The 144,179-nt window shown below is 33.9% G+C and overlaps 5 protein-coding genes, 1 long non-coding RNA gene and 5 pseudogenes across 6 annotated transcripts in view; 6 read left to right on the forward strand and 5 right to left on the reverse strand.

Moving 5' to 3' along the window:
* Window positions 1-3,278, forward strand: part of LOC120130743 — a 7,734-nt gene extending 4,456 nt beyond the window's left edge. Inside the window, exon 3 of the long non-coding RNA XR_005516855.1 lies at window positions 2,689-3,278. This is a non-coding gene — a long non-coding RNA (uncharacterized LOC120130743). The remainder of the gene's footprint in view (window positions 1-2,688) is intronic.
* Window positions 3,279-16,232: 12,954 nt separating this feature from the next.
* LOC120130819 (gibberellin-regulated protein 14-like) lies at window positions 16,233-17,570 on the forward strand. Its single transcript, XM_039147976.1, has 4 exons — window positions 16,233-16,322; window positions 16,402-16,434; window positions 16,558-17,143; window positions 17,271-17,570. The coding sequence occupies exons 1-4, from the start codon at window positions 16,263-16,265 to the stop codon at window positions 17,453-17,455; spliced, it is 864 nt and encodes a 287-aa protein (XP_039003907.1). The 5' UTR covers window positions 16,233-16,262; the 3' UTR covers window positions 17,456-17,570.
* Window positions 17,571-25,497: 7,927 nt separating this feature from the next.
* LOC120130957 lies at window positions 25,498-27,716 on the forward strand (annotated as a pseudogene).
* A 1,781-nt stretch (window positions 27,717-29,497) lies between these two features.
* Window positions 29,498-30,681, forward strand: LOC120130844 (peroxidase 31-like). The gene is made up of 2 exons (XM_039147998.1): window positions 29,498-30,562; window positions 30,594-30,681. Exon 1 carries the CDS (start codon window positions 29,562-29,564, stop codon window positions 30,540-30,542), a length of 981 nt encoding a protein of 326 aa, XP_039003929.1. The 5' UTR covers window positions 29,498-29,561; the 3' UTR covers window positions 30,543-30,562; window positions 30,594-30,681.
* A 16,296-nt stretch (window positions 30,682-46,977) lies between these two features.
* Window positions 46,978-47,927, forward strand: LOC120130521 (zinc finger AN1 domain-containing stress-associated protein 12-like). Its single transcript, XM_039147748.1, has 2 exons — window positions 46,978-47,184; window positions 47,336-47,927. Exons 1-2 carry the CDS (start codon window positions 47,080-47,082, stop codon window positions 47,786-47,788), a joined length of 558 nt encoding a protein of 185 aa, XP_039003679.1. The 5' UTR covers window positions 46,978-47,079; the 3' UTR covers window positions 47,789-47,927.
* An 11,045-nt stretch (window positions 47,928-58,972) lies between these two features.
* LOC120130958 lies at window positions 58,973-66,336 on the reverse strand (annotated as a pseudogene).
* A 5,306-nt stretch (window positions 66,337-71,642) lies between these two features.
* On the reverse strand, window positions 71,643-73,694 carry LOC120130470 (annotated as a pseudogene).
* A 283-nt stretch (window positions 73,695-73,977) lies between these two features.
* On the reverse strand, window positions 73,978-75,977 carry LOC120130959 (annotated as a pseudogene).
* Window positions 75,978-118,206: 42,229 nt separating this feature from the next.
* On the forward strand, window positions 118,207-120,628 carry LOC120130822 (mitochondrial outer membrane protein porin of 34 kDa). The gene is made up of 6 exons (XM_039147978.1): window positions 118,207-118,386; window positions 118,487-118,554; window positions 119,097-119,207; window positions 119,619-119,705; window positions 119,858-120,066; window positions 120,155-120,628. The coding sequence occupies exons 1-6, from the start codon at window positions 118,338-118,340 to the stop codon at window positions 120,459-120,461; spliced, it is 831 nt and encodes a 276-aa protein (XP_039003909.1). The 5' UTR covers window positions 118,207-118,337; the 3' UTR covers window positions 120,462-120,628.
* Window positions 120,629-121,374: 746 nt separating this feature from the next.
* Window positions 121,375-127,307, reverse strand: LOC120130960 (annotated as a pseudogene).
* A 2,628-nt stretch (window positions 127,308-129,935) lies between these two features.
* On the reverse strand, window positions 129,936-131,752 carry LOC120130961 (probable N-acetyltransferase san). The gene is made up of 3 exons (XM_039148102.1): window positions 131,599-131,752; window positions 130,240-130,296; window positions 129,936-129,997 (listed from the first exon to the last, which is right to left on the reverse strand). Exons 1-3 carry the CDS (start codon window positions 131,750-131,752, stop codon window positions 129,936-129,938), a joined length of 273 nt encoding a protein of 90 aa, XP_039004033.1.
* Window positions 131,753-144,179: the final 12,427 nt, after the last annotated feature.

A 144,179-nucleotide genomic window follows, 5' to 3' on the forward strand; every position in this document is an offset into this window, starting at 1 on the left:
GGTTATTCATAGCTAAACCAGGTACAAAATTTGAACCTTTGGATTTCATTGAATTTATTCATCCTAAACCCTAAGGTGGCGTTTGGTTCGCTAGAATATTTCTGAGGGAATTGGAAACTGTGAATGAATTAGAATCTGTCAGGAATTGGAATCTGAAACCTGTTTGGTTGGCAGGAAATTGAATTGGAATCAAATTTCATATTCTGTTTGGTTTGCAAACATGTCAGATGAATTTGATTTCAGTAATGTAAAATGACATAATTGCATTTCTTGTTTTTTTGTTTTATTTTAGTTTGTTTTATAACTTACATATAACAATATATTATAAAAATTAAAAAAATATTAAATTTTCATTTTATTGATTGATTATTCATTTCAATAAATTATAAAAATCATACTAATGGATATGGGTTGGGTTGGGTTGGGTCGGATTTTTGGTCCATCGACCCGACCCGAGAACAAGGGGACTTCTACCCGAGACCTGACCAAAATAAAGTTTCACCCGACCCGACCCGAATATATGAATTAGAAACCCGACCCAACTCGACACGAAATAATAAAAAAATTATTTTTATTCAATAAAAACAGTGACTTAATTGAAAAAATTATATATTGAGGGATATTATTGTAATTATTCATAAACCCTAAACCCTAAACCTGACCCAACCCGAACCCGAAATTTTTTAAAAAATACGACCCGAATACCAAAATATTGATGAAGGTTGTATGGTCAAATTTCACATTCCCTCTAAAAGATTTCAATTCCATCATGTTATGGATGAAATTTACTTTCCCTTATTTGATGGAATTGGATTCCAATTCTCCCTTTGAAAACTTGAACCAAACATGGGAAAGTGGTGGAATTGATTCCAATTCCCCCTAATTCCAAGAGATTCCAGCGAACAAAACGCCACCTAAGTAACTCCATCTGTCTAGGCTAGAAATTCTAAAAGAATTAAGGAATGAGATGAAGATTAAGGAAAAAATTCTCTAATGAGAAATTATTATTTGTCGCGGTATTTTTGTTGTGTGTTGACACTATAAATTTTCTCTTTAGTTGTATATTGTTTCCTTATTTCAATAGGCAGGGAAAGAACAATGTCATACATGTTAGTGGCTACTGTCATTGGGATGACCCCTACCTTTTCAAAGATTTTACTGCCCAGACGAAGTTGCCACACCAAAGAGGAGCGAAAAGAGATCCTATTCCACTATTATTCAGCTTCATGTGGAAAACACTTTGAAGGAGAGAGAACTACTGAAAAAGTCCTATAATTCATATATGAAAGACACAAAATGCCAGAGCAAAATATTTTGAAGGTAGGAATGTTATATGTGGGGCATTTTGGTTTATACTGGTGATCCAATCGAACGCGACAAAATTGCCATATTAATTTAAGATATTTGGAGTTTGCATCCCTTCAACCCTCTTTAATTTTTTACTATAGCAATTTTTTTGTTGTGTGTTTGTTTTTCTTTGCTTTATTTATTTATATCTTTATTTACTTTTAATATTAGTTTTTTTAATAAAAATAGACTTCCAAACATGTGAACAAGGGTAGTATGTTTTTCTTTATTTCTTTCTTTACTTTTAATATTAGTTTTTTTTGCTATGGCATTAGTTAGGATTAGGCTAGTTATTTGGAATTAGTTAATGATGTCTGATGATGATACTTTTTTTTTGTCATGGTTGGAAATTAATGTACATGACTATTAAGGTGGATAGAACCAACCATAGGACTCGATTCTTTGTGACTCTTTGAACATGATTGTATGTTTTCTATGCTTAAAGAACTTATAAAATTTTTATGAAAGAACTTTTGCATGCCATGGTATAGAATTTTGGTAATGAACTAAACTACTATATCAATGTTTGAAAGGCTAAGTTAAACTCAATATTTTGAATTGTGTTGAATTGCAAATAAATGCCTTAGTATAATTGTAAAGGGACACTCCTCTATGTGACGGCATTGTTTGGAAATGCCTTGAATAAATGTGAGCCTTAGCATATGAGTGAATGAAAGTAGTAACATGATGACTCTATTTGACTAGCTCGAGGATAGAAGGTATGTTCTCATTCATCTAGAGTGAGGGATGATAGTTGTGATAGGCTGACTCCCCTTGTGCAGTGCTAAAAAATGAAAAATTGAAAAATTGAAAAATTAAAAAGTTTAAGTGTTGAATAAATAGGAGTAATTTTGTGCTTAATGAATAATTTATGCCTTGGCAAAACAAAACAACTTACTTGGGGACTTTCTAATTTTGTTAAGCATAGACTAGATACAATCACACACTCACTTGCAAAAGATATTGGCCTAGGGAAAGGTGTTTGACTTCTCAATTAGTCTAGCATCTCGAAGGCAATCTTTTTGCTGAGGGATGAAATTTTAGACCACTTGAATGTCCTGATTTAGACTTTGCCATAGCATTTTATTTTTTTGTTAATCATTATCCATTGCTTGAGAACAAGGAATAGCTTAAGTTTGGGTGTGTGATAACTTCGTAAAAAGATTATATTTTGGGTCTTTTTACTTAAGTTATTGATTATCTAAAAGCCATTGTCGTAACATTTTAGTTGCATTTAGGACATTTATTGCTTGTGGTGGAAAATTTTTGCCTCGGCTAATTTTTCTTTATAAAACTGATGATGTTGATGAGAGGGATTGTGTGTTGGTTGTGATGATGCAGGTGATAGAAAATGACCGAGGAAGATATTATTTACTATGACAAATTTTGTGTGAGGGCCAAAGGAACTGAAGACGATGACCGTGAGGAACAATTTTTTCCGTGGCAAGTTTTATCTTGCAAGTCTAACGCAGTACGAGACAAAATTACTGATGTCGCATGGCCAACTGTCTGTTGCACCTCACATGAACCTCTGCCCCTACCAAGGATTTGGGACCACTTCCAACTGCCATATTATTCACGAAATTGGCATGAATTCGAGGGTAGTTGGGTAAATTTCAAGGTCACTAAACCCTATAAATTCGTCACTATAAATAGCATATTATGCCCACGATTTTAGAGATCCCCACTCTCACTTACCCTAAAAGCTTTGAAAAAGGCAGCTGTAACAACTTCTCCACCGTTCCTCTCTCGTCCTTTCTTGTTGTCCTCCATAGTCGGGCTTCGTCGAAGTAGCGGCTAAGCCCTCAAGAGAGGCTAGCCCACTAGAGTGATCCATGGTGGTGATCTAATGTCACGACAAAGCTCTGTTTTTGGGAGTTTTCTGCTTGTTCTTCATTTCTTATCTTTTAAGGGCTTGTACTTAATGAATATTTTTGGATGATTTTAGCCACACCATGAACTATTTTATTTGGTGTTGGAAATGTTTGGATGATACTTTATTTTATGTTTAATGGATGATAAGTATATTTATGTTTATTGTTGTTTTGTTCACTGTTTTAATCTTATGCCTTAGCACTCTAAGAGCTTTTGAGAGATTGTCTGGTGCCTTGGCATAATATTCATAGTCTTTGTAAGAGTTGTTGAGAGAATTGTTTTTCTAGGAGTTGATACCTAATATCGAGAGAGCTAGGTTAGATCTACGTGAACAATGAAACTAATCCGAGATGATGAGGTTGTAATCCGCCTTAGATATAAGGAGAGGGTTTTAAGCGACTAGAAGGGATAGTACTTAATCGATAGGCCAGGGTCACTATTTACGTTGAGAGGTATTGTCGTGGCAATAGTTGTATCAGGTTCCTTACTAGAGATAACTTAGGCACGCTTTAGTAAATCTTGTCGGGCAACATAGACACAATATATTTAGTTCATCCTAGGTATAGAATAATTTATCTCCATAACAAGTCCATCTCATGTGCTCCATTAGAAGTCTGATTGTGTGAGGTTGTTGGTTTATATTCAGAACTCAAACATTTTTTGCCTTAGCAACTTTAATTTACTTATTCTTGCAATTAATTTTTGCCTTAACAGTTTTTATTTGTTTACTCTTGCATATTTTTCTTGCCACGACAAAAATTATTTGCTTACTTCACTTCACACATTTTTTGCCTCAACAAACTTTTTTCATCTGTTCATACCAGCTACCATAGCACATTTCTCATTTGTTTATATCGTTAGATTTAGATGCTTAGGATTAGTTAGTGATGCCTATTCCTAGTTGTAGCAATCTTTAAAGAATTCTTACAATCCTGTGGAGACGATACTCACTCACTACTATATTACTTGCATCGATTGTGTATACTTGCATAGATTTGTGTGTTACAACACACATTTACACGTGATCAGCCTGATATAACATTTGCATTACATCATCTCAACCAATTTATGCAAAAACCCAAAGAAAGTCACATGGATGTTGCACTTAGAATTGTAAGATACATCAAGAAGGATCCAGGAAAGGGTCTGCTGTTCAAGGTTGCAAGTAATGATAAGATTGTAGCCTACTATGATGCTGATTGGGCTGCTGGTCCCATGTCAAGGAAGTATGTCATAGGGTTTTGCATCAAGATTGGAGATTCTCTTGTTTATTGGAAATCAAAAAAGCAGAATACAGTCGCCAGGTCCTCAGCTGAGGTAGAATACAGAAGCATGGCCATGACAACTTTTGAACTAGTTTGGTTGAAAGGTTTGCTTGAAGAATTTGGCAATAAAGTATCAAATACTTCGTTCTTTTAGTTTCTTACTTGATTTTATGCTCTCTCTTTTTTTTTTGCATTTATCGAAGCAATTATTTCATGCTGATTGTTCACACGTGATCGATGTTATTTTACTATATTTATTTTCTTTTTTCCTTCCACTTTCTTTGATTTTGCAGGTTTGGGATTCTTGAAGAGGCCGGTTTCCACATTTAGCTGCAATTTTAACAGCATTAAGCATCGCTTTTCTGAATGATAGGTAATCTATGTTACTTTGAATGTCACCTTAGAAATGGATGGATGAGCTCTATTTGCTCTAGTATTGAAGGTTGTTATGGTTATATTTAGTTTTCTCATTAATAGTTTCTAATAATTGTTTGTCATATAGTTTGGCTGGTACTTTTAGTGAGAAGGTGACTAGAACTGTGAGGCAATTCTCTCCACATTTAGCAGCTAGTATTGAAGCTTAAGAAATTATTTGCCTCATTAATAGTTGCTAATGATTGTTTGTCATATGTTTTTTAAGGATAATATCTGTGATGGATCCGTCTAGAAGTTGGGCTGCTCGTTGGCTACGAATTGGTAAGTTTTTAAAAGTTTAAGAGCCTTATTTGCATGGAGAATGGAGGTTTGTATGATTTGCTTTATTGTATGAGGTTAGTTTGATGTTTTTACTAATGGGTGAACCCTGGATTTTAAGATTTATTCTCTTGGCTGATTGCTGAAATAATGCATGCCTCTATGAATGCTTCTATGTTATTCGAATTCGGGTATTAGTTTCAAATATGAGCATATGTCCAACACGGGCATGGTTAATTTTCAAACCTTTTCCATGCATTTGGAGAATCCTCTTCATACTTTCGAAAAGTTGTCGGACATGCTGTTGGACTAGATATTTCTAACAAAAATGAAGAGTCGGAGACATGGCTTCTGAACTTTATGAAGCACCATACTTTTGACATATTGATGATAGTTTTTCACTGTAAAACAGTATATTATCCAATTAGTATTATATCATTTCTTTTATATCCATTTCGGCTTCTGATGCCTTCTCAAACTATATGTTTACATTACTGGATCATATGTGATCTTTAGATATTCGGTTTCTTTACATTTCTGTAAATCCTTCTCAGGGAGATTTATCCCTGGTTGTTAAGCTCTTGCAGTTTCAGAGGCACTTCCACGAGAATTGCAGGTACGGTGTCTCATCCATTACCAAGTAAAATTCGCTTATCCCTTTTATATGCCGATTAGTTCACAAAAGTAAAATGGATGATCATGTATGAAACACAATGTGCATCTTTTTTAATATGTAGGCCTTCCATGATAATATTTGGTTTCCCTTTTCAACTTTTCTCATGTCGTCTTTGATTCTTTGTAGCATCCTACACCCCGGGGGGGGGGGGGGGGGTCGTATTTCAACTCTCATCATGTAAACAAAACATTATATACATTGTACTGAAAAAAAATTATAATGTCAAATCCAGAAGTTTCAAATCTTCAAGAATCGAGTATACTATCTCGTTTCTCCGTTAAAAAGATGATACAATTGCAGCATGATATTACTTTTGCGTTTCCAGTATTAATCCTCCTGTTCCTTCATACAGAGTATGTGTGAAGAAGTGCATGTTCAGTATGTACCACCGAAGCGGGCATGAGAAATAAGTGTATCTTTTCTTGTTCTAGACAACGTTATATATTACATCCTCTGTTTATTTTAGTTATTACATTTTACTTGAATATTGAACAACATTACATTTCACTTAATGTTGAACTGTGTGCTTGAATGTTTGTAAACTTCAATTTATTTATGTTGTTAAGTATTTTTTTATTTAATTTGAGTCGTATCAAAGTTGTTATTGGAAATTGTTACTGCAGGATACGATAAATTTGGGCAATAAAGAGTTTGTGTTAACATTTGTAAATCAATCTCGATTAGAGGCGTTTTTACTTTAAATGCTGCTAAATGTCGTAACCTTTTGCGGCGTTATTAAAAAACGTCGCTAAATGTCAGAAATTATTACGGCGTTTGTTAAAAAAATGCCGCTAATGTTTGTGGCGTTAGTTATAATGATGTTTCTTGTGATGTTTTTTTATATGCCAAGAAGGTTTTTTGCGACGTTTAAAAACATCGTTATATGACTAGAGAAATGTCGCTATAGCCTAATTCTATTATAGTGATAGTAATCACTGTTAACGATGAGTGATTAATTTATTGTAAATCGATAATGTTAGTGATCAATTTATTATTTTTGAAACTTCAATGGTGAAAACAAAATTTTACTTAAACATTAGTAATCATTTTTATAATTTACCCTAAATAAAATATGAAGTACTGATATAGAAAGCAAGCATAAAATAATTATACAAAATTTAAAGTTTCAAGACACAATAATGTCAAAAACCAAAAAATATTAAGAGTTACATATCCAATTATAAGGTAAAAATATATTTATTTTTAGCGTTATTATTAATTAAAAATGTAAAAAATATAAGATAAATAATAATAAAATATTAATAGAAATGTTAAACTAAGGATTCAACTTTTTGTACTTGCACAAACAGAGTGATCTCGGTAGTAAAGAAATTGTTGTTATTCATTGAGATATCGGGTTTAAGCATCAAGAATATTAGGAGTGTGAGCATTCAATAATAGATGATTGAGAATTATTTTTGAACATATATTGTATTGTACTTACCTCAAATGAATAAAAAAAACTTTTTGTACTTCAATACATAAATCTTATCTCTTTTAAAAGGTAAGAATAAAAGTATCCTTATAAAATATTAACATTTTTATAAATTTCAAATCTAATTTTAATCTTTCTTAAAATAGAATGGAAAGACTATTCTAAAAGAAGAAAATATTGTACTTTTAATAAGTCTAGAATTTATAACCTAAAAAAATATGAAAAACGAAAACAAACAATTTGATTACTCAATTAAGTATGTTTGCTTGAGATTATTACTCGAGATTAGCATTTTATTTAGTACCTTCATGTGAAAAATTTAATAAGCTGATAAATAACCTAAGGAAAATTTTACAATGTTCGACAAGCACTTATGAGTGTCACTAACAATGACAACACTATATTAATTTATAAAATGTTAAAATTATAAAGTACTCAACATATAAATTATAACTTAGTTAAAAATCTAAATGTAATTTATTTAAAATACAATACCAATTACATTATCTTTTATAATCTCATTTTTAATTATAATTAGATTAAATACGAACCCTTAAATTTAAAAACCATAATTTTCTATAGCTTTAAAGCTCCCGCCGCCATCAGTATCATTTTTCACTGGCGATTGAGTCTTTATCGTTCATCCCTTCCGACGTGGTTGTCGTTCACGCAACCAATCTATTGAGGTAAACTTTATTAAGTTTATTTTATTTCAAACTCGGGCGTCCGTCCAAGCCGCCATTGATGGGTGAGGCCTCACCAGCTATTGACGCTTTCACCGACAGTGGCCATGGATGATAGTGTAGGGTTGTCACCATCTCATCACCTTTCCCTAATTCCTTAATTCCTAAAAACACTAAGCCTAATTTTCTAATTAGTCTAATTATAAAACCCTAATTCCTAAATTAAGTAGCATAATTCCCAAATTAAAACCCCAATTAGAACAATTGAACCTTAATTTCTATGTTAGAACCGTATTTTTGAAATCTGATTATGAATTCCCAATTTGAATCTCACAGGTCGTACCGGTACCTTGGCTCGTGTGTACTGGTACGTGGGCATTCGAGTGTCGGTATTGTTTGTGTACTGATGCTATAATTGTACACTATTATTAATTTCATATATGTTTACTAGTATTGTAGTAGAGTTTATAGGTACGATATGCTTGATTTGTACAATTTTGTGTTAAGTATGCAGGCTTAGATTTTATCTTTTTAACTTAGATGATGAATCTAAACTTAACAACTTCAAAACAAGTTAAGATGATGGAGATTAAGCGTCACATCGACATGAATTCGGAGAAGACATACAACGAGGTACATTGTAACTCCCCAAAATTTCATTATAGCCTAAATTGGTAAATAAAAATTATTTCGATGACAAGTTAGAAAATTTCTATGTGATGTGAGATTAAATTTGAAGTATGAGATGAAGGACTTATTTGTTAGAATTTATTTTGGAGGAGAATAGTGACTAAATTGAAATAAATGAATTACACATCTCTAAGGTGAAAACAAGTGATGAGTTTGACTCTTTAATGAATTAATATCCCCAAAAGTTATAAGATATTTTCCTTGGGTGGATATGGGCCATTAGATTAAATAGGGGTTTCCATATTCAATTTAGACCCTTGGATCTAAATGAAATGTTCGGTTTTTATTTATTAAGGTCGTGTTTGTTTTTGCAGATGTAAAAGGTCGGCAGTCTGTGGACCACATCTGCAGGCATCTGCAGCAGAAGAGGTGAACCAAAAGTCTCCAGTCTGCAAGAAGAAGACTGTTTGTTTTTTAATGTCTGCATATTGCTAAAATAAACTGAAATATAAATAAACTGATTTTTTAAACTTAAAAGAGTTTTGTAATACTGAGATTTAAAAAATTTTAGTTTTATAATACTGAAATTTAAATAATTCATACAACTACAATAATAAATTTTTTAGAAAAACAAACACCACCTTATTAATTCTATTATAAGTCTCACATAATCACATGTATTATTAGTTTTATAAATTTTATAGAATAAAATTTATAAATGATCATCAAATTATATGATTTTTTTTTAAATATGCAATTATGTAATACTTTTAATTTTTTTAAATATATATTCATAATTTATTTTTATAATTATATGATATTTTTAGAAAATATTTTTTAATTTATCAAATTATTTTATGATTATTTTTTATTTAATTGTGATTATATTTTAAAATTTTAAAAACATAATTTATAATTTTTTATATTTTAAAATCTTAATTATCAAACAATGAAATCATTTTTTTATTAAGTAATGTGGTTTAAATACTTACATTTTGTATAAAAAGTTTAAATATAATTTAAAAATAACAAATCTAAAAAAATATTATATTTAAGCTTAAATCAAAATAATTAAAATAAATATAAAATTTTAATAATATATAAAATAATTTATATGATATAAAATTAAATATCTATAATATAATATTAAAATACTAATATTTAATTTATTTCAAAATTAATATTAAAATTAATATCTATAATATAATATTAAAAAATTAATATTTAATTTATTTAAAAATTAATATTAAAAATTAAAATCAAATATAATATAAAATTAAATATAAAACTTCTTTGAAGAGGTTAGAAGACGTCTGCAGACATAAGATCACGTCTGCGTCGTGCAGACGTTAGAAGAGCTTATGTCTTCTAAAAAAATGGTCTGCGAAGTCCAATGTATGCGTGTAGTCTGCGCGGCGCATACATAAGAACTTTGCAGACCTTATACAGTAAAAACAAACACCACCTAAGAAATAAGTTATGTAAATAAAGAATTGGAGAAAAAACGAAAAAAAATTATTCATCTTCTTTTCCTTCAAGCCAACGGGTGATAGAAAGACAAGGTAAGGTCTCCCTCTTTTCTTCATTTCCTCTTTTTGTAGTTAGAATTGAGGATAGGTTGTGAGAGACTAAAAAGTTTATCTTTTCATTTTCTCTAAGATAAGTATAAGAATGAAGGTGAAGGTGAGTGTTTGAGGCATGAAGGAGCTCCATCTCGGGATTTTAGCAACAAGGTAGGGAATCTTAATCCTTAGTGGTGTTATGACTATATTAAGCATGACATTTTGTTGGGGTTTGAGTAATTAAGTATGTTCGGGGTTTTTTCTTGATTCATGGCTTAGAAGGGGTTATTGTTGCCAAGATAGTGTTTTTATGGTGCCATGTGTCCTTAAGAGACTTTGAATAGAAATTGATCCCTTATAGTTTTGTATGAACGATTTAGTCCTAATAAGTTATTAATTGGATGTTAATAAATTATCTTATTGTCAAGAATAATTAATTGATTCCATGTTAAATTTCTAGAGCTAACGTGTTAATGGAAAATGGCCAAAGGCTCAAACTAAGTTAGTAAGCTCGAATTCAGGAAATTAAGGTGAGTACCCCTTGAACTCTGAACTATTTCATTATTTATGTAATTTCGATGACTTGAATGTTGTGTGTGAACACTCAATTCAAGATTCGGGTAGTAATTCTTAAGAGCCTCATTTCTAGAATGTCACTCCCCAAGTTTTAATCTATTTGTTTTAAATTTAATTTATTAATTTATTTGGAATTTTAATGGACCAATTTGTAAGATTCTGAAGACCTCGTAATTGTGTTCGAAGTTCCTAAAAGTTTGAAGAATCAACCCTGTATTTTGCCATCTCATGTCAGATAAGATATTCACTAAAATATTGAATTAGGTAAAGTTATGGTGAAATGAACCAATGTCCTAGCAATTAGTGCACCATGCCTTAGCCATTAGGCTAGGATACTATTTGAGATTATTTTATTCAAATTATCTCATATACTATGCTAAATCGGATTTCTAAAAACTTTCAAGAAAGATCTCAAAGGCTTCGGTACCTATTCAAGGATCACCTTAGGTCCGTAAGAATTTACCAACTGGATCAGAGTTGAACCTTCAAACTCTAAAATCATACCCATATAAAAATTAAGTATAAATCAGTTTTAACCATAAATCATAATATCTTGATCATGATTCAATAAAAATCTCATAAACTTGACAATGAAATAAACCATGTAATTGCAAGTTAGATGTCAACTCTAATTAAATAATTCAATCAACAAAATCAAAGGAGAAAAGCAATGTAAACCACAATTCTTTAGGAATTAAAAGATATAGTTAAATTCAAACACGTTAGATTTTATTATTTTTATTAGAAATTCTAGTTTACTGTTAGTTAAGTGTTTTAATGTAATTGAGAGCCACTATTCTATTTTCATTAGCTTATCTCAAAGTTATAAATACCCTCTAGGGAAAAGCTTGAGCGAGGTACAAGTTCAAAATTCAGTATAAAATTGATTTTGGCTTTTAGGTTTTTAGTTTAATAAAATTATTTTCTTTTTCATCTTTTCTCTCTTGTATGAATTCTATTATACTTGGCTATACCTTTTTCTTAGCCGATAGGTGAGCTATGATTCAATATGATCTCGTGAGAATTGCAAAATCATTACATATCTTCTAATTCTTTCTTGATTTTCGGTAGACAAGGAAAAACAATTGGCATTTATTTTAAACAATTCAATACCTTCAATCCAAAGTGCACATTGGCTTCATAGGCGTTGTGATTTACAGTTGGGGAGTAGAATCGGCTTGTAGCAAATTCAATTCCCTAATAACAAGCTTAGCGGCTGTCCGCTAAGGGAGATCAAGATCGGGTTCAATTTTCATCGAGAAACCATAATCCGAGCACGGGCTTTTCTGTCACTAAAGAAAGAATTGGCGTTAACATCGATAACCGTTGTTAATCCAAACAAGGATTAAATTTCAAAGATTTTCTTTAGGAATTAATTCACCTGAGAGAAGAGTAAGTTACAAGTATTGGGTCTTGTAGACTGTAACTGGCAAGCATCTGAAATAAAACATATTTATGTGATCGATACGGATTGAGACAAAGTGAAGCCGAAGGCTATCTCTCATCATAACTATTTTTTTTACAATTTATTTTTCTTGCTTTCGTTACTTTAATTTTTTTTATTTAGTTTATTTGATTATTCTAAACCCCTCTTTTTAACTTTTTTTTTTACAGATTTCTTGGTTCAAGATCAAATCAAATCAAAATTAGAAAATTCTAAATCCCTATGATCGATACCTTCTTTTCTATTCTGTGTTTTTAGCATAATTCTTTGAGAAAAATTATTAATTATTTGACAATTACGATGCTTGTCAATTGATTGCACGAACGGGGGCCGCGTCGGGAGGGATGAACGAAAAAGACTCAATCGTCGGCGAAAGATGATACATATGATGGCGACGGGAGCTTCAAAGCTATGAAAAAATAAGATTTTTTAAATTTAAGGGTTGGTATTCATTCTAATTATAAATAAAAATAAGATTAAAAAAATAATATAATTAATATTGTATTTTAAATAAATTATATTTAACTTTTTAATTAATTCATAATTATGCGTTGAATATTTTATAAATTAATTCAATAATACTTATCATTAATGATATTTATTGGTGCTCGTAGAACATAACATACTCATTCATAACATGATATTGAGTAGTCAACTTCGAAATCTTAATAATACTAAAAATATGAGATTACCCTACTCAATATAATATTTACAAACCAAACAAAATACTGAAATCTAGTAAATTCCTCATCTTACATAATCAAAACCCTATCTTAAATATAGAGGTGATAGATAAATAAAGTAAGATTTGATGGCCTTTTTGTGGACAGCACATGGCAATAAATAAAAATATCCAGTTTTAACATAGAAGTCACTGGTAATCTAAAATGCATCTTCTTGTGTCTGTGTTTATCGACTTACCATATCCAACCCAGCAAACAATGGATTTGCAGTCTAATTTAATTACAAATCCATCCATAATGATGGTTTGACTATCCGCATGATTTTTAAAATAAGATTATGAAGGAAAAAAACAAGCGAAATCTACCAAATGCCTTGTAGTATAGTACAACCTACTTTGTTTAATTATATGTTTAGAGATATTAAAGAATAACAGCAAAGTGGTAGCTGGCAGCTACTAACCTAGGAATGAGTGATGGATGAAGTCTAGTAGCTGGACGCCTTCTGAAAATAAGAGCCTGCCTGCCTGCCTGCACTGCACACTCTGTCCACTTTGTCTCTAAATATCACAATCAAACCACCCCTTCTGATTCCTTTGTTTTTCTCCTTTCACATCAGTAAATGTGCAAACATTTTATTACAGAATTGTATTTGTATCTTTTATATATGCGTTCATAAAAATAGGGGTGAAGTATCTCATTAGTCATATTGACAACTTGAAGGGTGAGTTAATGGCTTATGGGAAAATGGCAATACTCGAAAGAGATTGCAGGAAAATGGGAGCCAACCTCACTTTTCAATTCTCTCTTCAAAATAGTTTTTAAATAGCTATAAGCCAAATCTATATTTGTTCCACTGCATTTGATTATTTGATATCAATTGGTCTATATTGTAAATATAGAGTAAAACTTGAAGAACCAGTTGGACATTAGTTGAAGAATAAGGAAAACCAACTGAAACTGCAGAAAAAGAGCAATTGTAGGTACTACATGAAGTGAAAGGCTTCTGGAACCATGAGAACAAAAATTGGGTTCGTTCATCGGTGGTTATCTTCGATGATCCACTGAGACAGTCAAACCGGTTAAATATTAAAGTATTAATAGTTAGTTTTTATTCATAAAATAAAATAGACATATTTAAGCATTAAATTTATTTTAAGTTATACGCTATTTTCAATATATCTGATCAATTTTTTTACTGTATTTAGTTGACAGTAGTACCAATTTTGATATTAGTTGTTTATCATTAGATTTGTTTTCTTTTCTTTTTAATTTTTTTAATAAAAATAATTATATTTTTATAATATGTTTGTTTTTATTACAGGTTTTTTTTACTCTTTTCTCGATCATTTGGTCGTACATTTTATTTATAATTATTTTGATCTTAATTGTTATGGATCATCATATTGATTTTGGATATATGATTTTGTGTTTGTAGATAGTTTCTCACGACACTCGACTTAGTTTGCAGTTATCGGTGATCTTTTAATAGTTTAATCTCTTTTTATGATTCGTTTGTCGATACAATCATATTTATTTGTATATATTTTTTATTTGAGTCTTTTGGTTGTGGTTTTAACATTTTTCAAGTATGATCCTCGTATGATCTAAAGTGATTAGTCTCAATATTATAGGAAAATATTCAAATTATGTTTACGATGTTGATTGTAAACTCTTATTTTAATATAAGTTATTTTCACTTTTAATAAAATTTACCATTTCTATTGAAAAATTAAATTTATGTATGATCATATCATCTGTTGCTATTTTTAATAGAAATAAATTAATTTAAAAATTTTAAATTTAAATAATTATTTTATAATTTTTATAATTAAGAAATTTAATAGTACTATATATTTTATGATCATAAAATATTAGATGAATATTTTTTTAATGAACTGATAAATGTAAACCGGTAGATGCGATCAAACCTCAATCTTGAGCATGGCATGTAGAAATGATGGTAGCTGTACAGATTTGTCTTTATGTTTGTCGTTAAGTGGGCAAAACATTGTCCCAATAAGTACCACTCTCTACTGTTTTAGATAATGTATTTTCGTTGGTCAAGAGAAAACATGAATATAATATGTGAAATTGAAGGTAAAATTGTCAAAGTATTATTTTAAAAAAGAAACAATCTCATAGAAATGTTAAAATACGTTTGGATGGCACGATGATTTTTGAAGACGCTTAGACGATATGATTTTCTTCGAGCTAAATGTATATCGGTAAGCTAATAACATTATATTTTTCTAGAAGTTGATAAGTGGTTCGTCTGTTTTCTAGAAATCATCGTATTGTAATTCTATTCAATCTTCTATAAATATTATAACATCCACATTAGATAAGAAAATAATTTATATGATATATTTTTCACCATATTATATACTTAATTTTATTGAAATCTAAAGACTAAAAGAATTCTAATATTATTAATATTAATAAAATATATGCATTTCATATTTCACAGTAGCTGATGTGTTGAGAAAAATTACTTATATGCATAGATACATACATAGACTCTCCGTATATATGCTTATGCTTATAAAATAAGGCATAAACTTAGGATCCACAAGGCAAGTTCTGAGAGAAGGGGCCTAAACCATAAAGAAGATTTGATAGATTTTTTGTCGCATTACCAAACAATTTTCATTCATTATCTCCTTCCTTCACACCCACCCTTTCCCAAAATAAGCATCCCGTGTCACCTTTTTCTACGATTTAAAAATCCATATTGATTATAGATTAATACTTATATAATCAAGTTATATGTTGCTCAAAATCTAATTATGTTTCGATATTGATTTGGCACACTCTTTTACTTTCATTTAAGACTAGAGAGGTATTTTAACGAGATATATTGTTTTGTAGTTGTGTGTCTCACATAGAGGAATCTGCTAGGAAAATTTGCTTTGTTTTTTTAGGGATTGAATGAATCTCTTTAATCTGCATATTTATTTCACATGTAATGGTAACATATTCATATGTGCATTATTCAATTTACGTGGGTGTTTTATATATTAGTGTTGTCGTATCATACTAGCAATTTTAGATCTGACCTAAAGTCTAAAATTGTCAGACCTCGTGTGTGAATATGGGCATGGCACACACTTTAGCAGACAGTCTCTTGGGAAAAGTGGGGTTGAACCTTCCTCTATCAAACTCTTAATATAATATTAACACATAATTATTTGATTAAAAATAGCATAAACATAATACCAATATCATATAATAATGCAGCAAGGCCTTTAACTAAGGCATCGGTGATCTGGTGAAAAGCTGGAAAGCAGCATTTATGAAACCAAGCAATTAAAATCAAATTTTTTACAGCTGCAAACTCTATTTAAACCACTGCACTCAGTGTCCAACCACTGCATTGGAGCATTTTTCTCACCAATGGCTTTCAAAGCTCCGCTGCTGTTTGTATTGGCAACTTCTCTGCTAGTTTCAACGACTGTATGTCCACCTCTTCACCACCACTAAATACAATTTTTTTTACTTTTTAGTTGTTGCTTATGTTTTTCATTTTCTTTAGGTTGCTTCCAATGAGGTGGGGGAGAAGAATGAGGTGATTTTACAAAACATTGTTCTACTACTTTTTCTCTGTTTTGTCTTGTCTGGTTTGTATGAATCTTTAAATGAAGTTGGTAGCTGTTTCCGTTTTCTGAAATTGTTGCATATCACACTTCAGATTAAGGCTGCTGTCCCGGTGAAGCCTCCCACTGTAGCACCACCAACAAAGTCCCCTACTCCCCCGTATAAACTTCCAACCCCAGCACCACCAGGCAAGGCCCCAACTCCACCGTATAAGCCACCGTCTCCAGTACCACCAGTCAACCCCCCTACACCACCATATAAGCCACCATCTCCAGTACCCCCAACCAAGGCCCCAACTCCACCATATAAGCCCCCGTCTCCAGCACCACCAGTCAAGGCCCCAACACCACCGTATAAGCCACCGTCTCCTGCACCACCAGTCAAGGCCCCAAAACCACCGTATAAGCCACCGTCTCCTGCACCACCAGTCAAGGCCCCAACTCCGCCGTATAAGCCACCGTCTCCTGCACCACCAGTCAAGCCTCCTACCATACCATATAAGCCTCCGACTCCTGCACCAGCACCAGCACCCCCAACCAAAGCACCAACTCCACCATATAAGCCGCCTACCCCAGTGCCTCCAGTTAAGCCCCCTACACCACCATACAAGCCACCGACAACTCCTACACCTCCTTACAAGCCACCAAGTCCACCATTGCCGCCTGTTAGGACAAGAAAGGGTAAAAACTCGTTATTTTCCCCACTTACCAGAGTTAAAATAAATCCAACGTCAGCTTTTCCATAACAGTAGGCAACTTTATCCTTTAATTCTCTGACCACATCCTGTTGGACAATTTTGATCGGCAGATTGCATCCCATTATGTGGACAACGGTGTAAATTACATTCGAGGACCAACCTCTGCTTGAGAGCTTGTGTCACATGCTGCGACAGATGCAAATGTGTTCCACCAGGGACTTATGGCAACAGAGAAATGTGTGGCAAATGTTACACCGACATGAGAACCCACCGCAACAAGCACAAGTGTCCTTGAAAACCCAAGACGACGACACTTCTCGATGATGCTTTCATATATGTAATAGCAAATTGCTTGCTTGTAATAAGTTTTGTGAGAATGGGTAAAATGAATGGTTTTCTTGTTTAATGTATCCGTTTCTTATCCTACAGCCTATGAACTTATCTAAATAGTTTTTGTCCGGTGTAATTTGTGTCATTGATAATTTTAGTTGGTGTTGGATGAATCATCAAAAACACAAGCATTAAATTTCAAATAAATTTAAGGCAAATTATACTACTTAATTATTTATTTTTACTTTAATTATTATTAATATTTTAATTATTATTATTATTATTTAATTATTTAAATGATGTTGATCAAATCAATATAATTATATATTTTTATTAATATAATTATACATTTATCCTTAATATTTATATATTAATATAATTATATACTTATCTTTAATATTTATATATTAATATTATATTAATATGATCTTAATTTTAATTAATTTAATAACTATAAGAGAAAATAACCTCAGTGATCAAAAATCCCATATAATATACGATTTTAACCAACTTTTTTCGGATTTGCCAAAATGACCAACAAAATCGCAATGCGATCGCTAATTCGCAACGCGATCTCCATTAACGCAAATCAGTTTCCAGATTCGCAACGCGATTATGACTATCGCAATGCGATTTTTCAATTTCGCGTTGCGATTTTCCCAATTCCCAATGCGAATAAGTAAATCGCAATGCGAATTTGGAAAATCACAACGCGATAATACAAAATCGCAACGCGATAATACAAAATCGCAACGCGATACTGCCTTTCGCAACGCGATACTTACTTTCGCAACGCGATAATACATAATCGCAATGCGATTTTCAAAGCGCCATTAGTATCGCAAAGCGTATTTTATTTTCAAATTCCAAACACGAATATTAATATATTGGAACACTGAACCGTCCACAGTATATCCCGTAATCGCAACTCATAACCTAAAACCTAAAATCACAACTCAGTCTCATCTCCATCTCTCACTCTCTCACCCATCTCCGACGAAATCTGTCCCCATCCCCGGCGAAATCCATCTATCTCCATCTCTCAGAGCCACCCTCACAATCAGAAATGGAAAATCAACCACCGAATGTTAGTTTTTTAAATTATTTTCTTTTTGAAATTTTTGCATTATTATTAGGTTTTTCATATTGAAATTGATGATAAGTTTACTGGTAATTTCAATAATAGATTAACCATTTCACTTAGATTGCTTATTAAATCAACCGAGAATCGCAACGCGAAATGAAAATCGCAACAACAAAATCGCAACGCGATTTTATTCTCTCGTTGCGATAGTTAAATTCGCGTTGCGATTGTCATTTTCGTGTTGCGATTTTTATTTTCAGAAACTATTCTTCTTCTGCAAATTGAAACTTGAATGAATTGCATTACTTCAACCAAAAAACAAAGACAAATAAGAAATTCACAGTGTTGCAAATTTAAGTTTGAAGAATAAACTACTACTCTTTATGTTTATTATTGTTTTTGGTATATCTTCACAGTGTAGTTTTTGGTATATCTAATTTAGTATGTTTATTGTTTTTGTAGAACTTTTATTCGGCTCAATTGACCTTAAGAAATAAAGTCAGCCTGGCCAAAACAATTGCGTCAAAGCTTTCACCTGCACAAAGAAAAATGTTTGAGGATACTTGCTTCGGGCCATGGCTGAAAGTACAACATCCCGGTGGAGATGCGATGTTGACACACCTGTTTCTTCAAACCATGACTAGCGATCTACCAAATACTATACAACATCGTGATGAAGAGATATGGTTTGATTTTCCACCGGCGTATACGTGTTTTGGGCGGGAGGAGTTTTGCTTAATCACCGGTCTACACTTCGGACACGATGATGTAGGTCGGTACACTAGACACATTACCCGCCCATCATGGTTATCCCGGGTTTTTCCTGAGCTGGAAAGGCCGAATCTACACGTGGAATACCTGACGAGATTATTGAATAAGAAAGATGGTTTTACTCGAATGGATGACGTCGATGTTATCCGAGTATGCCTTCTAACAAGTTATTACTAGTACACGTTTAACTTTGTTTGAGCTTTTATATTGTTAGGAGGCCAACACTCCATTACAAAGGCTGACACTCACGGAAGCTGAGCTTGCCACTGATTGGTGGCAAGCTAGTAAGCGTTTTTTTGATGGCACGGATGATGAGCAGCCTCCACTTCGGGAGCCATCACCTCACCCAGAGCTATCACCTTACCCAGAGCCATCACCTGATCGACCCGACTATACACCACCACAACGACAGCCATCACCTATTCTGTCACATCATCGAGCCTCTTCTCCACCATCACGTGTTGAGGTCAATGCCTTGCGTGAGGAGGTCGGTACTTTACGCAAAGACGATGGTGCATGGCGTGTTGAGGTGTCTACTTTACGCGGTGAGGTAGCCGCTCTACGTGAGATGGTAGCATCGTTGCAGAGTGAGGTTCATACTCTACGCAACGAGGTAAGTTTAAGATTTTTCATATTTAACTTGATGATAAATTTACTCGTAATTTCACTTAGATTAACCATTTCACTTAGATTGCTTAATAAATTCATTCGGTTGCTGCCAATACTGCTAAACTATTTTTGTTAGTATTTGTTTTTGGTTTTGTTTTTGTCTTTTGGTTGAAGTAATGCAATCCATTCAAGTTTCAATTTGCAGAAGAAGAATAGTTTACTTTCGCAACACGAAAATGGCTATCGCAATGCGGAAATGGCTATCGCAATGCGAAATGAAAATCGCAACGACAAAATCGCAACGCGAAATGAAAATCGCAATGTAATTTGTGTTTCGCGTTGCGATTTTGTCGTTGCGATTTTCATTTCGCATTGCTATTTTGTCGTTGCGATAGCCATTTCCGCGTTGCGATAGTCATTTTCGCGTTGCGAAAGTAAGTTTCGTGTTGCGAAAGTAAACTATTATTCTTCTGGAATGTTTATATATGTTGTCCTTTTAAATGTTTATATAAGTGCTTACTTCTGAAATGTTATCTGATGCATTTTGTGAACTATGATAGAATAATGACTTGGGTGAATACAATGCAAGTTTGAAACATATTTGTCTTTGTTTAATATCATGTATGTTTATTTACTGATTTATGTATTAATTTTTTTTAGCGGCCCGATAAGGTGGATGCTTTACGTCGGGTTTTCCTTGCACGACGGAGTTCACGCATCAGACGGCGTGCACGTGCTATTACGTCTCCGTTCACCCCAATGGTGCGAAGACTCCGCAAGAAGAAGCCCGACTCACCTGTCATCCCTCAAGAGTCCCCTTCAATCGTTCAAGAGGCCCCTATCATCCCTCAAGAGTCCCCCCCCACCGTTCAAGAGGCCACTGTCATCGTTGAAGAGGTCCCTCCCACGATTCCAGAGCCCGATTCACATGGGGTAATATATCGAATTATTGAGAAACCCCCACCGTTGCCGGACATGATGGATGAGAGTTGGCTCTCGTATGAGTTACCAGCTAGTACCTTTCCGGTATCTGAAGTGGAGAGGAGACAACTACCGGAAACAATTCTGGATAATACCCTTTGGGCTAAGACCGCAGTTGATTTTTATCTACATGAGCGGAGCCAAGGGTGTTACACTGACATAAGCAAACTCAATGATGAGATGTATTTGTTGCTTAATCGGTCTTGGTGGGGTGTGTTATTAGGGGTTGAAGACAGTGGTTATTTCGATGGGGAGGTAAGTCTTATATTTGTCTTATATATGATTTTGATTAATTTTTTTAAAAATTAATGTAATTCACTAATATATGTCTTTTTTTGTAAAACAGCATATCGATGCGTGGGTGTCACGTCTTCTAATAATAAGGAAGCTTAGGAAAAAAAAGTTTCGCGATATACAATAATGTCGGCGGCTTTTCACGTAGTTCACTTGAAGAATCAACGAGATGAATCATTTTCGTTGGGCAATGGACAAGCTAAACTTTATCCTGCATAGTGGGAGGTCGATAAGGTTAGTGTTTATTTTTTAAATTTTTTAAAGGTGTTCATAAATAAGTGCGCAAATAAATGAATTATTACTTATGATTGCATGTGTTTATCCCTGTTTTGGAACGTCGTCATTGGCTTCTCGTCCAACTTCAGCTCCCATCCCTGAAGATAATAGTATATGACAACATGATAAATTACATATCACTGTCTGATTTGAGAGATATTATCAAGGGATGGAGCTCTCATTTGGCTAAATTCTTGGATGGGATTAATTATTGGACTAGTTCTAGACACAAGAAGCCAAAGAAGTTCAATGTCACAGTTGTCAGAGACGAGACCGTGCCACAACAATCACCGGGAGCCAGAGGGGATTGTGGTCCTCTCGTATGCATGTGCTTGGCGCGTTTGACGACGGGAAGCACAGAGTTTCTACCTCCCACCGATAGAGATAGAGCTGCAGTAGGCTTGTGGTTTCGGCATTATATGGCTAGAGCGATATATTCGAGACGCTGCCTACCTGCATCCGCGTTATGAAAGTATCTATTGTTAATTGGTAAGTCAAATGCAAGTTTTGTTAACATATATACTCCTTTTGGTTTGAAAATGTTTGGTTAAGTACCTAGAATTCAATAATTTGTTGTTTGTAGGTTTTAGATGTGTAGGAAGTCTTGTTTGAGCAAATGTTTGATTTCTGCAGGTTAATCCTTAAGTGAGCTGCGTGAAATGGATGTACGGGTGCAAAAGTTGATTCATTGATTCAATAATTGATGAGGAAATAAGAATTATTATTATTTTTTGATTGTTTAATTGATTTGTAAAAAATGATTTGTAAATGTTAATTTGTTTAATTGATGTGTACATAATTCTTATTTGTGCTTGTTTAATTGATTGAAATGTAATAGTTGATTTGTTGATTTTCAATCTGCATTATGTTGAAGGCAAAACAGACTATCGCAACACGAAACTGACTATCGCAACGAGAGAATCGCAATGCGAAATAAAAATCGCAACGAGAAAATTGCGATAGCTATTTTCGCGTTGCGATAGCCATTTTCACGTTGCGATTTCCCCGTTGCGATAGTCAAATGAATGTCTAATAAGTGATAACAACTGAACAGATCATAGCAATGTTTAAACTCAAGTTACTAATACATGCCTAACTGAAAATGTTAAAAGTGTACACATAAAATACACATAATACAACTTTTGCATTTAAAAATCACCTAAGTTAACAGTCCCAAAAGGTGAAGCCGGTTGTGATTGGGATTTTGAAGATGATTGCGATTTTCAGAATCTCGTTGCGAAAGTCAGAATCGAGTTGCGAAAGTCAAAATCGCGTTGCGAAAGTCAGTATCGCGTTGTGATTTTGTATTATCGCATTGCGATAGTCAGTATCGCATTGCGAATTGGGAAAATCGCAACGCGAAATTGTAAAATCGCATTGCGATAGTCATAATCGCGTTGCGAATCTGAAAACTGATTTGCGATAATGGAGATCGCGTTGCAAATTAGCGATCGCATTGCGATTTTGTTGGTCATTTTGGTAAATCCGGAAAAAATTGGTTAAAATCGTATATTATATGGGATTTTTTATCACTGAGGTTATTTTCTCTAACTATAATGCTCTAATTAGATAAATCAAAAGAGAAACATGGCTGGTTCTACTTGGTGTCATCCTCCATGCCACTTACATGTTAAGCACCTTCGACACCTACTTCAAGACACCCTCATTGTTCACGGCATGGATCTTGTTTCCTCTGGCTTCTCTCCTCCTGCTAAATGCTTTGTTCTTCTTGTCGGTAAACCCTGTCACGGCCATGGAAATGAATTAGGGTTAGGGTGAGAAAGAATTGAGGATTTCTTGGGTAATTGGAGATTTAGGGTTTCCTGTAATTAATTTGGGGATTGAGATGAGTGAGGACTTGTAATAGGGTAACTAGAAAGGGTTGGTGAAACGACATCAGGTAATGTATAATAGTGGGTCAGTTCATTAAAGATGTTGGGCTGTTGTGTGTGTAAAACTCAACCAGTAGTAGGCCAACGTTTCTGTAACCTGTAAATGATATAACATTAAGTCAGCAATGGTATTGTATAAATAGAAGATACATTGTAATTGTGAGTATTTTAACAAGAGAAATAAATCAACCTACCTGATTATCAGCAAATTGGTAATCAGAGTTATTCTTAATCTAACACCAAATTGGGAAAAACAAAGAAAATACAACACAAGGGTAATGGAAGTCATTACTCAACAATTGTGCAAATTCCTCCACCAAACAATAAAGAAAAAGAACCAAAAGAAAAATTATCAGCTTGGTGGGCAGCACAGAAAGATAAGAAAAGAATGTCTGCGCTGGAATCAAGAACTGGAGAAACCTATGGATATGTGTAGGGAATCTTGGAACTCATGTCCAAAGCAGTAGCACTGTGGGACTGTCACATGCAAGTTCCCAACCAAAATATCAGAGTAACTAGATGGAAAATACCCACACAGGTATAGTAATCAACGAGAAAGATAGGTACTCTTTTGACTCTAAAGAACCGGGCATTCTAGCTTCAAAACCTCACATGGTATGTCATTCTACTTTTCAAGAAAAATCATTGCACCCACCCACTACACCCTATAGTACTGCTAAACACAATATCATGCATAATTGGAACAATAAGGAGGAATCTTCCTCCACTTAACATCTACATCAACATATATATATTTCAAAACCTAGGATTGAGCTTCAACAGTTTGATAGAACCAACCTAGAAGCTGGATTCGAAAATATGAATATATATATATATATATATATTATTCTTGTAATTCCTGAACATAAAAAACTTGAGATTGCTACTAATATACTTAATAGGTTAAGCAGAAATTTGATATGTTGGATATATGATGCAAAAAATAGAATCACATCGCAATAATTTGTTGCAGACTTATATCATAGATTTTGTGACAAATTTTACAGATGTAATAGATGAATTTAATAAATTGTTTCAAAAGTTCACGGTGGCAGAGTACTAAGCCCAATTTGAAGAATTAAGACCAATTATGTTGTAACAGAACCCTCACTTGGGGGAAAACTATTTTGTTTTCAGGGTTATCAGTGGTCTTAGAGAACTGAAACATAAAGTAAAGGTTCATGAACCGCAACAGTTAAATGAGGTATATAGAAAGACAACTATATGAATTAACCCTAGAAGTGAACAATAGAAAAACCATGACAACATTTAGGATGAACCCCAAAATTCATTCTACTTTGGACAGAGAAACATAGTACAAACAAGCTTTATTATTAAGAGAAACCAAACCCCTACAAACAGTAACAAACAAAGCTTATTGAATTATACAAGAGCAAATAAATTATGTTTTAAATGTGGGGAAGAGTTTGGTCCTGCTCATCAATGTAAAAAAAAAATAGTTGAATATGATGGAAGAAATTGAAGAAGATAAAATAAACCAAGGAGACCAACACATTATAGAGATGAACCAATAACCAAGTCCCTTACAAAAGACAGAACAGGAAAAATAAAACTTTAAATATAAACTCAACTCAAAAAACTTAAAATTTTTAAACTCGATTCAAACTCAAAAGATAATATTAAAAATCGAACTCAAAAAAAAGATAATATTAAAAGCCAAACTCAAAAAAACTCGAATTCAAAAAAAAATCAAAACTCAATTAAAACTCGAGACTCGAGCTCAATTAAAATTTGATTCAAACTCAATTCATCACCACGCGGCTCTGTAAGTTAAACTAATGAGTTTGGGCTTTAATTTATAAGATCACTTGTGAGCAATTGTTTCTCTTTTAAAGATGTGGGATATCAAGACTTCCCTTCAAATTACTATCGCTTTCTTCTAATCCAAACGCCACTTTTCTCTCATCAAATTATCATACCGATGGCTCGTACCAAGCAAACTGTCAGGAAATCAACCGGAGTCGGAGAGGGTTTTCTCCATCTCTCATTCTATTACTCATGTTCCCTTTCTTACTTTCTTTATGCTTTCATTTCTACTTTTTTTTACTGATTTAACTCATATGTTTGTATGCATAAATGCTTCTTATATGAATTCTCTTTTCCTTGTGTTCCTTCTTCGTCTTGTCTTTCTCTGATTAGAATTATCGGATTATATCTATCGAATTTGGATTTTCTTGTTCTAGGCTTGGCCTTTGTCCCTTGGATCTCTCATATTTCGCTGGGATAGTTTGAGACGAACAAGGATTTTTTTTAGTGTTTTTTACGGATGGAACACTTATACCCATTTTATGTGTTTCGATGCTCCTCTGCACTAGATTTTACAGAAGCATTTGATGCAGCTTGCTTTCCTCTTACTCTATTCTCTAGCTCATTTGATTCTGGTTGGGCTTCTGGGATCTCAGCCACAGTTATCCAAGGATTGTTGGATATGTTGGTGGAGAGGGTGCAGACAATGTTAACCAGTGTTTCCTTGAAGCCTCTCGACTTGGCAGTACAGAACTTGTCCGCATTTTATTGCAGGTGGGTATTTTTTCTTTGGATTGGAATTTGAACTTTTGCTTATTTATTGCCAACATTTGCTGACAACATTTTCAAGATGCTTATTTGCAATTTATTCATTATTTGTTGAAAATGCATCGACATTGACCAAGGTTCAGTTCTGTGAGAGGTTGGGTGAAAAAATAGTGCTACTATGTGCATCCTGTACACACAGCATTGATATGCTAGGAAATTACCACTCCAGCCTTTGAAGTGAATAAAATCTCATTCTATTTGGTGATTGATTCTCACAATTTATCTTATCCTTGGACAATACAAGTTTCTTGCTTCTTTTTTAATAAAATCTCACTCTACACACTTTAGATATGGTTACATGTAGTCATGAAATTATTCAGGGTTCTTGCATGTAAACTAATTTCAGCTTGGAGATATCAGAGGTATTGAAATGGCAGTCTAAATCCCTTAAATATAGTCTGATCCAGTTATGTCATAGTCATAGCATTCTATTTTATTCTTATACTCTGTAAGATTTGCTATTCCCTCCCCCTCTCTCTCTTAAATGTGATGAAGGAATCCCAAGCATTTAGATTGAAAAACATGCAAGTGAATGGGAATGCTCCTGTGTTAAATTGTACCGGTTTTTTTCTTGTTTAGACACGAATGAGCCGACAGATTCCATGGAAAACTTAAATTGAGAACCAAAGAATCACACCATAATATGGTTTTTATTTTTTCTCGTAACCATGGAAATTCACGTGTGCTTTCTCTTATTTTGCTATAAGAAAAGTTTTTCCCTTTTTTTAATAGTAGAAAATATTATTATTGTCATTATTATTACTATTATTTTTGTACTGCAATATGGCATTTCCTTAGTTATCTTTGTTGGTTTATGTGGTATTTGTCTGGCCTAGATCGCCCAACGGAATAGCTTGGATATGTTGATCTTGCCTTGGGTTTTGCCTCACATTATTGGAAGATTGGAACAATGGAGTGTCTAGTAGAAGAGGGCAATGCCATGGCGTTTTTGGGACCTTTAATGAGGGCAGCTGAAAGAGGCTGCATGCAGGTTGTCCAGTGGTTTGTTAAAAGAGGTTGTTGAGACATGGAGCTCTGTATGGCCCTCACTGCTGCTACTTCCAGCAGCCAAATTGGTGTAGCTGCATATCTTCTACCCCATGTTCCTAAGCATGTCCTAACGGCACTAAGCATTGAAATTCTCAAGGCTGCGGGTGAAAGAAGTGGCGGATCTTACGATTTAATTTTTCTATGTAATGTGTTTATTATGTATAGAATTCGTAGTAATGTCGATCAAATTTTAAGAAATAAAATATTATATGAAATGCATTTCAAGTATATTTTTTAAAATATTAATAATTTTGTAACAAAAGGAAATGTTCTTCTCCATAAAGGTTTTGAGTTTAAATAAATGTATATGTAGGACGTGTGAGCATTGTTAATTGATTAAAAAAAATTAAACATATATTAGTTTATAACTATCCCAAATTCTACTTCCATTCTAAAACGCTTTAATTGTTTATAATTATATATATCATAATCTTATCATGTATTTACCTTAACTATTCATATGATTCAAACTCGTTATTTTTCATTAAAAAATTGGTGATTGTATGATATTGATGTTAACTTGTTGACTATGATATGATAAAATATGATCCCATCGTTTAGATGTATTTGTACATCAAATCTCCGTTTACATTATGTCGTCGAGTCAGTTCTTGAAATATTATGTTGGTGAGTCAGTGCTTGAAAGCAACTACGGTGTCGATAGTCACCATTAAGATATGATAAAAATCATGTCTCAATCAGCAAGTTGTGTATATTTATTTTGTATGTTGATATGTTTATGTATAAGTATGCAAATGATTTATTTAGGAGACACATAACATCATTTTACATAATTTGTATGTTACTTTCATGTGCATAACTTAACCCCTATCACATAATTAGATTTAGGGTTTATGATTTAGGCCTTAGGGTTCATTACAAATACATTAATTAATCGACTTGGTACCGATTTAAGGGGTAAGTACAATATAGTATCTTGATATTAAATGCATTACAATATGGTTTAGCTGTATTATAGAATTTTTAATATATTTTTAAAATTTTATAATTATCAATAATATATTTTTAATATATTTTTAATAATGTAATTTTAAAAAATCTAAAATTATAATATAACATTTTTTTCGAGTTGCTCACGAGCTTTTCGAGTCGAATATCGAGTAGCTCGTTTCGGCTCGTTAAGAACTCGAGTCGAGTCCATTCGATCCGAGTATTTATCGAGCCTTGATCGAGTCGATCTCGAGTAACTCGCGATCTGTCTCGTCTCATTTACAGTCCTAATAGTGAGATTACCCACAACTTTATAAATTTGAGCAAAAGAAGGGTAGAATTAATACAAACACAACCATTAGTAATCACTGTAGTTAGTGGAGAGAAATTACAAAGTACTGCCAAAAATATAAATTTAGAATGGAAAATACAAAGGATATGTTTTTCAACATGACTTTAGGGTAGTGATGATTTTAGGAGTGAATTGGTTAAATAAATACAATCTACTGTGAATAGTACTGGAAAACTTGAACCGAACCTGATTTTCTTGATCGATTTACTCGACTTAATACTTGATATTAATCCGAACATGATAATCAAATTTGATTTGATACTTGACCCATATCCGACCCGAACCATACCCGATCTAAAATTTAGCGAAACCAAAATCAACCAGAACCAAAATTAACCTGAAGTGAAATCAAAATTAACCCGAACTAAAATTAACCTGAACAAAATTTTATCCGAAAGCAACCCAAACCAAATTTAACCCGACCCGAAAGCAACCCGAACATATTAAAATTGATAAAAGTTATTTTCAATAATAAACTAATTTAAATAAAATTGATAATTTATTAAAAATATTAGATTTATAATAAAATAATAGAAAATTTAAGAGGAATATAAAAGTAAGAATCTAATTGTAGGATTGAAAACAATAAAAAATAAAATTTACTTATCTTACTTGTTATAAAATATTAGATTTATAATAAAAATAATAGAAAAAAACTAAAATAAAGGAAATAATATTAGATTTATAGTAAAAATACTATAAAGTTTAATATTGTTATGAATATAACTTAACAAATAAAGTTATGTATTATTTTTTTAAAATTTAATAAAAATATTAAATTTATAATTGAAAATAAAATTTTTATTTCTTTATCGAATAGTTCTCATTATAAATTTTTCATACGAGATCAATATAAAATTTTGATAATAAATTCTAACATGTATTATGGGATCGTATTTGTGTCAAATTATCGATTTATCATCTCTAAATGATGGTTTAATTCAAAATATTAAACGATTAAGAATTGAAATTAAACCTAAATGATAAAATTAACAAATAAAAAAATATATTTTTATAAGTGTATATCAATTATTCTATATATACTTAATTTTGATTTATTCTATATATTTTTACAGGTGTATATCAATTATTCTACCACCTCCCCGGTGAAACAGTAAAAATAAGTATGAAAAATTAAAAATTCCACAGCTCAAAAGCTTAAAAGTGACATTTCCCATCTCTCTCCTTCTCAGAACTTCAGCAAAATTCAGCTAAAATGCCACCGTCATCTCTGCCACCAAAGCCGCAATCTGCGATGGTCATTGTTCTCCTCTTTCTCTCATCCGCCGCATTGCTTTGTGAATCGATGTTAAGCTTAGATTACTACTCCAAAACCTGCCCCAGTTTCAACAAAATCATGCAGGAAACCATAACCAACGAGCAAATCACCAGCCCCACAACCGCCGCCGGAACGCTCCGCCTTTTTTTCCACGACTGTCTCCCCAACGGATGCGACGGTTCCATTCTCATTTCCTCCACCGCATTCAACAAAGCCGAACGCGATGCCGACATCAACCTCTCTCTCCCCGGAGATCCCTTCGTCCTCATTGTCCAAGTCAAAACAGCCCTCGAGCTCGCCTGTCCAAACACCGTCTCCTGCTCCGACATCCTCGCCGTCGCCACCCGTGACCTCGTGACAATGCTCGGCGGACCCTACTATAACATCTATCTGGGCCGTAAAGATTCACGGTCATCATCGGCTTCTTCGATAGAAGGGAAGTTGCCGAAACCCACCATGGGTATGCCACAACTCATCAACCTCTTTGCTTCGAGTGGGTTCACTGTTCAAGAAATGGTTGCCTTAAGGGGCGCACACACGATCGGCTTCTCTCATTGCAAAGAGTTCAGCTCAAATATTGGCAATGATACCCACTACAATCCCAGATTCACTCAAGCATTGAAACAAGCTTGTGCAGATTATCCAAAGAACCCAACACTCTCTGTTTTCAATGATATTATGACCCCCAACAAGTTTGATAACTCGTATTATCAGAATTTGCCAAAGGGTTTGGGGCTTTTGGAATCAGACCATGTATTTTACAGTGATCCAAGAACAAGGCCGTTTTTGGAATTGTATGCAAAGGATCAAAACAAGTTCTTTCAAGATTTTGCTAAAGCCATGCAGAAGCTAAGTGTTTATGGGATCAAGACTGGGAGGAGAGGAGAGATTAGGCGCAGGTGTGATGCTGTTAACTGACCATTCTTTAGCATGTTAAGTATAATCTGAGGTTGTTAAGTTAAATTTTGGGTTGGTTTGAAATCATTTGAGAAATATTTATACTTGTATTGGTTTGTATCAATTGTCATATCGCCAGGCTTAAATTTGTATACATAACTACTTAATTCTGTTTTCTGAGTTTCAAAGTTCAAATCTTGGAGTTTTTGCGTATTTTAATCAGTAACTTTCAGCCTAGTGGATTGTGGTAATGGAAACAACAATGAAATCAGCTGGAAATATGCCTTTGTTTGTGGGTTTTGGAATTGGTGATATTTGATTGTTCAAGTTACTCTGGGTTCAAAGCAACATGGTTTCCATTTTCCATCTGCCACCATGTGGGGTGGTTCATTTTTTGAAATGCAGAGTTTGAATACTTTTATATAATATTTTTTCTGTATGTTCTCAGAATTCAACCACTTTTTCCTGCTATTAAAAAAACTTTTCCTGTAAATCAACCTTACTTTACGACTCATATATCTCTTGTTTACTTTATGAATCTAATTTTTTAAAGTAAAACCCTAATGTTTTCAAAGTTGCAATTTTAATGTCAATTTTAAAAAAGAATTTTTATTTATAAATTTTAAAAAAAATACCTGAAAAATAACTTAAAATTATTGATATTAAAAAAAACCACAATTTTCGTAATATCTTACGAAAACAAACTTTAATTAGAAAATTCATTATCGCTGTTAGCTAACACCATCATCGTTGAACGTCCACCAACATATCATCGGATCTCCTGGTTGTCCATCTCCTTTGTCATTACCCCAATCCCGTAAATCTTTAAACATAAATCCTTAAATCTCTCTAAACTCTAAATTCATAGGCCTTTAAGAACCAAATCTATAATATCTTTTCTCTCAAGTTGCTCTTTCCTTCCTTTTTGTCAATGAGTTTTTGAAGGGAAGAGGGAGAATTGATTAAAGATTTAGATTAGGGATTTAGTTATTGGATATTTAACGATTCAAGTTTATGGATTTGGGCTACTAAAAAATAATAACTGACGGTTGAGGTTTGATGATAGGTAAGTTGGTGTTTAGTGATGATGACGATGATAGTGACTGAATGTAAAAATTAACTTTGGGATTAAAGATTTTAGGTTATTCGGAGTTATTAATTTTGAGGTGTTTTGTAAAACATTGATAAATTTTATCAAATTTTTTATGACTGTAATAAAAATAACCTTAAAAATAATAATTTTAGAAATATTAAGCATCTATTTTAAAAAAAATTCAGTTAAAATAACAAAATAATAACAATGCCAAAATAAAACTAATGTGGAATAGACAGATAAGCTAGATGTTTGGATATATCATTGAAAAGATTGTTCCATGATAAAATTGTAAAACGCAAAATAGGGCTGACACTGCACCAACAACCAATTAAAACACTATATCTGTGCAGACAACTTTGTATTGTATACATGAAGATAAAAAAAAGAGAAAATAACCTCAGTGACCAAAAATCCCATATAATATACGATTTTAACCAATTTTTTCCGGATTTGCCAAAATGACCAACAAAATCGCAATGCGATCGCTAATTCGCAACGCGATCTCCATTATCGTAAATTCGCGTTGCATTTTCGCAATGCGATAGTTGAAAATCGCGTTGCGATGGTCTACAGTATCGTTGCGATTTTCCCAATTCGCAATGCGAATAAGTAAATCGCAACGCGAATTGGGAAAATCGCAATGCGAATAAGTAAATCGCAACGCGAATTGGGAAAATCGCAATGCGATACTTACTATCGCAATGTGATAATACAAAATCGCAACGAGATACTGACTTTCGCAACGCGATTCTGACTTTCGCAACGCGATTTACATAGCGCCATTCGTATTAACGCATATTTTTTTTTCAAATTCCAAACACGAATTTTTTCTTAATAAATCGGAAAATGAACCGTCCACAGTAATCGCAACTCATAACCTCAAACCCAAAAACACAACACTCAGTCCCATCTCCATCTCTCACTCTCTACGGCGAAATCCGTCCCCATCTCCGAAGATTTCCGTCCCCATCGCCGGCGAAATCCCTCACAACCATTCACAGTCAAAAATCCCTCACAATCATTTAGAAATGGAAAATCAACATCCGAGGGTTAGTTTTTTTTATTTTTATTTTTAAATTTTTGCATTATTTTAGGTTTTTCATATTGAGATTGATGATAAGTTTACTGGTAATTTCAATAATAGATTAACCATTTCACTTAGATTTCTTATTAAATTCATTCGATTGCTGCCAATACTGTTAAATTGTTTAGCCTGTGAAGTTAGTATTTGTCTTTGCTTTGTCTTTTGGTTGAAGTAATGCAGAAGAAGAATAGTTTCGAGAATGAAAATCGCAACGCGGAAATAACTATCGCAACGCGAAACCAAAATCGCATTGCGATTTTCATTTCGCGTTGCGATTTTCATTTCGCGTTGCGATTTTTATTTCGCGGTTGCGATTTTCATTTCGCGTTGCGATTGTCTGGTCGCGATAGCCATTTCACGTTGCGATTCTCTCGTTGCGATAGTCATTTCCGCGTTGCGATTCTCATTATCTCGTTGCGATTTTCATTTCAACCAAAAGACAAAAACAGTGTTGCAAATTTTAGTTTCAAGAATAAACTACTATTTATGTTTATTGTTTTGTTTTTGGTATATCTTGACAGTGTAATTTTTGGTATATCTAACTTGGTATGTTTATTGTTTTTTGTAGAAATTTTTTTCGGCTTCATTGACATTAAGGAATAAAGTTAGCCTAGCCACTACAATTGCTTCGAAGCTTTCAACTGCACAAAGAAAATTGTTTGAAGAAACCTGCTTCGGGCCATGGCTGAGAGTACAGCATCCGGGTGGAGATGCTAGTTTGACCCATTTGTGGCTTCAGACCATGACTAGCGATCTACCCGACAGTATACAACGTGGTGAGGAAGAGATATGGTTTCATTTTCCACCGGCGTATACTTGTTTTGGGCGGAAGGAGTTCTGCTTAATCACTGGTCTACGATTCGGACACGATGATGTAGGCCGGTACACTCGTCATATCACCCGCCCATCATGGTTATCCAGGGTTTTTCCTGATGAGTCAATAGAGAAGCCGAACTTACACGTCGACGACATGAAGAAATTGTTTAATAAGAATATGGTTTTACTCGATGAATGACGTCGATGTTGTCCGAGTATGCCTTCTACTACTTTTGTATGCCGGCTTTTTAGGCAGAGAGGCCAGACAACCTATTCCTCAGGAGCTAATATTATTGGTAGAGGACCTAAATGCATAGAATCTGTTTCCGTGGGGTTCGTATATATGGAAAGCTACCTGGACTAAGTTGTCGTCTGCCTTTGATGACCGCAAAAGTTTGCGGGGCGATGGTCGAAATACACTTTGTCAGGCTTTGTTTGGGCCTTTAAGGTAAGAATTCTATATAATGTTTTCAAAATTATAATTAATTATTTAACAATTACTAATATTTGTTATTATATGTTTGTAGATTTGGATATTCGAGGCTTTCCCCAGCATGCGGACAATGCATTAAAATCCTCAGATGATATTCCTAGGGCTATTTCCTGGAAGAGGAACGTATGTTGGATTGGGAAGACTTAATATCATATGCGACAATAATAATATAAGTTAACACAAATACTATCTATATAACAAGTTATTAATAGTAGACGTTTAACTTTGTTTTAGTTTTTATATTTTTAGGAGGCCAACACTCCATTAATGAGACTGACACCCACGGAGGCTGAGCTTGCCACTGATTGGTGGCAAGCTAGTCAGCGTTTTTTTGATGGCACGAATGATGAGCAACCTCCACTTCCTCCACTTCGAGAGCCATTACCTTACCCAGAGCCATCACCTGATCGACCCGACTATACACCTCTACAACGAGAGCCATCACCTATCCCGTCACATCATCGAGTCTCTTCTCCACCATCACCTCATGATAGGCGACCGACAAAGATGCCATGACTTCTATCTCCCTGTTCTCCACCTCCACGGGATGAGTCAAGGGAGTTACGTGATGAGGTCAATGCCTTGCGTGAGGAGATCGGTACTCTACGCGATAACGATGGTGCATGGCGTGTGGAGGTGTCTACTTTACGTGGTGAGGTTGCTGCTCTACGTGAGATGGTAGTATCGTTGCAGAATGAGGTTCATACTCTACGCAACGAGGTAAGTTTAAGATTTTCCATATTTAACTTGATGATAAATTTACTCGTAATTTCACTTAAATTAACCATTTCACTTAGATTGCTTAGTAAATTTATTCGGTTGCTGCCAAAACTGCTAAACTTTTACTTTAACACTGTGAAGTTAGTATTTGTCTTTGTTTTGTCTTTTGGTTGAAAGTTTGAAATATATTTATCTTTGTTTCACTGTTTAAATATCATGTCTATTTATTTACTGATATTTGTATTTTTATTTAGCGGACCGATAAGGTGGATGCTTTACGTCGGGTTTTTCTTGCACGATAGAGTTCACGCATCAGACGGCGTACACGCGCTATTAAGTCTCCGTATACCCCAATAGTGCGAAGACACCGCAAGAAGAAGCCCGACTCGCCTATCATCCCTCAAGAGTCCACTCCTATCGTTGAAGAGGCCCCTATCATTCCTCAAGAGTCCCCTCCCACCGTTCAAGAGGCCACTGTCATCGTTGAAGAGGTCCCTCCCACCATTCAAGAGCCCGATTCACATGGCGTCATATGTAGGATTCTTGAGAAACCCTCTGACGTGCCGGACATGATGGATTCAAGTTGGCTCTCGTATGAGTTACCGGCCAGTACCATACCGGTATCTGAAGAGGAGAGGAAACAACTACCGGACACAATTCTTGATAACACCCTTTGGGCTAAGACCGCAGTTGATTTTTATCTACATGAGCGAAGCCAGGGGTGTTTCACTGACATATGCAAGCTCAATGATGATATCTATTTGTTGCTTGATCGGTCTTGGTGGGGCGTATTATTAGGGGTCGAAGACAATGGCTATTTCGATGGAGGGGTAAGTCTTATATTTTTCTTATATTTTCATTTGATTATTTTTTTTGTAAATTTATGTAAGTTACTAATATATGTCTTTTTTTGTAAAACAGCATATCGATGCGTGGGTGTCACGTCTTCTAATAATTAGGAAACTTAAGGTTAGTGTTTATTTTAGATTGAGTTTAAAGGTATTCATAAATAAGTGCGCAAATGAATGAATTATTACTTATGATTGCAGGTGTTTATCCTTGTTTTGGAACGTAACCATTGGCTTCTCGTCGAGCTTCAAATCCATCCCTTAAGGCAATAGTATATGACAGCATGATAAATTACATATCATTGGCTGATTTAAGAGATATTATTAAGGGATGGAGCTCTTATTTGGCTAAATACTTGGATGCGATAAATTATTGGACTCGTTCTGGAAACAAGAAGCCAAAGAAGCTCATATTACAGTTAGCAGAGACGAGACCGCACCACAACAAACGAAAGGACCCAGAGGGGATTGTGGTCCTCTCGTATGCTTGGCGTTGGACCGTTGATCACAGGAAGTATAAAGTATCTACCTCCCACCGATATAGATAGCTGCAGTAGGCTTGTGGTTTCGACATTATATGGCTAGATCGATATATACGAGACGCTGCCTACCTGCATCCGCGTTATAAAAATGTCCATAAATAATTGGTATGTTTATAGGCTTGTGGTTTGAAAATGTTTGGTTAAGTACCTAGAATTCAATAATTTGTTGTTTGTAGGTTTTAGATGTAGAAAGTGTTGTTTGAGCAAATGTTTGGTTTATGCAGGTTAATCTCAGAAGTGAGCTGCGTGAAAATGATGTATGGCTGCAAAAGTTGATTCAATAGTAGAAGTGTTATTTTCTCTAATAATTATTGCTTATTTTTTGATTGTTTAATTGATTTGTAAAAAGTGATTTGTAAAAGTTGATTTGTTTAATTGATGTTAACATAATTCTTATTTGTGCTTGTTTAATTGATTGAAATGTAATTGTTGATTTTGTTGATTTCAATCTGCATTATGTTGAAGGCAAAAAGTACTATCGCAATGCGAAATTAGCGTTGCGATTTTCATTTCGCATTGCGATTCTCTCGTTGCAATTTTCATTTCGCATTGCGATAGTAATTTCCGCGTTGCGATAGACATTAAGATGATTGCCTATTAAGTGATAACAACTGGAACAGATCATAGCAATTTTCAAACTCAAGTTACTAATACATGCCTAACTGAAAATGTTAAAAGTTCACACATAAAATCTACATAATACAACGTTTGCATTTAAAAATCACCTAAGTTAACAGTCCCAAAAGGTGAAGCCAGTTGTGATTGGGATTTTAAAGATGATTGCGATTTTGATTGCCTTTTTCTTGACACCATATGAGCTTTGGATTTTGATGATGATCCATATTTTGGTAGAGGAAAAGATGATTGTGATGGCACTGGTGATCCACATGTCAACCTTGTATAACCACTTTCCTTGCACCGACTACATGTCGATCTCTTCTTCTCTTCACCCTTAGACGGTATACGATCATGACTTTTTGGTCGGCCAGGTAGCCTTCTGTCCATGGCTGGTGGCAAAACTGTTTGTAAGTCATCTGGTATGTCCCACTCAGAAGGATGTGAAATAGGGTAGACAATCTCGGCATAAGTCTGTCGATATACTTCTGTAGTGTAGCAATCCATAGCGTATGTGCTTGAATCATCTTGGTTTAGATGAAGAGCAACTTTTATAACATGGCCACACGGATAACCAGATGTTTTCCATTTCATACAACTACACGTCCTTGCATTTAGATCGACAAGTCCATTTAAGTTATTATCCAGTACTTCAAAAAAGTGTTTGAACATGGTTCAACTCTCCATGACGTTGACTTCACAACACGTTTCGTTATCTTTTTTTCAGTCCATGGTGTAACACGATGTTCCAATGTTCCTGTAAATTTAAATAAATAATACTTAGTAAAATATATGATAAGTTATGAATTCAAAGAAATAATACCTGCATGGTTTCTTTTCTTGTAGTACCACTGTTGAATAGAGGCTCGAAAAAACTCCATTAACATAGTAATGGGTAATTTTCGGGAATGACGACTTAGAGCGTTAATTGATTCTGCACTATTAGACGTCATGAAACCATATCTTGCTCCAAGTTGATGTACTCTTGACCATCTTTCAAACCCGACATCTTCTAGTGTTTGAGCACACTGAGGCAAAACACGTCTTAAACAGTTTATATGCTTATTGAAATCCACTTCCCGATAAGCCTTTACAGCCTTTCAGTATGTCCATTTGTGCTTTTTTATACCAGCAGACCTTGATTTAGATTCTATACAATGAACACCACAAAGTCCATGAAAAGCATCTGGGAAACACTTTCTAACAGCGTTGTCAATGAGTTTGCCCTATCGGATATGATTGTCAGATTGCTAATAGGACCTATGCAATCCCTAAGATGCCGCATAAACCATGTCCATGAATCAGAGGTTTCAGATTTGCCAACCCCGTAAGCTATTGGCAATATCCCATTGTTAGCATCCATGGCTACTGCTAAAGTTTACTCCAAGGTATCGACCTTTCAAATGTGCTCCGTCAACTATAATAACTGGGCGCATGCAAGTATTAAACGAACGAATCTACAAAAATATACACAAGAAATATAATCATTTAAATGTGAAATGCATGTAACTAACAGAAATGAGTCAACAGAATTATATTGATTTACTAACCGCAGCACCAATGGCGATAAACAGCAACTCAAAGCGTCCATCTCTATCTGTTTGATATGAGTTACCGACCCAGGATTTTTCAGCTTTAAATTGTGACAATAAGCCGACAGTTGGGCAAACGATGCTTCTGGCGACCCCCTCAACAATTCCAAGGCATAACATTTGGCTCTCCAAGCTTGAGAATATGATACTAATCTTGAACCGAGCATTCATGTCAGTCATAATTTCATGTCCCGATATACCCTGCCATTCAAAAACATTAACTCAGCCAGAAAACCACCCAACACCTTTTTGTTTGCCTGTCTATGGTGAGGAAAAACTTGGGTTCTTGAACATGTATATTTATCAATAAAAGTCCTAACTTGAAACATTGCGCAATCTTTTATCCTCTTTGCAATCATACGCCACATACAGTTTTTGTCAATCGTACACCTTGTTTCGAAACGATCTTTGCTTGATTTGTTAACTTTTAGTTGATAGCCATCTTCCACACATTTCGTATACAAAGCTATCTTCAAGTCTTCCTTTGTATCAAAACAATCATCTTTCTTGATACGAATAACTTTTGCGTAACAATCAACTGCTTTCTTTGCCAACTCTTCTTCCGGTAACTGAAGTAATTCTAGCATATTCCAGTTATACTCCCGTGGCATTTTTTTTTCTTCGGGGACTTTTTCTTTTTCTTTTTCTTCTTCAGGATTATATAAATTACAGAATGGATGTTCAACATGTTCATTCACAGTCGTAACTTCCTCCTCATTATCATCAACAACATCTTCCTCGGCAACGGGTGTTTCATCATCAAAATTCGGGTATTGACCAATATCAAAATCATTACACGCAGGGTCTGTTTCTTCTTCTGAAACATCATCAAAATCCGTGTATTGACCAATATCAAAGTCCGGGTATTGACCATGATCAAATTTCGAATACTGACTAGTACTCACAATTTTTTCTATTGGCTCATCATCGTCTAATTGGTCAATACGAAAACCGAAATTTGGTGCTGAAAGTTGATTTGGATTTGGATTAGAGAAAGGCTGTGGGTTTTGAGTCCCGGGCAAATATGTGTAGTCCAAGTGCTTCAAAATGTGAAGTTGATGGTGACACGGAAGTCCAACGGTCTCGAATTTTTTGCAGGAGCAAATTAGAGTTTTCGTACGAGAATCAAAACTAATTTCAAATTTCCAATTTTTTTCTGCGTACTTTGACAAAATATAATGTTGACATTCATCTGATAAGGACTTAATCTCTGCCTCAATCCGGTACAATGTCTGCCGTATAAGTTCATCTTGGAACACACGAAAAGATTCGCGGGTAAAAATCGCAGCGGCATGGCTTTCAAGGTCGACCAGTTTTGTGATCTGGAAGGGCTTCGTATGGGAACTTAAGTAATCCACTTTCAACTCGTTCATACGCATTCTACTAATTCCATCTTCAATTGCACGAACAACATCTAAATATGTCTTCTTGTGTTTCAGTGCAATAGCTAGTGAAGCATTCATAGACTCGCACCTTTGTGTTGAGCAAATATTGGCAAAGAAATGACCGGTTAGATATGCTTGTGCCCATAAGTGTCGTGTATTTCCCTTCTCAATCACCCATGGATGCTTTTGGCCGTTGAATTCTGAAACAACCGAACGCCATTGAATATCAAATTCCTTGGTTGTCCACCAGGAAGCCATGCATTTTGAGAATGCTGCTGTAAACTTTGGGTCACCAATGTTAGCTTGTGCATTGCGAGAAAGATGCCAAGAACATAATATGTGCTTAGCATAAGGGATAACAGATTTGATAGCCCTCTGCATTGCCCTATCCCCATCGGTGACAACTGAAATAGGTGATTTATTCATCATGGCTTCTAAAAAATTCTGTAGCACCCACTCGAAAGATTGAGACGTCTCGTCAGCGATTATGGCAGTGGCAAACACAATTGTGTTATGGTGATGATTGACACCAATAATAGGCATAATTGGTCGACCATACAAATTAGCTTTGTACGTTGTGTCGAACGCAATTACATCACCGAAGCATGTATAATCCGATCTCGATGTAGAATCCGACCATATAAGATTATACAATGCCCCCGATTCATCTACCGAGTATGTCATAAAAAACCCGGGATCATCATGTTTCTTATAATCAAAGTAGGCAATAAGCGCATTCACATCCCCATCGACGATTTCCTTTGCTTTACCTCTTTGAAGTGCATTGTAGAGGTCTTTATGTGTAAATCCAACATTATGATAGCCCCTGCCTGCTGCATTAAATAGTTCATTACTTATGACGTGCCAACACCGACCTCTTTCAATGTTGTTGCCTCATCGATATCAGCCTTACTTACAGCTCTATTAGAACGCATAAATGGTGTCATAGCAGGTGGCAATGCATGATTATGTCTGATCAGACTTACTTATAACCACTGATCGTTTGTATTTGTTGCTGAACTACGACTCTAGCCTTACATCCTGTCTTGTGACTGGCGTATGAGCACGTTGACGATCAACAGTATTGACTTTTGATACTCGAAATCCTTCTTTGGAACAACAAAATTCTTGTGTCTTCACATTCCCTTCCACGTCAACCGTGTTGTTCCCTTACGTGCACTAAACCATGTTCCCGTGCGAATCCCTTGTAAAAGTACCAAACTTGATCACGTGAACAGAAGAGCTGACCAACCAATCTGTCAGATTCATCAACATTATGTACTTCATGGCATTTCTCGGTTGGCTTAACATTGTCTACATCAGTATTATCCATGGCAAAAATTTTGTTGTGCAAGTTCAGTGGTCCAGGAGTTGATGGAGATGTAAGCAAAGGTTCATTTTGAACATGTTTCAGTCGTGCTGCTTTCAATAGGATGTGGTATTGGTAGTGGTAGTTAAAGGGTGGATACAACATTAAATTCGCAGTACATATTTAGGTATGTACAATAACTACAAGTATATATTATCATTAAATTTAGGTATGTACAATAACTACATATTTAGGTATGTACATCTTTTGAGTGAGTTTTAAGATATTAATTTATTAATTATAGAGTCTAATGATTTATTTTTTACGTTACGATATATTATTATTAAATTAAAAACAATAAATATATACATATTTATTATTATCTTTGGTTAATATTGTTAAATTTAAATTCTAAAATTATTTTATAAAATATCAAAACAATCAAATAATTTTTTGTGCAAATGAAATTATTAAATTAATATTGTAGATGGAAAACATGAAACACTATTAAAAAAAATTGAAACATAAATTACATAACTTTAAAAAAAGTATCGATCCTTTTTATAAAAAGTATGGACAATTTCAATATAATAGGTAAAAATATGATGTAATAGGTAGCGCTTATATAATGTAATAGGTAGTTCTTATATTGTAAAGTATCTATCCTTTTTATAAAAGTGTCCATACTTTTTCACTGTGGAAAACATTAATTTAAGGTTATCTTCTGAGTGAGTTTTAAGATATTAATTTAGTAAATTAAAACAATAAACATATATTACATATTATTATTATCTTTGGTTAATATTGTTAAATTTAAATTCGAAATATTATTTTATAAAATATCAAAACAATCAAATAATTTTTTGTGCAAATGAACTTATTAAATTAATATTGTAGGTGGAAAACATGAAACACTATTAAAAAAAAATTGAAACATAAACTACATAACTTTAAAAAAAGTATCGATCATTTTTATAAAAAGTATGAACACTTTCAATATAATAGGTAGCGCTTATATAATGTAATATGTAGTGTTTATATTGTAAAGTATCTATCCTTTTTATAAAAGTGTCCATACTTTTTTCACTGTGGAAAACATTAATTTAAGGTTATCTTTGAGTGAGTTTTAAGATATTAATTTAGTAAATTAAAAACAATAAACATATATATTACATATTTATTATTATCTTTGGTTAATATTGTTAAATTTAAATTCTAAATTATTTTATAAAATATCAAAACAATCAAATAATTTTTTGTGCAAATGAAATTATTAATTATATTGTAGGTGGAAAACATGAAACACTATTAACAAAAAATTGAAACATAAATTACATAACTTTAAAAAAAGTATCGATCATTTTTATAAAAAGTATGGACACTTTCAATATAATAGGTAAAAATATGATGTAATATGTAGCACTTATATAATGTAATAGGTAGCGTTTATATAATGTAATAGGTATTGCTTATATTGTAAAGTATCTATCATTTTTATAAAAGTGTCCATACTTATTTCACTGTGGAAAACATTAATTTAAGGTTATCTTTTGAGTGAGTTTTAAGATATCAATTTAATAATTATATGTATCTAATGATTTATTTTTTATGTTACTGTATATATTATCATTAAATTAAAAACAATAAACATATATATTACATATTTATTATTATCTTTGGTTAATATTGTTAAATTTAAATTCTAAATATTATTTTATAAAATATCAAAACAATCAAATAATTTTTTGTGCAAATGAAATTATTAAATAAATATTGTAGGTGGAAAACATGAAACACTATTAAAAAATTGAAACATAAATTACATAACTTTAAAAAATGTATCGATTTTTTTTATAAAAAAGTATAGACACTTTCAACATATTATAATGTAATAGGTAAATTTGTAATGTTATCGGTATAAATATACTAGTTTACTTATAAAATATGTTAATATAAGCGCTACCTATTACATTATATAAGCGCTACCTAGTATGTTATTGTACTTTATAATATTTCCGGTTAAATAATATAACATAACCGGTCTAAATTTTAACCGGTCACTTGTTTAACCGGTCACGCCGTATATTAGCCGTTTTTTAGGCGCCGCACCGCAGAACTACCCGAACTTGAGATGAACTTTATAATAATACTAAAGTCCTCTTATGATGTAAGTAAAAAAAAAATTTGAGCCCAATGTGTGGAGAGTTGTTTGGAGTCCTGAATACTAAAATCGAGAGATGGGCTGAAATAACATTACATAGGCTTGGGCTCAAGTAGGAAGTTCTCGATTTTTGGCCTAATAAGGAGAATATGACAAATGTTATAGTGTTCAACGAACTTGTCACCTCGAGGTCACAAGTTCTATGAGATATATTATTTTAATGGAACTAGATGAGAGGGCCTAGGCCTGTAAACGAATCGAACGGACACGAACGAAAGTATGTTCATGTTCGTTCATTTAATAAATAAACGAACAATTTTTTTTTTGTTCATGTTCGTTCATTAAGGAATATAACTTGTTCATGTTCGTTCATTAAATGATAAACGAACATAAACGAACGTAAACGAACACAAACGAACGAACATAAACGAACATAATAAATAAACACAATAAACGAACAACACAAACACAAAAAACAAACTTATTTGAACACAACAAATGAATGTAAAAAAAGTAAACTACAAGAATATCAACTTAAAATTCATTAATATAACCTGCAACTTTAGAGTTAATTTGTTCGAATACGAAAAAAACATACATAAATCATAAATAAGCTATATGAACATAATAAAGTCTTAAAGTTAATTTGTTCAACAAAACAATCTTCTTGAAATCCAAACAACTTCAATAATCTTCGTAACATATTCAACTTGCTCTCTGAACATAAATGAACATAAATGAACGAACATATAATCGAACGTTCATGAACGTAAATGAACGAACGAGCCCTTTGTTCGTGTTCGTTCATTTAATTAAACGAACGCAAAATCTTGTTCATGTTCGTTCATTTAATAAATAAACGAACATAAACGAACTTCCCGCCGCACGGTTCATGAACGGTTCGCTGAACGTTCAGTTCATTTACAGGCCTAAGTGAGCCTCATGGGGACCATTAATTTATTGTATTTAACGGGACTCGTCACCTTTTTAAAAAAATAAAAAATTATAAAAATAATTTAAATTTTGAAACGTTAAACTAAAAAAAAAGAAAATTGTCAACTTGAGGCGACGAGTTCCTTCGAATTCAAAAAAATAATCGTTTATAGCCGTTAGTCAACGAACAACAACAGTCACTTGGGAAACGATCCCCATGGAACTTGTCACCTCGACGTGATGAGTTCTGCCAGATTAAATTTAAAAAAAATTAATTAAAAAGTGAATTAATAATTTTATTAAAAAAATTGGTGTTTACAAACCAAGTAAATAATAAAATTTATTTATATTTTCTAAGTTCTTGAAGATACTGAGGAGTAGTCGAATGATAATGGCACGGGGCTCATCAAGTACGTTGGGGTCATCGGCCTTGATCATCTTCATCTTGGTTGGTTGTTCAAAAAGAGGTGTACTTAACACACTCTGAGATTCACATTCAAAATACGGTGATGTGCTTATGGTGTTTGACGTCATCATTGTCGTTACTGAATCAACTTGACTACCTTGTTGACTATATATGATATGATCCCATTCACCCTCACTCGCATGTTCTGTCGAAGATGCTTGAGTGTGTTGCATTGCATCCCATAAAGCTCCAACCCAAGTCGACTGAATCTCTGTTGAAGTATGATATGTAGTATAAAAACCGAAACTAGCCTGAGATACAAAATAGTAATCTTCAAACGCAGATGCTGAAATAGAAGATGACGATGATTTCTTTGACTTGGCAAATCTGGCATTGTGTTGTTCCCATTCTCCCATCTCTTCTGCTATCGTGAGATATGGTTTCCCGTTTGCTTCATAATTTCGGAGATAGAGAGATTAGTCGAAATCTAGGTCCATCGATGTAATTTCGTAACACACGGGGATCGATAACTGACGTTGATTCCATTGCTTAATGTAGACAGTGTGTTTCCTTGGCCAATCCTTGTTATGTTTCTCACTCAAATCAATTCTATGGAGCGCATCCATATTCCATATTTGCATAGGATTCAACCCATAGGAATCGGTTGATGAGGCACAAACTGCCACAACATTCTATCAGCGACATGTATCTTAACAATAAAAAAATGTAATAATGGAGTCACGATACACCATAAATCAGACCCATCAAAAAATCTCGGTGGCAATAATCGATAGATCTCTTTGTCCAATACGAAATCCAAGAAAACTGTAAATATTAACTATAAAAGTTAGTATATATAACGTTAAACAATTTCAAAAAAACCATAAAAGAATTCATATGTATTGCATATTGATCGACGATGTCGATCCTTATCCGTATATCATTTTTAGCAGCACCCGACAACTTCGTATCGGTTATTTTATGGTGCCATCTAAAAAATATAAAAAGCGATTAAATAAATATATAAAAATAGTTAAAAAAGTAAAGTTAAAAAAATATCTTTTAGTCAGAGGAAACTCAATTGGGGTTGTTGTAATTGGCGTCAAAAACGATAATCGATACCATGCTCGTGACTGTATCAATATTAGATAGCCTGCTACATCGACTTTTAGACCGCGATCAATGATTGCAGACTTACAAAGCTCCCGATACAAATGCTAAAATCGCCTACCTCAATTGGTATTACTACATTTGTCGAAATTATTTAATATAAGTATATACTAAGTGTGCGCCAAAATATCATATTTATTCGATAATAGTATCCCTCCAATCAGTTGAAGAAGATATGTTCGAGATGCAAAAATAACTTCCTCCTCAGTAGAGTTGATCGTCACTTGAAATTCAGGCTCCAACCACGTCATCCATATCCGATAGATGTCCATGATGTCGGATGGTGGCAGCCTTCCCAAAACTTCGTGTATCGATGCGGTTGTAACTGTTTTGCCTGACGGCGACAGCATCATTCACAGGAACACCGAGTTGGTAGTCAACTTCTTCCAAAGTAATCGTCGCTTCACCACTCGAGAAATAGAAAGTGGACGTCTCGGGCCTTCAACGTCCAATCAGAGCTAAAATTAATGACGGATACACCTTAAAGCCACGTACAAATATGGTTGGATATAGACTGGAAGATATAGAATCATTCGCTTATGCATATCTCTCGATGTCATCCCGCGTTGACAAATGTTATGTTCTTCTTCCGAGCGGAGTTCGATCGACGAAATATGAATATTATCAAGGTGTAACATCTCATCTCGGGAAGCCATTTTTCAAGATTTCTTTATGAAATATGAATTTTGCTCAAATTTGTTTGTAATAAAGGATGGATAAAAAACTTAAACCCAAACTCTTATTTAAAGCCACTAAACAAAAAAATTTGAGAAAACTCATCACGTCGAGGTGATGAGTTTCATGAGGATCGTTGTCCAAGTAACCGTCGTTGTTGTCTATTGACCAATGACTATGAACGACTATTTTTTTTAAATTCGAATAAACTCATCACATCGAGGTGATGAGTTCTTTTTTTAAATTTTACGTTTCAAAATTTAAATTATTTTAAAAAAAATATTTTTTAAACGAACTCATCACCTTGAGATGATGAGTCACATTAAATACAATAAATTAATAGCCCCTATGGGGCCACTTATTCAAGTTCATTACAATAATATATCTCATTCATTAAACACCGTAACAATATTCTCTAAAATAAAAAAATCCGAATGTTCCATCGGCCAGAAAAAACCGGAAGTTCTCACCAAATCATAGGCAGCCCATTTTTCTAAAAGGAAAGTGGAGCATTTAAAATATAGGCAAAAATCCCCCCCCATTCCGTACAAGTTTCCTAGTCCCACCCAAAATTATAAAGGCGGCTATCAACACGGAATTGGTTAGACAGGCCTTGGCTTACTCCCCAAGAAAACCCTCTTTTTTATATATATATATCATCTCCCCTCCGGCCTCTCCCTACAATAACACAATTCTAATAAAATCATTCATCAATGGCCGGAGGGACAGAAGCTTTTCCTGATCTTGGAAAACATTGCCAATTCTCAGGTTGTCATCAATTAGATTTTCTGCCTTTCAATTGCGAAGCTTGCCATAAGGTACCCCTTTTCTTATCCTTCTCTCTTTTCCCTATTGTTGATTGACAACCTTTCATGGATGATTGCATGAAGCATGCGGCTAGGTTAAACCCAGATTCATATTTATGTTTATGATGTTATTAACTTTTGTATTAATAACAAATCCGTCCAGGTGTTTTGTTTGGAGCATAAATCGTGCAAGTCTCACGAATGTCCGAAACCGGAACATAACAGCAGGAAGGTGATTATATGCGAAATCTGTTCAACTTCGATCGAGATAACAGGCAAAGAAGATCAAGAGAAGATGATATTGGAGAAACATGAGAAATCTGGGGTTTGCGATCCAAGGAAGAAGAAGAAACCAACTTGCCCTGTTAGGAGGTGTAAAGAGACATTGACATTCTCTAACAGAACCGTTTGCAGGGCTTGTGGATTGGAGGTTTGTTTGAAACACCGGTTTCCAGCCGATCATGCTTGCAAACAGGGTTCCTCCTCCGCACCAGCAGCGGCTAGAGAAGGTTGGAATGACAAGTTCTTGCCAGCGTTTAATTTGAGGAATGGTAAAGATTGTGGCAAGAGCCGGGGGTCTTCATCATCAACTACTCCATCTTTAAAAGCCTATTAGGACTTTCAAGGTCTCTCTTTTATTTTCTTTATTAATGTATAAATTTAATGAAAAGGAATGAAAATCTCCATAGCTTTAAATCTTCTTTCTGATATGTTATTGTGATCATTGACATCTTAAATGTTAATTCTTTGGCTCATCAATGACTATCCAAAAGAATTCCAAAATCAATGGCAGCAAATAAATCCATTATTGATACGAAGAGCTAACTATAATAGAAAAATAAACCAATTTATCCCCAATGGACAACAAAAAGTATACATATAGATTTGACCTCCGTTCATTTTTATTCTCTTTAGGGGTCTAAAACAAGTTATGACCATTTAAGAAGTAAAATTTGAAGTGTCAAGCGTTACATGTTGGCCGTTGTTTCCTTGATTTCTTCCAATGTGATGGTCTGCATATAATGAAGAAAAATATGCACGTTGTTAGAGCAAACACCACAAGAAAATACTGATATATTATATATACAAGATGCTCATCAGCTATGTTGCCGACTCTTCACTTTTCTTTTAGTATCCGTATTTGACACCTGTGTATGAAGTATATCTAGACATGCGTATATGATATAATCCTCCAGATGCATGGAAAATTTCAAAACAGTTGCCTATTTGTATTCAACATTCACAGTCAAGTCTAAGTAACATAGGTTGTAAGCACAGACAAAAGGAATTAGTAGCCACAATATAAACCTGATCCTGGCCAGCAAATTCGTTATCTCGAGTGACAAAGAGCATACAGTGACATTCTTTCCCGCCAAATAGTTTTGGAAATTGAATAAGAGAGCATAGATATATTAGAGTGATTGACACATTAGCTGTAGGCTCATGAAAACTGAAAATGTCCAAGTGCTAACGGTGATATCATTGTTCTCAAGCTGCATTCAAGCAACCAGCTTTTGTACCGTATAAGGCAACAGCCTCGAACAACATATTAGTATCGTACTAATATAAGCTAATTTTAACATTTGAAAATCTGTAAAATAAAATCGATAACTAAATTGATATCAACCAAACTCATAACTCCATTATAACTTCAAACTTATCAAAACACTTATGCAATTCCATAAATAATTATTCCCAACATGATTCTTCAACTTTTACCAATTATAAAAATCAAACCACATATTTTAAATTCTTTCTAGAATTTAACTCAATTTTTTCCTTTATTTCAAAATGGTCCTTCACCATTATGATAATTGTACATTAATTACTAAAATTCCAGCACTTGAATAAAATACCCAAATCAATTCTTCAATATTCAAAACATTATAAATTTCAACTCAAACTTTCCTAAACTTTTGATTTTCAACACTTAACTTTTTAAATTTGTAATTCAACCTCAACTCAATATTTAATTCAAAATTCAGCATACTAATAAATTTTCCAGCATTCGATAATTTACTCAAATAATACTTCTTCATTTAAGAACTTGCAAACAAGTCCCCAAAGCTTTGGAACGTTTCAAATTCCACCATCTAACCATTAAAATGAATTCTTTTAGAATTCTTCTCAACATTTCCAATTTAATCAAAATGGTCTCTTGCCATTTAACTTCAATTAAAAGAATCCAAAAATATACTCAACATTTAAAAATTACTCTTCATCTTCTAATCCATTTCAACTTAAATTCTAAAATTTCCATATTAAGACAACTTGTAATACCTTTAAAGAATCAATATTTTGTATTGATATACACACTGAAATTTAATTCCGTTTGTTCCGTTGAAAACTAGAATCGGATAAAAATCTATCCATATAAAGAAATCCATCTAATTCATTCTGTACAATTTACGGTGAATTTTCAAAGTAGACTGACAGAATCTATTTTGTGCAGAATCTGTTGTCCGTTTTTCTGACCTTTCCTCGGTTAAAAATTCATATATTTTTGTATACACCTTAAATTTAATCCACGTTTATTTTAAACAAAACTATATTGATATACAAACACAATATATAAAAATCACCACCAAATAATTTTTATAGAATTTCTGGTGAATTTTCAAACTCACTGTCAGATTCGAAAATCAAAAATGTTTTCATTAATTTGCATCCTTAGGTTCTTCATCAATTCTTACAACACTTCTAATATCAAGAATCAATCTTTAATCATAAAAATCAAACTTCCCTTTCATAAAGATCTTACCAACATGAGCATGAAACATGAAGATTTTTATACTAAATGAAAGAGAATTTCATGTAGGTTATTTTATCCTTAACAACCTAACTTAAAATTTTAGTAAAAATGGACTAAAAATTAAAAACAAAGCTTCTCACCTTGGCTATGGGTTTCAGTACCTTGCTGGAGAAAAGAGAGTTTCACAAGAATTCTCCAAACATATCTCCAATTAGCTTTAAAAACTATGCATTGATATTTTTTTTATTCCTTTTGTGTCAAATACCAAAATTACCCTTAATAAATCTTGAAAATTACCAAATTCCATTGTATTATCTTCCATTAAAATATTCCTTGGTCAAAGATGAATCACTTGGCCTTTGACTTTCGAATTTGGCCATGAAATTTTCAAAAATTGCATTTTAGTCACTAAAATTCCATTGTTTGGTCAAATATGAAAAATTGCACTGTTCTGAGCCAATTTTCTAAGATATGAAATATGAAAAATAATATTTCAACCATTTTCTAACATCCTTCAAATTTTTGTAAAATTTTGGTTCGATCTGATTATCTGATTTCAATACTGAACTTTACCGCTTTATAGCTTTTAACACAAATCTCGTACCAAAAATCTGATTCCCACTAAAATCTCTATTTTAATCCAAACTGTTCATTTATAGGCTAAAAAATATAACTTTTAAAAATTAAAATTTTAGGTCTTAAACTTTTTAAAGTTTATACTTTAGCCACTAAACTTTCAAAACTTACATTTTAGTCACTGGTCAAAATTTGGGGTATTACAATTCCTCCCCCTTAAAGAAAATCCATCCTCGAATTTTCTATACGTATATATATGCTTTAAATAGATGAGGAAATTTTTTTTTCCTTCATATCTTCTCGTTCTCAAGTTGCTTCCTCAACTTTATGGTTCTGCTAAAGAACTTTTATCAGTGGTATCGTCTTATTTCTTAGTTCTTTGACTCCATGTGCTAGAATCTTTACTGGCTCCTCTTCATATGATAAATCCGACTGAATCTCAATTTCCTCCGGTGTAATTACATGTGAAGGATATGATCGATACTTTCGAAGCATCGATACATGAAATACATTATGAATCTTATCCATCTATGGAGGTAACGCCAACTGATAAGCTACTGGTCCAACTCTCTTTACAATCTCATTTGGTCCAATAAATCTTGGACTCAATTTTCATTTTCTTCCAAATCTCATAACCTTTTTCCAATGTGACTTTAAGAAATACCTTATCACCTACTTGATATTCAATCTCTTTTCTTTTTAAATCAGCATAAGATTTATGTATATCGGCTGCTATCTTGAGATTATCTTGGATTACCTTTACTTTTTCTTCTACCTCCTTAATTAGATCTGAACCAATTACATCTCGATCTTTTAATTCATACTAATTTAGTGGCGTTCGACATTTTCTTCCATATAATGCTTCAAAAGGAGCCATTTTGATACTTGATTGATAACTGTTGTTATAAGCGAATTCTGCTAAAGGAAAATACTTTTCCCATGATCCTTTGAAATCAATAACACACCCTTAGCATATCTTCAAGTATCTGAATAGTTCGCTCAGACTACCCATCTGTCTGAGGATGATAAGTTGTGCTAAAACTTAATCGAGTTCCCAATGCCTCATGCAAAGACTTCCAAAATCTCAAAGTGAATCTCGGATCTCTATCTGAAACTATCGAAATGGGTACTCCATGAAGTCGTACTATTTCTCTGATATATAACTCAACATACTTGTTCATAGAATAATCTTATCGAACTGGGATAAAGTGTGATGTCTTTGTCAATCTATCCACTATCACCCATATTTAATCTTTCTTATTAGGTGTCAAAGGTAAATCTGTTAAAAAATCCATGGTTACTTGTTCCCATTTCCACTGAGGAATGGAGATAGGTTGCAACAACCCCGAAGGCACTTGGTGTTCTATTTTTACATGCTGACAAGTTAGACATTTAGAAATAAACTCAATGATAGCTCTTTTCATACCTGTCCACCAATACTGACTCTTTAAATCTTGATACATTTTATTTTCTCCTGGATGCATAGTCAAAGGACTATAATCAGCTTCAGAAAAGAATATATTTCTTCAATTTTTCATCATATGGTATGCAAATTCGATTGCGATAATACAAACATCCATCATACTTAATTTCAAAATCCGTCATTTCTCCCTTGTTTGCTTGCTCCATTATATCTAGACACTTCTTATCTTTATTCTGAAGATCCTTGATTCGATCTACTAGGGCATGTCTCAATCTCAATTCTGCAACCAATACATCATTTTCGTCTATTGATAGTCGTGCATCTAACGCTCTCATAGCAGCAAAGGTTTTTCGACTAAGTGCGTCAACTACCACATTAGCCTTCCCAGGTTGATAATCAATAATCACATCATAGTCTTTGAGAAGTTCAATCCATCTCCTTTGCCTTAGATTTAACTCTTTCTGAGTGAGCAAATATTTTAAACTCTTATGATCTATATAAATGTAGCATCGCTCGCTATATAAATTGTGGCGCTATATCTTCAAAGCAAACACTACATCTGCTAGCTCCAAATCATGTGTCGGATAATTCCGTTCGTTGAAGCATAGGCTGCCACTTTACCTTCTTGCATTAGAACACATCCCAAACCATTATGGGACACATCATTGTAGATTACATAATCTTTTCCTGACTCTGGTTGCACTAACACCGGGGCCTCTGTCAAAATCTTTTTAAGCATATGAAATATTTCTTGACACTTTTCAGTCTAGACAAATGGTACACCTTTCGAAGTAACTTGGTAAGTGGAGATGCAATTATTGAAAAATTCTTTACAAATCTCCGATAATATCCAGCTAATCCCAAGAAACTTCGAATTTTCAAAACATTTTGGGAGGTTTCCACTCCACTATCGCTTGCACCTTCTTGGGATATACTCTAATTCCTTCTGATGAAATCACGTGTCCCAGAGAGGCGACCTCTGACAGCCAAAATTCACATTTTGATAATTTAGCATATAAATTTTTATCTCGCAACGTATGTAGGACGATATGGAGATATACATCATGCTCCTCCTTAGTCTTAGAATACACAAAAATATCATCAATGAACACAACCACAAATTGATCCAAAAACGACTGAAATACTCGATTCATCAAATCCATAAATGATGCTGGAGCATTGGTCAGTCCAAATGGCATCACAACAAACTCATAATGACCATATTGGGTTCTGAAAGCCGTCTTTGAAATATCTTCCTCCTTTATCTTTAGCTAATGATACCCTGATCGAATATAAATTTTAAAAAATACTAAAACACTTTCAAGTTAATCAAACAGGTTGTCGATCCTTGAGAAAGGGTATTTTTTCTTTATTATCACTTTATTCAGTTTACGATAATCAATACATAATCACATCGATCCATCTTTCTTTTTAACAAAAAGTATCGGTACACCCCACTGAGATTCACTCGGTAGAATAAAACCTCGATCAAATAGCTCCTGTAATTACGCCTTTAATTCTCTGAGTTCCATTGGAGCCATCATGTATGGAGCCATTGAAATAGGTGCAATGCCCGGGAAAATATCAATTTTAAACTCTACTTCTCGATCAGGAGGTAATCCGGGTAATTCATCAGGAAATACATCTGGAAATTCTCAAACTGTTAGAATATCCTCTAATCGAATTTCAGATGTACGAGTATCAATCACATTTGCTAAGAAAGTTGTACAACCTTTTTCAATTATTTTCTTTGTTGTCACTGATGATATTACATTAGATAAAGATCTCGCTTTTTCTCCAATTACTGTTATCTCATTACCCTCCACATCCTTTATAATAATCGCTTCATGTGACAATCAATTCCAACCATAATGCCGAGATAACCAATCCATGCCTAATATAATCTCAAACTCGTCAAATGGTAACTCCAAAAGATTCATCGGGAATATGACCCCTTGAATCTTTATCGGACAATTTTTGTTAATCCTTGAAACACTAGCACTATGACCTAATTGATTTACAGCTATCATATTGCTATTGATGGGTTCTAACAGGATTTTTTATTTTTAACTAATTTCGAACTAACATAGGAATGCGTAGAACCTGGATCAATCAAAACAAATACAAACTCATCATAAAGATAGAAAATACCATTTTCAGATTTATTTTGGTACCTATAGCCGAATACCTCAACCTTTTTAGACTGAAATGAAGATGACGCTCCTGATGTTTTAACTTGCCATCTCTGCTATATAATATAACTCATTTTGCGCCATTTCCAAATCTTTTTATTTTATCCACTTCCTGAAAAAGATGTTAAGTTCGCAGCCAACAGAAGTTCCCTGAGTCTGGGACGAAGACCTCAAATAAATTTCTGACATATATCTCTTTCAGTGAGAATTATCTCCGAGGTAAATCGAGCAAGTTTATTAAACTCACATTTATACTTGTATACAGATTTACAAACTGAATCAAACTAAAGAAATCATGCTTCATATGTGTAATAAACAACTCACTGATATATTTTTTCTAAAATATTTCTAGGAAAAACCACCAAGTGATTTGATCTAGAGGAACATGTGTCATCATGTTCGTCCACCATATATGAACTAGTCTTCATAACAGTGAAATTACTCCATTCAATCTTTCATCATCAGAATAGTGAAGACTATCCAACATTATTTTCACATAATTTAACCATATATCTACCACTAATGGGCCTGAGTTTGCTTCGCCTTTAAATTCAACAACTCTTAAACTTTTTAATTCTTTCGAAACCAATATTCTCAGAACTGAACGAAGAGGTGGAGGCATAGGAAATGAATGTGTTGCAGCTAACTGATATCGAGCCATGATAGCCCCTAGAACTTGTAAAACATTCCATGATCTGGAGCCGACACTCTCTGATGTGTCTGTGCTCCCTATCGTTGAGGTACATACTACCTCGTTACTATTCCCTCTTGTTTGGTGGATTTTCTTATGCCTTCCGAACCCAACATATAAATAACCAAATTTACGTTAGTAAGGAAAACTCATAAATAAATATCATACCATACCATATCAGTAATGTCGACATCCTAGTGGCATGTATATATTTCTGATATAACATAGGCTTGGTTTAGGCCAAGAATCAGCTAAACCTGTAGCCCTAATACCAATAAATATAACACCCTTAACCCGTATATGTCTCGATATATGAGTCAAAGATGTCACATCAACTTAAAAATATTTACTGAACTGAAATTGCCTAAAAATTTGTTTCATTTAAAAACACTCTTATTCTAACTTTAAAAATCTATTTTAAAGTATATCTCAACTTATAAGTTATTTCTTTGTTACAGGAAAATAAAATCATTTGTTGATAAGTAATTTTACTAAATCATGTTTTTCGTAAAATCTTTTAAAAACATAATAATGTAATAAATTCTTGTCATGCATAGATACCGATAAAACTAAACTAAGTAAAATAAACTAAAATAGTTCTAGTTTATTATTACATATTATTAAAAATAAATACGATAAATAGAAATCACTGACATAATTATACATGCTACTACTAATCAAAAGAAACATCATAGATGTCTTACTGATACTGGTATTATAGGTGATCTGCAGATGATACTTGGAAGGCTCCTCATAAAACGTATGTATCTCAATCAGACCCTACGCATAAAAATCAGCACGCGCTAAGTATAACTTAATGAGGCAGTTATAATCTAAGGATAGAAAATTCTGAAAATATCATAAACATAAATAAAATAATTCAACTTAAAACATTAAACTGACAAATCAACTTATCCAAGTTAATTTCTTCACTGAGACCTGAAATTTCGTTTTAAATCATGAACTCATGAAAATTCTGATAAATCATATCTGATAAAATAAGCATATCATGCTTTCTGTCAACTGGAATTCATTGACAACTTGAATATTCATTTTCATAGCCCAATGAATTTATGAGAACATAAGATACGTGAGTAAGGTGTGCACTATGCACAACACGGTGCAAATCATAATTGATATTGAGATATGATGCACTTCAGTGCCATCAAAACCTGAATAAGCACTAACGGTGCTGGACATTGATACACGAATGTACCAAAGCTGATATGATAACATTGATACACGAATGTACCAAAGCTGATATGATAACATTGATACACGAATATACCAAAGCTGATATGATAACATTGATACACGAATGTATCAAAGCTGATAATACTCAACTAATGGCATGCCAAGTGTACCAACAGTTCTCACTATAACACACAATGGGCTTATGTATCATAACAAATCCATCATAAAAATATCATGCTTAGGTAGTTCATACCCTAAATCATTCATAAAACTGATATAGAATATTATAAAAATATTCTTTATAAACTTTATAAATTATGATGTAAATTGGAATGAGGTTGACTTATCGCAAGTCGTCCTCGATCAAAATAATTAAATAAATAATTGCACTCTCTTTTGCCTCACTACAAACCTTGTATATAATAATCCTAGTCACGAGCTTTGTCCTTTCCTTTCGAATCGTTTGGATTACTAGATTTAACGTAGTCTGACAATACCAAATTATAACACAAAAATTGTTCGAACTACATATTAATATCGTACTAATATAAGCTCATTTTAACATTTGAAAATCTATAAAATAAAATCGATAACTAAATCGATATCAACCAAACTCATAACTCCATTATAACTTCAAACTTATCGAAACAATTATGCAATTCCAGAAATAATTATTTCAACATGATTCTTCAACTTTTACCAATTATAAAAATCAAACCATATATTTTAAATTCTTTATAGAATTCAACTCAACTTTTCCTTTAATTCATAATGGTCATTCACCATTATGATAATTTTACATTAATTACTAAAATTCCAGCACTTGAATAAAATACCCAAATCAATTCTTCAATATTCAAAACATTATAAATTTCAACTCAAACTTTCCTAAACTTTCAATTTTCAACACTCAACTTTATAAATTTGTAATTCAACCTCAACTCAATATTTAATTCAAAATTCAGCATACTAATAAATTTTCCAGCATTTGATAATTTACTCAAATAATACTTCTTCATTTAAGAACTTGCAAACAAGTCCCCAAAGTTTTGGAACCTTTCGAATTCCACCATCTAACCATTAAAATGAATTTTTTTAGAATTCTTCTCAACATTTCCAATTTATTCAAAATGTTCTCTTGCCATTTAACTTCAATTCCAAGAATCCATAAATATACTCGATATTTAAACATTACTCTTCATCTTCTAATTCATTTCAACTTAAATTCTAAAATTTCCATATTCAGATAATTTGTACTACCTTTAAAGAATCAGTTTTTTGTATTGATATACACACTGGAATTTAATTCCATTTGTTCCTTTGAAAACTAGATTTGAATTCGAATCTATCCATATAAATAAATCCATCTAATTCATTCTTTACAATTTATGGTGAATTTTCAAAGTTGACCGACAAAATCTGTTTTGTGCAGAATCTGCTGCTCGTTTTTCTGACCTTTCCTCGGTTAAAAATTCATATATTTTTGTATACACCTTGAAATTGTTCCCCGTTTATTTTAAACAAAACTATATTGATATAAGAACACAATATATAAAAATCACCTCCAAATAAAGTTTATATAATTTCTGGTGAATTTACAAACTCACAGCCAGATTCGAAAATCTAAATTGTTTTCATTAATTTGCATCCTTAGGTTCTTCATCAATTCTTACAACATTTCTAATATCAAGAATGAATCTTTAATCATAAAAATCACACTTCCCCTTCATCAATATCTTACCAACTTGAGCATGAAACATGCAGATTTCTATACTAAATGAAAGAGAGTTTCTTGTAGGTTATTTTATCCTTAATAACCTAACTTAAAATTCTAGTAAAAATTGACCAAAAATTAAAAACAAAACTTCTCACCTTGGCTATGGGTTTCAGCAGCTTGCTAGAGAAAAGAAAAGAGTTTCACGAGAATTTTCCAAACATATCTCCAATTATTAGCTTTTAAAACTATTCATTGATATTTTTTTATTCCTTTTAAGCCAAATACCAAAATTACCCTTAATAAATCTTGAAAATTACCAAATGTCATTGTATTATCTTCCATTAAAATATTACTTGGTCAAATATGAATCAACTTAGCTTTGACTTTCGAAGTTGGCCATGTAATTTTCAAAAATTGCATTTTAGTCACTAAAATTCCATTGTTTGGTTAAATATAAAAAGTTTCACTGTTCTGAGCCAATTTTCTCTGATATGCAATATGAAAATAATATTTGAACCATTTTATAACATCCTTCAAATTTTCGTAAAATTTCGGTTCGATCCGATTATCTTATTTCAATACCGAACTTTACCGCTTTATAGCTTTTAACACAAATCCCGTACCAAAAATATGATTCTCACTAAAATCTATGTTTTAATCCAAACTGTTCATTTACATGCTAAAAATATATTACTTTTAAAAATTAAAATTCAGGGTCCTAAACTTTTTAAATTTTATACTTTAGCCACTAAACTTTCAAAACTTACATTTTAGTCACTGGTTAAAATTTAGGGTATTACAAACTCTTTACATCCTACTTGAGACTTTAGTCAACACAATAATTCTTCTAAATTATTCGCTCGAAATAATTTTGTGAACTACAAACTTTATAGTAAGTTAGTGATTAATATAAATTTATATTATAATTTAACCATATAATACAAATCATAATTAGATTAAACCATATGATAACCAATAAATTAATATTTACTTTTAACCAATCATTTTACATATAGTATCAAGTTTTTAGGACAACAAACGTAAAAAACACATACAATATTTATTTGTTTCAATAGATTTATATGAATTACATTAATTATATACAATTATCACAAAACTCCCAACAATAATAATGTATGAGCACCCAAGATGTCACGGATGTGAGCGTTTAATATAAAAAAATTAAGAGTTATCTTTAAACATATATTACTCGTATTTACTCTATATTAATAAAAAAAATTGTCCAAGTGAACAGTTAAGAGATGCAAAATGCAAAGAGTGTGTTTCCAGCTGTGTTGTTGGGGTTGAGGGTTCCAAAACCAACCCTATATCCATGGCCAACGAAAACACACCCATCGCTAACTGACATCCCACCAAAAACAGTTGCTCCCGTGTTATACGACCACAGAATTTCCCCAGTCTTACCATCCATTGCATAAATTGGTCCTTCTTTATACGTCGAACCACCAAACAGGACCTCATTAGCCACCGTCACAGGCCCACTGATAGTGCCATTGCTAGGGTCGCCTGTCGACCAAAGGATCCGACCGTTGTTAGAATCCACCGCCACCCATCCGCCGGCAGTGGCGTTCCTTGTAGATGGTTTCAGAGTGAAGTTTTTACGATCGGAGTTAGCTATGTTTGTGTTAACTGTTAGCATAATGAGTTAGTGAGCATCAATGATCATGCTCTAACATTGCTCGAGCTCTAGGGTATGCTGCATGGTGTGCATGGAGAAGATTAAAGAAGCTTGTAGTTAAGTTCATCATAGTTGATGGTGTATGCTGGGTTGCAGACAATCAGAACCATAGGTTGTTAGGCTGTTGTTACACGGTTATATTTGTCAAAGTCTGTTAGGAAGTTTGCTTCTTGGTTCAGCAACCAAGTGCTATATAAACCATGTAATTCTTCACTGGTTTGTCAATGAAAATGCAGTAATTGTTTTGACATAATGGCACCTTTCTCACATGGTATCATTCGTCGATGATCCTGCGGCCATCTTTATTCCGCTTGCATTTGTTGTTATTTTCTTTCTAAACACTAATCAGTCACTGAATTCTCAACCACTGTCCGTCGCTATCCACTGTACCCGATCTCAGAGTTGATTTTGTTACGAGAAATCACTGGCTTGATTGATTAATCTGATGCCTCAACGCCATGTTTTCTTCATTTCAATTCAACAATGGTCAATTCATATGTTGTATGCTATCTTGAACTCATTCCCTTCTTAATGGATGCATGCAAACTTCATTGGGCTGTCATATTTCTTCAACTGATGTTCACTGGTCTCGGTTTACACCAAATGAGTCTAAGTTTACACTGTTCCTCATCATCTACTGTGTATGGACCTGAGTTTACTAATGAGGTTTGGTATACTGTTTTCAATTTACTGAAGGTTCTCAATCTTGTTTGCTCCGCTTGTGGCAAACCATGCCGATCCAAAACAGAAAGCGATTTGTATACAAAACGAACAGGGCATACCGAGTTTGTAGATAAGATTTTGGAGGTAGCAAAACCAATCAGTTTAGAGGTCCCAAAGGTAGCAATGGACTCAGAAGAGGCTGTTGTGTATGTAGCACCAGCCATCTGAAGAGATGGTTGTGCCAGAGGCTGAAAAAAAAAACTGCTTGAAGAACTGGAAGCGATGAGTTTCCTACCGCACAAGCAATACGTACTCTCCACTTTTCTGGTAACACAAGTCTTAAGGCTGCCATGAACTGGGTAGTTAAGCATGAAGCTGATCCAAACATAGATGAGATACCCAAGGTATCTGCCAATAAAATGTTGAGGCACCTAAACTTTCTCTTACATCGAAAGAGTTGAAGGTCAAAGCACAAGAGCTAAGACAGCGGGCTCGGAAAAAGAAAGAAATGAAGGTGAATAAGAAGAACAAAAGAAAGCATCGCACTTCGATTCAAATAGAACGGAAGGAGGCATCGGCACTTCCGATTCAAATTGAATGAAGTAGGCATCGGCACTTCCGATTCAAATCGAACGGAAGGAAGCATCGGCACTTCCGATTCTAATCGAACGGAAAGATGTCGCACTTTCGTTCGGGTGTTTATCTTTCATCAAGAAGGTTGAATGTTAAAAATTAGTTGTAATTAATTTTTAGAGCTTGTTGTATAGTGTGTTCAAGGTCAGAAGAACAAAAGAAGAAGAAGTAGAGGGAATGTTAGCATAATGAGTTAGTGAGCATCAATGATCATGCTCTAACATTGCTCGAGCTCTAGGGTATGCTGCATGGTGTGCATGGAGAAGATTAAAGAAGCTTGTAGTTAAGTTCATAGTTGATGGTGTATGCTGGGTTGCAGACAATCAGAACCATAGGTTGTTAGGCTGTTGTTACACGGTTATATTTGTCAAAGTCTGTTAGGAAGTTTGCTTCTTGGTTCAGCAACCAAGTGCTATATAAACCATGTAATTCTTCACTGGTTTGTCAATGAAAATGCAGTAATTGTTTTGACATAATGGCACCTTTCTCACATTAACCCTCTTTTCATCTGTGGCGGCACCCCATGTTCCGCCTCCGGCGACACCACCGGGTCCGGCTTCCTGCACAATGGCTAATTTAATCATGAATTTTTGTACCAAGTTAACTTGGGGTCAGATACCTTACCGTAAACCATATAGCCATCATCACGATCCAAAGCCATGCAAACCCACTTTTTTGGACTGCAACGACGATGTCTTTCTCAGTTCCATTCACGTCTATGGTTAACATCATCGGTGCTTCGCCGAAATCAGCATCGGGGTTTGGTCCCGGAGGACAATCAGGAACTGAAAGATTACTACAGGCAAAAAACCAAACATCATAGCCCCCAAGCTGATGAAACCACTTGATGTTTCCAGTGTCCATATCAAGGGCCACGAATGATTCTGAGTGATTATCAGACTCGATGCATTCATCCGAATGCGTTGGAGGAACTTGGGTTTGATTGTTTTGTCTCTCTTGGCAATCGGATATGTTTTGGGGAAACGAGTAGAGGTTCCCGGTGGCAATGTAGACGAGCTCTCTTGGTGTCGATGGCGGGCTGCTGCCCCAAATGGCAGCCCCGGCGTACTCGCCTCGGTTGCCAAAGTTGTCGGGTAACATGAAGGTTTGCCACATGATTTTTCCGGTTTTTGCGTCGAGTTTGACGAAGCTTCCTCGAAAGGTGCAGCATTTGTCAAGGCTAAACACTTCTTCTAGTGAAGATGTGACAACGTAGAAATTCCTGAGTTTAAATCAAATGAACGAGACATTAATACTATTTTATTACAAATGCATATACGTTGACATTGTTGGTTTGATCTCAAACTTTGAGAATGCATTTGTTATCTAAGGTTGCAAGAGTCAAATTATTAATCTTTCTGAACTAAAAATGTATATTGTTCGACTCAATCTAAATTATTGTTTTAATAATAAGAATAATAACTTTGCAATGATTTAGTATGTTGTTCGACTCAATCTAAATTATTTAAATTATAGTTTTTTTTTAACTTAGGTGAGCTTAGATATGGTCCAAGTTTTCAAAGGATTATGAGGTTAGCCAAACTAAATAATATACAGCCTTACATTGACTTTGGATTGTTATTAACACATTCATCGAATCTGCTGGTCTCATTAATATTTCTATTGTTTATACCTTAAAAGTCAGAAATGAAACAAATTATACCTAATGCAAATCTGTTGAAAAGTGTATATGTTGCAGGCCAAGTAAATAATAAATAATTATGAATCTTTCAAGAAAGTAAAATCTGAATTTCCTTGTTTAAATAATAATAAAACATAGAACTATATTATATTCTATGCTGATATATCATGTTTCTATTAAATGTCAATGTCAGGGATTTGATGATTCATATGCCGACTTTTTTCCTTTTAAAGAAGCCTATGTATTTTTAATTATTCACCTCTTATAGTGTCATGTTTAGCATTACCGAATCCAAAAACAAGGTTTTTTTTTCTTGGAATTTGAATGGAAAAAGTTATATAAAGAATAAAGTGGCTAACCCATTGTAGTAAGTTCCAGACATGGTGATGCAACCAGCCGGGTTTCCATCAAGCAAGGTTGACCAAACAAGCTCCCCACTGGATCGCTTCACTGCAACAATAGAAGCGGGTCCACAGATCCCAACGATGACCAAATCATCCGCAATGGCGGGCGTTGTTCTTGAAATTATCACACTAATATTGGATATAAGTCCACCCGAATTAAAGCCAGTCAACTGCTGCAAATTCTGTTTCCAAATAAGAGATCCATCGGATTCGTTCACGGCGTAGAGATATCCATCCCAACTAGGCTGTAAAAAGCTGATCCCACCTGCAAAACTGACCGAAATTAACTCGAATCAAAACTATTTTTAACCTACGCTGTAGCGATCCGAAACCAACTCAAGTCGAAACCGATGTTTACCTGAATCCGAGTTGGACCTGGAAATTGTAAATCTGAACCCGACCTGCACCCGACTTGAACCCGAATTGAACATAAAAAATGATACCCGAACCCGACCTACATCCGACTGATATGAACCAGAACCCGAGATTGACCTGGTAAATACTGGTTTACCCGATGTTTTCAACCTGACCTTTTTTAACCTGACCTAAAATTATTTGACTTGTTATGACCTGATCTAATATTTAGTGACTTGACATTTACTGACTTATATCATGGACGAAATATAAGATTTTAATAAAATTATGAGTTTTTGAATTTATGATATAATTAAAAAATTAATATGATTAATTTTTAAATGTTATAATAAAATTTATTCTGATAATTACATTAAAAATATATATTATATAAAATTATTTAATAAAATTATTTAATGCAAATTATATAAAACATTATTAATAATATTATTGCATTGAACAATGATTAAAGTAAATTAATATGTTTAATTTATGTAAAGAAAAAATAATAATAATGTAGTATTTATTATGTATTTATATTGACGTATTACATGATTAATACAAATAATTTTGGCATTGAAATGATAATTAATTTGATAATAATTGAATATTGGTATTGAACGTGATTAATTCTCTAAAATATGGAGAGAGAGAAACTATACAGTTTAATTTTTGTAAAGAAAATTATCTAACAATTATAACATATAAAACATAATATAAAAGATAAATGTAAGTATTTAGTATGTCAAATCCAAGTCACGTAATTAAGAGTAGAAGATTAATTATATTAAATGAAAGTAAAGAAGATTAAGTTTTAGTATAATAGTGGGACTAATCAGAATTAGACCCTTGTTCTATTTTTAATGATGATTATCCCGGTCTACAAGGCTGTGGATGGAGAAGGGAAAACCGAAAAGTTTTTAAAATTCAAAATGGCTGAGATGGAGGAATGAAAATAATTCAAATTAGGAGCGGATGGCGCCATTACTTTATATACTTTATAAACAACTGCCAAGTGGCAACTGCATCTGCATGTTACCCATTATCTTTCACTCAATTCTTAAAACTAAGCTTTTAGTATTAAATATTAATTTTATCTATTTAAATTTTAATTTTTTTAAATAATATCAAGGGTTTATTTATTTAAAATTGATTTTAAAAAATTAATTCTGTAAAATAAATTATATTCTTGAAAAATATTTTCTAGAATTCATTTTACGATATTAGATAATGTTACATAATTCATTTTTACTTGTCGGTAATTACTAACTAATATTTAGGTTAATGTTACCTATAATTTATGTAAACTATTATTTATATAAACTATATGAATTTCATTATGTCTATACATATATCGTTTAGGGTTTAAGGTTTAGGGTTTTTATAAATTATATACTTTATACTTATATAATTATGCATAGGTTCCTATAAACTATAAGTAATTTACTTTATATAGTTATATATATAATATATATAATATATATATATATATATATATATATATTTATGTATTATGTTATATATAGTTTATTATATACTATATAGTTTATTCATACATGTACTATAAGTTACATATATAATTTACATGTACATATACTATAGGTTAATAATTAACTATTGTTTATAGACTATAAGTTAATGTTACATATATATTTATATGAACTATTGTTTATATAAACTATATTGAATTATCAATTGGTCTATACATATATAGTTTATAGTTTAGGGTTTAGATTTAGGGTTCATGATCTAGGGTTTAGGTTTTATAGTTTATGATTTAGGGTTTTTATAAACTATATACTTATTATTTATATAGTTTTGTATAGTGTTTCTATAAACTATATATATCTATAGATTATTTATATCAGTTATACATACATATATATACTATATTAATATAATTTATAATTTATAAACTATATATATGTATATATATATATATATTATTAATATATTATAGTTTATCATTATACTTTTTATAGTTATACATATTAGTTTATACATTTATATATATAGTTAATATAAACATAATTAATATATATAGCTTATATAATTATTAGTTTATAATATAAATATAGTTTATTATTTTATATAAAATATATATAGTTATATATAAACTTATATTATATATATATATTAATTTTTAATTTTTTAATGAATTCAATTTACTATATTTTCATTATTTCTTCACATTTTGCATTTATTTGATTTAATCCTTTTGTTTTTAATTTATTTCAATTTTAAGTCTTTCACTTTTATATGTATCAATTTAGTCTTTAAATTAATTAGCATCTTCATTTGGCCCATAGTTAGTTGTTATTTATATTTTTGTAAGTGGCCCATAACTTTTAAATGGGATAATTTAGTCATTTTATATTAATTTAAACATCACATTTTAAATTTATTTCGATTTGGTCCCTTACCTATGTGTGTTGTTTAATTTATATTTAAAATTTTATTTGTAATTTTACATTTCTTCAATTTTGTCCTTAAATTTATATTTTTACAAAATTGATATGAATATTTTTTTGTAATTTACTTGAAACCATATACAATTACAGCTTGCAATTCAACAATCAGGAAAGATGACAAAATATTAATCCAAAAATAAAAACGACCCGACCTGAACTTAATCCGTATCCGGTAAACATCCGACCTGAATTTATCTGTCAATGATGTGACCCGATCTAAACGAGATCCAATGAAGTCCACCTGAACCTGAATTAACCTGATCTTTATCTGCTTCGGACCTGAACTGTTTTGACCTGAACTGACATCAATCCGAACTGAAAATGACCTAATCTGGATCTGGTGTCAAATCAACCTGAAAATGACCCGGACTGATTTGACTTGTACCCTACCTGCCAAGATCCGATCGAATCCTGTCCGATTACCTGATTTTACAGCCTTAATCCCAACTTGGGAAATAAACTGCTCCGTCGAAAACCGACGGTGTCGCGTGATGTCCCTTCCGGCATTGAATTTCCATTTCAATCTCAGATTCGAAACTGTTTCGGGGCTTATCTTGCTTCCTCGTCGGATATCTCCTGTTCAGTATCTCCACCATGGCTTAACCAACCCTACGTAAATGGATAACATAATACCAACATATATGCATCGTTTTATATATTATATGTGCATGTAAAAGAGGAGGTTTTCAAACTTACATTTGAATCTGCAGAAACCAGCAAAGAAAGTAGGCACAGTAAGAGATCCAACTCCATGACTTGAATTATATGTTGCTTTATTCTGAATTTTAAACCTGTTATATTATTTGTAGTACAGTAATATGGGAATAGAGGGGATTTAAGCACTGATATTCTGATGTTAGCTATCAAGACTATCATTTATTTACTATTTTTTAAATTGTTTTATTTATTAAAAAAGAAAATCTAACTTTACAATGTTAAAATCTCAACATAAAATCCAACTATATATATGAAGGAAAGTTGACTTGGAAAAATAACAGAAGACAACCATATCATCCAAATTACATTTCATCTTAATGAATTAAAAATTAAGTTGCGTCCATTGATAAATCATCCCTTTATTCTAGTTTCTTCATGTTTAACAATGTCTCCAGTCTTTAATAAAACCTCATGTTATATGTGTAAACAACAAATTACTTTAGAAGAACATATTTTTACCAAGTGATTAAGTTAGCCGACTTACAATTTATCTATATATATATATATATATATATATATATATATATTGACAAATTCTAAATTGAACCATAATTTTTTAGAGGGGAGGAGAAGAAGAATTCTAAAAGAAAGAAAGAGAACATTTCTAACAGGTTTAGAATCCATAACTTAAGAGAATACGACAAAAAAATTAATAGCTCAACTAATTGGCCAAATGTACTTACTTGTTATTTACATATTTTAATCTTCAAAAGAAGTTGTTATAAAATTTATATTAAAATTTAGACGATATCATGATTCAATATTAACATTCTTATTTAAATTCAAATAAAAACCAACGACAATGAAAATTTCATATTAATTTTTTTTAACAGTAACAATATTTATCTTATTGAATCAAATACAGGAATTTAACTCTTAAGTTATCAATGCTTTAGAAACTAACATTTTCATTGAGGAAATATTTTTGATATATATATATAATTTATTTGATGCAATAGTTTATTTAAACACCATGTCGTATAAGTTTTAAAGTATGAGATTTATATTTAGGGTCTTGAACAAGAGAGAATGCATTAAATCAGGGGTGAAATGCATCCCATTATTTGAATAAGTTATTAAATTTAGTTCAATATAAGGGAAGGAGAAAAAATGTATACTCCATTTTGTTAAAAAATAATATTAAAATTTTGGATTTTATTTTTAAATTTCTAGACCTGTTATTAATTTTTTTTAAAATTTAAAATTAAAATAAATAAGATTGTATAAAAAATTTTACTCGGTGTGTGTTACATTTATATTCTATGTATTGAAAGCGAGTGTAATTTTTTAGTAGATAGTTGTTAGTGTAGTACGTGGATTGAATTCCAACCCTACCGTCCATTTGCTAACTGAATTCCACCATAAAATTTCCCCCTCTTAACATCTATTGCAAACGATGGTCCTTCTTCGTATGTAGAATCACTGAATAGGACCCCATAACCACTGCCACAGCCCACTGGCTGCACCGTTGCTAGGGTTGGCTGTTGACCATATGATTTGACCTTTATTAGCATCCGTCGGCGCCGGCAGTGATGTTCCTTGTAGATGATTTCTACTTCTATATTAAGCTAATGCTTTGAATTCACATCATGAATGTGGGCTAATTTTCTATGATTTCATATTAAAAACATTATATTTATCTTTCAAATTATGTCATCTGAAATGATAGGAAATTCAAATTTAGAACAACGGTTATGTTAATAAAAATACCGCTATAGAAAGTTAAAATTCCAACCTTTTTAGTAAGGTCCCTGACAAGGTGGCAACAGATGAAGCAGGGTTGACCAAACAACCTCCCATTGGATTGCTTCACTGCAATAAGAAAAGCGGTCCAATGAAGCGGGCGTTGTTCTTTAACCCTGTGACATTAACATTGAATATAAGTTCCGTCGGATGAACCATGTCATTGATGCAAATAATGACAAGGACCATCCCACTGTAGAGGCATAAAGGGAAAAATAATTAACAGAGCGCAGCGCTTAACGATGCCAATATATTCATTCATACACAAATATAAGGTATGGCCCCAAAGAGCGCCACCAACAAACATAAGGAAGCCCTCATACATAGAACTGTTCAAAAATACCTGCCCATTTGACTTGGTACATTCACCTATCGACCCAAACTTAAAAATTGGATAATTCTTTAAAAAATATTATTTTGTCAGGTTGAGTATCTGACCCGTAATTTTTTTTAAATAATTGAGTCGGATCTGGATCGAATTTTTTATAATCGGATATCCTACTCGATCCAGTAGTTTTAATATATATATATATTATATTAGTTTAAACTATATGTTTATTTAGGTTCTTAATATTTTTACCTTCAAACTAAATTTAAATTCCAAAATTCTTTCTAGGTTTGTCTCATTAACTTTTAACTTAAAAGTTTATGTTTTAATTTTCTTAAAAACTTTTATTAATTTGTTAATATGAGATTCAAAGAAAAAATCATTATCGATTTTAATTTTTAATATCTTCATTTTAGAAATAAACTTTAATATATATATAAACCTTAAATCACTAATTTTATGTAGTATTGTGTATTATGAAATTTTAAAATTTTTTTATGTGATTATTTTTTTTAAAAAAGTATAAGAAGATACTCGTGACGCGATAAGTACTCAGGTTTAAGGGCACCCATTATTGGTACCTAGATTTAATAGTTCGGGTCATGAATATACTACCCGAAGAATCATGTATCTAATACTTCGAGTACCTGAAATACGAATATCCAAATTTGAACTCTCCTACTCATTAGCTATACAAGCTCGAACAATAATGAGGGATCAAACCGGGCAACAGACAACAACTTGGTATCATGATTCCTCAAAAAACCCATGTACTAGTAAGCATTTGGCTTCCTTTCACAGCTCCATTATATTGAACTTGATCGTACCCTTCACAGAAACAGACCTAACCAGTTTCTTTCTAATCCTAGGCAAGCATTGATACTCAATGATGAAATAAATTTTTGAGAATGAAGAATTCAGGCATTAAAGTTTAACTCGAATTTAAAATAATAAAGTTCAATTGAAAAATATTACATAATTTGATTAAGTATAAAATTTTATTAAAGTGTCTTCTTATAAAGTAACTTTTACTTATTTAGTTTCCTTTGTAATTAAGTATACATCCCTATAAATAGATACTAAGAATAAAGATTATATATCAAGTTTTTCTTTCTTCAAAATTCTCTTACATTGTTCTTCATATTGGTGGAATTATTTCCTCTATTCTTGGTTTTTCCTTTTAAGCTTTTTCACGTAAATCTTGATATTTTTTATTCTCTTTTTTTGATCGTGTTTTAGTTGTTTGTCAAATCGTTAGATATTATAACAATTAATATTAGAGTTTTGCAAATACTCTTTTTGTAATGAAATGGCAACAGAATATTGTCAAGTTTTGATCTACAAGTTTCAACAATTTTAGATAATGCAATTGATCTCCTCCGTATCAAATAATTATTCGATTAACTAAAAGAAGATTTTTTGTTGAACAATATAACAGTAGGCAAAATTGTTATTTAAAGCAGAAAATAGTTTAATTCGTGGGTAAGACAAAATTGTTATTGGATTGACTAAAAGATTGAAGTTGAATAGTTAAAGTCCAATTTTCGATGAAATTCGAGTTTAGGGGAGATTTTTATATTGGACCTAAATTATAATTGTGATTAAATTAGATTTTATTGTAATTCTAATGGTTGAAGATTCTTGGTAATTGATTTTATTTAATAAAATAAATATTTTTTAGGCAATAACTCTTATGGAATAAGAATTCTTGTGACCACTTATTTGGTTTTATAGAGATTATGTCTTGATCTTTATGTATCTTATAGCTTTTGAGGTTTATATTATTGAGATAATTTTGTAGGGATGTTGGAAGAGGGTTTTGAGATATACGAGTTTTTGTATCTATACTATGTTTTGGATACATGTGATATCAATATTTGTATGCTTCATGTTTTCTACATTTTTAATAGATTTATTTATCTCATCCGTAGGGATAGAAAAAACAGACTATGTTAAATCTTTTCTCTGTACAAATATTTTTATGTTGATATCTTTAGTTATTTTTATTCTCTCAAATTTTTAACAATATATTTTAGCATGACGCTATCACTTAATCCGAAGTTGATTAGATAAAAAAATCTGGTTTTCATCGAGAATCTCTTGAAAAATGACAAATTATATAATTTACATATATTTTATTTACAGATTAATATATACTACCTAACTTAATCAATAAAAGAAATTATGATCTGCAATAACTCATTAATAAAATTAATTAATTATTTAATGCAAAATTTCTATTTTAATTAAATAAAATTAGAAACCCTAGAATAATCGGACACTAGTAGTTTTAATAAAACCAAAAACCAAAAAAGAGGACACAACCACATCTGTCCACAAAAATGATAAATCCACTCCTCGAATAAGTAGCCAACAACCAAAGCATTGAAACCATAACTTAGAAATTTCTAGAATTTCATCATTAAATCATTGAAAACAGCCTCAGTCAAGACGATAATATTTTAATCAGTCTGAATTCACCGTTTTTATCCCCCAAAAAATATATATATATGGAGTTTATTCTTACCACAAAATGTTTGGAAACAAAGCAGCTAAACCACTCCAATGATAAACTGAGGAATGAAAATATACAGCTGATTATGCAAAACGCAATCCGATTGATTATTTCTAACCGGCTCTCGGATCATCTAAAATATGAACCACACTGTCATGAACCCTAGACTTTTGGTTCTGAGCCACACATTCAGAGATCCACATCAGGTTCCTGATCTCCTGTTCTCTTAATCTCATGTATGCAAAGAAAACCCCATAATGGAACTGCAGGTCATCGTCCAAGAAAAGCAAATCAGAGATACATTGTTTAATAAATGAAGAAAATAGAGAACAAAAGGAAACAAAGTCAAGCATATGTCACCACTGTGCCTTTCCTCGTCTCCTGTTATTAACAAAGATAATTGATGATTGAGAAATTAAGTATTAACCTGTTGCTCAAAAGCTAAGCAAAGCCTTTCACTTCTCCTCGTAAAATGCCTTGTCAATCATCTGGCTCTCTCCATAAGATAATTTAGAGAAAATTGATTGGTAGGGAGGATATTTTTCCATAGCACACGAACCTAGAAAGCAAACAAAGACAGAGATAATATCTCAAAGTAACTTCTTCTAAGCAAGCGTAGCATGTGAAACACCTGGTCAATATCCTCACAGACAGCAAGTTCCTCATGGCCATAGGGAAACTGTTTAACATGAAGTAGCACTTTCAGAGATAACAAACCCAGAGGAATCTATTACCCAAACTAAAGGAGCATAATCAGGCCTGAGAGAAAGAGCTTACAGAAGACCAAAATTCGATAATTTCCTCCGGTCATCACGAGTTAGTTCAGTGCCAATGCTGCAAAAAGTAACCACACCAAATGTTTATTAGAAAATACATAGTAAGAAAGTAGCAATAGTAAATCTAGAAAACTACAAGAAATAATCCCTTCCATATAGTACCTGTTAATGGTAATATTTACAGCCCTTCTGTCAGCCTCAAAGGCAAGGAGGTCAGACATGATCTCCGCTGTCGCACCACCAAGTTTCTGTGCGAAAAAAAAGGAAAAAAAAAAGAAGTTCAAATTAACAGGTAGGGACTGAAACAACTATAATGCCATATGCAGAAGGAAAAGCCAACTTTCTTCTATATTAGAACCTTACTTGGCAAAATTTGTAGAAGTCTTCAAGGTATGCTTTGTAGAGTGTGTTCCTCATAATTTCAATGTTCATGTCATCAAGATCCTTGAGAAAATCAGAGATGAATGAACCCAAAATCAAAGGTTTAAAATTACACCATTACACAAACAACACTCTAGCACAGCTAACAACGTACGGAGAGAGTTACAGACAGGTAGTCAGAGAATTAATATGAAGAAACAATATCAGAAAGGTTGTTAGAACCCTATACAGAGGTAATACACTCAGAGAAGTATGGAGCAAGTGGAGTGTCAACAAGAACCAATCTGTAGAGTTCACGCATGTTCTGAGCAAAGGGTTGCAATGCTGAAGCAGCAAAACAGGAAAGTGAGCATATGTATTATGTGAGGTCAGATAATAAGATGGTCTCTATTTAGGGGTTAGATTACCTGTCAAACATGCCCAAAGGATGGCACTTCTCCAGACTCTTGAAACTCTCTCATGCAAGGTTCCAGTAACAATCAGGACAACATTGTCTATCATGTGACCATATCTAAATGGAACGATCAAAAGATTAGGTTTTCTTAGGCTTTCACTAAATCACAACATTAATCTCTGCATCTCTATGCCATTAACAGACAGCTTTCCAAATATCACTGAGACAACTCAAAAAGCTCAACCAAAGTCCGCTACCTTATAACTTGAGCTTAAAATTGATTAACCAGATCATGGTATGAAGGCCATAACCAATCTTGTAGGGAATATATCAGATCACATTGTTTGCCTCCAATCTAAAGGCTAAATAGTTAACCAAACTGCATTAGCAGAAAAAGGATGTACACAATTCACACCACCATATCAACCACTAGTACTCAGATGGTAGCGAACAAGCTGATCACTGCTAGTTTTAAATTAAAAGATCACGATATGTGAAATAAATAAAAGCCTTGGATATATCTAAGAGAAAGATAATTGAATATCTCTCAAGCAATCAAAGAAGAAACAAAAGGACAAATCTTTACGTACGTGATATACTCTAAGAAGGTGGACAATGGCTCCGTAGCTTGGCATAACATATGCTTATACTCATCAACAAGTTTAAGAGTGCATTTCTCCACAATCGTAGTCGTATGCAAAGGTGAAGGTTCTACAAAGGATCAGAAAGTTTTATAATCAAATTAAAAGGAGATCCAATAATTCAAAAAAGTCATTAAGTAATTTAAAGTAACCCATGAAGTTGTAATTAATATCAATTTCAACTCAATCCAACGAAATCAATGAATTATCTTAGTAGATTTGAAATTGAGAAGTGAAGATCATGAAAGAAATATACCGTTTTGGAGATAAGGACCGTACTCGGTGGCGGAGAGATGCATCTTGATATCATCAAGGGTTTCGCATTGGCAAAGATTGTTGTAATCGGCGGCGGTTAAGAGTCCGCCCTGTGACTCTCACGATGGCTTCCAAGTATCCGCCGTGGATGTTGAATGTCATAGCTTCGAATCCGTACATTTTGGCCCTTTTTAAACTGATTTAAACAATTAAGATCTGAATTTGAGAACTGTGATTAAAAACGAACCCTAAAGCTGCAGATTTGGGGAATTTATTTTCCTTCGGGGGATATGGTGGTAGGGAACGAAGGTATCTGGAATTACAGTTTAGATGAGAATGAGATCCATATCGTTGTTTGTGTTTTTGTGATTCGCAAATACTCCTCCAAATACTTTCTTTTTACATTTCTTATATTAAGCTATTGGATAAAATAGAATGTAAGTCCCTATACTCTTAGTATTTGTAATTTAGTCTATTTATTTTTGTTTTTAACAAATTTAATCTCTATTCTCATATTTAAGCATCAAATTCAATTGTTAACATTGTTAAAATTTATTATTAAATCTCACCAACATTTACAAACATCGAAGTTCTTACTAGAGATTATAGATTAATTTTACTCCTAGTCTATTTACAATCTTTTTTTACACATATGTAGATTCATAAACTGAAGGGAATCCTCTTTCTTGGAATTCGATGCTAACTTTACCAGAGAGTTACCAAATGTGAAGTCACCAATGCCATCATAAAGCAGCCTACTAAACTCATCTTCATCTCCATAATTTCCTGGTTGTTTGTTCTTTGGTTCATCATCTGCACCACTACTATGCTTCCGTCTTCGGATGACACAGTTGTGTTATTTTTCGACGAGTTCTCGGAATACCGAAGATCGAATAGAAGATCAGTGCAGTAGGATGATGATGGGATGTTGAAGAAGAAGAAACCTGTATGTGTTTAATGGGATTTTTCTTTCGAAAACTTCTTGCTTTTCTGGTGATCTTAAGTAATGGTTTGTTGCTAAGAGTGGGTATGAAGCCTTAGATTCGGGTTCCGCCATTGCCATTAATTCATTTGCAGAAACTGGATCACTTGTTCCCGATTTTAACCATCTGAAATATGTGCTCAAATCGAAGTTGGTCACTGCATTTATCCCTCTATATTCAATACTGCAATGTCATAAGCCCGAGCCTCCTCCTCTTGGGCCTGCAGTGTTATAAAGGACCAGTGTGTAAGTGTCGGATATGATATATCATGTTAAGTTTCTAAATTTTTCTGTGTCGGATACGAATACTTGAAAAGAGTCGGAATAACGTATATAGATATACACTTACTGTAAGTGCCAAGGTAGATATTTGTTCCCAAAGACTCTCCCTATTCTTGCTTCCCATCTTCCATGTGATGGTGCCTGCATTATTCATGCAAAGAAATCTTAGAATTTGTGTTTTGTTTAAAAATTTGAAATATTCATCATCTATATTATTCCAACTTTTTATTTTTCCTCGAATATTTTTGTCTCAGAAACTTTTCATGGATAATAACCAGAGATTCTTAACAGAAGTACCTTGCAACTCCCCTATACTTGGATATACCTCTTGAAAACCCACTGCTCTTTCTGAAAGAAATTCAAATTGGCATACATTAATTAGTCTGATATCTGCAGAAATCATTCAAGGGAGTTAGATCACTTCTTACATATTACATTCATCAATGTATCTTCAGACTAATAGAAGGCCCTGAATCTGAGTATAAGCAAGTTCGAGATTCGAATCTCCATTTCGGCAACCGTTTCTCGTATAGGAAAAACTAACAGAAGGTGGTAGTTACCGGGAAATTGGTGACAGTTGATGTCCCCCAATACTTAAGTGCAGCTAAATCATATGCTCTCGCAGAAGCTTCTTCATCATCATAAGCTCCTGAAAATTTAGGAAGAGAAGAACATGTTTCATTTCTCAGTATCATAGAAAGAGATTTTTGTTTTAAAAAAGCAAGACTTGACATTTAACAGTGATCGAGATGCACTCAACAAGATAAACTGCAGGATCCCCAAGAGTCAAATTATCAGCAGGAATCCATGGAGGAACATAGAATCATACAATAAAAATATACGCATCTATGAATCGAAAATGATGATCCCGAAAAAAGGAGAAGGGAAATGAAACAGAGAATGAAAGATTACCTTGTTCCCTTTCTTCTTCTGTGTAACATTCCAAGAAAGCTTATCCCACAAGTGAGCTTCATATCTCCCAGTCCATCTATGCCTGTTCATTTTCACATTGTTAAAAGTTGGCCAAACTCGAAAGAAACCAACGTCACGGTTGCTATCATGGGGTTTGGAATTAGAAAGGTCTGGTTTTGTAGCTTCTGATACCACGGAACCTCGAGCTTCTTTTCACAGTGGTAGCAGCAATGGTTTGTTGATCATTTTGTTGCTGGGGTTGAACCAGGCCTTGATTGCCATCAAATCCAACTGCATCCGATGCCGGACTTCGTTGCCGTCTCTTGACACACCTCAAGTTCTGAACCTCACCTTCAACGACTGAGCTTAACCGGCGTCGACGACTTCCTAGGCATTGTTGTTCGTTAACCATAATCATTTCCATCTCTTGTCACCTTGATATTCTTTCTTCTCTCTTTTGTTTGTTTTCCCTTCAATAACTGCTGGACTCATAGGAAACTAAAGAGTCGAGGCATATATAATGTGGTTACCGAAATTGGAGTTATTATGTTCCGTTATGGTTGTGGACAACTGTTTGTTTAGTACAAAACAAGTGTGTGTCGATGATCTCTATGAACAATGAAGACAAATTTGCAATGTCCCGACGAATTTCAGATGTCCCAAATATATATTCTGAATGACTAAATGCAGTTGCTGATAAAAATAGTGGACTGATTATATGCAGTTGAATAGTTAACAACCATTGAACGATTAAATTATGCTTCGTTTAAGTAATTTTTTCAACTAAAATCAGAGGGAATTTCTTGTACTTTCTCCCAACCAGGAATTAAATAATTTCATATTGTTTAATCACAAGAATTTTATGCTCCTTGATTCCATAGGAAACTCAGTCCATTTAGGCTTCGCTACGGGAACAGACTCGCCCCTGTCCACAGACTACCACGAAATAAGGTACCGAGTACCGACAGTCAGCCAGTTGGAAAGAGAAAAAATCCAACGGAGAATCCGAAGGCAAAACACTGTTGAAGAGTGTACACTATGAAGTACCAAGTTTTGTTTTCAACAGGTTGACAGCATATGATGTTTCAACTCTTTCATACAAAACAAGCAAGTCAAAGGAATTCCCAAACAATTTATAGTAAATAGCCTACGCAGTTTGTTATGCATCTGAAACAGTTACATTAAACTTTTAAGTCATAAACAAGTATTTTGTTTGTTTTTGTTTTTGTTTTAGACAGCTGCAGCTCATTGGGTTTAAAGAGATGAGTTGTAAGTTATATGAAGCATGGAAGAATCAATGGAATTCCATGGACTGAACTTATGAATCTGTTGGGGTTTCAAGTTTTTATGGTTAATTAGAATTCTAAAACTTGTTGCACTGAAAGACTTGATTTCTTAATGAAAGCCATTAATTGATCAAATACTCCTCACCTTATGTAGATTCGAATTTCAGTATTTATCTTGAAAATATAATCTCTCTATGTTTTACTAAAATTTGATTTCTCTTAGGATTGCTGCAATATGTTGACTATTAATTATCATCATAAGATCGATTCCCCGCAACTCCATTTTCTCTTCCCTAGTTTTTGTTGGCATTTATGTATAAACAATCAGAAACAGACAACACAAGTCAGGTGTATTCAAAGGAAAATCAACAACACCGTCTCAAGAATTTGAGAGCAGCTTTTCAGATAATGTTTAAATCAGTAACCCTCAACAGCAATTGGTGCTAAATTTTCTTAGTCTCTAGACTCTAACCCTATTTTGTCATCATAAAAATGGCACTGAATATCAATGCAATTGAAGTTATGTGAAGATGTGGAAAACCGGGCCTATACACCATCAACTTTCTGCTTCATGCTCTTAACCAACTTTGTCCACACTCAATTCTACAAATTATAGGTGCATCTCTAATTGACCCCTGAGTCGGGTTCTACTTCTTCTAGCAGGGCCAGGTAGTATAATGTTCCTTTCACATCGAGTGTGAAATGAGACGGATCAACATCATTATTAAGCCCTTGGAGTTCCCATCTTGTCTGCGACATGAGACCTAAGAGAATGGTTTTCGTAAAAGAAAATGACTTTTTCAACTGTTTTCCTTTTCCCGCTTACAATGTGAAGCTCGAGAACTTTGTTGATATCAAGAGGGACTTCCGGTGGGTAATCCCTACCCCCCGAGTCCTGATTTGCATGCATCTCAACCTCAACTTCACTGCACTGCAGGGGCAACATCTGAATTCTCCATTCATCCTGCACAAGTTTCACAATCACAACTACATGTGAGAGAAAGTCCCGGGCCGACTGAATATGTGGACAGAACCTGAAAAGATGCCCATTTGTTAGCATAATCGTGAATTCCAAACACCGTTTCGAGTTCGGTCAAGTAAATTGCACTTGTATGTTCCATATTTTAAGCAAGCAATGAACGCGGAAATAATGTAAATGCAGCAGCTACAACTCTATTAACTAAATGCTAACCCTGTTTAGCATCTATGCTCAAATTTTCTTACAAATCATGTGTTTTTCCATTCCATTCTTGCACTTCTCATGTATTATATAGTCCCAGGCAAGTGACGAGTTTTAATGGCCAGTTTAGCCGTGCTTTTCCCAATCAACTAAAGCTATTTGAATAGATCAGTACTACAAACCAGATAATACTTTCAAACTATGCCTTTGCCGAGTTTAAACAAGCATGAGTTTCCAAATTATCCCTTTGCCAAGTTTCAACTTATGTCATATATATAGGTTCGAGAAAAATCAATAGTTGGAGTATGACAGCTTACTTTCCTTTTTTTGTTGTTATGATGTTAATCATGTTATATAACAAATCAGAATCAGACACAAGTCAGCTGTATTGCATTCAAAGTAAATAATATCCATACAATCTCAAGAATTTGGAGCAGCTTTTCAGATAATGTTAAAATCAGTAACCCTCAACAATGATGGTGCTAATTTTTCTTAGTCTCTTTCTCTCTAAATCTATTTTGTCCTCTTAAAAATGGCACTGCATATCAGTGCAAGATGTGGAAATGGGAGCCTATACACGTTTATTGGATCATTCCCTCTGAATTTGATATATAATCCAAAAGCAAGCATCATCTACTTTCTGTTTAATGCTCTCAAGTCTCAACCCACTTTGTCATCAGCTGTCTACACTCAATTACAACTTCCCAAAGGAAACAAAGAAACCACAACAAACAACAGAGAAAATGTCGGCACGAACCGAAGTCTTCCACTCTATGTTGTCAGAGTTCTAAGATCGGAACAATTAGTCTTTCTGATAATCAACTCAGAAAACCCTCATTCTAATTGTACATCAGCACAGCTCAGAATCACAATGAGAAGAATCCCGATATCACGCCACTAGTTAATGAAACGGTATAGTTTCAACAATCTAAAGTCTGAAAATAATGTCATGCCAAAACTTATCTTGATGGTTCTCTGTCGTCGGATGCAAATTCTTTCCATGTCAGATGTACCACATGACTTACAAAGTATCTTTTAAACGACCATTAAGGCAAAGAATTAAAATCAGCGAAAGAAAAAGCAAACAAAAAGTTTCCTTATGTTCTACGTTAGGGTCATGCCAGCATGACTGAATCGATGGAGGCGGCTCTGGCAGCGACACGATTTAGCTTGCCGACCACACTTGAACGTCCAAGTTCTCCGGTTCCTGTGTAGACCCAAAGGCAAACAAAAAGGTAAAAACGAGTCTGATTTGAATGACTCCCAGGAATGTAGGAGAGGCTCGGGTTCAGGTTGCTAGTGATGGCTTGGCTGATGGTTATGATGTTGCCATGGGCGAGGCTGTGCAGGATGAGGGTGTTGGTGTTCAACAATTATGGCAACCAACGAACAGGCGCCGAGATCCTATGCCGCTACGTTAGTCAGAACTTTGAGAGGATGACAGACCAGAAGTCCTGACTTTGGAGTTGACGATGTTGTGCTTCAAGACGATGATGTAGTAGTTGTAGGAGCATCTCTTACCCTGTCATTCAATTCTCGAACCGATTCCATGACTCCATTGATTGCAATTTGCGAAAGACAATAATCTTTCAACTCTCGGAGATGACGATTAGAGTTCTATGAAATAAAATTAAATTACTCTGGTAACCTGAGGGTCGACTTTAGCTCGTTGATCTCGATAATGAAGAATATCCTGTTCGCACTGGAACAAGAAAGTGACTACACGAAAGTGCTAAAGGAAGGGTCGTGAGTGATCTTTGAGATCTACTTGAAAATATAAATCTCTCATGTAATTGTTTGCTTTTAATTGTCAGGACGTCCTTATCGTTACTGCACTAAATCTCTTTTCCAATTGATTGCTGATGAGATTAAAAAAAATATCAAGGACTACGTACAAATGCGGGCGAGAGAAAAATTTGCACAATTAATAGTGGTTGTGGATCTAGGGAGGGTAAGTTCTCCCAGCATCCGACGGGTTTCGATCTAATCTGATCTAATTAAATAGAGTTTTTTTTTAAAGAATTTGAGTTTGGGTCGAGTCGGATTTTTTAAAGGGTGAAATCTGGTCGGATTTGAGTGGATGGGAAAAAAAATTGACCCGACCCAACCTGTGGATAATATTGTATTTTTCTTAAAAATTTTATTGTTTTTTAATTAAATCTTTAATTTGTATTGGGTCGAGTTCGATTTGTACTCTAAAAAATCGGATTAGGTCAAAGTCGGATAGAGGATATATATTTTTTCTGGTCGGATCGGGTTGAGTGTAAGATATAAAATTTGTAGGTCGGATTGAATTTGGGTGGAGGATACATATTTTCGGGTTGGATCGGGCTGATCAAAAACCCGACCCGTTACCATCCTGTGGATCTAAAAACCTCTATTATCGTGTATTGAGGTAGATGGATTTATGTAACAATTGGAGTATGAAGGTTTGCAAAATATCTATAACAAATGTGGAATCTATGGGTACTCTCAGGACTTATGTGGTGTAACCATGGCAAAACAAGCTATCCTGAAGGAGGAAAATGCCACTTGCTTGCCTCCAACGACGGGTAGGTGACGATCTTTATGATTTGTGGATGGTGGTGACGAATCGTCAAAGACAGCCCGACAAACCGACTGTTTCTTTGGATGGCAATGATGGAATGAATGATCCAACTTCCAAAGTCAAATATGATGCACTAGCTTTTGTGCCAGAGGGGTCGAGTAAAAAATATAAATCCCAATGTTGCAAATTCAACAGCCCCACCAACAAGGGTTATTTCGATTGATGGTCAGGACAAGGGGAGACGGTATCTATTTTGGGAGATAATGTTTCGATGTCACTAAGAGGTCGAACAGGAAAGTCTTCTAAGGTTCTTCTAAACCGAGTTATGCCTTTGAAAGAGAAAAATGTGCAAGTGGGGTCTTATGGGTTTGAGAAAGCAACCATAGTAGCCAGAGTTGATGAAGGGACGTCGGTTAGTGGGTTGGTGAATGCCAACTCTATGCATTTGGGGTTTTAGTAAATTGGAAATAATAATAAAAAAACTAATATTTTCTCAAATAACTCAATTAAATAGCTTGGCCTTTTAGCCATTGTAAGTGGGTTTTATATCCAAAGACTCAGCTTTAATAATAATTTTATAATCCGACCGATTTAACAATCGATAACTCAGCTTTAATAATAATTTTATAATCCGACCGATTTAACAATCGATAACTAATTAACTAATTACATTTAAGCCAATCATATACTCTAACATTCATCCTGATTTTTTAACCTTCTTGGTCTTCTTCAAATTATTGATTCTTGAGAGATAAAAAAGTAAACACGGTGAGTTGATGATGTTAACTATTGAAGAAAAGTGTAGAAAAATGTGTAAATTTGTATATCATAGAAGTTTGCAATTACATAGCAAAGGTAGCTATTTAAAGACTCAAAAGAGAGCTAGCCTACTGCCTAACCAAATATAGTTTAACATTCACCTTGCTTCTTACAAACTTCATTAAGTTCAAAAACACACAATTTGCTCCTAAATAATTCGAACTTGGCCAAAGGAAGAGGGTTTGTTAAAAATATCTGCAACTTGGTTGTTGGTTGGAACATAGTTAACTTGCATTTCATGTGTTGCAATCTTTTCTCACACAAAATGTAAGTCTAGCTCGATATGCTTGCTCTTTATGTGCAAAATAGGGTTTACAGCCATAGCAACCGCACTGGTGTTATCACACCAAACCTTAGACTCTTCAGGCAAGGCAATTTTCATTTCCTGTAGAACCGCCTTTACCCATACAACCTCACATGTAACATCAGCAAGACTCATGTCCTCAGCTTCTGCATGGAAACAACAACCAAGCTTAGCAAGAGTGATGGGGAAGTGTTAAGCAAAAATTCTCATAACTTAAGAAACCAATTTCTTGGAGCTTGTCTTAACCCATCCCACGTTTTTTTAACTTGCACACCAACAGCTCCATCAGTGGATCGCTCTTCAAAACCAGGAATCTGTTACATGTAGACATCCTCACTTAAGTCACCGTTTAAGAAGGCATTATTCACATCCACCTGCCTTATCTGCCATTGGCATGAAACAACCAATGAAATCAAAATATTCACTGTAAAGAATCGAACCACATGACTAAAAGTATCCATGAAATCATACCCAAGTATCTGAGAATACCCCTTGGCAACTAGTCGAGCTTTCAATCTTTCTACAAATCCATCAACATTTTTCTTCACTTAAAAAGCCATTTGTAACCAATGGTTTTTCTCCTAATTGGCAATTTCACAATATTCCATGTTTATTACTGAGAAGGCATTGTATTCAGCCTAATAGCACCCTTCAGTCCATCTTTGAGAGCAGTTTGAATGTCTCCAGGCATCTTTGCACTGAATGGAAAAAACTTTTGGTTTAAAAGTACCATGCTTGCTTCGATTCATCATAGCATGAGTATTACTCGTTCTTGTATCCTAAACACTTTATTGATTCTGATCTTGCTCACCAGGCACATCTTGTTCGGGATCAAAAGAAAGAGAAACATCACCAGAAACGTTATCTGTTTGTTCTACAGCTGCACATCTGTCTCATTGCTTATAGATGTAGGTTGATCAATATTATTTCTTTCAAGAATCTAATAATCATTAAAACTTGATCCTCGAACAGGCCTAGCATACCCCTGTTGATAGAAACAATCGATAAGGTTCTCGATCGAAACATCCTATTATCATCTTTACTGCAGGGTAATGCTTTGTGAGCAAAAGGAAAGACATTTTCATTAAACACCATGCTTCGTGATACATAGATCCTTCCATTCCCATTCATGCACTGATAACCATGATGCATTAGAGAATAGCATATGAAACACATGTCTTGGAGCGAAAGTCCATCTTATGTTTATTAAACCATGAGATGAGGAAAACACTAGCAACCAAAGATTTTGAAAAAACTATAGTCATGAGGCTTACCATACATCTTTTGATAAGGAGAAATATACCGACAAGCTTCGAAAGCATCCTAATAATAGAATGCACTGAGAACTGCATGAGACCAGTACATTAAGGGAATTTATGCTTGAGCCAGTAGTGCTAGAGTTGTTTTAACTGTACGTCTGTTCTTTCTTTCTGCTACCCGTTTTATTGTGAGGTATGAGGACATGCCTCTTAAGTTTAACACCATTTGATGTGAGATAGCTTACAGGAATCGAAACTCTTCTCCACTATCTGTCTATAATGCTAAAATGAGTGAATTAAATTGATTTGAAACTAGAGCACAAACATTTCAAGGTAACAACAACTTCACTTTTATTCCTTAAAAGATATGCCCAACTATTTCTTGAGTACAAATTTACAAAACTCACAAAATATATAAACTACTAGAACAATAGGGGTAGGGCCCCATACATCAATTTCAACCACTCAAATAGTCGCCTATACATTGTTTGTGACACAGAAAATGGCAGAACTCGACTTTTTCCCATATGACAAGCTGCACACACTTTAGTTTTATCTATATTAGATGTTTATTAAGTGTTTTCATCACCACCTCAGCTGCAGAATGTCCTAGTCTTTATGTCACAACCAATACTCACTGGTATCTTTAACGACATATTATGAAATGTTGTTGTTTATTTCCGAACTTGAGAGTTAAAGCTATACAATCATCTATCAAGCCTTCCTTCCATCAGCACGAATCATGTGCTTTCATCCTGAACATAACAAATTTGCATAAAACTCAAAGTAAACTGAATTATCTTGAGTAAACTTTGAAACTGAGAAAAGATTCTTATTTATGTATGTGCTTTCATCCTGAACATAACAAACATTTGCATAAAACTCAAAGTAAACTGAATTATCTTGAGTAAACTTTGAAACTGAGAAAAGATTCTTATTTATGTTTGGAACATATAGCGTATGATCAAGAAAAAGGTCTCGAAGAAGTTTGAAAACATTTCGACCATAGAGTAATACAACAGTGGAACCATCCCCTAAATGAACTTTACTTGGAACATATAGCGTATGATCAAGAAAAGGTCTCTAGAAGAAGTTTGAAAAACATTTCGACCAATATGAGTAATTACAACAGTGGAACCATCCCCTAAATGAACTTTACCACTACCAGTGTATGCTTGTTTGCTTGAGATAGTTGAAGAAGTACCAGTCACGTGATGTGTGCCTGAATCAGGGAACCATTTAGCATAACCCAAATGACCATCAGCCATTAAAGCATTGACTTGAGCATTGTCACCAGTGTCCATATCAGACGAGTCTCCATCTTCTGCATTTGTGCTTACAAAAGAAGTGTAATGGCAATCAGATGCATGAGGAAAACATGAACAGAAATTGACCTGCACTTCAGAAGTTGAAGAATTTTGTTGAGCAGTTACTCCCTTAAAATTGTGATCAAACCTATGCCAGCACTTGTCAACAAGATGACCTATCTTTTCACAGAGTTGGCATTGCTTCTTGGGTATTGTCAACACACCTTTTCGTCCTACTAGGATTCAAACTCATAAAAATAGGATATAATTTTGCTAGGATTCAAACTCCTAAAAATAGGATAGAGTTCTACTATGATTTAAACTCCTAAAGATAGGATCCACAAGCACTATAAATAGCCATTGTAACTCACTATTGTAACACACGATTTACAGACAGGAGTTACAAAAAAGGAATGCCAGAAAAATACGAGCAAAGAAAAAGTGATTTCGAGGCTATTGTAAACGATTCGAAGTAATAAATGTGAAAGCTTTTTTTATCTTTCGTTTGTTTCTCTTTACTCTTCACTTGCATGCGTTGTTAATCGTGTTTTCTTTGGAGAACCCCAAAGATAAATGTTTTAGCCGATGACCCAGAGGGAGTTTTTTTCGAAACTTTGATTTCAGATCTACGCTCCCTAGAGGCTATTTCGCAAAAACAAATTACATTTTTAGAACGAGAGTACGAAAATCTATCAAAAAATAAAAACTTTTTTTATTTTTGCCGGTTTTAATCTTCAATGATCTTTGACATTTACCCACTTAATTTACATTCCTTTCATTTTAATCCCTTAATTAGTTTTTTTATATATATACATGCTAATTTTATTTTTAATTGACCACTTTTTTAATTTTTCTCTATTTATATACGTTATTACCAATAATATATTTATTTTCTTTGCATTTTTATTATTACTATTATATTTATTATTATTTTACTATTATTTTCCTTTTATTCTACTTATTTATATTATATATGTATATTTTGTATATTTTATTATTATTATATATTTTTACTTTCTCTTTCTTTTTATATTATTTGTATTACTTGTATTATTTTTATATTATTATTTTGTTATATATATATATATATATATATGCGTAGTTCTTTTTAAATATTTAGTTTTTATACCTATTATTAATATATATTTGGTTTTTTTTATTTTAAGTGCTATATTTTAAAATATTATAATATTTTTCTATTAATTTTCTATATTTTATTATCATTATATTATATTATTTTCTTTTTTTATTGATATTATTGTTGTATATATACATTTTACTATTATATATATAAAATATATATATATTCTACACAAGTTAATTATATACCTACTTTGTCCCCACCCTCATCATTTTTTTCTTCCTGTCAATTATACTTCACCAAACCTTACTTCTTTTCTTCGATTGTCTTTTTTTAACTATTTATTCGTATTGTTACTATATATATATATAATCTTTATTTGTTTTTTTTACCATTATATGTGTATATGTTCTTTCGTCATTTAATTTATTAATTTATATATTTACTTTTTTATTTATTTTATATATATATATTATTCGTACTTTGTTATTATTATTTTGTTATTATTTTATTTATTTTCTTTTTCTTTTTCTTTTTTATATATTTTATTATTTTTTTACTTACTATTTTATCTTTGTTTTCTTCATTTTATCATTTTACTTAATTTGTTTTCTTTTTATTTTAATTTAATTAATTAATTTCTTACCATTTTATCTAACATGGCTTTTTTACTTTCTTAAGGGTACATTTTCAATCAATCAAATGTAAGTTTTGGATCGTTATTTTACCTTTCAGTTTAAACTTTCAACTTTCTTAATTAAAGATAACTGGAAATTACATAGTAGCGAAAGGGCGGTTCAAGGGTGCTAATCCTTCCTTGACCGTAATCGACTCTCGGATCCGACATATCACTGGTAAGACGCAGATCAGGTAAGAAATAAGGTATTCGATCAACCCACTTTTCGTAAAGTAAATGATCGGTGGCGACTCCCAATCCATTTTTCAAGTCGAAGCCCAATTTCGGGGCACAACCGAAAGACGGTTGCGACAGCTTGGCGACTCCACTGGGGACAGGTAAGTGAGTCAGGCTAAGGTAATTTCAGCTGTCTTTTTAACGAAAAGGGTAAGTTTAAATTTTAAGGTAACATTTCGATCATTTTTTTATTTACTTTTGATTATATTTTCGGGTAAATAGTTGTACTAATCGTTTTCTCGTGATTTCAGCCTTCAAATTTTTCATTTAAGGCTCTATACCCGAGCTATAAACCCTGTCTTAAGTGAGGGTAAAAACGACACATTCGTGTGAATTTATTCACTGTGCGGGCCTAGCAAGTAGCCTTCGGGATTCATATACCTTATGTCTTCGTGTGAATTATTCACCGTGCGGGCATAAGGGAATGTGTCCTCTCGAGTTAACTTAGTCCACACAAGCCTGTGATGGGTTTAGGACTAAGGGTCTGGCAAGCCCAAGGGGGCACCAGCAAGGAGAACTCGGGTACCGTTTTTAGAACCTAAATCGGAAAACCATGGAGAATTAGAGCCTACCCCAAAACCTCATTTTAAACCCTAGGATGCTGAAATTATTTTCTGCTTTACTTTCTGTTCAAAACATGTGAACTAGAAATTTATACGGTTAGGACTTGTTCAAAATCAACTTGCGGGATAGAGATCATGTATGGGTAGGAATAATAAGCATGTGGGGTAGATATCATGTGGGGTAGGACTTTTATGATTGCTTTGATTATTATCTTTACCTTACTAACTCTTTTCATTTTTTTTTCCTCTCTTTTATTTTTTTTTCCATCATCTGCATCATTCAAAAGAGGTGTTGATCTACCAAAAAATATGTTCGTTAACCATAAATAATCTGCATTAATGGACAAAGGTGTTGTAATACAGGAGATTAAAAACCCCGAGGTACGACTATGGTCCGAGAAGACTCAGAAAGAAAAGGTAGACAGTCTTCAAGGAAGTTACATGTCAAAGCTTGTTAGCCATGCCTCTATCAGCCTAAAATAGAACAATGTGCAAGAACTTCGAGACATCTGGGACAGTTGGAAGAATGATAAAAAACAGAAGTTCAGTCAGCGGTATGGTGACATTGCACTTTTTCTTGATGTTAAGACCGGTGAGCCCTTAATCAGAGCCTTGGTTCAATTCTGGAACCCGGGATACAGTTGCTTCACTTTTAACCAAGACGACATGGTACCTACCATCGAGAAGTATACTACCCTACTGCACTGCAAAAACATCAGACTAGAGAGGGCATATATCAAACACATCAAGAGTCAGCCTTTCAAGAAAGGACTAGCTAAGATTGCAGGGGTTGATGAAAAATGGGTGACTGATCGACTTCGACACAAAGGTAACGGGGAATGAATCGAGTGGATCCATATAAAGCAACTAATGAAGAACCACCCTGATGAATGGAAGACTATAGATCTTTTTGCACTGGGTCTGTACGGTTTGATTATCTTTCCGAAGACCTTGGGGTGCATCGACGCAACCGTAGTAGAACTATTTGAACAACTTCCAAGGCGAGTCAACCCAGCGCCGACCATCTTAGCCGAGACCTTTCGGTCTCTTAATCATTGCAGAAGAACTGGTGGAGGAAGGTTCATTGGATGTGTTCAGCTCCTTCAAGTCTGGATTCACAGCCACTTCTGGAAGACTAACGTGGTTGTCTACCGCCGATTAAGCACTACCTATTCACCATTGGGAGAGTTCATCACTATGAAATAGCATGAAGGCGCTTCGAAGGAAGAATGGATGAAGGTCTTCACTCATCTTCAGGACCGAGATATTACTTGGAGAGCCTCCTGGTTGTTCCTCAGTGACGTTTTTTTTCGATTTGGGGATTTTGATAATATGACCTTACTTGGAATTTGGGTGTAGTTGGGTATGCTCCGTTGTTGGCACTTTGACAGTATGGGGCATGTCAGTTTATCCCAACAACATACGGATTATCTACATCAGAGTTTGTGTATCACGGTGACAGTTATAAGAAGAGGATCAAAGAGGCAGCCGAGTCATGGAAGAAAGTATCCCGGATGGATGTCGTGGCTACCAGAGATATCCTTACTCCGGATTATATAGAGTGGCAAAGATTGAGAAAGAATGATAGCATCCCGATGCCAGACTGTGAAGACACCCGGACCATGGAGGAAACATTTCAGGCCTGTCCCCTTCTGAACTTGAGATAGTCAAGGCAAAGTTTGAAGCTCTGAATAATGAGCTGAAACAGAGAGTTAAGGAACTTGAAGCTGAACGTTATCAATGGAAACTAGATGCCGATTCTCAGAAAGATAGAGCAGACAAAATGGAAAGGGAGCATAAAAGAGTCTATTTTGAGCTTGAAGACTTGAGAAATAGGTACCAAGATAAAGTCAAGGATAACTCCTGAGAATCCAAATGGCTGATCTGGGAGAAACAACATGAGAAATATGGTAAAATAATAGCTTCAAAAAGCAAGCGAGTGAGCTTCAGATAGTGCCCTTCGACGGGGGTTTGCAGTGGCGTTTCCGTTGGGAGCAAGCACAACAAAGGGTGAAAGACAGAGACGCAGTCATCCGAGATTTCCTGGATCAAGTAAAGAAGGCAGCTCGCCATCTACACGGCCTGCCAAGGGAAGCTGGAGTGGTCCAACAAGGCTTACAACCAGTGACAGATGAAAACATAAGACTTGTCAACCTGCTGGAAGCTGTTCGGGGTCTAGAGGATTTAGTCTTGTCAACCTGCTGGAAGTTGTTCGGGGTCTTGAGGATTTAGTTTGAATGTACCTTTGATTGTTTTTATGTCTCTTAGAAGATAAAACATTTTTGTCGAAATAAGGATTATTTATAATAATGGGCACTTTTCTGGATCAATGCCTCGAACATTTCATGCAATTTTTTCATTTTGCGTTGTGCATCTACATTTCATTTTTAAGCATTTTCATAAACATGAAATTTCTTCATGGAGGATTCGATGAAGTGGTTTTAACCACATGACACCACATGTAAGCAAGATTGTAACATCAAAAGAAAAAAACTGAAAACAATACAGTGGGAGCCTGATCAGCTGATTGTAGGACAAAGCCTGCCAGGATGATCTAAGAAAAGAATCCCCATATCCTAAGGGCTACGATGTTGAAGCTGTTATTTGTTACCACATAAGAAACCCCAAACATTCCTCTGAAAACTGTAAGGCGCTTTCCGAAGAAGGGGGCATGGCATATACCATTTGCACTTAGAGGATTTGTTTTGTTTGAACACGTCTTTGATCTTTCATGTTTGCTTAATCTTTTAAATGATTTAATTTATGTTGATTCTAAGGGAGCAATTGAACAAATTTTAATCTTTAGTTCTTCGAATATTAAATGAATTAATGATTCTTTTAATTCTTCAGAATTATAGATTTTTGACATATGGAAATATTAGACCTTTCTTACCTTGTCTCAAACCCCAGAATAAAATACCTTGATTCTTTGCCCAAAATAACTCGTGGTCATTACCAAAAGATGAAATTTTGACATTACCTCCTTTTGAAATTTTTAAACATTGCCTTTATCTTTTTGATACACTCATACCTTTCTTTGAGTCAATAAGATCACACCATTGTCTTTTTTAGACTAAAAAATAACCTTTCTTACCATTAAAACCCAAGGCATTGAGTTGTCCATTTTAACATGAGCATTCTTCTAAAGAACCAACTTGGGGCATCTCGCGGGGAGCCTGAACATTGAGACATCTGGGAAAAAAGAAGAAGAATTCATTCGAAATAATTCTATCATACATTAATTACACTGTTTTCATGTGAATAGAATTAATCTTGAAAATCTATCCCCTGGGGATACCTCTTCTGTGAAGATTTACATGTATGAAATGATGAACGACTTTCTTTCTTTATCCCTTCACAACAGGAGAAAAAATATATCCCTTGTGTCCCCTTTTGAGCCTGTAGTATTTTTCTTCTGATTCAACCCTAACTAAGGATCACCCTCCACACTGGGGGGCAAGGTGGAAGAAATATGCTCACATGAGTGAAGACATTGATTCATATGAGATACCAAAAGGTGAACCAAATGCCAAGTGCAAAGATTCAATCAGAACAAAAAGGGAAAAAAAGAAAAGAAGAAAAAAGAAGAAAAAAAAAGAAAGAACAAAAATCAAAAAGAAAAAGGGATAAAAACGCACATGCAAAGATTCCCTAAAGACAAATGGTACATCAAGCTTCAAACTATGAGATTGATCAAGCACAATCATTCCCGAATCACTGAATCACTTCACTCGAAAATCATAGAGCATCAAGAGAGAGAAACATTTTGAGCAAGATTGAAGGCATCAGAATGAATTGATCCTTGGTTCAACACCCTGAAACACTTGTTTGGGCCTATTTATCCTTTTCTTTCATAACCATGAACCCTGGCCTACATTATGTGCCTTAAAAGTCCCTTCTAATCATACATGGATTTCTAAACAAAAGAGAATATCTTCAGATTTCATCACGCCCATCAGGATTAATCTTTGTTTGCAAAAAAACAATGTAATTAATGCATGGTAGAGAAAAATAACAAAGGGGGGTTCAAGACATAAATCTTGAATAACGTCTTGAAACCAAAGGAGGATTCGAGTTGAAAACCTGAAAAGGCGGCTCGAATATAAAAATTGTGCAATTGAGGCGATCACACAAATTCCTTGATAAGGCATCGCACAATCCAAATATGACTATGAAAGCTGGGAGTCGGAGAACACTTCCAGTAGAGGAGCATGCAAGCTACCCCATCAAACCTTTGAGCATCAAATGCCAAACCTTTGACCAAACACAATAACCTGAGACCTTTTTATCCTTTCCTTACTTAACCATTTCCCAAAGATAGCTTTGATCTTGGCACGTGTCAAATAGCTATAATTTATTGAAGGATTAACATTGTAATTAAACATTTGATATCCAATGAACTCTAGTTTTATGATTCGTCTCAATTGTAAAACTGTGAAAGACACAATATTTTCAAAACTTTGATTAAACATTTTTCGAAACTCTTTTGATATTTTCAGAACTTTGAAATAAAAGAGAAAGAAAAACATTTTTTTCAAACAATACAGTCTCTCTAGAGTGGATCTTGGTAAATGACATGTGACTCTTAGACACAAAACTCATGCTCAGAATCAATGCTGAAGCAAGAAATGAGGAACATTTGAGGCATCTTTGGAGATTCAACATCAAATATTGGGGCATTTTTGGATATTGGGGCATCATTTGGGGATTCAACTTCCTAATGCAAATTATCAGGCATTTTCAGGAGATAAAATATAACCAATTCATTACATGCATCTTATGCATACATTTTAGAGCATCATATTTATCATTTTCACATACATAATTTTTTACAGCTTTTAGAGTCAAGTTTCAACTTCAAGACGAAGGATACTCGATTCAAAAGCACCTTTAAAGATTCATGTTGGTTGCTTAACTCAGCAGCAAGAAGCTACACTTCGACCAACTCGATAGATTGAAAGTTTCTCTCGAAACAACACAATTTGCTCGAGAGTGGATTTCAACTTCACGACGAAGGATATCTAGCTCGAAGCCAAACATCCACGATTTCAAATCCACGACGGAGGATATCGTGCCACTCAAGACAACACAAGTTCAACTTCACAACGAAGGGACGGCTGGTTGACAACAACAATTTTCCAATTTCGGAGCCAATTTCAACTTCACAGGGAAGGATATTGGACTCCAGACAATGCAAGTTCAACTTCACGACGAAGGGACGGCTGGTTGTCAATAAACAATTTCCCAATTTTAGAACCAATTTCAACTTCACAGCGAGGGATATTGGACTCCAGATAACGCAAGTTCAACTTCACGGCGAAGGGACCGCTGGTTGTCAATAAACAACTTTCCAATTTCAGAGCCAATTTCAACTTCACAGCGAAGGATATTGGACTCCAAACAACGCAAGTTCAACTTCACAATGAAGGGACCGCTGGTTGTCAACAAACAACTTCTCAATTTCAGAGCCAATTTCAACTTCACAACGAAGGATATTAGACTCCAGACAACGCAAGTTCAACTTCACGACGAAGGGACCGCTGGTTGTCAATAAACAACTTCCCAATTTCAGAGCCAATTTCAACTTCACAGCGAAGGATATTGGACTCCAGACAACGCAAGTTCAACTTAACAACTAAGGGACCGCTGGTTGTCAACAAACAACTTCTCAATTTCAGAGCCAATTTCAACTTCACAACGAAGGATATTGGACTCCAGACAACGCAAGTTCAACTTCACGATGAAGGGACCGCTGGTTGTCAACAAACAACTTCTCAATTTCAAAGCCAATTTTAACTTCACAACAAAGGATATTGGACTCCAGATAACGCAAGTTCAACTTCACGACGAAGGGACGCTGGTTGTCAACAAATAATTTCCCAATTTCAGAGCCAATTTCAACTTCACAGTGAAGGATATTGGACTCAAGACAACGCAAGTTCAACTTCACGACGAAGGGACCGCTGGTTGTCAATAAACAACTTCCCAATTTCAGAGCAAATTTCAACTTCACAGCGAAGGATATTGGACTCCAGACAACGCAAGTTCAACTTCACGACGAAGGGACCGCTGGTTGTCAACAAACAACTTCTCAATTTTAGAGCCACTTTCAACTTCACAACGAGGATATTGGACTCCAGACAACGCAAGTTCAACTTCACGACGAAGGGACCGCTGGTTGTCAATAAACAATTTCCCAATTTCAGAGCCAATTTCAACTTCACAATGTAGGATATTGGACTCAAGACAACGCAAGTTCAACTTCAAAACGAAGGGACCGCTGGTTGTCAATAAACAACTTCCCAATTTCAAAGCCAATTTCAACTTCTCAGCGAAGGATCTTGGACCCAAGACAACACAAGCTCAAGTTCACGACGAAAGGGCGACTGATTGTTAACAAAATTTCTTTCAGAGTCAATTTCAACTTCACAGCGAAGGATATTGGACTCAAGACAATACAAGTTCAACTTCACAACGAATGGACGGCTGGTTGTCAGCAAACAATTTCCCGGTTCCAGAGCCAATTTCAACTTCACGACGGAGGATATTGGACTCGGAACAATGCTACTTACTTGGATTTCAACTTCACGACGAAGGATATCCAATTTCAGGCTCAACTTCACGACGAAGGGAATCGTGCACACAAGCATCATCCATCTTTAGATTGGATTTCAACTTCACAACGAAGGATATCCAACTCAAAGAAGGAGTATCTATCAACAAAGACCTTCGAGTTCGACTATGCTCAGCTCCAAGGCACATCATTTACAACATAACTCAAGGCTAGAAGAGTTATCTGCCATCAAAATTATCGAGTTCGATTCCATTCAGCTCGATGACACATCAATCACACTACTTTTCGGTTGCAGTCGAGGTTTTCAAGTCGAGAAGAGGACCTGGGTTAACCGTGCTTTAGTGACAAGCAACCATTTTCAAGCAAAAGCTCTGTCAATGAAGATTTCTGAGTTGATTCCGATCCAAGGTCTTTAAACGAGAAGAAGACCGAAGGGCAATGAGAAGCCGTGCTGATTCAAATTTCGAACTACGGCTTCAATTTCATATCATTTCAAGATGAACTCGGCTTCACGACGGAGAGTCATCCGTAACTCAATTCGACAGGAGTTATTGAAACATCAGAGTTAATTTTCAACTCCACCGAACGAAAAGGTGTCTTTTAATCTTTGCCCTATCCCCGTTACACGACTATGGGCAAGAGGGGCAGCTGTCAACACACCTTTTCGTCCTACTAGGATTAAAAACTCAAAAATAGGATAGAATTTTGCTAGGATTCAAACTCCTAAAAATAGGATAGAGTTCTACTATGATTTAAACTCCTAAAGATAGGATCCACAAGCACTATAAATAGCCATTGTAACTCACTATTGTAACACACGATTTACAGACAGGAGTTAAAAAAGGAACGCCAGAAAAAACGAGCAAAGAAAAGTGATTTCGAGGCTATTGTAAATGATTCGAAGTAATAAAGGTGAAAGCTTTTTTATCTTTCGTTTGTTTCTTTACTCTTCACTTGCATGCGTTGTTAATCGTGTTTTCTTGGAGAACCCCAAAGATAAATGTTTTAGCCGATGACACAGAGGGAGTTTTTCGAAACTTTGATTTCAGATCTACGCTCCCTATAGGCTACTTCGCAAAAACAAATTACATTTTTAGAATGAGAGTACGAAAATCTATCAAAAAATGAAAACTTTTTATTTTTGCCGGTTTTAATCTTCAATGATCTTTGACATTACCCACTTAATTTACATTCTTCATTTTAATCCCTTAATTAGTTTTTTTTATATATATACATGCTAATTTTATTTTTAATTATCACTTTTTTAATTTTTCTATTTATAGTTATTACCAATATATATATTTATTTCTTTGCAGTTTTATATTACTATTATATTTATTATTTTTTTACTATTATATTTCCTTTTCTACTTATTTTTATTATATATGTATATTTTTTATATTTTATTATTATATATATTTTTACTTTCTCTTTCTTTTATTATTGTATTATTCTTGTATTATTTTATATTATTATTTGTTATATATATATATATATATATATATGCGTATGTTCTTTTTAAATATTTTAGTTTTATACCTATTATTAATATATATTTGTTTTTTTTTTTATTTTAAGTGCTATTTTATAATATTATACATATATTTTTTTATTAATTTTCTATATTTTATTATCATATATATATTTATTTTCTTTTTTATTGATATTATTGTTGTTATATATACATTTTACTTATTATATATATATATTCTACACAAGTTAATTATATACCTACTTTGTCCCACCCTCATCATTTTTCTTCATGTAATTATACTTCACCAAACCTTACTTTCTTTTACTTTATTTATTTATATATATATATTATTCGTACTTTGTTATTATTTGTTTATTTGTTTTATTTATTTTTTTTCTTTTTTATATATATTTTATTATTTGTTTTTACTTACTATTTTATCTTTGCTTTCTTCATTTTATCATTTTACTTAATTTGTTTTCTTTTCATTTTAATTTAATTAATTAATTTCTTACCATTTTATCTAACATGACTTTTTTACTTTCTTAAGGGTACATTTTCAATCAATCAAATGTAAGTTTTGGATCGTTATTTTACCTTTCAATTTAAACTTTCAACTTTCTTAATTAAAGACAACTGGAAATTACATAGTACCGAAAGGGCGGTTCAAGGGTGCTAATCCTTCCTTGACCGTAATCGACTCTCGGATCCGACATATCACTGGTAAGACGCAGATCAGGTAAGAAATAAGGTATCCGATCAACCCACTTTTCGTAAAGTAAATGATCAGTGGCGACTCCTAATCCATTTTTCAAGTCGAAGCCCAATTACGGGGCAACCGAAAGACGGTTGCGACAGGTATGCCCTTGTATTTGTTTCCAGTATTATTGTTAGGTTCAAAACTCCCACGATGCTTGTAGTGCTGACTATCTGAGATTTGATTGGTGCCATAATGAGTGAAGTTTACCCCTATTGGAAATCAAGATGAGTCATCAAGACTTGATTCAACATCAATAAGAATCGACACCACGTTGTCCAAGGCTAAAGGTTCTCTACTCGCAGTGATAACAGCAATAGTTGGCTCATATTCAACAGTTAGACCATTAAGAATAGTAGCTAACGGTTAATATCCAAAATAGGACTACCATATGTGGCTAAAAGATCACATTTCTTTAATAGCAATGGTGTAATTTCTCATGGATTGGGAGCCTTTCTTCATTGATCTAAGGTGACAATGTAGGGCGGGCCATAGTCTTTGTAGTATAAAGCTTGGAGTACAACCTAGTGATAGCACTCCAGACTGCTGTGGATTCAACATCAACCAACTAGGGTAGAATGTTGGGACTCATGGTTGAAAGAAGCCAAAGATCTATCTTGCTTGACATAAAGAAAATAAGTTGGGCTGATAGTATTCTCAACAACATCGTTAAGAACCAACTTCATTGGAACCACCATGGATTCATCAAGAAAGCCTTCAAGTCCAAGCCCTCGGATCGTATCACTTGTTACTTCCATAAAAGATAGTTCGAATCTGTCAAACACACGTTAATCCTTTATTAGCAAAAGTGTGCGAGCTAACATCTGTGAACTGCTCATCCTCATTTATATCTGACATCGACGTGGATTGAACCATGACTGAACTAGAAAGACCAAAGAAACCATAACCCAAGAATCAAGGAAGAAGAAAAAACAACCAACGCACAACAACATTTCAAAACCTGATGGCAAATGATACCATGTTAAATATAGAAGAAAAAATGTATAAATTTGTATATCACAAAAGCTTGCAATTACATAGCAAAGATAGCTATTTAAAGACTCAAAAGTTTTTTTAGAGCTAGCCTAACTACCACAGAACTATTGCAACGGATTAACCAACTAAACACATATCCACATGAATCTAACTGCCTAACCAGATATAGTTTAAAAATACAGACATGGGCACTATAGTTAGTTATTGAATAATTAAGTTAAATCAAAGAAAAACTTTTTATGCATTCTAAGTGGTTTACCCAAAATTGAAAGTGTTCCTTTCATTCTATTTTTCTCGTCATTCTTCTATTTCTCATTCTTTCATCTAGAACTCCTTCATGAATCAAAACAATGTTCTTCTCTCACTTATTCGAACTATATTTTATGGAAGTAAGCGATCAAACTACAAACTTCCAAATGTAATATGAAACTTATTTTAGGTAAGAAGACATCATTTTGTATGTTTAATGAAGGCCTTGTTGGAGACTAAAATTAGTGGTGGTAGGATTAATGATGTATGCATCAACTTAGTTTTTTGAATTCTTTTTATGTTGAAGTGTAGAGTTTCAATGTGATATTTGACTACTTTAACGTCATGAGATTCAAGTTGAGTGTATCCTTAGACCAATACGAATGACCCGATCCGATCCGATCTAAGGTGTCACATTAAGGCCACTGGAGCGACCCAAAGTAAAATCCATGAAAAAAATTAAATTTAGTAAAACGCTTAAAATCTAAAAAAATTTAATTAAAATACAGTTTAGAAAACCATTCATATATTACAAATGGAATTAAAATAATACAAGTTTCAGACCAGTAAAAATTAATATGACCTACATGCCCCCTAATTACACTTGTACCATACTCTTCAACCCAAGCTAAAGGAGCTCCCATTACAGATGTTGATAGTTGCATTAGATCAATTTTTAACCTGAAATGGAGAGTAAAAGAGTGAGATTTGGGAACCTTAGTAATACAGAATACCAAGTGATGCTGAAGGACATGCATATAATAGGCAAGCTTAAAATTTCCTTATTGATTCAGGCTTCTACAGGTTTTTGTTATGAGTTGAGGTTCCACTGATATTTCTTCAAGTAAAAGACATGAGCTTCCAGTTCAAAATTTTCAGAGAACCAGGTTCAGGAGATCAGAATAGTATGTCTAGTGTGTTTCCACTAAACCAGAATAAAAAAATCATAGATTAAAAATACCAGTACTTTATCTCAGTAAAACAAATTTTTAAATCACTGTATATCCTCTGAATACTCCATATGCAATCCCCCAGAACTGCATCCATAAGGGCTTACCCTAAGTACAGCAAATAAGCCACCCTAAGGAGTATCTTAGGCCTATGGGCCTACCCAAGGGTCACCTTAGGTCTATAAGGAATTACCAGCTTGATTAGAGTTGAACCTCCGTACTCCAGACTCCTACCATAGTATCCAGTAGAAATCACATTTGCAGTACATATAATAAAATCATGATCCACTAAAATCTTGTAAAAATGATCATATAGTTATTTAAATCATGAATGTCCTCCACTTATAAACCATATAGTTCCATAGAATTGCATCGACAAGGACTTACCCTAGGCCCAAATGGACATATAAGCCAACCTAAGGAATGCCTTGGGTCCGTAAGGAATTACCAGCTTGATCAGAGCTGAACCTCCATACTCCAGTATCCTACTCAAAACAGTATCTCAATAAAATAGTTCACATAGTAAACAGTAAATTCCATGAATCCATAATTAGCATAATTGTATTTTCAGTGTAAACAAGTAACCATATATATATATATATATATATATATCAAATAGTCGTAGTTCAAATAGTAATCTAGTAATTCATAAATTCAAAATAACGTTTAAAATAGATAAAACAATCTATAGCACGTAGGGAAACAAAGAAGATTCAGTTATTTTCAGAGGGATTTAATCGTTATCAAGAAGGGAATACGTATAATTTCTGTATATAGATCATATTTCAAGTATGTTGTCCCTATATAAAAAGGGTTTGCTTACTAACGATCCAATCAATACTTAGGAATCGATACTTCAGTACATTTAGGATTCAATTGCATAAGGAAGGTATTAAAGAACCTTACGTCAGAAGAATTTAAAATTCATATAACTAGAATAATTCCATATTAAGGCAATCATGGGCATTTTGGACATTTGTCTTGGAGAATTCTTAGTAATTTAACCTAATAATGGTTGGGCGATAATTTGCAATATTTAAGATTATATCGAAACATCATACTTGAGTCAAGTTGTACTAATCAGATTCTAACACTACGATACTTGCCAATCATTTGGGTCAGATACTTCACAAATATCCCTCCCTGGTACTGATTGTACTAGTTGAACAAACTCCTTTATAATTAATATCAATAGATCTTCACAAGATGAACAATATTTCGGTGGTGTTAATTTTCGGTGGTGTTTATTTATGAATTACAACAATATCCAAATGGCCGACGTACTTGGGTCGTGATTCACCTTAAATGGTGATACACACTTAGGTTTATTGATGTTCCTAAAATTTACCAAGGATATCCACTTATTTTAAGGCGCTAGGTTAACATGTCACTTCAACAGTCGAGGTTACTTCGACCATCTTAGAGTTTAAGGTATTTTAGTTATTTTAGGGTTCAAGGTATTTTGGTCATTGAACATTGGAGGTTATTTTAGTTGCTTCGTAGCTCGAGGACATTTTGGTAATTATGATCAATACAAACATATGTTTCTTTTTGGGTAAATTGGTTAGGTATGTCCTTTTAGGATTATTTTTCACTTTTAGGGGAAAATCTTGGTCTTTTTGCAATACAAGGGAATTTTTGTAATCTTACTCTATTGGGTTATTTTTATCATTTTGATTTTGAAAGAATAATAAATAATTTAACGATAATTTGTCCTATTCATGATTTATATTTAATTATCATGATTTTGGGTCAAATAAGGTTGAACATATCTTACTACCGCAGTACTCACTAATCATTCTGACTGATATCCTTTAAAATATTCACTTCTCAATACTAATTACACTAGTTAAACTAGTCACCATCATACCACCATTAGAAAGAATCTTGAGGATATGAACATGTATCCCAATGATATCAGTTATTTTTGTATTGCAATCATATCTAGAGAGACCGTCTAGCTTGGGTCGTTTTCTAAGACTTTTAGAGGCAGTTTAATGTTTAGGTTTAAGGTATTTTTAGGGTTTATCCATGATCATTCACTCAATCCAAGTCGTTTCCACTATCAAAGGTAAATCATGTCATATTAGTATATGAAGGGTATTTTTTACATTTTACTAGGATCAATATATGTTTAGGATAGTTAATATTTATTCCCAGCACAATCATATTTATTTATGTATTAACCAATATCTAACTTTTACCATACAACATGCAATAGATAGAAAAGTATTACCTCGATTTTTGAGCCACGTCAATCAACCATTTAAACTCCATTTGATAGCCTTCAAACTTTAAGTCCACGACCCATAAGGTCTCAGATACATAGCAAACAAATTTACGTCAGAAACAAAACTTAATCAAAAAACCAAATTGAATCTGAAGATAAAACACTGAAAAACAACTTACCGAATTGGAATTTGGCAAAACGGACTTCAGATACGGACTTAGGACGTTGAAAAATATAAAATGACTTTTTTGAAAATTTTTACATTTTGGTCAAAGTTAACGGTCAAAGTCGATGGGGAAAAGTCAACAGTTCAATGTCAACGGGTTGACTCGGATGAGTTAACTAGGTCCGAGTTGAATCAGGCGATTTGACTCAGCCGAGTTGACGCGGTTCATACCGGTTTGACTAGACCGTTCCATAAACCTTCTGGACCGACGAAGAAGGCCCACACGCACTGTCGGCACGTGCGACGATGGCGGGGTCTGTTTTGACTGACCGATTACTCTAAATCTGACTACACATTCTAATTAATTAAATATTAGCCCAAAATCACAACCAAATAATGCCAAAATTACCAAAAATTGATCGGTAAGTTACCCCCAACGATGATTAATACCAGTGCTACGACGAGGGACCAATCTGACCGCGTTTTGGCCGCACGACACTAGTAAAGGCATTGGTGAGAGTGGTGAGGTACGTTGGTCACTAGATCAGTCAGAAATCAAAGGAAATTGAGTGAGATTATGGATTTTCTGTCGAACGAATGAACGATGATTCGTGACAGATGATGGCATTACAACCACTAATTTTATTTATTTTCATTACCAATAGAAAATAAGGAAATTTGGAGTTTGGTCAATAAGCTTCTTACAGCTTCCTAAAATGGTGTGCAAGTTTCAAAAACTTGCAATTTAGGCCCCTTCTACTATATATATATATATATATATATTATTGAGAGTGTGACAATTCTCCCCTCCTTAAAAAATTTAATCCTCGAAATTTACCTAAGTAAAAGAAATACATAAATTGAGCTTTCATCACTTCTACATTCTCCTAGGTATCTTTTAAAGGATTACAATTCCTCTACTAAACCTTAACCACCTAATTATGCACATATATCTTCTTTGTCAAAATTCCATAATAACACTTGCTTACTTTCAGTGCAATATGTTGACATAATTTTTTTTGTACGAGCAACATGACCTCGAGATTTGTACTTTTACCAAGTATTCAAACTTTTACTTTAATCTCATATAGGTCAAATCATTGAGGTATTAATCTCATCACTTATTCAAACTCGTAAAATTGGAACAAGACAATTAAAATAATTCTTCAATTCAGTACATCAGTGCAAAACTTTAGGGGGAGAACACTTTATCACAGCTTAGACCAAAATTATGCTATTCAATCCACTTCGGTAGAAGTTCTTAATATCAAAACATCACTTATAAAGTTTGGCTACAAGTTTATCATCACAGAACGTTTGAGGGGTAACAAATCAAATTCAGGTCGGGAGTTGGGTCAAAATCCTCGAACAATTAATCTACCACAATACTCGCGGGGTAACTTCCAAGATTGGGACTAATACTGACATTATTCCCTTTTTTCTTAGATTGGGTCATAACAGATAAGATACTTTGGTATACTTATTACATAATGCTTACTTTACATTAGAGTTCTGCCTCAGAATAATACGATCATAATCTAGGGATATGTACAAACTAGACATCCTATAACAGTTTGATCGGTCGATCTACCCAGAAGAATCAACTCAACCTAAGCTCTAATACCACTAAATGTAACACCCTCAGACCAATGCGGGTGACCTGATCCGATCTGAGGTGTCACATTAGGGCTACTGGAGCGACCCGTAGTAAAAATCCAGAAAAAAATTAAATTTTTTGTTAAAATACGTAAAATCATAAAATAATTTATAATTAAAATACAAGTTCAGAAAACCATTCATATGTCACAAACGGAATTAAAATCATACAAGTGTCAGACTTAGTATAAAAATCAAATGTGACATACATGCCCCCTAATTACGCTTGTATCATACTCTTCAACCCAAGCCAAATGAACTCCCATTACAGATGTTGATAGTTGCACTGATATTTCTTCAAGTAAAAGACATGAAGCTTCCAGATCAAAGAAAACGTTCATATGACCAGGTTCTAGAGATCAGAATAGTATGTATAGTGTGTTCCCACGAAACCAGTATAAATAAAATCATATATTAAAAATAGTAGTATTTTATCCCAGTAAAACAAATTTTAAAATCACTATAGTCTCCTCCATCCGAATACTCCATATGTAGTCCCCATAACTGCATCCATAAGGGCTTACCCTAAGCACAAAGAAAATAAGCCACCCTAAGGGAGTACCTTAGGGCCTATGGGCCTATCCAAGGGTCACCTTTAGGGTCCGTAAGGAATTACCACTTGATCAGAGTTGAACCTCTGTACTCCATACTCCTATACATATAGTATCCAATAGAAATCACATTTTGCAGTACCCTATAATATCAAAATCATGATCCAGTAAAATATTGTAAAAATGATTATATAGTTATTTAAATCACTTGAATGCCCTCCATACATACACCATATGTAGTTTCCCATAAATGCATCCATAAGAACTTACCCTAGGCCCAAATGGACATAGGAGTCAACCTAAGGGAATGCCTTGGGTCTGTAAGGAATTACTAGCTTGATCAGAGTTGAACCCCCATACTCAAGTATCCTACTCAAAATATTATCTCAATAAAATAGTTCACATAGTAAGCAGTAATTTCCATGAATTCATAATCAACATAATCGTATATTTTGTGTAAACAAGTAATCAGATAATATATATATATATATATATATATATATATATACAAATAGTATTAGTTCATAAACAGTAATCTCGTAATTTAATCAACTAGTAAATTCAGAAAAATATGTTTCAAATTAGATAAAATAGTCATATAGCACGTAGGGAACACGTTTCAAATTCGGAAGGATTTGATCGTTATCAAGAAGGGAATAGTAGAATTTCTGTAGATTGATCAGATTTCAAGTACGTTGTCCTTATATAAAAAGGGTTCGAAAACTAACAGATCTAATCAAATATTTAGGAATTGATACTTTAGTGCATTTAGAATTAGGTGCATCAGGAAGGTATTCATGAACCTTACATCAAACGAATTTAAAATTCATATATAACTAGAGTAATTCCATTATTCAGGCAATCACGTGCATCTTGGACATTTGATTCTAGGAGAATTCTTAGTAATTTAACCTAATAATGGTTTGGGCGATAATTTGCAATATTTAAGATTATATCGAATTATCAGACTTGAGTCAAGATACTTCACAGATATTCCCTCCCCAGTACTGATTGCACTAGTTGAATAGACCTCTTTTATAATCAACATCGAATAAATCTTCAGAAGACGAACAATATTTCGATAATGTTTAATTTATTTATGAATTGCAATAATATCCAAAATGGCTGATGTACTTGGGTCGTGATTCACCTTAAATGGTGATACAACACTTAGGTTTATCGGTGTTTCTAAAAATTACCAAGGACATCCACTTATTTTATGTCGTTAAGTTAACATGTCACTTCAACAGTCGAGGTTACTTTTGTCATCTTATATTTCAAGGTATTCTGGTTATTTTAAGGTTTAGGGTATTTTGGTCATTTAAACATTGGAGGTTATTTTAGTTATTCACAGCTTAAGGACATTTGGTAATTTTGATCAATCCAAACATATGTACCTTTTTGAGTAATTTGGTCAGGTATGTCCTTTCAGGGTAATTTTTCACTTTTAGGGGAAAATCTTTTCTTTTTGCATTGTAAGGGCATTTTTGTAATTTACTCTGTAGGCTATTTTATCATTTTGATTTTGAAAGAATACTTAATAATTTAACGATAATTTTTCCTATTCATGATTTATATTTAATAATCATGATTCTGGGTCCAATAAAGTTGAACAAATCTTACTGTCGCAGTACTCACTAATCATTCGGATTAATATCCTTCAAAATATTCACTTCTCAATACTGATTACACTAGTTGAACTAGTCACCATCATACTATCATTAGGATGAATCTTGAGGAGACGAACATGTATCCCAATGATATCAATTATTTATGTATTACAATATTATCCAGAGAAACCGACGAGCTTGGGTCATTTTCTAAGACTTTTAGAGGCAGTTCAATGCTTAGGTTTAAGGTATTTTCTGGGTTTATCGAGGTTCATTCACTTAATCCAAGTCGTTTCCACTATCAGAGGTAAATCATGTCATATTTTTATCCGAAGGGCATTTTTGCCATTTTACCAGAAGTAATATTGGTTTAAAATAGTTAATATTTATTCCCAGCCCAATCATATTTATTTATGCATTAACCAATACCTAACTTGTACCATACAACATGCAATATGTAGTAAAGTATTACCTTAATTTTTGAGTCACATCGATCAACCATTTAAACTCCATTCAATTGCCTTCAAACTTTAAGTCCACGACCCATAAAATCTCATACACAGAGCAAATGAATTTACATCAGAAACAAAACTTAATCGAAAAACCAAATTAAATTCGAAAACAAAACACTGAAAAACGACTTACCAAGTTTGAATTTGATAAAACGGACTTCGGATACAGACTCAGGACGTTGAAAAACATAAAATTTGACTTTTTAAAAATTTTGACTTTTTGGTCAAAGTTAACGATCAAAGTCAACGGGTTGACTAAGACAAATTGACTCGGATAAGTTGGCTGGGTCCAGGTTGACTCAGGCGAGTTGACTTGGTTCAGACCGGTTTGACTAAACTAGTTCTAAAAACCTCCTAGACCGGCAAATAAGCCCCACGTGCATTGTCGGTGTGTGGAAGAGCGTGCGGTGATGACGAGGGCTATTTTGACCGGTCAGTTACTCCAAATCCGACTACACATTCCAATTAATCAATTATCAACCAAAATCACAACCAAACCATGCCAAAATTACCAAAAACCGATTAGTAACTTACCCCAATGGCGATTAACGGCGGCGTGACGACAAGGGACTAATCCGACCAGTTTTTGGTTGCACGACATCGATGAATGCAATGGTGAGAGCAGTAAGGTGGGTTGGTCGCTGGATCAGTCGAAAATCAAAAGAAATCGAGTGATATTTGGGGGTTTTCACCGAACGAATGAATGATGATTCGTGATTGACGACGGCTCTACACGATGCGATATTGATCATGTTTTGGTCAGCAATCGACGACGAATCGAACGGGGGTGGTGGCGCAGGTTGGGACAACCGAACTATAGTGGATTAAGGCGGTGGATTGAAGCGATGAAAGGAGGGCACGATCGAGGCTAGAGATTTGTCTTGGTTTAATTTGGGGGTTTTTTTACTGAACCAAAATATATATATATATATATATATAAATTTCATCAACAAGCCTAAATGGCTAGGGCATTAGGCAGCTTACCTAGGGGACATGGGCTTGAACCCCTGCATCCACCAATTCCATTTATTTTCAATACTGATAGAAAAAGTAAAAATTCAGGGTTTATCCCTAAACGTCCTATATTAACTTCCTAAAACAGCCTACAAGTTTCAAAAACTTGCAATTTAGGCCCTTAATTCTACCAATATATATATATTGAGAGTGTGACATTGAGGTTCTTCGTCTCTTATATCAAGTTATCCATATATTAATTCCTACTAATAACTTAAGGATTAATTATAAAATAAGTGTTTAAATTCTAGCTTTTTCACGAATAAGTGCTTAAACCATTTTTTTTGAAAGATCATGGTGTCTAACGTTACAAACATTACTATTTTAGGTTCTCGGACTATCAACAACGTTAAGTTCCTCGGTGAAGTGACACATGTCATAATCTGGTAATTTTAAATAATTTTATTTAGAATTAAAAAAATATATTTCAAAATAAAAACATAAATTTTGAAATAACACCAAAACTTTGAAAACTTTCATTTCAACCTCTAAATTCATCACAGATTGCCACCCTTTGTCATCAACGAAGCTCCACCCGAATTCACCTCTTCCCGATAGCCAAAACCCCTATGAAATCATGATTGATCGATGACCAATCGATGATGAATCGATATTTTATACCCGCGAACCCTAGGATGAAAATTTTGATTCCAATGGCCAGTCGATGGCAAGTACGACAACGTATGACTAGGAGGATGGTAATGAATATGTCGGTGATGATGGTTGTGGTTAGGGATGGCAAACGGGCGGGTCGGGTGTGGATACCCCCTCCCCCATCCCCATACCCACCTAATATTTTTTAATCCACCACCCGCCTACCAGCCATGATGGGTAAAAATTTTCAAATTTTCAAATCCACACCGCCCACGTAGGTACATTCTCAAATCCATCCCCACACCACCACCTACTACCCGCAACAACAATGATTCTTTGAACTCAACTATTCCATCAAAATCATGAGAAAATATCATCGAATTTAACCAAAACAAAAGCTGAGAACAATTATGTTTTGTCAAAGCAAACTAAGATGATTTAAGACCTCCTAAAATAGCAGCTCTTTAATGCATTTACTTATCATAAATAAATGTGAAATATATGGGTAGAACATTAATTTACTCCTCTATTTATATGTTAACAGTAAGAAAATCAGTAAATTTGGTTGTGAGTCACAACCGTAAACACAATTGAATTATTTCTAAATTGCAGAATACATGATTAAAAATACCCAACTATTATCTCATTCAAGTGTTCCTAGAAGAAGAAGAAAAATTAAGGTTCAGGTGTGATAGGCAAACTAAACTAAGTGGAAAGACTTAATGTTCTTATTGCGTTCGCTACTTGTTTTCCAGTATGTTGGCTCTTGTCCAGAATAAAACCTCCAGAGAAGTACCATAATTTAGATAGTAAACGACTTAAAACGCTAGTCTACAATGATGGATTTCTTTGAACTGGAAATAAGTCAGGATGTGACTCCCATGCTTTCTTTTTATAAGCCGCTTTAATATAAATTCCAAATCAAAATTCATAAAAGAAGTTAATCAATTTACAAAATTCATAAAGGAAAAGAGAAAGGATTAAGGAAAATTGTTAGACTAACTGATTGAAAGAAAGTAATCAAGGCCACAACCTCCAAAAAGAAATCATACCTGAGCTGGATAGTGGAGATCAGAGGTTTGAAACTTGAAATATCGACGCATTAATGACTAAAGGGAGGTTTGAAAGGAAAAAAATTTATGCATAAACTTAACTTATCCCTAATATTTGGTTAAATAACAACTTATATCTTATACAATATTCGGATTTAAAAATTAGTCTCTAAAATTACACCTAAATTCATAATGGTCCAAAATTTAATGGATATTTAGCTGGGCGGGCGGATGTGGGGCGGGCGGATGCGGGGCGGGCATTATCCGCGACGGGTACTACTTTCTAAATCTACACCCGCCCACTATCCACTAAAACTATACCCATCCCCGCCCCAATTGGAGCGGGTGCGGGACAGAATCCACGAATTTGTACCCGTTTTCCATCCCTAGTTGTCGTCATAAAGGGCAACGATGGTTGGTTAGGTTAGAATTTGGAATTTTAGGGATTTGAGGGTTTTTTATAATTTAAGAGAAATTAGGGTTTACATATAAATATAATAATATTTTAAATATTTTTAAAAAATAAATTTAAAATTATCAGCTTGTTACACGTCTTAACGAATGAAATTAACATCGTTGACGGTCTAGACACCTAAAGTGTAGCGTTTGTAACGTTAGGCACCGAGATCATTCAAAAAATAGTTTAGGCACCTAGTCGTACAAAGCGCTATAATGTAGACACTTATTTTATATGTGTAATACCTGATTTTTGGCTGGTCTATTTTTTTTCAAGGCCCAAACTTTTTTAAAAGTGGATTTTGAAGCATGAAGCATGAAGCATGATCCACCTTGCAACAACTTTTAAAGTGAGATTCGTGTATTTTCAAGTTATGATGTCTTCTTGAAATATGATCGACTTTAAGTTAGCTTTCTAATTCATTTTGAAATGTCTCAATTGAACATCGAGAACTCAAGATATATTTATTTTAGCAAAGATAACACGTGCAGAAAATTGTATATGAGCCCAATACGAGAATTTTAATTTATTACGAATTTTTAATATTTTAATGAATATTTGTAATTAAATTCATCGTTATACTTTCCATAATGTATTTAGGATAATTTAAGATTTTTTTATTATTTTAAGATTTTTTTCTTTTAATTAATGTATCTAGCATTAATTAAAATATGCTAGGGTTTTATCATTTAGAGCTTTTGGAACTTATAAATAGACACTCGTCTGATTTAAATGACACATTATGTTTTTTGGGAGAGAGGAAATACTTTAGTTTTGGGGAGAAAAAGAGAAGAAATTTTGGGTTTGTAATTGGAGAGTAGAAGTAATAAAAGATAACTTTTTGTTTCAAGGTATTTCTCTTTTTATTCTTGACTTTTATTTGTGATTATTTCATACGTTATAGTTTTGTTCTTTTAAAAAATTTATTGTAGAAAAGAAACTGAAGAACAAGGAAAATGATCTCGAATACATTTTTTTTAAAAAAAAATCTAACATTTCTTAAGATTTCTCCATGAAAAACAATTATTTTTTTAGGTCTTAGCCATCTTATTTTAGTTTTTTATTTATATACATATTTATGTTATTAACATTAATTATATATATACACACACAAGGTAATTCTCTTTTTATTCTTGACTTTTATTTGTGATTATTTCATACGTTATAGTTTTGTTCTTTTGAAAAATTTATTGGAGAAAAGAAACTTAAGAACAAGGAAAATGATCTCGAATACATTTTTTTTAAAAAAATCTAACATTTCTTAAGATTTCTCCATGAAAACAATTATTTTTTTAGGTCTTAGCCATCTTATTTTAGTTTTTATTTATATACATATTTATGTTATTAACATTAATTATATATATACACACACAAGCACACACAATTTTTATGCACTTTATCTTTTCATATCTACTTCTATTTATATTTAGTATATAATATATATTTATTATTAAAATATATATTTTTATATTATTATATTTATTAGGTATCATATCACATTACTATATACATACTTTTATATATTTTATTTTCATTTACTTTTTATTTATTATCACTTATTGTTTCCTTTTTTAAAATCTCAACTTTTTATTACTTTCTTCATTATATATATATATATATATATATATATATATATATATATTCTATTATTTTATATTAATTAATTTTAATAAATATATTTTCTATATTTAATGTTCATATCTTTTAAATTCATAATTTATATTTATGATTTTAATTATTTATTTATTCTCTTAACATTTATTCACATTATAGTATATACATATTTTTACTTATTTTATTTATCTCTATTTATTATTTTTCTTTTATATTTTCTCTTTGATTTTTTATTATATATATATATATATTTACTACTTTATTAGATTTTAGTAATTTTGGTGTTTATAACTTTTTTGCATTCACTTTTCACATTTTTTATTTACTATTTATATTTTTCATTTATTCCTTTAATTTTAACTCTTTCCATTATAGTCTTACCATGATAATGGAATTGATTATTTGATTTGTTTCTTTAATTTTTTTATAATATTCTACGAAGAATGTTGTTTGATTGCATGATATCTTTATTCATTCTGATAAGTATGATATCCTCATCCGCGTCACTCAACTTTTTTCACAATAAATTAAAAGACAATGCACATTTAATTTAAATTATAAAAGAGAGTAATCCTAATCCACTTGGGTAGTTTAATTTGATAATTTAAAGTGAACATGTACCCTCCAGTAAAACCATAAAAAATATGACAACTTTTAAAATTGACCAGGAAGGTATAAAGGGAAATATTCTCGCATTTAGATTTATCAAAAGTGAGTCTCTCGACCCTACTCAGAGGTTAATTTCGATACTTATAAATATTTGAACATCTCCTATATATCTTAAAAGCCTAGTAATTTTCATTAATAAGATTTTTTTTTGGCAGAACTTTAGGTAAACGAATACAATGATCATAATATTTATTGTTTCCTTCCGAATAAGGGAAAATCGTCACTCTACCTTATATTAGGTGGTATTTCCCTTTGGTTTGAAACCTTGAAATGTTAGCAATTTGACTTTAAATTTTTTGAAAAGAAAATTAGTGATTCACAGCTTTAGTTGGAAATAAGAGGGATGCCACTCTACTTTATATTATGTGGTTAATTTTCTCCAATTAAATGCACGAATTGTTAATTTTCTCTCTAAAATTTTAATTAGTAAAATAGCATTGTATTTGTTTAACTAAAAAGGGGTCATTAATTAAATTAAAATTGGAATTCGTAAGTTCCATTGCAAAGACAATAATTAATCGACTAGGTATCAATTTTCGGGCGGTGTAGAGTGCTAATCATTCCCCACGCGTAATCAATTTTCAAAATTATTAAAATGACAAAATTGTAACACCCCCAACCCGTATCCGACCCGGATACAAGTCCGAAGTGTCACATTGACTTTTCAAACATTTATTCGTATAAAATATTGAGTAATTTAAACACATTTATAACATTCAACTTATTCAAAACGTTTACAAAACTATTCAGAGTTTATACAATATATTCTTTTGAATACATGCCAACTAGAACTTTATATATTAAAGTACATATTAATCACCTCTTTTCTGATCTGACATTGAGTAATGAGAATTGACCTGTCTTACTCCACATCGCTCTTTACTCTTCTCCATACCTACGTGTAAATCACTTACACGCTAAGTCGTTGACTTAGTGAGGCATATAAAACATATAATAAAACCACAAACCATTTCATATAACATAATACATACTTATACATATATCATTAATATACTTATCAGTACTCATATCATTATTACTAATTTCTTTCTATCATGTAAGCATATATTGAACCTTTCTATACTCACCATCGAGTATCCATGTCATTTCACAACAAATCATATATATAGTATCATAACAAGTTATTTATTATCTTTAAAGCCCTTGCATTAGCCCATGTATACATTTGAGAACTTAAGGTATGTGAGTACATTGAGGTTGTGCACTAATGTTGTCACCACAACTTGTATCAATTCCCTCATGGGCCACCGAACCTTAGTTCAGTATTCATCCCGAAGGACCAGTCCATAGATCCCGAAGAACTTAGGTAAACAGTCCATATGTCCGAAGAACATAGGTAAACAGTCCATATGTCCCGAAGAACATAGGTAAACAGTCCATATGTCCCGAAGAACATAGGTAAACCCTCGACCCTTGGCATGCCAACTATACCACTAGTTCTCTTATCACATAACATGGGCATTAACATTCATAACAGTTCAATTTACTAATTCATATCCTTTCTCTTATGAACATATATATTTTCTTTTCAGTCACGTACCAAATGTACATGTAATCATTGATCTTATAATCACATGTTCATTCTCTTCGGTCACATACCATATGTATGTGTAAACATATATCTAATATCATATAACACGCATCACAAATGCATGTATTCACATAAATCATTTCTTATAGCTTTATTCATATCACATATTCATATAAGCTCATATCTTATTTCACATATACTTTCCATATAACTTATATATCTCATAATCACACAAATCATAACATTGATCACCAATCAAATAACATTTTAGGAGTTACTTCTTACCATAGTAACTCCATCACTGGCTCATCGCAAGCCAAATGTTTATTCAATAATATAAGTACAAATTAAATTGCACTCACCTAAGCTTTGCTTTGATTCGATTATAATCCTTCAATTGATCCGGAACGGGATCACGTTCTATATCTACATCATCATACATAGATCTATATTAGTATTATAACTAATATACTCTAATGGTTCACTCTTTAGACTAAGAGAAAATGACAATTTCATCTTTCAATGAATGTATGCATCGATGCACTATTGATGCATCGGTGCATAAAATGCATTCGATGTTGTATTATTACTGGGATGCATCGATGCACTACTTATGCATCGATGCATGAATTGCATTCGATGTTTTTATTTTAAAAGAGTGCATCGATGCACTTCTTGTGCATCGATACACCTTCAAACGATTTCTGGGTTTTAACCTTGATGCATCGATGCACTATGAATGTGCATCGATGCACTCTGCCCAGAACCTCTTTTGAACCCAAAAATCATCCACTCTTCACTCAAATGCTTCATATTTCATCCTCTTTCATATTCCTAACTTTCATATACATGTTTAAACTCATTTATAATCAATTATCTCGTCTTTAACCTTAATATCCTCTCCTCTTTATTAACTTCAAGAATCATACCAGATTTTTAACATGTTTTAAATCTAATTCTAACACTCCATATTCCTTAATTAGATTGATGACAAGTCAAATTCCTTCTCAAAATTCACTTACTAACTCTTTTCTAGAATTTCCTTAAGAAACTCATTTTCTTTAATCTTTCATAACTTCTTTATCTTTTGATTTTAGGACAACTTAAGCTTTCCATAAGCTTAAGTATTACCTAATGATCAAAACCCACTCTTAAAATTAACAAATAATCAGCTAACAAGGAATCTTACCTTTGCAAGCTTGGCTCTTCTCTCTCTCGTACATGAAGAAGAATAATAAGAAGAAGATGATGAAAATAATATCTCTTCATCCTTATCCCCTCTAACATATATATCCTTATCATATCTATTTTTATTCATTTATTAGTTAAATGACCATTTTGCCCTCTACTTCATTTGATAATTACTAACAACTTTTAGGATTTATTTCCAGATAAATCATTGAAACTAATCCATTCTTCTACTTTAATCACCAAATTTCTGAAACTTTACCATTTAGTCACTAACCCATAGTTTGGGATGTTACAAAAATATACTTTATGTCACACCCCAATTTAGGGGCTAAAAATTAAGAAATTATAAAGTATTGGATTTAATTGATTTTTTGGAAGAAAATGATGATTAAATTGTAAAATTTTAAAATTGACATATCATTTTAGGAAGTGCAGGAAATTCAGTCACTAAACTCATAGTTTAACCATTTTTATTTTGGAGAGAATTATAAACCCCCTTTCCCCGTATATTTTCTGCAGATTTTCCCCATTTCCCTCTCCCCAGTCAACGATTTTAAACTCTGATCTACTCACCGTCCGACCTCCGTTCGACGAATCGAGACCATCATCGTGTTCGTTGTCGACCGATGAACAAAACCCCTCAAACCTCTCGTCGTGAATCGGCGTCGTTCATCGTTAATTTCAACCGGATGGATCGTCGGTTTTAACTCAATCTTCGTTGGTTTTTCGTCGATCCGGCCACCCGTTTTCGACACCTCCTGCACCATCGTGTTTCTTGCATCGTTCCGAGTCTACCGATTTCCTCCGTGTCTCTATAGTCGCCGACGCGTGGAGGGTGAGAAAGTCAAAGTTTTTGATGTTTCAGAATCGAGCTCTCCACCGTTCAAAATTGTGAACCAAGCTTGGTAAGTGTCTCAAAATGCTTTAAAATAATTTTTAGAAATTTTTCGGGAATTTTTCGACACCGTAGCATTGTTCACGCGCCCCCACTACGAGTGGGGGAGCTTCGAAAACTGTTGGGACAATTTGACCCAGTTTTGACCCGACCCGTTTGACCCGATCCGACCCGTTGACCCGACCCGTTAACTATTGACGGTTGACCGTTGACTTTGACTAAAAAGTCAAATTTTTTGAAAAGTCATATTCTATGTTTTTTTGACGTCCTGAGTCCGATTCCGAAGTTCGTTTTTCAAAATTCAAACCCGAAAGCCTCGAAATTGTAGTCAAACCCATTGACTTTGACCAAAAAGTCAAATTTTTCGAAAAGACATATTTTATGTTTTTCGACGTCCTGAATTCAAATCATAAGTCCGTTTGATCAAATTCGAACCCGATATGCCGATTTTGACTGATTAATCACCCAATTCGATCCGTTTTTCTTAATTAAGCCCTGTTTTTAATGAAATTTCAATTGATATGCATCAAAGGAATTATTGGAAGTTGATTTCAAGATCGAGGGTGTTCGAATGGAATTTATATGGTAGATCAGTATGGCACAAAAATTGAGGTAATACATTACTACCTCTTTATGCTTTATAGAACATATTGATAATGGAAAATGCATGGATTTATATGATTGGGATATTATGTTTGTTTGATTATGGATAGTCTCGAACCGAATACGATTTAAGCGATAAATTATGAGATTACTTCGATTAGGTGAAATTACAAAAAATATCCTTATGTTGTAAAAAGACAAGAATTGACTCTGGAAGCTGGATAAAAGTTTTAAAGACATATTGATCTGATGAAACTACTGATGTGTGTAGAAAATACTAGCTTTGCTTAGAAAATTTGGATAACCGATTTCTAAAACCAAGATGACATGTACAAATTACTAGAAGTTTGATAAGGAATAATTTCAAGTTCAGAGATTATCTGGGAAAAATAATTAACCTTAGGATCTCCAAATTATATTATCCTTGTTAAGAGTTTAACACCGAAATTATCTGGTTATGAAATTACGAAAATGCCTTGAGAGGTAAAAATAGTCCAAGCTGACCCTGAATGAGAAAGTACCCTAAGATTTCGTAACTAACCCGATAAATTACGGATTTAATTGTTAAGATTCTGTCTTTGTATAGAAAATTCCTGATAACCTAGTTGTAACTTCTGAGAAGGCAATTGATCTGAAAATCTCTAAGTTGAGAATAAGTTATCGAGGGTGCTCTTTTGTCAGGATTGTTCGGAAGGACTGGAAAAGATGATACTTTTGAAATAAATAATAAGACCGGACGGAAGGAAAGGATTGAAATAATATCTGTAAAATAACTAAATTACCCCTAAAGTGTAAAATGACCAAAATGCCCTAAAGTGTATAATGGCTTAAAATATCTCTAAACCTTTAAATTTCTAATACCCACATCTCTGAAATGAACTGAATGGAAGTATTGTACGTGTCTGAATCGTTGAAACGACCAAATTACTTTGGAAACTCTGAAGTGATCAGGATATACTTGACTAATAAATGAACTTAGCAACTTCAATGATTGAGAATTAAGTAAATGATTTGGATAAGTCTGGAAACTCTGATGAACTTACATGATGTACCATCCCTATGGGTTATGAACCATAAATCAAGTAAGTCGATGTGTCCTGATACAGTTGAAACGTGGAAATGGAATAAAGTCCTATGGAATATATGTTTGTCTCCTTAAGATATATTCATCGATGATTCTAAAGATGATCTATGAACATGAATTGTTGGTATTAAAGAGTGAATACACTAGAAGGGCAATGAATTGACCATTCAACAGGCATTAGTTTTAGGAGTTGTTCAGCTCGAGTTGTTCGATAATCTGATAGATTGACACAAATTATAAGTTCCCTAAATCTTCGTTTCTCCCTTTTCAACTTAAATCATTACGGTCATATATGAAAATACAAGTAACTCAGATGTAAAGAATTCTGAATACCCCATTAGGTTCAATTGGACTAAAATCCTGTTAATTAAATACATACTCCTGAATACCCCGATTGTTGGGTAACAAAATCACTCTCAGTAAATCTGAATCTAGAATTATTTTCTATAAAGGTTCCTAAACACTTTCTTGACACACATGAATCATAGTGTGATTTTAAAGTATCAACCTTAAATGTCAGATTAGATCGGTTAGCAATCGATTCCCTTCAATAGGATCTCGTTCCTTGAATTCGATAAAATTACATCAATTTCATGTTATCTATTTTGATAACAATCAAGTGTCTCTGAAAAATACTTGGATATTCTAGTGTGTTTCCATATGTACTACATGACGATTTTATATGTTTTTAAATGAGTTTCAACGAAATTATTGATTTATTGGTTTACGAACCATGGCAACATGTTATATGTTTCCGATTACGATTTTCACAAAAAATATGAATTATTCCTGATTTACGACATCTTGGAATCTACTGGTTTTATGATCTATAGTTACCTGAAATATGTTATCGGGTCTTGTTTTCACTGGAAAATATGATCTGATAAATCATATACTGAACATTTTTATGAGACAATACTCGATGTTCTGAATACAGTTTATTTTGATATCTGATTCACCATATATTTCAGATATGGTTTCTGGTTACGGTATTTTTGTACCTGATTTCTAAATATGAAACAATTTTATATTTTAATGGATTAATTACCGTTTTCACTCCAATACATACATGTTTATTATTGTCATTGGGGGTATGATTGGAGGAAGTATTTCAGCTCCTCTGCTATGTGCAAGAGTAAGTCCTTACCGTTATCGCATGCTCCTTTGCTGTGTGCAAGGGTCAGCCTTACAGTTTCCCCAGGTTCCTTTGTTGTGTGCAAGGGTAAGCCTTACAGTTTCCCCAGGTTCATTTGCTGTGTGCAAGGGTAAGCCTTACAGTTTCCCCAAGTTCCTTTGTTGTGTGCAAGGGTAAGCCTTACAGTTTCCCCAGGTTCCTTTGCTGTGTACAAGGGTAAGCCTTACAGTTTCCCCATGTTCCTTTGCTGTGTGCAAGGGTAAGACCTTATAGTTTCCCCATGCTCTTTTTCTATGTGGAAGGGTAAGACCTTACCGATTTTGCATGCTCCTCTGCTTTGTGCAAGGGTAAATATGTTTTAAACTGCTATTGTTTTAAAAAGATCTGTATCTTTTCACTGGTTTTGGTGGGAACACACTAGATAACCTATTCTGATCTCCTGAACTTAGTCATCCGAAATATTTCTCTGAACTGAAAGCTCACTGTCTGTTACTACCTGAAATATTAGTAGGATTTTCCCTCAACATAAAGATTTGTAGATGTCTAAACCGATAAGGAAATATATGTTTATCTGTATTTGCACATTCTTCAGCATCATCTGGTAGTTCTTTATTACTGAGCTTTCCAAAGCTCACTCTGTTACTCATATTTTCAGGTTAAAAGAAACGTACAGTGCATCTATCGACATCAGTAAAGAAGTTCTTCCGGCGTTGCTTGCAGAGTATGGTACATGTGATTAGAGGGCATGTAATTGTAATTTGTTTTATATACGAGTTTGAAAATCTGTTTTATTTATGTATACTGATAAATCATTTTATAAGTTACATGTTTTAATAAAAATTTTAAATTTTCCGCTATTTTTACAGTGGGTCGCTCCGGTGGCCCTAATGTGACACTCCAGATCGGATCTGGTTACCCGCATCGGTATGAGGGGTTACACTTTAGGTGATCTAATAATATATCAAACAAAGATTGATGACCAAACCACATTTTTTATTTTAAATGTAAAACTCAACTTTAGTAAAAAAAAACTCTAGAATTAATTTTTTGATTTATCCGGATGTTATGATAATTAAGCTATAAGTTAATGTGCCCAACTTTTATCACTATGATGTATGTTAGTCCTAAAATTATAATGTAGAAGCATTTATGGTAACAATTAGAGTTTCTTGTTCTTAGACAGGAACGACTTTGTCACCTCCCAAATATTTTGATATAATAACATTTTAATTTAATTATTAATCAAATAATATTAACATTTTATCTAATTTTTAATATAAATGTTTAATTTTCAATATAAATTTTAATAAGATTTGACTATTATTCGTGTATTGATGTAAATATGATGTAATCTTCGAAACTATGTTATGAGTATCCACCTTTCACCTACACCTCTTTTTTTGAAGCACCATTTTTACGCCATTTTCTTTCTGTTTCCAAATTTCTTCGTCTTTTTAACAATTTTAAGTTCTTCTTTTAATAAATTTGTCGGCAAATTTAGAAAATAAAAAGTTGAAAAGTTGAGACAAAAAACTTTGAGAATATTATTTTTCGGTAAAATGTAGTTTGAGAATATTAAAATGAAATTAATGTTACATAGGTGTTTGAATTTTTTAGATATTTAAAAACAACGATTAGTATTAAAAAGTAATCACCAACACAAAATCTTATTTCCATGACCAAGAAATAGAATTCAATTAGTATAAAAAGAAAAACCCAATTTTTTAAAGAAATGTTTCTTGATGGCCGAGTAGGATCAACGGTTAAAGCGAAGAGAAACCGACTCACCTCTATCATCCCACGGTTCACAGTTTTTCGTTAATAAAAAAATATTTGAACCCCCAATCCCCGGAATGGGTGGTTTAGGGTTCTGGATTCCCCTATTTATTTATCCACCTCTAAGGAACCTTCATTTCTCATTCTTCTTCTTCTTTTATCACTGAAATTCTCCCTCAAGCGTCTTCCTCCCCCAAAGAAAACAAGATGGGCAAGGGTCCTGGTCTTTACACTGAAATCGGCAAGAAAGCCAGAGGTATAAAAATACGATTTATTTTTTTTAGCAGAAATTTCGTATCTATTTGAAGCTTCGAAGCTCTAATATTTATTTTTATTTTATTTTTTGGGTTTTATAGACCTTCTTTACAAGGACTATCAGACTGACCAAAAGTTCACTCTGACTACTACCTCTCCCACTGGAGTTGTAAGTTCTTAATATTTTTTCTTTTTCTTTGGGGGTTAAATTTTGGATTTTTATTTTCTGGATTTATCTATTTTATTTTCCTCTAGATTTTTTTATTTAAGGAATTGATTTTAGTTGCTATGCTCTGTGAGAACCAAGTTTTGATTTTTTTCCTGTTATGATATTGTTGAGATTTCTTAGGTTTCTTTAGCTTGGTACAAAAGGCATGTTTTTTTATTTCAGTGAACCTGAATGCTGTTTTTGTTTACATTTTGAATTTATTTTTCTTTAGGTTTTGTAGGAACATTTTTCATGCATGTCTTATGGTAAGGTTATGTTAATTACGAAAAGAACGAATAATTTAAGCTGGTCTTAAAGTCTATTATATAGATGCATCTTTTTGACTCTTATATATGTTTTGATTTAGTTCATTTCTTGCTATTATGTTTTAGGATTTTAGCATGGTTATATCATTCTTTTGACTTCAATGTATTCTGTGAGATGCTTGATTTCTTGAATTTGAACTAATTCTTTGTTCTTGGGTTTTCCCTCTTTATCTTTAGGCAATCACCTCCGCTGGAACGAAGAAAGGGGAACTCTTTCTAGCTGATGTTAACACCCAGCTGAAGAACAAGAATGTTACAACTGATATTAAAGTGGACACCAACTCCAATGTAAGTATTTTGTCTGTTTTTTTTTATTTGTTGATTTGTAGTTTATTTGATGTGTAACTTGGACTGCTTGGTTACAATTTCTTTTTAGTGCGTGAGATATGATGTTATTTTCTCAATTGGTTTTACCTTTTCCATGCACGGATTATCCCCTCTACTTTGAAACATGTGTTTTAACCAGGAGAATGTGTGCTTGATAACATCATTTAGAACATAATATAACTGGATCATGATGTAACTTTTGGGGATCTAATCTCTTTGGTAGAAATGCCATGCAAGTAAAGGATCTCTTTGGTTGAGTTCATAGTTTCTTTCTTTTTTTCCTTGTATTCCTTTGCTAATGATTTCTGTGCATGCCAACTTTTATAAGCTATGTTGAACATTATTTGTTGTACTAAAGTTTGCATTTTTCAGCTATTTACCACCATAACGGTTGATGAGCCTGCACCTGGGCTGAAGACAATCTTTAGCTTTAGAGTCCCTGATCAGAGGTCTGGAAAGGTACACAATTCTGTCATCAAATTTCAATTTGTAACACCGGGAACTACCATTTTGTTGTCTTTTAGCACGAGAGCTTCTTGCAATTTCCTCTAAGCATTGGTACAGCTTCCTGATGCTGTTGGACTTGTCTATTTTCTCTCCATGTATACCAGATTGAACTCCAGTATTTGCATGAGTATTCTGGGATAAGCTCAAGCATTGGATTAACTGCAAACCCAGTAGTTAACTTCTCGGGTGTACTTGGGACAAATGTTCTTGCATTCGGTACTGATATCTCGTTCGACACAAAGACTGGAAATTTCACCAAATGCAATGCTGGATTGAGTTTCACCAATGCGGATCTCACTGCTTCACTGGCTCTGTATGTGATTATGTTTCTATGTACCTTTCTAAAGCTGAACATTCGAAGAGTATATGTCCCTATCTTAATACCTTGTTGATTGGTGCAGGAACGAAAAGGGTGACTCTGTCAACGCATCCTACTATCATATTGTGAACCCGTTTACTAACACCGCTGTTGGTGCAGAAGTGACCCATAGCTTCTCTACCAATGTGAACACCATCACTGTGGGAACACAACATGCATTGGATCCATTGACCACCGTGAAGGCACGGGTGAACAATGTGGGCAAGGCGGGTGCTCTAATCCAGCACGAGTGGCGTCCGAAGTCCCTGTTTACAGTTTCTGGAGAGGTGGATACAAAGTCGATTGACAAGAGCCCCAAGGTGGGACTTGCTTTGGCACTTAAGCCTTGAGAACTTATTATGACATAATGAGCTCATTTTGGTGAAAGAGTATGGTAGGCTTAAGAATTTTCTGTTTATCGACTTTGATGGTGTTGCCATCCAATATTCCTTTATGCCAATGGTTTTTCATTTTAGAAAATAATGAAGTGGAGAAAAATAGAGGCGATATAACTTCTTTTAACCATGTCTTGTTTTACATATCTTTTGAGGTATTTTTTTTTTTTGCATGAAACGTGTTAATAAGCCGATCATCATTGTTTCTCTCATTCCCTTTATCGGATTTTTCTGTTTTTTTTTCTCTTCTCAAAAGGCTGGTTGGTTGGATCTATTATTAAGCGATTTTTAATAGGTGGAATTGAGAATATTTTTCATGTTATCAAGTTTTGATATTTTCGATGATATAGTAATCCGTAGTAAGATTGTATGGTTGTTTTTAGAAGATGCAATTCCTTCACCGTTAAACACCCACTTCGAAGGCATGGCTTGGTCCAAATTTGGCATTTACTTTCCTATTGAACCTGAAGGAATGTCTTGTGTCTACGAACAGATTATATTTTGTTTAATTGGAAAATTTTATGTTTGGATTAGTTTTTATCTTTTTGAAAAAGAGAGAAATGAGTAGCTTTTAATACCACATTGGCCTTGACATGCTTTCTACATATAGATAACCAATTCAAAGCTTTAGTAGGTTGGTTTTCTCAATGGAAGTGGATAATATTACTCTGTGCAACAAATGAAAGAATTACGGACAAGTTGTTTCATATAAAATCTAACAAAAGGAAAATCCAACTGTTGGAAGGCATGTCCTTTGTTGAAAATGGCACAAGTAATACGCTACATTAATTCTTTAAGCATTTTTGTTCCTTTCCCCCTCCCTGTGACTTCATTAGCAGCCCGTCGTATGTGCAGTAGGGTGTAAGGCTCAACTACTCCCAAGATCTTTCGCCGCTGGTATAAATTCCACAAAAACAATGATTATTAGTTTATGGAAAAACATCAATTTAATATACTGGTATTATATTACTCAGATTAACTAATTTTTTACAATTTAATCTACTATTATATTATAAATTGACAACCTGTAGATGATTGAGGAGCAACAACAACGTGCATGGCGGAATTGTTTGGAGGAAGATGCAATCGAAGCGGATAAAGCTTGCCGTTCAAAGGGTTTCGCGAGCAAATGGTGAACTCCTCATCCACACCTGTCTCCTCCTTCAACATCTTCTTCAACCCCACCACCCCACTTCCTTTAAACGTGAAGCTTCGCTCTACGACCATCGCATCAACATCACCATTTTTATCGACCACTTCGTACTTGATTACCCTTCCTTCAAATGCCGCCAGTGAACCTTCTGTTGAGTTATCAGGCTCTCAACGTAAATAAATTCATCGATTAAACCCAGACCATGTTCATCAAACCTCAAGTGTAGACGCTATAGGTCCCCTAAGTGAGATCTGTGAAGGTGAAGCATGATCATCTGAATTTGATTCGATATTGGTTTTATTGATTGGATGCTGCGAAGACGATGTATCCACCGGAGGAGGCAGAAGACGAGGCAAAGGTTCGTCATCCCGATGTTCTAAAATCTCAACGTTCCAAAGAATCCAATCTTGTGTGATGGATCGATGAGGGATATCATGCGTAATGTGACCCATCCACGGCGGGAACCTGCCGTTGGCGCGCAAATACTGGCCATAACGCGTCTTGAACCTAACCTGAACGCCTTCACTAAGGGCCTCCCATTCAACTGCAGATGTAAGTCGTCTCGGCAACATTTGCAACACCCTTTTCCCTCGGAGTCCGATGAGAAACGGTATATTTGAAGCAGTTAAGTATTTTCCGTGACAACTTCTGAGACGAATATGGAACGAACTTGATTCGGGGAACTCCACTGTCCACCGCGCATTCGTCGATGATCATCTCGATCTTGGCCGACGGTTTCTTGTTCATCGTTGGCTACTAAGAACTTGTCGTGGTGGCTACATAAATGAACAACGCTAGCTTTCTCGAAGATTTACATGGCTACCACTCTAAATAAAATATAAACAAACATGCAATACTGTTAAAAGTTAGTTTCAAAGTTTGGCAACCAACTTTGAAAAATGATTTTCAAAGTTTGGTAAATGTTTTTTTGAAAAATGTTTTCAAAGTTTGGTAAAGTTTGATAAATGTTTGTTGAAAATAGAATGGGTAAATTCACTTTAGTCATTGCACTTTAGGATATTTTCAAATATTTGTCCCTAAGTTTCAACTATAAATACCCTAGCTCATTTAGCTTCAAAATCATCCTAAAATCCCAAATCATTTCTTTCTCTCAATACTAGAGAGCTTTCTTGTGAGTAGTGTGTTTTGTAAACACCTGTAAATTTTCTCTCTAGTAAAAGATCTGCAGCAGTCCGGAGACGTAAGCAAAATTGGCTGAACTCCGTTATCAATTTCGGGTATTATTTTTCCGCTTTTATTTCGCATTCTCACTAATCTGGTTATAGGAAAATTACTCGTACTCTGTTAATTTCCCAACAATTGGTAATCAGAGCTTTTGGTTGTGAATTTTGTCAATTTTTTGCGAGGTTAATATTCACATGAATAGTGAATTTCGTGAATAGTGAAATTTTGTCGGCGATACAAATTTATCGACGGAGGTGTTCTAATACACGGTGGTTCGCGAAAATTGTCAGAACGATCCAAAGAAGCCAGATTCGAGTGGGACCGATGGCTGCAGACGAAGGGAAGGTGAAAATTGAAAAGTTCGACGGTGCGGACTTTGGCTTTTGGAAGATGCAGATTGAAGATTTTTTGTACCAGAAAAATCTATATCAACCTCTCAGGAAAGCAACCAGAGGGCATGAAGAATGAAGACTGGGCTCTTCTCGACAGACAAGCCCTCGGAGTTATCCGAATGACGTTATCCCGCAATGTTGCTTTCAACATAGCAAAGGAAAAGGCCACGGAGGGTCTTATGGCAGCTCTCTCCAGTATGTATGAGAAGCCATCGGCCTCAAACAAAGTTCATTTGATGAGGCGATTGTTCAATTTGAGGATGGCGGAAGGGGCATCGGTGACTCAACACCTAAATGAACTCAACACAATCACAACCCAGTTGAGTTCCGTGGAAATTGGATTCGATGATGAAGTTCGAGCTTTAATTCTCTTATCATCTCTACCAGACAGTTGGAATGCTATTGTTACAGCAGTCAGCAGCTCGTCGGGAAACAGCAAATTAAAATTCAAAGATGTTCAGGATCTGGTATTGAGTGAAGAAATTCAACAGAGAGAATCGGGTGAAGCATCAACCTCCTCAGCCTTGCACACGGAGTACAGAGGGAGAACTTCAGAAAGAAATTCAAATCGTGGCAGATCCAAATCCAGAACGGGAAAATCAAGAATGGGAAAGAAAGATTTTACCTGTTATAACTGCGGCAAGAAGGGCCACTTTAAAAAGGATTGCCGAGCACCGAAGAAAAATATCGGCGCACAGGAATCTGCCAACGTGACAGAGGATACAGGTGATGCCATGATTCTAAGCGTCAATAGTCCGATTGAATCATGGATCTTGGATTCAGGAGCATCTTTCCACTCCACCCTATGCCGAGAAATCATGGAGAACTATGTCAGTGGTGATTTTGGGAGGGTTCATCTAGCTGATGATGAAACCTTGAAGATCGTCGGAAAAGGAGACATCCGATTAAAGCTGCCAAACCAGACCACCTGGAAGCTGGCAGGAGGAGACATATTCATGGCCTCAAAAGGAATTTGATTTCTGTAGGACAACTTGATGGAGAAGGATATAGTACAACCTTTTCAGGCTGTGAATGGAAGATTACCAAAGGAGCATTCGTCATTTCTCGTGGTAAGAAAACTGATACTCTCTATATAACCTCAAATTTAGAGAATATCATTGCAGTAGCAGATGCTGATGGAAAATCAAATCTATGGCACCAAAGGCTTGGCCATATGAACGAGAAAGGGATGAAGACACTTTTATCAAAGGGGAAGTTGCCGGATCTAAAGAATGTAGATGTCGGACTATGCGAGGATTGCATCTTTGGCAAACAAAAGAAAGTTAGCTTTGCAAAGATTGGTAAGACACCCAAGGCTGAAAAGTTAGAGTTGGTTCATACTATGTATGGGGACCATCTCCAGTTCCATCTCTTGCAGGCTCATTATATTATGTCACCTTCATCGATGATTCTACAAGGAATGTGTGGGTTTATTTTCTGAAGAAAAATCAGAAGTCTTTGATACCTTCAGAAAATGAAAGGCCATGGTGGAAAATGAGACTGGTCTGAAAGTCAAGCAGTTGAGGTCTGATAATGGAGGAGAGTAAAAAAATCGTTGATTCAGAGAATTTTGCGCAAACAATGGGATCAAGATGGAGACAACAGTTCCCATGACACCGCAACAGAATGGCGTAGCAGAGCGCATAAATAGAACTCTGAATGAACGTGCCAGAAGCATGAGGATATATGTCGGATTGCCCAAATTTCTATGGGCTGAAGCTATCAACACTGCAGCTTACCTGATCAACCATGGGCCCTCAGTTCATTTGGATGGCAGAATACCAGAGGAAGTTTGGAGCAAGAAAGAAATAAATCTTTCATACTTAAGAGTGTTTGGTTGTATTTCTTATGTATACATAAACTCTGCTGAAAGAAGTAAACTTGATGCCAAGTCCAACAAATGTGTCTTTGTTGGTTATGGTGGTGATGAGTTCGGCTACCGGTTTTGGGACTATGAAAATCGGAAGATCATCAGAAGTAGAGATGTCATATTCAATGAGAATGTGATGTACAAAGACAGTTAATTGTAGAATCAAGCAGCTCCAATACCAAAGCTGAAACAAAGGAATTTGTTGAGTTCGAGGAGATTTCTAGAAATGATGTTCAGATCAGTCCTGAAGCAGTTCAAGAAGAACAAGGCACACTGAAACTAAGATGCTCCTCCAGAATTCCTAAACTAACCCAACGTTATTCGCCTTCTTTGCAATACTTGTTGCTGACTGACAATGGTGAACTAGAGTGCTATGATGAAGCAATGCAGTGGAGGATTCAGTCAAGTGGGAGTCTTCCATGAAAGATGAGATGGACTCGCTTATGTCAAATTAGACGTTGGAATTAGCTGAATTACCACCAGGCAAGAAAGCACTCCACAACAAGTGGATTTACATGATCAAGGAAGAGCACGATGGGAGCAAACGCTACAAAGAAAGATTGGTTGTCAAAGGTTTTCAGCAAAAAGAAGGTATTGACTACAATGAAATTTTCTCTCCAGTTGTAAAACTGTCTACAATCAGACTGATGTTGAAAATTGTAGCTGCAGAAAATTTACATCTTGAGCAGTTAGATGTAAAGACAGCTTTCCTTCATGGTGATTTGGAGGAAGAAATCTATATGAGGCAGCCAGAAGGCTTCATAGAGGCAGGCAAGAAAAACCTGGTATGCAGGTTGAAGAAGAGCTTGTATGGTTTAAAACAAGCTCCTAGACAGTGGTACAAGAAGTTCGATAGCTTCATGGGTAGTAGTGGTTTTACCAGATGCCAAGCAGATCATTGTTGCTACATCAAGAGGTTCAACAATAGCTTCATTATTTTATTGTTGTACGTTGATGACATGCTCGTTGCGGGCTCAAACATGCAAGAGATTATACACTTGAAGCAAAAATTGTCGAAGCAGTTTGCTATGAAGGATCTGGGTGCTGCAAAGCAGATTCTTGGGATGAGGATCAAGAGAGACACAAAGTCGGGGACTTTGATGTTATCATAGGCTGAGTACATCAACAAATTACTCTCCAGGATCAACATGCAAGATGCTAAACCAGTAAGTACACCTTTAGGTGTTCATTTTAGACTCTCCAAAGAACAATCACCAAAGACGGAGAAAGAACGTGCACACATGGTAAAGGTGTCGTATGCCTCAGCAATTGGAAGTCTGATGTATGCCATGGTATGTACCAGACCAGATATTGCTCATGCAGTGGAGCCGTTAGCAGGTACATGAATAATCCGGGCAAGGTACACTGGGAAGCAGTCAAATGGATCCTCAGATATCTGCGAGGTACCACAAACAAAGCAATTTGTTTCAAAGGTGGAGATACGATATTGACAGGCTATGTAGATGCTGACTTAGCCAGAAATATTGACATCAGAAGTAGCACTACATGGTATGTCTATACTCTAGGAGGAACTGCAGTGAGTTGGGTTTCTCAACTACAGAAGATAGTTGCTCTCTCCACAACTGAAGCAGAATATGTCGCTGTTACGAACCTAGCAAGGAGATGGTTTGGCTCCAAAGTTTCTTGGAAGAGTTAGGCAAGAAACAAGAAAACAATGTCTTGTATTGTGACAGTCAAAGTGCTATCCATCTAGCAAAGAATCTGTCTTTTCATTCCAGGACGAAGCACATACAATTGAGATATCATTTTATCCGATCTCTTCTGGAAGATGGGATTTTGAAACTTGAAAAGATTAGTGGAGCTCAAAATCTGGCAGATATGTTGACAAAGACGGTGACTACGGAAACAAGACCAAAAATACTGCTGCATTGATCGAGGTGTAAAGACAGATTAAAATTAGTCTTCAAGTGGGAGATTGTTAAAAGTTAGTTTCAAAGTTTGGCAACCAACTTTAGTCATTGCACTTTAGGGTGTTTTCAAATATTAGTCCATAAGTTTCAACTATAAATACCCTAGCTCATTTAGCTTCAAAATCATCCCAAAATCCCAAATCATTTCTTTCTCTCAATACTAGAGAGTTTTCTTGTGAGTAAGTGTTTTGTAAACACCTGTAAACGAACAACGCTAGCTTTCTTGAAGATTTACATGGCTACCACTCTAAATAAAATATAAAAAAACATGCAATACGATCGATTAATAAAAAAAAAGGGATTTATAAGCAAATGCAGAATTTCAAAGTTTTTTATTTTATATAAAAGAAATTTCTTACCTGAATCTAATATGATCAAGAATAACAGATATTGGTAGGCAGAAAGGAAATTGAGGAAAGCTTGATGGGGAACGAGTTTTATATTGTCAATGAAGAGATAAGATACACCAAATTTAAGCACCCAAATTTAAGCAGCCAAAATTCAATGATTAATAGGCAAAGCAAAATCAATGTCCAAGAATACTATTTTACGTTCATTTATGTGTCTAATGTTTAAGGAAAATAGTTTGTCATATGTTCTGACTAATATTTTCATATATCTTATATACATTTTATTGATAATTTACTTTTATATTTTTATAACTTTATAAATTCATCCTTCTTACCATTTTAAAAATTCATCTCACAACATAAAATTTTAAGTTTATCCCCATTCCCCATTTAGTAATACTTGAAAAACCAATCAAGTAAGTGCAATGACGTAGCAGGTAGATTAGTCACATTATTATTCTCTAAATTAAATTATATATTTAATATTTTAATTATTACTTTTATTCCGTTTTATTCATTTAATTAATTTTTGAATCATACTTAAATTTAGTTTTGTTTCATTTAAAGATACGTTAGATTAAAGTAAAATTTATATCTAAAACGACAAAAGCTAGCTAGTTTCCATTCATGCATGTTGATTTACCTATTACGAATGGCTTGGAATGCGAGTTTCAATGTCATTTAATTTAAAATTAAATAAAACCATTTGTTTAATATTACATGGTGCATGGGATAATTGTCATTTGGTCCCTAAACTATTAGATTATTTACAAGATCAATCCCTAAAGCTCAATTATAAATAGGCTTAACTATTTCATTTGAAATCATCTCAATCTCAAACTCTCTCCCATTTGTTCTATTTGGGAATTCTTATGCAATTCCATTTGTTTGTACCATTTTTGGTAATAGTGAAGTTATCATCCAGTGGTAGTGCCCGAGGAGTAGACAACATTTCGTCGAACCTCGTAAATTCTACGTGTTCTCTCCATTGTTTATTTTAATCGTTCAATATTGATTTTTCATTGGATTACAATACTCAATAGTTTGATAGATTTGTTTGTTGTGTAAATTTCGGTAATTTTGATCTTCATATTTTAATTCAGATTTGAAGCTATGTTCGTGTGGGATATAATCCAGTTTCCCCAACAATTGGCACCAGAGCTTCAGTGACACTAATAGAAAAAACCCTTTAATGACGCGCATTACGCATCATCTATGGGTGCAGATGACACACAAATGCGTGTCATTGAAGCCAACTTCATAAATCTCAGATGACACACAATTGTGTGTCATAAATCTATGACGCGCATTTATGGCGCGCATTTATGACGTGCATTGCACGTCATTAAAGCCCCCGTCATAAATGAAGATGACACACATTTGTGTGCCAAATTTATGACACGCATTTATGACTTACATTTACGACTTACATTGCATGTCATTGAAGAACACGTCATTAAAAAGATGACACACATTCGTGTGTCGTGATTGTATGTCGTAATACTAAATCACATTTAATGCCTCATAATACTAAATATATATATCATATTATATATAAGCAATCCATTTGCATACAATATATTAACATTAAGTTATAAAAAATATTGTAATCATATGTCGATACAAAATATCATGGCATAATAAAGTTTACCACATAAGATACTCATTCTTTGCAAATATCATCAATGTCATCATCCGCGTATTCTTCCTTCCTATCGCCAACCTAAGTAAAAAATATGAAATAAGTATATAACTTATACTTATTTAAAGTGAAGTATATAACTATCAAAGAGTACTAAAATGACCAATTTTACATATGCATTCTTTGAAGCATATGTAAAAATAAATTTTACACATTTAATTAGTAAAACTTCCCATATAAATTATATACATTATCACGGCACGAATTCACATTTTCAGTCTTGCTAACAAGTACTTGCATTAATTTGTTTAGAATAGCATCCTACTTCAAGTCCATATGATTGTTGTATGACTAATGTGTATGTATGATATGACAGATGTGTATCAGAAAAGTTTGCTTACATTCTTATTAACCAGCACTTCAAGTTCGTTCTCGACTATCTCTTTCATGAACTTACAAACATAATATCCAACCGGTACCTCCCGACTGAAGGGGACACTACAAACAGTTTACAATAAACGATTAGTCAAAATGAAAGCTGCAATTTAAACAAGGAATGATTGATTGAAGTCCTCACCAAAACATTGATCCAATTTAGGCTAACCCTTTTGTTAGATCCACTTTGAGCAGTGTACAATATCATTGCCCTATAAAAATTGATGAAATATATCAAAGAATATACTATAATGTTTTAATAATTTATGTTACTTACACATCAATAATCTGCTTCAACTGCTGATGGACATTGGTGGGACCCAAGGAATCAAGATAATAACAACTTGTTGCTTTTATATCTATCACCACCAACACCCAATGTCTTCTATAAAAACCAAAAACCAAATTAAGTTACTAAAATATATTGATAATCAAATGAAAAAACAAACTCGTGATTATATAGGCTGACATTTAGATCTCTGGTATGTATTTCTTCAAACAAAGCTCAAGAACATGGTTCAATAGCTTAGTACCTGCATAAATTCAAGATTTAAGCAAAAATTTCAGACAAACGAAAAAACCAATGATACATGGTTTTTAACAAACTATGGATCTTACTAAGAATCAATGGCAACGTAATTTTAGCAAAAACATGTTTGAGGCAATTAGCTAAGCATCAAATTGATTATGATTTCATGATACTTAAGCATCCCGAGTAGCAACAAGAATGCTCAGATGCTTAGAACAATTTAAAGGTCCATATGTATGAACCCACCTTTCTTCTTTTCCATTCGACAAGCAATTGATCCAACAAAGATGTCACTGTAATATGCTGAGTTAGCAAGCAAACGTGTGATTGTTAGAATAACATGCTAACTTTTGAATTATACAGGTCACTTTCCAACTTAATCTCTCATTAGGCCCCAACTCGTGTAATATGATATATGAGTGTGTGCATGTGTAACCATCCACAATTTTTTTCAAGCCATCAAATTGAAAAACAATAACATTTATTATTTCTAACCATAAATGCACCATACTAGTAATTGATGTCAAATGCTAAAGGCATTGTGACAAAAGACATCTCAATCATGCTCTGCACATTGCTAAGATCGTAGAATTAGATGAGGCTAGTCACTCAAAACTTCAATCAAGTCTATTTCTTTGAGCATGACCTAAGGATTAAGGAGAAAAACAAATATGCAATTACCAATGCAGAAGAAAGTTATAGGATAAATACTCTCCAAAAAATAACAGGTTTTGAAATTCCTACAGTTTCAGTGTTATAGACCATCAAATCTCAATAAGTGCCCTCCAATGCAGGGTAGCAAATTTCAGAATTGGGAAATCTTTAGCTAGGGATTTTATGACTTGAAAATTCTAAGAAAAAAATTACTTATAGCTACTACCTATAGCTTAAAAGTTTAAAAGAAATGCAGGATAGGGATGGATCAATTAACGTTTCATAATAAGTAGAAGATCATGGCAGAATCAAGAAGTGCACCAAATACAATCAGTAACATATGAGTGCAAGGCATCACAAGCACAACAACAGAACTGAAGAGTGTTTTTTAGGCATAAACTGAACAATATCTAGTCATTTCTTGGTTTCAATAAACCCCCAAAAAAATTGACAATTGAAAAATAATTAAATGTGTTAGTTAGTTAGTAAATGCCTCCGAACGCAATCAATAGAACAATGTAATCTAAAGTGGAACTGTTTAATCCAACAAATAAATTACTTTTTCCAATGATCAAATGGGAGCACACTGAACTGACAACATACAATACCTTACTTGTATCAAAGGCCACTTGTAGTATATCATCAAAAGTCAATGTAAATCAAACCATAAAAGAACAACAATTAACCAATGCAAAGAACAAAAAACAAGAGAAATGAAGGCATAAATCAAGACCAGCAGCTTAAATTCCTTAATTTACTAAAGAACACCGATAAATTTTCCATTAGATGAAATATACAGAAGAACGACAAAGAAAACCCCAAGATTCAAAAAGAAATAATTATGAAGAAAAAAACCCAAACAAGAATCGAACACAACAACGGGAGAATAACATGCTTTCTAAAGAAAATAACGAAAAACCAGAAAAAATTGGGGGAGGAAAGGAGGCAAACCAAGCTTTGTGAATTTTCCGGAAGCCAGAGCATCGGCGTAGTACTTTTCGTTGTAACGAACGGGGAAGATAGCAGTGTTGAGCTTCTTTAACAGCATCACGTTCTTGTCCCTCACACCATCGAGTGATATTGCTACTTCTCGACCAACCCCCATTATTATTAACTCTCCAAGAAAAACAAAAGATTTGAGGAGGGGGATATAACAATGGCGTGGTGAGGGGATTGTACGGACATAGATAGATTTGTTGTGTGTGAAGACAGAGGAAAGGTAGGCTTTAAAATTTTAAAGCGGGAAAGCATGCATACGTGATGGAAATTATGAGGGGAAATTGAAAGACGACTTTTAGAGATGACACACAATGAAAAGTGTACTCTGTGTGTTTGCTAAAGTTTTTGGATTATGACTATTAAATATGACACATATAAATCGTTCAGATTTTAAGAAACATGATATTTTTTATGACACACATTTTTACAAGTCATAAATTAGCGTGTGTCATCGTTCGTGTGTCATTAAAGGTATATTTTCTTGTAGTGTAAAGGTTATTTCGGTTGCTGCAAAGTAGTGTGGTATTGTGATAGTGCATGTCTAGGAAAGTACTGGCTAGGAAATACTTGGTATTTAAGCGATCCGTGTGATCCACCTCTCTTTCCTAGGAACTTACCTGGTGCATTGTTCATAATATCCATTTCGTATTGTTGAACATTATTTGTTGTCATGGAAAAAGATAGGTCATATGAGACAACAAGCTCTTCTTTATACCGGTAAGGAGGATAATTTCAAATGCAAGCTTTTCTGTGGAGTTGTTCGATGGATCCAATCATTTTGACATGTGGCAAGGTGAGGTTCTAGACATTTTATTCCAACAAGGTCTAGACATTGCCGCTGAGGAAGAAAAACCCGCACATATGGAGGAGAAAGATTGGAAAACAATCAACTGTATGACGTGTTGTATGATTTGATCTTGTCTTTCCATTGATTAGAAGTATGGCTACAAGAATGAGACTTCTGCAAGCAAGTTGTGGAAATCATTGGAGGAAAAAATCCTAAAGAAAAGCTATTAGAATCGTCTTCACATGAAGAAAAAAAACCATTCAAATTTGATTATCAACTAGGAACCAATATGAATGAACACATCATTGCATTTAATGAGTTAGTATCAGACTTATTGGGCATGGATGAAACTTTCAAAGATGAAGATTTGGTTTTATTGTTGTTGTCATCACTTCCAAATTAATTTAAGTACCTTGAAACAACGTTACTTCATGGAAAAGATGAAATATGCTTTAAAGATGTAAATGATACTTAGTATAGTTATGATCTTAAAAAGAAAACCAAGATGAAGAGCAAGTATAATGCAGTAGAAGCCATGGTGGCAAGAGATCGCTCAAAAAATCAAAAGTCAAAGTGGAGAGGTAGATTAAAGCTAAAGTCCAGACTTGGTAAATATGAATGTGCCTTTTCTCATCAGAAAAATCATTGGAAGAAGATTGCTCAAAGCTGAAGAATAAAGGAAAAACTACTCCAGATGTACGTGTTACAGAACATGATACTAGTGACTCTGAAATATCATTGGTTGCTTCACCATCAACATTCCATTTAGACGAGTGGATATTGGATTTTGATTATACATATCATATGTCCCCTAATCGGGAGTGGTTCTCCAATTTAGTAGAACAAAATCGAGGAGTTGTTTATATGGACAATGCCAATGCATGTACAACTATGGGAATAGGTTCAATTCAATTGAAGAATCAAGATAGATTAATTAGAATTTTGATTGATATTCGGTATATGCCCAGTTTAAAGAAGAATATCATCTCGTTAGGAGCCTTGAAATATAAAGACTTAGTCGTCAATATGAGAGATGGAGTTTTAAAGATTACATCCGGTGTATTTATGATAATGAAGGATATCAGGAAAAATAACTTGTATTATTACCAAGGTAGTATATTTATTAGAGTAGCAACAAGTTTCGAGAGATATAGATTGGATTCAACCTTGTTGTGGTATATGCGGTTGGGACATGTTGGTGAAAAATCCTTACAAATTCTGGCAAAGCAAGGATTATTAAAAGGTGCAAAGACTTGCAAGTTAAACTTTTGTGAGCATTGCATTCTGGGAAAGAAAAAGAAAGTGAAAATTGGCACAACTATCCATAATACGAAAGGCATTTTGGATTATGTTCACTTAGATGTGTGAGGTCCTTCCAAAAAAAACATCGTTGGGAGGTAAAAATATTTTGTAACTTTAGTTTATGACTTTTCCAGAAGAATTTGGGTGTATACGATGAAGTTTAAAGATGAAGTGCTCAAAATTTTCTTAAAGTGGAAAAATATGATCGAGAATCAGACTAGCAGGAAGATCAAACGGCTTAGGACGGATAATGGAAGGGAATATAAAAGTGATATGCTCTTTGACGTTAGCCAAGAGCATGGTATTATTCGAAACTTTACTGTTAGACATACACCACAACAAAATGGATGGTTGAGCGTATAAATTGAACATACTAGAGATGTATGTTGGTCAATGTTGGGTTGGGAAAACCATTTTGGGATGTGGCTGATATTTGTTAATCATCTTATCAATTGTCTACCGTTATCAACGATTGGAGAAAAAACACCGTTAGAGTATAGTTTGGAAAACCCCCTATAAAGTATGATTCCTTACATGTATTTGGATCCACAACATACTTTCATATGAATGAGTCAAAGTTAGATCTTAGAGAAAATAAGGCTCTCTTTATTAGGATCAAATATGGAGCTAAAGGATTTCATCTTTGGTTCTTAGACATAAAAAAGATAATTTGTAGCAGTTATGTTACCTTTGATGAATTTATCATGTTGAAAAATGTAACAAATGAAGATGTTCAGATGAGAAATACTCCACAGCATGTGGAGTGTACTCCAAAACATGTAGAGCTTCAACAAATGATGATTAGCCCAACAATTGATGTTACTGATTTTCAAACTCCAATGGAGCAAGCGGAAGAAGAAGAATAAGAGGTTCAAACCCAATAATCATTAGAGATGTTAGAACCACTTGCAATTAGAAGGCTAAGGAGATAAATTTGTAGAACTTCTCAATTTACAAATATGGTGGCCTATGCTCTTCTAATTATTGATGATGATATTCCTTTCACTTATCAAGAAGTAATGCAAAGCTTAGAAAGTGACAAGTGGAAAAGTGCCATGGATAAAGAAATGCAATCTCTCTAGAAGAATAACACCTAGGATTTGGTATATTTATCAAAAGGTAAAAGGGAAATCAAATGCACTTGAGTATTTGTAAAGAAAGATGGATACCCTAACAAGAAAAATGTTCGCTACAAGGAAAGATTGGTAACTAAAGGCTACATCCAGATGAACAGAATTGACTACAATAAAGTATTTTCCTATGTTGTGAAGTATTCATCCATTAGAATATTATTGGCTTTAGTAGCACAATTGAATTTGGAGCTAGCTTAACTCGATGTAAAGACAACTTTCTTACACTGTGATTTGGAAGAGGAGACCTATATGATTGAGCTATAAGGATACAAAGATGCTGGTGGTAACAAATGAGTTTGTAAGCTAAACAAGTCACTTTATGGATTGAAGTAATCTCTGAGGCAATGGTATAAGTGATTTGATAGTTATATGAGGATGAAAAAATATACAAGAAGCAAATACGACTATTGTGCATATTTACGAAAACTACAAGATGGGTCATTCATTTACCTCCTCTTGTATGTTGATAATATGTTGATTGCTTCAAAGAGTCAACAAGAGATAAACAAATTGAAGGATCAGTTGAATCAAGAATTCGATATGAAGGATCTAGGTTAGGCCAAGAAAGATTCTTGGCATGTAGACAATTATATACAGACAGAGTGGCAAACTTTGTTTAACTCAGAAGAAATACCTGAAAAAGATATTACAATGTTTTGGTATGAATGAAAACACAAAACATGTAAGTACCCCACTTGCTTCTCATTTACAAATTAGCTCTCAATTACCTATTTTTATTAAAGAGGGAAAGGCTATCAATAGTACTAGCGAAAGAGTCGCTACCATTTTTCAGGTTTCAACTCCCTCGAACTTAAAGAAACTCCAGCCTGATGCTGGACATATAGGGAATGTCGTTATTGATTTACAGGACTGGTAGGTACGAGATTCTGAACCAATATTATTTGGACTCGAGTGCGAGTGTTGGATATGGATTCATATTTTTCATTTTCTAAGCCTACATTGAGTTGATTTATTTGATCTACCTTTTTGATTTGGTATTCATTAAGTTATCTTGCTCTTTATGCTTAGCTAAAATTTGGTTGTATATCTTTTGACTTTTTTCGGGTCGACGAATCTGGAAATTCAACTAAATTTATCTCATCGAATGTATTGGTCTTACGAAATGTTGTAATCTTGTTCATTTTTCTAGGTGGTACCTGCTAAAAATATTGTGGCAGAGTTTCAAGGGAGTCAAACAACTATGTTTGCCATCTCGAAATCACCTGCTAAAGTGCAACTATTCTTGAGGTATTCACAAGTTATCTTAGAAAATACGGGTGTATCCTTGTAGTATCTGTGATTTTGTGTTCCTCTTTGTATAGTCGAGTTGGCTCTCTATTGCATTTTCCATCCAATGACTATATTTCCTTTGTAGGCTTTGGAGCACGGACTCGGTGGGGTGGTTTTAAAAGCTGAGGATGTCAAAGTTGTTCTTGATTTGAAGGTAATCAGTGCTAGTTTCTGGATTTTCTAGTTAACCAACGATTGTTCATTGACATGCTTTAAATTTTTAGGAGTATTTCGATAGAAGGAATGAAGTTCACAGCAGGCTAAGCTTGACTAAAGCCACTCTAACTCGAGTTCTTGCAGTTGGAATAGGTGATCGAGTTTGTATTGATCTTTGTAGTCTAATGAGGCCTGGTGAGGGACTTCTGGTACACTCGTTATCTCGCTTATCCCTAAACTCTCTCTCGAGGTTTACATATTTATGTTCATATTATGTGTAAATACTACATTTCGACATGTTGGATTATTTTCCAGGGGACTTTTTCTTGTTCACTCTGAATGTGATGTAAGGCTATCCAAGCTTCTACAATAATGGAGAAGTTGGCAGCCTTGTTGTTTCCCGATCTAGGACAGACACCAAATGCTACACTTTGAATTGATAAGTAATCTGCACAATATAAGAAAGCAAATGAATAATTAGAAATAAGAAATTAAAGAAATGGAAATTGATAAGAAATGAAATTGAAAGAAATGATATCAAGGTAGGCTGCGGAAGTGTTGTATAAGTATCCTTCAAGTGATGATGAATTCGGCCTCCAAATGATGTTGTTGGATGTATGACTTGTTGATGAATGAAGGATAATTCAATGATGAAAATATGGGAATGGAATGGTGTTGATTTAGGTGTGAATGGTGATGGAAGATGGTGATGGTTAGATAGTATCTTAAAGAAGACTCAAAGAAGAACCAATGTTAAAGAACAAAGACCCATACTTTATATTGCTTCTTTAAGGGGTGGTAAACAAGGACTTGAACCCTCTAGTTATAAGAACTAGGAACTCGAAGTATATATGGAAGGAATGATGCCACAAACTTAAGAAAGCTTGCTTAATCGATATAGTTCTAAAAAGAACTTGAAGAGATAATAATCTCACAAAGAGTTTGTATTATCAAAAGGGTCCTCTTACAAATGAAATGCAAAGTTTATTTATAGTTTTCAAAGGGTTTAGGTAGAATAGATACATGATGGTTCGGCTATGGATGAAACCCCATTGAAAACACATGATTTTTTTAATGAAAATACATGCTCTTGGCCGAATGGTAAGGTGTTGGTTCGGCCTAAGGATGTTTTGAATATATTTGGAAGTTATTTGGGAGCCAAAATGAAGATGAATGAGTCTTTTTCCAAATAGGAAGCATCCCTTGGTGTTTTGGCGCCTATTTGATGTCACATGGAGTGCACATGCTTGCATGATGCACATGGCAGCCTATATGAATGCATGATGCTCATGGCAACCTATATGAATGCACATGGGTATTCTTGCAATGCTTTGGTGAGTTTTTAACCATAGGAAGATGTCTTGAAGTCCATGGGCAGCCTAGAGATGAACTAGCTTTAAGGTAAGCTAGGTGAGTGTCTTGGTAGCTAACTAGGTGAGCTATAGCTTGATGAACTCAAGTTAGTTAGCTTTGTTCTTCTCAAATCCTCAGCTACTCTCTCATCTACTTCCAGCTACCTTTAGTCCACTTTTCAGTAATTTGGTCCAAATCTCTCCTCCAGCTATGTTCGGCTACATGCTAGCTCCTCGAGCTAGGTTGAAGCTCCTTAAGTGATGAAATGAGCTGCCATAACGTTCATGAGCTAGTGTGAGCTGCTATGCTTGTCCTTTTAGCTAACCAAGCTACCATAATATGCCTTAATTTGTGTTTCACCTATATGAATCAACAAACAAATAAAGTAAGAAATGTGTGAGCTCATTTAAGGTAAAATGCATGATGTTGTGAGGTGTTTGAGTTATATGAGCTATGAATAATCATCTAGAAGCTAAGATAACATGAATATAAGCTAGATAGAAGGCATATGACGTTTATGAGCTATAAGAAAACATGTATGAGCTAGAAAAGAGATGCATACATGAAAATGAGCTAAAGAAATATGGTTTTAAAGCTAGTGAGCTAATGTAAACATAACATGAGCTAGAATAACATGACATGAGTTAATGAATGAATGAATACATGCTGCCATGATATGTAAATGATATGCAAACATAATAAATGAATCTAAAACATATGTAAACATAATATAAAGCTAAGTAAAGATGTGGAAACATATGTTATGCATGAAAATCATATAGTATGCAATTGAATGATAACATATGATTATTCAAGCATAGTTTAAGGAGAAAAAGCATTCTTATAGCATTAAGTGATGCATAAAGAAGATAATAAAGGATAAAGTAAGGAAGAACTCCCTTAGAATCAGCTTTGAAAAACATCCATGGTGTGATCAAGTCATGGAGAAATTTGGAGCTAGTTTGGATCATATCATCATCCCCTTTTTTAGGCGATTTGTCCTCAAATTGAGAGGTGAATTCTCCTTAGTGTTCTCCCATCCAATAGATGCAACAGGGATCTTTATGACAGGATTCTTTTCATAAGTCATGTTCTTTGAATAAGTGCTTTGAATGTACATGACCTGAAAAGAAAGATAACTATCATAAGCAAAAACACGATTGAATTCAAATAAATGAAAATTGTACTTCCTGTTGGTGTTTGATGGTTTGTTTAAAATCATGTATGTTGAAGACATGTTGCTTTGAATGATCATGTCCCTTGGCATCCCAAAAGTCATGTCCATTGGATCACGAAAATTCATAATTTTATGCTCTTGAAGGGTCACGTCTGTTAAGCCTTTATGAGTCAAGTCTCTTGGCTCTTTCCCTTGACAAATTATGTCATTTGAATCGTCCTTGCCATCACAAATTGATAAGATAATACCACAGACATGAATCGAATTACTGCAAAATAAATCAAAATAAGTAAATGAAAAACTATTGACAATATGAATGGAAATATCAAACCAGTGTGGATGTTTAATGGACGTTGGTTTCTTAATGATGGAGAAATCCATTGGTTGTTGAATTCCCTTCAATATGTGCAATGCATTTGGAATGTCAATGGCTACATCTCTTGGTACTTCAAGTGACACTTCCTTTGAATTATCAAGAGACATAACTGTTGGAATGTCAAAGGACGTGTCTTTACCAAAGGTCACACCTATTGATTCTTTAAAAGACACATTTCTTGAATAATCTCTTTGAAAATACATGTCTCTTGAATTATCCTGCAAAACAAAAGGAAGAATAGGAGAAAGAGAATCATTCGATAAAATCAGTTGTTCATCCTCTTTTTGTCTCCAAATTCATTCTTTCCAATTCTCTCATTTTCAACTTCAACGTCTTCTTCATTCACTCTTTGATTCTCATCATTTTCAACATTTTTTTCGATTTCAAAACACATTCCTTCATTCAAACTTTCTTCCAAACGTTCTTCTTCAAGTTGCTCACTCATTGCTTCAATGTTTTTTCTCAAATGAGTTTGGTCTTCTTTCACTTGACTAGGAAAAAGTGGCGTCAAAATGAATTTCTTACCATTATGGGTGATAGAATATATGTTTGTAAACCCATCATGGATTGCTCGTCTATTGAATTGCCATGGTATTCCCAAAAGTATATGTCCAGCATCCATTGGTACAATATCACAAAGAACTTCATCTTGGTATTTGCCAATTGAAAACGGGATGACAACTTGCTTTGTGATCCTTACTTCTCCTTCATCATTTAACCATTGAAGTTTATATGGATTCAGATGCTTAGAGGTCTTCAAGCCAAGCTTTTCTACCATAATGGTGCTTGCAACGTTCGTACAACTCCCTCCATCTATGATCATGAAACAAACTTTGTTGTTTACATGACGAGTATGGAAGATGTTTTCTCTTTGATCATCCTCTATAATTTGAGTGCTTAAAGCCTTTTTAATGACAAGAACTTGTCTTTAAGCTGTATGGAAACCAAGCAATTCTTGTGACATGGTTAGTAAAATAAAAATAATGAAACCTTACCAGCACACTCACAAAAGCCTCACTTGATCACTCCAAAGAAAGTTTAGATTGCACTCCACTCACACTTTTGTTTGCACTCGGGGATATGTTATTGGCTTTTTCTGATCCCCCCTCTGATCTCACCCTCTCGTTTGCTTTTTACCACTCAATTCTCTCTTGTGGGTCCTTTAGAGAACTAACTCAAGATTTGAGCAAATTTCTTTGTTTGTTGCGTCGGCTATAGAAATGGTTAGGGTATAGAAATGGATATGGTAAAGGTAGGATAGAAAGGTTAAGAAAAGATAAGGTAATGAAATAAGAAAATATGAAAGAAAAGGAAATGAAATTGTTGAGTTAATCGATCGATGGAATCGGCCAAGAGGGGGGTGAATTGGCAATAAAAATTTTGGTGTAAGCTTTTGCAGAAAATTGAAAGTAATTACACAACGATTTAGAGTGGTTCAAACTTTCTCAACCAAAGTCTACGTCCACTACCTTAGCTATCCACACTAAGGATTTTCCACAAATTCACTAATTTGTCTTTCTTTTGAGGAAAAAGAGTAACCTTACAAACCCTCAAGAATTATACTCCAAATTCTTGAGAACACTCTCTCCCAAAGAGAACAATACAAATTTGCAAACTTACAAGGAAATCCTCACAAGGTAGATTGTTTGTACAATTCTAGAACAAAGAAAATAACACTCAAGAATGAATACAATTGAGCACAATAAGTGTTCTTAAAAGCAAAATGAATATTGAATGAAAAATAGGCTTGAAATGCTCAAACTTGAGGTTTGATGCTTTCTCTTTGATTCTCTCTTGATTTTAGTTGCTTGATGTTTCTTGTTGTTGATCAATGGTTTCTAACTTTGTTTAAATACACCTTGAATCACTTCTGAATGTTGGGGATCATTAATGAAGTTATTGGAGCGTTTAAGTGTGAAAACAATTAATACAACAGCTTGGAGCGTGGGGGAATCAGTACCCCCTCATGGAGAATCGGTTCTCTAAGTGTAAAATTCAAATATTTCGACCGTTGAAAAGTGGGGGAATCGATACCCCTGGGGGGAATCGGTTCCCTCCGAGCATACTGGAATTTCTCGGAGCCAAACCATTCAGGGGGAATCGGTTCCCTATGGACAAACTGTAATTTTTGGCTTTGAAACGGTTCGAAATACTTTGTAAAATTGTTTTGAAGTTATTTTAATATTAAAACTTAATTTTACACTTTAGTAAGGATTTAAAATGAACTTTGAAATACTTTGAATAATATTTTGATATTCGATTTAATATATCGAATATGCTTAGAAAAATCTTTTTCAAAATTAAAATTCTTTTAATTTAATTTGTTATAGCGAAACATCAAAATGTTTTCAACAATCTCCGCCTTTTTGATATAACAAAACATTTTAAGATTTTCTAATTTCAAAATGAATTTTGATTTTGAAAAATACTATTCCCCCTTACTTTAACACTTTCTCCCCCTTTTTGTTAAATCAAAAAGACCCTATAAAAACGTTTTAAATAAGAGTTTTGAAAAACGTAAGCCAATTGATTTATTAATATAAAGCTTAAGCTGCTAAGATCACAATCAAAAGAGAGGTTAGCCATTAGTTTCATAATCAATATTCATAAACATGTAATGGATAATTGGTCATATATGTCTAAAGATGCAAAATAAACATGAAATCAAAATTAAATGTATTAAACATAAGTTCGAACAACCAAAAATAAACAATCCAAAAGCATTTAAAATGTTTTAACAATAATGCAAATATCCAAGTTCAATTCAAACAAGCAAAGCAAAGATCAAAGTTCAAGTATCCGTAGGAGGATCGGGAGGTGGGAAATGAGCTCGCATAGCTGCCATTTCATGAGTGAGTGCATTAATACGAGCGTTGGTTGCTTCATTGTTTGCACGTATCTCCTGGAGAATTTCCAATTGTTGAGCTTCCATAGTCGATAAGTGAGATTCTATGGAAGTGAAGCGAGAATCCAAGGATGCATAACGGAAATCAAATGTCTCCATAAATGATTGAAAATATGGAGGTACATGATCTTCTTGCTGAGCTTGTTCCTCGTGTTGTTCCGGCTCATCGTCGGTATCGTCAATATCTTGCAATAATTTTCAAGCTCGGGATCGTCGTCAGCTTCTGGTGGAGCTTGAGAATAACTAGCTCCCGGAGTATTTTCAGAAGATCGAACCCATTCATTGGTTTCCTTATTCTTTATCCATCCCGCTCTCGTTAAGGAAAGAAGATTAATTTGTTTCTTGAGAGGAAAGACATCATCTAGACCAACCCTAAGCCGGCTTTAGAAAATAGATTACTCAGAATGCAACCGTAAACTAGAGATGAACATAGTTTCTTATTAGGAACAAGATTTACAGTTTCAACAATTTTAGCAAAAATAATCTGAGGTAGGTTTATTTTAATATTGTTTTGGAAAAATGTAACCACCAAAGATCCAAGGCTCTAAGAGTTGAGTAACGACCTTCAGATGGTCGAAACCGCCAAGAAATCATTAGATGAAGAAAACGATCATGAAGATCTAAGACACTCGCACTATCCCTTCTTTTATAACGAGAACCTAAAAACTGTTTTTCATTTGATATAATCATTATCTAATCCTAATTCATTAGCTATGTAAGCCAAGTCAAGATGGAAGAATTGTTCTATGAGATAGGAACGAACTGCTATGGTTTTGGTTTCGGTTTTTAACACACACAACATTAGAATAGAATAAGCGAACAAGTTGATGGTAAACTATAGGTTCAAGGTCACAAAGTTTATAAAATTTCCACTCTTGTAAAAGAGGAAGATATCTAAAATCGATATCTATCATAGCTTGAAGAGAAGAGATACGTTATTCTCTAATTTTGTAAGAGTCAAAATATTGATAATACCAAAAACGATGATTTCTAGGACCAGGATAATTGAAGAACGAGTTTTGGATAGTCATATTAGGATCAACGAGATTAGGAATAGGAATTTCAGAATAGGAGGTGGATTTGGTTGTTGGTTTGAACGACTAGATGAAGACCTAGCACATTTAGGATTTGACATGGTTTAAGAAAATCGAAATAGAATGAATAACCTGCAATTATAAAACACATGTATGCAATGTAATCAATCCCAAAACTCAATTGAGTCCTCAATATTTCAAGGTTCTCTAAACTAATCCTAATGGGCAAAGTTTTTGAAAAACTTATTGAAAAATGAGGTTTTGAAAATCAATATATGTATAGTTTTCATAACAACAACATAATTCAATCAAAACATAATAATTTGAAAAACAATTTTTTTATTTCGAAAATTTCAAAGAATTTTGGAAAATTCTTGTGTTTTTGATGAAATTAGTTGTAAATTTAGTTTCTAATCACTAAACAATCAATGCCCGATCTCTATTTCTATCTAGAACTAATTGAAACTAGTCCTATGTTCAAAATCAATGAAATAGAGAGTTTAGAAAAATTTACCTTGAAAGATGAGATTGAGTGGATTTTGATGTTGTTTGCACGATTTTAATGATGCTAGAAGGTTTAGGATTTGAAAAATGATGAAATTCTGACTAGAAATAGATGTTATGAAGCAAAGAGGAGATGGGGAGAGAGAGGAGAAGAGCACGACGTGAAGAGGAAGGGAGGGTTTTAGCAAAAAAAAAATTGGGTTCTGCCCGTGTTAAAAACCAGAACCCCAGGGGGGTATCGATTCCCCTAGGGGGAATCGGTTCCCCTTCAAGAGGGTATCGATTCCCTCTGCCCTATAATTAAAAAATCTGTATTTTAAACACTCAAAATGCTAAATTAATCTTCTTTAGTGGTATTGGTAACTCATATATCAAAAATTAATTATGTTCAATCAATCAAATTAATCCTTAAACTACATTTGAACATAAAGTTAATTTTTCATCAAGAATCATAAACTCCCCCTAACTAATAGCAAAGAATGTAATCAGAAATTACTATTATAAGCAATTTTCATT

Source organism: Hibiscus syriacus, unplaced genomic scaffold (genome assembly GCF_006381635.1).
Source record: "Hibiscus syriacus cultivar Baekdansim isolate YM2019G1 unplaced genomic scaffold, ASM638163v2 tig00110548_pilon, whole genome shotgun sequence".
Taxonomy (NCBI): domain Eukaryota; kingdom Viridiplantae; phylum Streptophyta; class Magnoliopsida; order Malvales; family Malvaceae; genus Hibiscus; species Hibiscus syriacus.

Coding starts and splice junctions, on each gene's coding strand:
- LOC120130819 (XM_039147976.1), top strand. CDS start 16,263: ATGGCTTTCAAAGCTCCGCTGCTGTTTGTATTGGCAACTTCTCTGCTA. Junction 16,323..16,401: donor CTCTGCTAGTTTCAACGACT/GTATGTCCACCT, acceptor CATTTTCTTTAG/GTTGCTTCCAATGAGGTGGG. Junction 17,144..17,270: donor GCCTGTTAGGACAAGAAAGG/GTAAAAACTCGT, acceptor TTTGATCGGCAG/ATTGCATCCCATTATGTGGA.
- LOC120130844 (XM_039147998.1), top strand. CDS start 29,562: ATGCCACCGTCATCTCTGCCACCAAAGCCGCAATCTGCGATGGTCATT.
- LOC120130521 (XM_039147748.1), top strand. CDS start 47,080: ATGGCCGGAGGGACAGAAGCTTTTCCTGATCTTGGAAAACATTGCCAA. Junction 47,185..47,335: donor ATTGCGAAGCTTGCCATAAG/GTACCCCTTTTC, acceptor AAATCCGTCCAG/GTGTTTTGTTTGGAGCATAA.
- LOC120130822 (XM_039147978.1), top strand. CDS start 118,338: ATGGGCAAGGGTCCTGGTCTTTACACTGAAATCGGCAAGAAAGCCAGA. Junction 118,387..118,486: donor AATCGGCAAGAAAGCCAGAG/GTATAAAAATAC, acceptor TGGGTTTTATAG/ACCTTCTTTACAAGGACTAT. Junction 119,706..119,857: donor CTGATCAGAGGTCTGGAAAG/GTACACAATTCT, acceptor CATGTATACCAG/ATTGAACTCCAGTATTTGCA.
- LOC120130961 (XM_039148102.1), bottom strand. CDS start 131,752: ATGGGGGTTGGTCGAGAAGTAGCAATATCACTCGATGGTGTGAGGGAC. Junction 130,297..131,598: donor CGGAAAATTCACAAAGCTTG/GTTTGCCTCCTT, acceptor TTGCTAACTCAG/CATATTACAGTGACATCTTT. Junction 129,998..130,239: donor TCGAATGGAAAAGAAGAAAG/GTGGGTTCATAC, acceptor GAATTTATGCAG/GTACTAAGCTATTGAACCAT.